At 32.4% G+C, this 144,179-nt stretch overlaps 1 protein-coding gene across 3 annotated transcripts; it reads right to left on the bottom strand.

Moving 5' to 3' along the window:
- Positions 1-28,375: 28,375 nt before the first annotated feature.
- On the bottom strand, positions 28,376-124,647 carry Tfec (transcription factor EC). Of its 3 annotated transcripts, none has more exons than XM_078040331.1 (7): positions 124,527-124,647; positions 62,144-62,395; positions 42,836-42,950; positions 40,836-40,892; positions 37,410-37,485; positions 34,331-34,478; positions 28,376-33,441 (listed from the first exon to the last, which is right to left on the bottom strand). In XM_078040331.1, the coding sequence occupies exons 1-7, from the start codon at positions 124,551-124,553 to the stop codon at positions 33,061-33,063; spliced, it is 1,056 nt and encodes a 351-aa protein (XP_077896457.1). In that variant the 5' UTR covers positions 124,554-124,647; the 3' UTR covers positions 28,376-33,060. The 3 variants fall into 3 exon arrangements, with proteins under 3 accessions (XP_077896457.1, XP_040147518.1, XP_040147519.1); XM_040291584.2 differs by lacking the exon at positions 124,527-124,647 and adding an exon at positions 92,776-92,906; XM_040291585.2 differs by lacking the exons at positions 62,144-62,395; positions 124,527-124,647 and adding an exon at positions 52,901-53,070.
- Positions 124,648-144,179: the final 19,532 nt, after the last annotated feature.

Here is a 144,179-nt window from a genome sequence, read left to right as displayed (position 1 = left end):
CAGTCATATAGGGGTCCTACAGTGCTAATTTAACTTTGTTAACCAGTGGTCTTTAATGCTAAAGTGAATAAATTGGTCTCAGACTCCTTCCTGAGGTGAACTTTGCCTGAGTGTATAACGCCTGTGCTCTCATTCCAGCCAAGGTGCTGCTAGAACAGGTCACCCGTGTGTGCTTTGGGGGGAGCCTGTCACTAACACAGACAGACCAAAACTTTGTAAAAAATACCTGTTTGATTTAGTCCATGAGTTTAAAATAAAAGAATTTCCAACCAGTCCTATATTTGCTGTCACTGATGGTTTTTATTCATTAATCGAACAGTGATTCAGTTAAAACAGTTGAAGTGGCTGCCTATGTAGATTGAGCTTCCATCACTAAACATGTTGATATGTCTGAACTGGAGTTGAAAGAAAACAGGTCTTTCATTGCTTAATAATTTACAGGTGGTGGAGGTGATTTTGGGTAAATGCTTTCGGTAGGAGAATAAAATTTCAATGATGTAAATAATGCATTATCTATTTTCTGCTTCCATTATAGTAAGGTTTCTGATTCTCAAAACTGTTGTCTGACAGGTCTGTGTTCTCCTGGCCAGGTTGTGGTACATTTTGCAGCTTGTCAAATTTCCTCGCTTCCTCAAGCCCTTTTTCATTATACAGTATTGCTCTGTGCTTAGCCACTGTATCCGTTCCTGCAGACATACTCTACCTTCAGTATAACACTAAAATTGATTTGCTGGGCTCTCCTTTGCTTCTTCACATTTCACATCTTCCCATTGAATTTCTTGTGTCAAGAACACAGCTCTGTCTTTCTACTTCCATCCTCAGAAATCTGAACGTTCTTTGGGTTTTCTGAATATTTAAATAGCTTTGTGACAGATGTCGGTGTGTTTCATTCTATAGTACTTTTGTTCAATGCAATTTTGGATTATGCTTTGAGACCATTCTAGGCTTATTTTCATTTTAGATTCATTCTGTAGTAAAATTATTGCAATATATCGGTCTTTTCACCTGAATTAATGGCAGAAGATTCTGTCAAAAAAGCAAAGGTTCTAATTAGTATTTCTTTCAAAAAACATATACTAAAAAAAAAAAAGAAAAAAAGAAAAAAAAACCCCTCCACTACAAAGTATAAATATTAATATGGATTTTCCAGAAGTTAATATTTTATTTTCTATGCAAGAAAAAGAACCTAAAGTAGCACAAAAAATTCTAAATACCTGTACACAAATGAGAAAATGTGCTTTATTCCCCTGAATAAATGAAAGAAATGGACGTAAAAATGGTTGAGGCTTGCGATTACATGATCTAAGTTAGATCTCAGGTATTCTCCAAAGAATTCAAGCCCCACCTTTTAGTGTTCCTTGATAGGGCACATTTATTTTAGCATATTGTTTTAACTGGTCAAATTTTGAGACTTTTGGAAACGTAGGTGAAAGTTCAAACTTCTCTACTAAAGTGTAGCCATTGTGTAATAAAATACCCAAGATGATTCATTCAGTCAACCTAATATCTACTCATCAAAGAGGAGAACAAGCTAAGGAGGCATTATATCTTTCTCTAGGATAACATGTTAAGTGCAGCATTCCAATCTAAAAGGCAGAATTGTTCCTTTGAGTAAAATAATTAATGATCCTAACAAAAGAAAAGCCGTTACGAGAGAGACCTCTAGTGGGAAAAAATGCAAGTGTCTTAGAAAAAGGTTTTATTGTTTATACCTCATCTAAAAAAAAAAAAAATACGGAACTTGCACAGCTATTTAAGGCTGCATCTATAAAGCAGCCAACTAAATTCCTCTTTAATGCTTAGTACATGCTATTTGTCCAGGAAAATAATGCTTTTCAGAGTGGAGCCAACAAAGTGCTTCAGGAAGGCTTAACTTCTTAGACATCAGATTTTGAAAAACAAGTTACAGATATCGAAGAAGAAAGACAAGAAGATTTTTCTTAAGAGGGAAAACCAGAAGCTGAAGGCATTTTCTAGAGCCATAGCCTTTTATTTGTTTATTGAGCCAATATTTTAATTGTGGAAGTTCTTTACATATAAAAAATACCAAAGCACTTCTCTGAGCGTGAGGAAAGGAGTAGAAAGATTTATTAGTTTAAAAAAATAGAAACACATTAAATATCAATTCGAAATTATTTTTTAAAGACAAAGGGCAAAGGTTTGTGATACATGGAGTAGAGAGGTACCCAAGTACAGGTTATGTAAAGAAAACTGTCACCTCTGGATTAGAGTACTTCATTTTAATGCTCCTTAGAAGATTATTCCTCCTTTGTTCTCACACAATTGCATTTAATTTATCCTCTGATGTATAATCTAATTGTAACTGCTTATTAAAGTTTTTCTACTTTAAACTACGTTAATGGTAAATATGAAAATTAGGGTATGTTTTCTGGCTAGAAATCTAAATCTCAGAGAAATTTGCATTTCTCTGTGTTTACCTGCTAGGCAGTAATATAACTTCTAATTTAATTTAGGACTCCCACTTTAGTCCAGAGGGACACTGTGACCCAGAGATACATATCTTAAGAAAGCATTCTAGCATGAAGAAAAAAGTGAAAGAAGTTAGGAATCCAAAAATAGAGTGTTAACTCAGCCATGAATGTGGTCACAGTTTTTATGAACAGGATTATGGCTGTGGGAACTAGTTGCTTATAATAACAATTCCTGAGATGCTGTTCTATAATAATGACAAATGTAACATCTTTCTTTTTAAGAATTATAACCACAATGATGATTTAGTCTTTATTGTTCATCCAAACTGAGGGGAAAGTTGTTTTGTAAATCTTTATTTTCAATGTCAACACTTAGCTTTCTTATCCATTGACTGCTGCCTGCTGTCTTTACTAATACCTCTTCCATTTCTCCTTAGGATGGTAAAATTTTAGAGCCCATTTGCAAGGCAGGTCATTCCCAGCCCTTAAGTGTGTCATGGTGATATATTTCAGTTAATTCTGAAGAAGTGTTTTTTCCTCTTCTACCAAAGTTGGAGCCTCCCATAAAAAGGACATCATTATTTCAAGGAAGTGTCCTTCGTGAATCTTTCCAAATTTGGGCAGGTGGTTGGCAGCCACTTAAATACGAATTGGTAGTGGGGTGGAAACTATGAGGAGAGAAAGGAGGAGACAGTGTCACACAGATTTTATTTTTCTTTGTTTCTAGCTTAGAATGGTGCTTTTTCAGAGAAAGAAAAAAAAATTAACTTCAAATTTTGGAGGTGATGTGATTTGTTGTTTATATTTAAAGGCAATTGTACAATTATGGTTGTTTTGCTATTTTAATAGTCTCTCACTGTGTGCACATGTTTATGCAGACCTCTGTGATTTAAATTTGAGCACATTCTATTTAAAAATGTTAAACTATTTGATCTTAAATTATTTATAATCCATGTTGAGGTAATAGATGTATCTGGTCTCATATTTCTCATTATGTTTCCTGTTTTCTGAAATGGATACTGAGTTGTTTGCTTTCAATCACATACATTAAATGAAAGCTTTACGAATATTCAATTCAATGGCTTTTTAAGAACATCTGTGGAATCATAATTTCCCTAAACATGAGTGACAATAAAATTGATTCTCCTCTGAACTTCTAAAAAAAATAAAAATGGCTAAAAAAATTTCCCAAGTTAGAAAAGCACAGGGAAACATATCTATCTGGTCTCTTTTCTGATGACCTTTCCTTTAAATAAAAGTGAGTCACATTCCTATGTTGCCCAGTGTTCTCCAGATAAAACCACACATTTCAGTTCATAGCTACGTCCCCTAACCATGTTGAAAATTGACTCTAACTGGCACATGCAGCTCCTGAAGGGCTTCCTTGCCCTCTTCCTAATCTTAATAGCTCTCACCCTCTTGCTCTAACAACAGTTTTCACAAGCACCTTGAATTCTAAGAAAGAGGGAAGGTGGAAACAAAAGTCTTCAGAGTTTACTAGAACGCTCATGGGAACATAAAGTCACAATCTGGTTTGCCAAGGAAGCTGAAATACAAATAGTTCCCCAATCACAATGTTTTGCCATGCTTAAAGGACACACACACATACACGCACACACACACACACACACACACATATACACACACAAACACAGACACTAGCAATAGGAAAGAACTCAGCAAAATACAATTACACTTTCATTTTAGGGATTCTTTAGGCTCTTGTCTACTTGCCTTAATTATTAATATTTATATACCTAATATTTACTGTTTTGTCTCTTCTTTAGGAGCAAATGATGGAGGGGAAAATAGCAAAAGAGAATCTGAGTTCTTCTTGAATTAAACATGTGAAATTATTTTTAATTTTGTTTTTTAGTTTGGGGCTGTATTTTTGCTTGCTCTTCTTATGGATTTCAACAAGTTAGTTCAAAAATTATAATTTCTCCACCATTTAATGTTATTGTTACCCTCATTCCCATTTTAAAAGTTATGAATTACCCAGTGGGCACAATATGTACTAACACAAAAGAGCGATCTAGTGAAAAACAAGAAACACCAGAACAGCCATCAGTGGACCTGAGTCCTCATGACTGCACCCTGGGTAGTTGTCTTTGTGCCACCATATAACTACTTAGTCACTTTAGTAGTTCCTAGTGTTTCTGTGCTTTTGTTTCTTTGTCTGCAACTTAAAAATATCAGTATTTCACCCATCCAAATATTGATGTAAAGTGCCTTGAAAAAAATACAAATATAAGTAACATTGCATCTGAAAATGAAGAGAGCAGCTGTGGGATACTACGTGGAGAATTCCTTTGCTGATAAAACTGATGCTTGTACTTGAAATCCTCCCAGTTTAGATCCAGTGTTCATTGCTTTGGGACCTTACTACAGTTACATGAATAATGGACACTGAATCATGGGTGAGACTAAGCAGAACTTTCAATTGACTTGGCCATAATGTCTTCCCTTCACTGATAAGGCATCTGTGGGCAATTAGTGTTAATTCCAACTTTCAGCAGATAAATGATTTTATGTACCAAATGCAACTGTAAGGTAAGAGTTTCTAACTCCTAATAATTCTAGGCTTTTTATCCACTCAAACAACACAAATTATTTCAGCACCTACTAAGTAAGTAGAATATTTCTACATGTTTTTTCTTTTACTTTTCTTTTTTCCTCTCTTCTTCAACTTTGTTGCTGTTGCTGCTGTTGTTGTTGTTGATATGACAAATGTATCCAACAAGAACAACTGAGAGTAGGAAAATTTTACTTTGGTTCACAGTTTCAGAGGTTCAGTCTGTAGTCAATTGGTTCTAGAGCTCTAGGCCTGAGGTGATGCATAATATCATGGTGGAAGGTTGTGGCAAAGGAGAGATGCTCAGTTCATGACATTCAGAAGCACAGAGAATTAAGAGAATTAAAGAAAGGAAGAAGAATAAGAAGGGGTAATAAAAGAAAAAAGAAAAAGAGAACATTTTTTTGTGATGTAAGTTATCATAACCTACATCTTTACCAACTTAATTTTTTTTCACTATATTTAAACACTAAGTTTACTTTTCCTTTCTCATGGAAAATCACAAAGATCCGCCACTGTGTGAACTATGGAGGGTCATTGTTCCTACATCAAGTGTAGGAAGATAGGAAATAGGTAGGAGTTATTCATCAATCTTCCTTTAAAAAGGATACCATAGTAGGAACTTATCTTCCTCATTAGACATAATATATATATATATATATATATTGTATTAAAAAGAGAAAAAAGAATAATATGTTACTCCAAAGGCTTCTGTGTTGCAACAAGAGGGGGGATCCTGAAGGGCGATGGGGCATTGATGGGGTCCTAGGTACGTTGAAGAAATGTCTTACAGAATCATTTAAGAGCATCAGACTACAAGATACGCATGTAAGTTAGAATATACAATGGATCAACCAGATTAAATATATATATACATATATATATGTGTATATATATAAAACCTCTCCTAGCTTTGACTTTATTCTTCTAAAAGAATAAAACTCTTGAGTTTATTCTTCTATGTTCATATGGCGAAATTCATAGGAATTTAAAAATAATATGTATTAGGGTGAACTTGAATTTGTATTTGCATACTTATATGTATGTTTGCATACAGAAAAGAAAAAATATGGAAATTATCAGATAGATGATTAATATAACACCACTGAGGTTGTACAGGTATGTGTTATAATACATCATAGATGTGTCCATCTCTTTTACTTCATTTTGAGTTTTCTGACAACATGATCATATTGACCTTTGTAACTTCAGCACCCTGAATTTATTCACTCATACATCCATTCAACATTTACTGAGCAATTGATGTGTGCCAGCCAATGTTAAGTGAAGACATTTCTATAAAGGCAAATATCACATGATCCTAGCCCTTACATACCTCACAGTCTAATGAAAATAAAATAATATTATATAATCTTAGCAACCATGTCCTTTGAAAAGCACATTTACTCCCATGATATCTTTTGAACCTTTATAACCACGTGAGTTTGGCATAATTATCCCCATTTTTTATTGATGACAAAAATGGTTTTTACAGAGTTTAGTTATGTTGCTCAACTAATCAATATCAGATCACACGCTTCAGCTTTCTTATATCAAATCTTGTGGATACAAAATAAAGATCACCATGAATCCCACAGTACAATATTTCATTGTGGGATTATTAGTATTGTTGGATTATTAGTTGTCTTGTATTTTTTTTCTTCTGATCAAATGAAAATATTTATAAAATATCTACCTAAACATCTGTCCTAAATCCATTCCATAAGTAAATTACATGGAATCAACACTGAAATTCCTGATCTTACCAGATGAATTGTGAACACAGAATCTTTCAAAATAAATCAAAATATTCACAGACCCTTGAAAATTTAGTACCACAAATCTGAGTCAGTCCATTTCAACAGCCAGAAAAACTGCTTTTGTACATAGGCATTTCATGCAATAGAAGGATACGTTAGTACTTGCCCTCATGGTTCCAGTTCAAAGAATTACTGTGCCAGAAGTTGTTTCCTCTGTTATAGGTCCAGGAAAATCTGATTCTTGTTAGTATCACATCCTATACACAGAGAAGGGAGAAGAATGCTGCTTTGATTCAATCCAGTCTACACATTGCACTGTGCCTGCCAGGTTGGATTTGTATTAAAAAGAGAAAAAAAGAATAATATGTTACTCCAAAGGCTTCTGTGTTGCAACAAGAGGGGGGATCCTGAAAGGGGATGGGGCGTTGATGGCATCCTGGGTACGTTGAAGAAATAAGAGCAACAGACTACAAGATATGCATGTAAATTAGAATAAACAATGGATCAACCAAATAAAAATGTCATGAGGAATTTTTAATTTGAAGAATCACTTGAGCAAAGTGATTAATTTTAAAAGTCAATATGGCAGACCTTGTTTGGTAGCCCTTGTATAAAGTTCTGTGGATCTCTTCTTGACTTTGTATCTATTTTATTCTTAGGCATAGCCACGCTCTAAGAGACATCTGTGGCCCATATTGAATCATTATCTTCCCTTTTTCTGTTTTTCTTTTAAATTTTCCCCATTTAAGTTTTGGGAAGTGAATAGTTTTTAAGATGATCTTGTGCCATGGGGATGTTTGTGTATGCCAGGTTGAACACAAGAAAGCTACAGATTACATTGCTGTTATGTTCCTTGTTTATGAGTTTATTCATTCTTTCGCTAATTTATTCATTCTACAAATTTTTGTTCAACACTCTCCCTGAGGTCATTAAAATGGTGAAGAATAGTTGTTTCCCTGTAGGATTCCACAGCTTAGTGAAGTAAGAAAGACAAATGCAATTATTTCTTCCAGTGAAATCCTATGAGTTAATAATGAATTTAAGAATCAATATGAAGATGAGGAGGATCAAGCCACCCAATGACGATATAATGGTGAAATGATTACAGGGTCTTCAAAGACAGAGGCTCTGTATGGTTATTTATCATCATGTACAGTGCCTAAAAAAATTGCTGGTACATGGAAGACAATAAATGCTGAGTGAATAAACGAATGAATGATATGAACATTGTAGGTTAAATCCAGAAAAGGTCTATTTTCTCAGCTCTGATAACTAAATAAATGTTAAGCTAATGAAAAATGAATGAAATAAATGTCTTAAGTCTGATATTAAAAATATCTATCCAAGTCCAGTTTTCTTGGCTCAGTAGCCTGTACACTGCTGTCCTCATCCCACCACCCAATCATTTCATAAGATGGACTAAGGAGACAGGTACAGCCTTGGTTTCCAAAGGATCCTTGACTACCCAGTAATAGCTACCCAGTCTCTGGATAATATTTTGATTTTACAGGGCTCTTCATGTGCACCGAGTTGTATGTTGTTGTTGTTGTTTTTGTTTTTAACCCACATACTGAAAACATCATCTCTTTTAGTGTTCTGCATATGACATCACTCAGGCATACTGTAAATATGATAGCAGATTTTAGGGTGATGGAAAAATAAGCAAGAAAAGGAAGCGAAACCTCTTTTCTTTATGCTTTGGTCAAATATATTTTATAGTTAACTAAACTTAGCACACAGGATTTTCAGAAATGTGCATAAAAGAACTTTCTACTTTGGGTAAATTGGTCCTAATGAATGCAACTATTCACAGAAAAACTTAGATTCCTTGAAAACGTATTATTTCCTGTTTCAAATGTGTATTATATCCTCTATAAAAAGTCTTTACTATAATTCTAGTTCTAGGTCACTAATATTGATAGGCTTATGGCTCACTTTCAAGCTCCCAGAATGCAAATAAAGTACTTAAATCTGAAGGTTTCTATTGATTTTAATTTTTTTCTTCCCCACACCCAAACCTAGCAGAGCAGTCACAGTTATAAGCTCAGTCTCATTTTTATTTAATGGTCACCAGGAAGGGAAGAAATGAGAATAAAATGGAAGGAATTAAATTCAGTAGAGGATGTATAGGGAAGCAAGGGATAGACATCTAAGAGAACAGAAACAGAAATCAGCTAGCTGTGAGCTTCCTCTCCAGCCAGGCAGAGGGTATCAAGGGTCTCCATGCTCCCAGTACATTCTGGTGATTTTAGGGGCAGGTCAGATACCTGATATCTGAATGTATGCCACAAGCCAGGTGGCTCACCATGTAAATATTCAAAATTATGCATAAAGAATACTGTTTAGCCAATTCTTAAGTGTTACTAAAAAGCTCAGTTTGTATTACTCTAATATTGCCAGAAATTATTTCTTAGCTTCACTTCTCCTGCATAAATAGGTATTTGAAAACATGCTTTTGGACACCCAGTCCCAAATTATCCTGTGAATGTTAAGTCATTTCTTCCATTGCTTTAGTGTGGAAAATATCTTAAGACATATTCATAGAATAAGAAGCTTGATTGATTCATTTTTAAAACTTAAGGAAAAAGAGTATATAATTCAATTAAATTAGCCCAGTATTCCTCAAAGGTTTAAAGAATGAAGTTTTTCATATAAAAAATTACATAAAATAAAAAACAAGGTACTAGCCTGGGAGATGATGAAAGCATAACTGGTTTGCTATCTTTCATCCAAGCAGAGGAATTCTGTTCCTCTATATTCATAAAATAGAAGTAAATTGCTACCTGTACTATTGTAAGGATAAGATTTGCTTTCTCTCTCTCTCTCTCTCTCTCTCTCTCTCTCTCTCTCTCTCTCTCTCTGTCTCTCTCTCTTTTGTTTCAGAATTTACTAAGGATATTTAAAATAATCTTGAGTTACTTTGGTAGCTATTTATCAATGCATTTTATGCCTTTTGTTAGCTATAATCTTAGTCATTTTAGTACATCTAGCCCTAATCTTCAAGTCTGTCAGTCCCATTTTGCATTACAAATCATTTGTAGTTTTATAACTGTCATTTCCAAGGACATCTGGAAGAGATGGATTTATGAAAGGTTACCATGCATTCTAAGAAGGCCGAGAATTAGCATGACTTTGTAAAGGTTCTTATAAATTGAGCAGCAGCCACCACTAGCAATAAGGTGTTTTTTGCTCTTGTCAAGTATCTTTATTTAAATATTAAGGGAGAGATATGACCTTTGACCTTGGAGATCACTGTGACATGGCAATGGCCCAATCTATTAGCTGTCAATGAGCGCAATAGCCTGACTCTCTCAAGGCCCCTATTTGTGGACAGTGTTATAATAACCCTTCCATTAGGCATCCCCAAGGCAAATAACCTCAGCTTTAGCAGAGTCAGTTTAAAACTCCTTAGAGTAACATTAAGATACTATCTGGTTTGTGTCAGTTTAAGATCAACTACTGTCTGCATAGGTTCAAATCTGTAAATTTGAAGTAGCCATGGTTATTTAAGAGTTATTTAATATATGCCTGCAGGTAAATATTAGACACATAGAATGTAGAAATAAACCCCTTCTATGTTTTTGATTTTCTTAACCAATCTCTATAAAGATTAACTGAATCCAAATAGGCCTGAAAATTTTTTTAAGCATAATCTTTTTTTTAAAATCTATATACATATCTTTTCTTGATAGAAATTGCACACAGTTGCTGCAGTGATGTGGTATGAGCAGGGATTGGAGACCTCAAATCCCCTCCTGGTACATACAAACTATCACAAAAGGAAGAGATAATATTCATTAACAAGCAGAAACACTTCTCTATGTGTGTGCTCTGGGTAAATCATGATTATAAGACCCCAAATATCTGGTTTCCTCTACCTTTTCACCTTGATTTTGCCTGCCTCTTACACTATATTGCTCAAGTCAAGTCATCTGGTTATACTCAGATGAAATGCTTGCATTTGAATCTCAAATTGTTGCTCTGATCTCTGAGTACTTAGGGTCATGAGTAGGCTCAGACTTGGGAGGAGTGAAGGAATCTGAGATCAAAAGACATTGTTTCTGTGAAATATCAAGATCAAACTACCCTAAAATGTTTTAAGAAATTACAGTTCCATCCTTAGTTTAAAATACACCACTAGAAATGATTAATATTTTTAATATCTGGTCAAAACATGAATTTAGTATGTCCTATAAATCCAACTTTTGCATTGGATGTCTGTGACTTCTCTTATTAAAACATAATCCAAATTAAATTTTTTTTTAAATATCATTGGTGACTGTGGATAGTTTCTAGAGTACAACTTCTATTTTTTCTTCATTAAATATCAGTAGAAAAATTAGTTTAATTTGAAAGTGTTTTTGAAACTAACAGAGTCAACCAATATTTACACATGCCCACAATGTATCTGTAATATTAGGATAGACACACATCTTTAATAGTTTTCCATTTACACAGTAAAATATTAACTGATTTCAAGACAAAAGGCCAATTTTTAAGAAAATTAGGTATATGTTTAGTACCTGACATTTATTGATGCCAAAGACATTAAAATATAAGTAATTATTCATTGAATTAAGTTTTGTCCTACATCAGGTTAACTAGAGTAAAATGATATTATGTGCTAAAACCCCCAGTGCTCATAAACAACACTTAGGTTTTGATTTACAGTGAAACCACAATTCTCTATTTCTTGTTCCCTCTGTCTCTGACATTGCACACAAGACCATAGGGCAATACATGCCCTACAACATAATATAGGATGTAATTTAAAGAGTTCTATTGATGTCATAAATCACAAGTAGTTCTGCTGAAGCAGTTTATGCATGGCAGTAAAACACTAAGACTGGATTATATCATTAGAATTATGTACTGCATGTAGGTATTGTTATTTGTAATTAGGGATAAACTATTACTAAACATATCTATGGAAATGTCATTTTCTTGGTATTTATAAGCCTCTTTTCTGCAAGAAGCTATATTCTGCAGGAAATAATAAAAGATATACTCTGGGAAACAAATAGGAAATTCAGGATTGTAAAATATCTGTCATTCTAGAGAAAAGATTTGTGCTTTCTGAGAGTAGGTCATAATAGTTAGAACATATTCTGAGAGGTCACACATAACCTAAGTGTTAGAAGCACAAAAGAGCATCTGCATATGGACTACCAGCAATCTTGAGAAGGTTTGTTAGTATTCATTTAAAGAGAAATTAAACCACAATGACTATAACAGTATCCAGCTTTAAAAATAAGTTGAAGAGTTTGAAAGTTTGGCCAACCTGTTAACACTCTCTACAAAAAAAACAATTACAACTCTAATGAACTTATATTTCCACTGAACTGATTAGATTTTGGACAAACATAGATATTCTGCTCTTATGTTTTTGTGGTACTGGGGATTGAACCCAGGCCCTCATGCATGTTACAGAAGCACTGTACCACTGAACTACATCCCCAGCTCCACACATGGCTATTCTGAAACTTTGAAATAGTCTGCACTTAAAAAAAAAAGTCTTTCCTGGAAGTATAAAATGAAAATAGCAATTTTTCAATGATTTGAGCACATCTTTGATGATGAACAGGAATTCCAGTGTTCTGTCCCTTTTGCCGGCATCCTTCTGTTATTGTGAGTAAACTGTCCTAGCAGATCTGCTTATGTAACTAAACCAGATGGCCTGGCCTAAAGCCAAGACAGTTCTTTCATCTGCTATTTAATTTTTTTCTCAAAGAAAAGAAAAGAACATATAGTAGAATATTGCAAGCAATTCCAGAATATGTTAGGTGGACCTTTAGATTTTTCAGATTAATTTCCTAAAATGAGGTTGATCCAGATTAAAGTCATAAATATGTTAAGACTTGAGTACCTATCTTTCTCTTCCAGACAGAGGCCAGCAAAGGCCATCAACCTCCAAGACTACATCTAGTTTCTTAAGAATAAAACAGGGAATTCCAGAATCATTTACTGGAATGATCACCTGTCAGAGACATGTCCTATCATTTCAAGCTTTTTGCTGCCACATTTTCCTTTCCACAGAAAGAGATTTATTCCAATATCATTCCTTTAGAACAAGGATAGTAATTAACCAACTAATAAACTATCTGCATTCATTTGTAAAGGCAATTATTATAATACTATATAGATTATTTTAAAGTAACTTACTGGGAATGACTTGAGAGTTGATTAATCCAAAGATTATAAGAGACAGAAATAATGAGCTATGACAGTTTAGACATGATAAAGATGACTTCCTGCCAGAGGTTCTATGGAAAGTTCCTGGGAGGAAGAATCATGAAGGTTAATCAGCATAAAGAGATAAGAAGGGCAGCCATACTAGAGGAGTTTAATCAAGGCTTAAGAGTAGAAAAGTGAGAAATTCTGGGTGCATAAAAGAGAGGACTTTGAGACACTATCATTGTGTGAACCTTGGAAAATACAGAAGCATGTTGAGAAGACAGCAATTTACATTACAGTTTAGCAGCTCCCCCAATCAATATTAGTGTTTTTATATTTTAAGTTATTTTATGCATATAGTATTAATTAAATAATTGATAATATACTGAGTATATGATTTTATATATATACATATATATACACATGCATATATAAATATACATATGCATGTATAGGTTTCTGGAACATACATTCATAATTAAATATTCTGCATTTTTAAAATATCTATTTTTAAAAACTACATACATTTTCATAAGTATGATTAACTATTATTAATCATTATCCCTATTCTATTCTCTCCTGTGCTTCTTATAATCAACCCTGTAGGAAATTTATATCATTCTTACTATTTTGCTCTTGTTCATAAGTTAGGATTTTTGCTTATATATAAATCTTTGTCTGCATTTGGAATTGTTTTCCTAAGGCACATTCCTAGAAATGAAATTAGTGTCAAATAGGTTAAAGACTTAAAACTTTCAGACAGATATTGTGTTGCTAGAGAAGGTGCAAGTTACACTCTCCAAATCGTGATCAAGAGTTCCACCTTAATATCTATTTGAATCTTTCATTTATCTTTAACTTTGCAGTTGCAACAAGGATGGTACCTCATGAACCTTCTTAACCACGTTTCTTCTTTGCATTTCCGTACACTGATCTTCTGTATGTGCTTAAAGGGTCATTCATTACCTATGAGAATGTTAGAATTATTAACACAGAAAAGGAAAGGAAAGGAAAGTATTTTATTTATTGTCTAAACAAAATAGTGTTTTTTACAGAAGCAAAAATATTTGGAAAGTTAAGGTTTGTTGAGAAAGACAGGATCCTTTTCAAAATACTCAAAATATGAAGGGTCAAGTCAAAAAGGAAAGACCACAAAGTGAACAGAAAATGTTCCATTTTCTTTATATTCATTCTGCTTTGAGTCCACGGTGCTTAAGTGAGTTGATAGCTCCCATACCATTTAGAAAGATCTTGACCTATATTTCTTTCCATATTGCTTTGTTTCCATAATCTCCTTTTCTCTCCATCTATTAATCCAATAACACTTTCAGGTATTTTAATAGTTTTCCTTGTCCCGCATGTATTTTTTTCTGGAATTTTCCAACTGTTCTTTCTCTCTAATTTCAATTTCAATATTCTACTATTTTCATGTCTTTAAATTTGCTATCTTATATTCTGCTATATTCAGTAATCTCTTTGACCTATTGAACATGTTTTTAAAATCAGATATTGTATTTTTCATTTAATACTTATTTAAGGATTCTTACTCTTCATTGAAAATGCATCTCTGAGAAATATTTTTTATATATTTCCTCTATTTTCATTGGGGTAGGAATCCCAACTATTTTAATTATTATTTTCCGCTAGGTCCAACATCTAGATTTTCCATGGATTTGTTCCTATTGAGTTTTTAAAGGATCTCTTCATTGTCAGTAACATTTTCCTCCTTTTTCAGAGGTTTAGTGATATTGGACTATATCCCAAGTATTGTGTAAAATATATTAGAGGAACTTTATATTATTTTCCTCTGAGTAGTGTAAAATTTACTTTTGGCAAAATGTTAAATAATTGGAGAGTCATTTGGAACTGTCAAGCCTTGGCTTCAGGCTTTGTTAAAGTGGGTATGATTCAGCTTTGCTATTACTCCTAGAAAAGATCCATTGCTACTCTTAGGTGTGATCCTTACTCTTAGGGCACAGACTTTCTTGACAAAAAGCCTAAGATATTTACTAAGGATTCTTCACTTTATCTGGGCCTGATCTTTAATTTTGCTATGGTGTGCTCTGCTTTCAGAAATTTATGCCCAACTTTTCAGCCTCCCTGCAAATGTTTCATGCTACAATTCTCAGAGTTTTCCCCTGTGCATGAACCCTATAAGCACTGGCTAAGAACTGAGAGAGATGTTATGCAAGTTTCTTTTAAGTGTCCTCCTCTATATTTACCCTCTCTGGTACCCCATCCTCCAAATCCTACCTTTTAGGCAGTCCCAAATGCCAGTTTTTGATTCCCCAACAGAAACATCCATAAATTTCCATTTGAGCTCTATTTCCATATTTCCATATGAGGATCACTATTTGGACTTTCTTCTTTTCAAAAATTATACCCCTACCTTAAATGCTATTCAATGTTGCAAAAGTTTGCTTTATTTATCTAAATTTTGTTGCTATTATAACGGGATGCTAAATTTGATACTAGCTGCCTTATCATGTCCAGGATCAGGTATTATGAAATAAAATTTGAACAAACACAATGAGTTTATGCAACTTTAAAAGTTTTAAAGATTTTTTGTTTGTATGTTTGGTGGAGGCCTGTGAAAAAGAAAAGGCATTTTTACAAAGTAAAAAAAAAATGTACATATTATCTGAAACTAAAATAGTATAAATTATGTTTTACCCATACTACATGTTTTTGAATTATTTGAGATGCTGGTTGTTTTACACATTTGTATTTCTTTATTTTTAAATGAAATATGCTAATGTTCTATCTTGCGTATGATTTTAAAAAACAAATAACAAGCTTCTGGCTAAGATGAAATACAGGAAATGGATTTATGCTTCCACTTAAAATACTAATAATATTTTTTAAAGATACAAACTGAATATGAGAAAAAGATTAGAAGGACCTAGCCATCAGGAAGCAAAATAGGAATTCATAAGACAATTAAAGTAGCATCATGACTGCCCCAGCTCACTGTCCTATGATGACTTCAAGGCCATGGTATGAAAAAGGCAAACCATGGAATTCAGGAGACTCTCAGGGTTAAGGAGACAAAATTAAGAATCTGGAGAAACAAAGGCAGATGGGGTTTGCAGAGTATTAGAGAGGGAAGACACAGACTACCAGAGATATCACAGGGTTCCCCTTGCATATTCAGCACAGTCCTGATTAGTGTATGTGCTTGGAGGGAACTGTGCAAGGCTAGGGAAAGAACCATTAAAAGAGTAACTTATTCTCACTAGTCAAATGGAGAAACACACACACACACACACACACACACACACACATACACACACACACATACACACACACGAGTCTCATAGGATTTGTTTAGCATGCTAAGGAAGGTCATACCTTTTAGTGGTGGGAAATAACTAACCTACAATGAGTACTTTTCCAGATTCCTCCAAAAATTACAAAGCAATATCCAAAAGGATTAAATTATTTCCAAGTAACTTAACTGCATTCCAGAATGAAACATCCATGTGAATGAGCTGATTCTAAAATTCTTTCTCAGTTGAACCTTGATACTACAGACTTGTAAAGACTCAGAGTTAAGATAGCCTAAATCACCTCTGAATTCCTGACCACAGAGACTACAGGATTATAAATGCTGTTGTTTTCAGCTATTAAATTTTAGTGTAATATTTGTGTAATAATGGTAACTAATCCAGAAAAGAACTTCCTTAACTTGATAAAGGGCACTTATGAAACACCTCTAGCAATCATTTAATGGTGAAAAAACGAATGGAAAGCTTTCTCTCCAAAGATCAGAGAAGACAAAGATGTCTGCTCTCACTACGTTTATTCATTCTGTATTGTGGATTCTAGCCAATGAGACAGCTAGGCAAGAAAAAGGAATAAAATATTCCAAACTGAAAAGGAATCTGTAAAATTTTCTTTACTCATAGACAACATGATTGCTATGTAAAAAAGCTGAAGGACTCTGAAATAAACTACTAGGAATAATGGGTAAAATTAGCAAATTTGAACAATATAAGACAAACTGATAAAAATTAATTATATTTCTATACTATGGAAGCAAAAATATCAAAGTTGAAATAAAATATACCATCAAAATGGCATAAAATATGAAATACTAAAGAGAAAATAGACAAAATATATGTAAGATTCACACTACAAAACTAACAGAATAAAAGAGGTCCTAAATAAATGGAGAGACCTACTATTTTCATTTTGTGGAAGGCTCAATACTGTTAAAATCACATTTCTCCCGAAATTAATTTATTGATTCAAATAATTTCAATTAAGATCACAGTTGTCTATTTGCAACATTTGACAGGCTGATTCTAAAATTCATATAAATATGTAAAAACTTTGAAAAAGAAGACAAATATTTTAGAACTTATACTATGATAAAGATATCCCAATCAAGACAGTGTTGTCTTAATGTAAATTAGTCAAAGAGAGCAGAAAACATAACACAGTTCAAAAGCAGACCCACACCTGTATGGACAATTGGTTTTATATAAATGTCTATAGGTATTTCCATGGAGAAAGAACAGTCTTATAAATAAATGATACAGTAAAACCAAATTCCATATACACACACTGCACTGAAGACACAGAATTCCTCTCTCCACACAAATATGAGAAGATTGGACTTCCTTGGTCTGCTTAAAATATACTGAGCTTATCACAATTCGCATTCAATAATATTCAATAATTGACTCAAGAAATAAAAGGTATACAAATATTCCCATAAAATAAAGCATTTTTTCAAAGTTAAAATGTAATTGTCTTACAAACATACAATAAACTTATATTTAAACCAATTGCATAATTATCAGACAAAATTACTTTGTATAGGTATAGACAGGATCAATTTCTTTCTCTAACACAAAAAATGATTTACATGCAATCAATTTTCTACATGTTCACATATACCTCTTCAGAGTTGTAAAACAATTTAGTCAATAGAAAGTCAAAATCAAAGTCACAGGCACACTATATGGTGGGAATATGAGAATTTTTATCTGAACTTTGTTTTATGTATTTTGACCCATCACATTTGCAAATTATTTTAGAAATTTGAACTATTACAAAGAATTATATAATTTATCTTATTATAATATTGTTTAAAAAATTTTACATATTTAGACTAAAGAATACTTCTTTGAAAAACAAGTATTAATTAATTTTTAAAAAATAAAAGAAATACTTTAAAATACAAAACTCTGCTTACAGTGACACTTTCATGAATTCAGGACAGAAGATACTGTATTGAAATCTCCTGACCCCCATGACTCTGGGTTACTTAGGCCTCCTATGGGATCTTGTGTTTAATCATAAGGGTGCTAATCCACCACTAAGTTCCTTAAGGATGGGAGCTAAGGAAATCTTATTTCTGTCTACCCAGTGATAGAATGTAAAATACCAGACACCTAAGTAGGATAATCAATAGATAGTTGATAAATAGATAAATGACTGAATTTAAGAAGCCGTATTTTCACAGTGATCTCGATATTTTGAAGGCATAATTACTTGCATTACTATGAGTATCAAGTGAAAAGATTTTTAGATATATAAATGAGGTTATTTTCACTAGTAGGAGAATTAATCCAGTTATTTTCAAAGTATGCAAAACTAATTGTGATTAACTTATGTTGTTTGAAGAGGAAAAATTTCTGACCTCTAAATTTCCTCACGCACAGATGTCAAGTTAAAGAAACTTAACACATAGGACATGTGTTCTAAAGACATGGAAATTAGGATTCTCAATATGTGAATGATCCCTTGCTGCCTAAAACATTTCAGATGGAGAATATTGAGCTAGTGCTCTCATCTTAAACATCAACATGTGGGAGCCATGTTCTGTAGCTCTGCAGCTCTGCAGATGACCATGTCTCACACATAAAACCAAGTCTGTCAAAAGATTAGGAGTGATTCCTTAGTTCTAGGGTATCCATTAACACAGTTTCATTAACCAGTAGAAATTTCCACCTAAATTGCCTGAAAAGGTAGAAGAAACTTTTTTTCTCTAACCACAGAACTTTAGAAGATGTATAATGTGACAGAATTTAGGCATGATTCAGTTAGCACTCCAGTCCTGCTTCTCTAGAATTCTCTAAGCTCCTTATCTATGTCAGCTTTATCCTCAGACTGACTTTCTAACTTGGAAAGATGGCTGCACGCATTTGCTGGTCCAAAATACAGCATTGTTCACAAACATGGAGAGAGGGCAAGCAAATCACTTTGCAACAGCCATCAAACAAAGTTTCTGAGTTTCCTGAGTATTGAACCACCCTGGTACAAATTGTGTTGCAAAAGAAAACACATAAACCAATTATTTTGCAAAGGAAAATTCATGAACAAATTGTTGTTTGCCTGGGTTATCTGAACCAATCTATATGGCAAGAACCCATTCCTGAAACTCAGGATGAAATCAGGCCCATCAAAGCAATATAGCTGCAGCCTATGGGGAAGGGCTGAAATGGTTGATAGCCTATACCACATCTACACTGTTGAATAGGGCCTGGAATACTTCTGCCAACAATCAAATATTTTAGAGTGTGCTTTTTTTATGTTTACAAGTGTAATGTCTTCTAATATTCTTGAGTCATATTTGTCTGGACAGTATTTGGAAGACAAATGCATTCAACATATAGAAATAATTGACTCAAGAAATATTCTAGCCACCACAGTGCTAATCACACTACTTTGGTTAGTATAAACAACTTATTTATATTAGTGAGAGGTTATGATAAATAATTTGTTATAGCCTGCTAATAACTTCATGTGTTAGCTTTATGATACTGTAAGAAAATACCCAAGTTAATCAACTTTTTTTAAAAAAGAAACACATGAAAGATTTATTTTGGCTCACGGTTTGGGAAGTTTCACTGACTGGTGAACCCTGTTGCTTTTGGATATGAGACAAAGCAGTTTATCAAGGTGGGAAGCATGTGTGAAACAAAGCTATACCAACAACTGAGAAGCAAAAGAGAAAAAGGATGTCTATCACCAAGCCCCACTCTCAGTGATCTAAAAGATCCCACTGAGTCCCACCTCTTAAGGTTCTGCCAGCTGTCAATAGTGCCAAGCTAGGAACTAAGATTTTAACACATGAATTTTTGGGGAGACATTCTAGATGTACAAATTGCACCTGGTAATGGTGTAATTGGAGAAAAACAACTTAATATCATATGACACATGTGCCCATAATTCTAGCCTACTAGTTAATCCAAACGGATCTGTCCTACTATGTGAGAGTTTGGAAAAACAACAGATTGCAGGAACAAATTCAGGTGAAACCTGCATAACTTTGAAGAGTCCACTTGTCTCTGTACCCATGCCTCTTCTATATTCTTCCTATTTCTTTATAATTCAGCATATTGACTTTCTTGTTATTCCTCATAAAAGCTAGGCTGTATGTACATTGAGTCTTTTTGAACATTTGCTTTCTTCTCCCTATTCTGATCCTTTGCATGGATTGTACTGGAGCTTTGTGATCTGTTTCATTGTCATCTGATATGTGATTCAACAGTTATCACTATTCTTTATTTTATCCTCTTTTATTTTCTTTGGGAAATTCATAGCACTCTAGAACACTACTTAGTTTATTTTTTTCTAATCTTTACTATTTATCAATTTTTATTTGTTGATTGCTTATCTTCCCTATTAAAATGTAAACTAAATGAAAGCTGGGTCTTGGTCTTATTTATACCTTTACCTTGTGTCTATAACTATGCCTGTCACCAAATTTTGTGATTAATGAAAAAAAACTAATTTAGAGTTAGGAACTGTGGTCTGGGTTATACGGTCTGAGGCTGGCCATTCATCCATTTTGTTCTGAGATTTTGGATACTGAGGGTGTATAAATGAGCTATTATATAGGAAAACATTGAGAATTATAAGGTTGTATGCAATTCAAATTCTTTCTGTAATAAAGAAGTTATTTGATGAATGGCTAGATGCAAAGTAAATAGAAAGATATGCTGGGAAATGTAATAAAAACCATGTGACCAAAATATAAATAAATGTTTTTTGGGGGAGAACAGAAATTGTGAGAAACACATTATCTTTGATAACTATAATAACTTATTTACTGGGTGTTAAACTGTACGGGAAAAATTATGCTAAAATCTTTATGCACCTACTTCACTTAAGCCCAACCAAAATCAATATGTGATTATTAAATTTGTTCCCATTTTACACAAGAAGAGAATGATACCCAAGAACAGACATCATGAATTTTCAAGGTCACAAACTCTTAATTAACTTATTTATTTATTTATTTATCTTTCTAGTTATACATGTAAGGTCACAAGCTCTTAAATTGCAGAGTACAAACATGAACCAACTTTTTTTGACTAAAAGGACTGTAGGGCTGTCAAATATTCCATAGAGCCTCAGAATCATTATGAAAGTCTCCTACAAATTTACCACAAGAGACTCCTTGCATTTCCTTACCTCATCAATGAATGTGACTGGTCAGGAAAAGTACCTAAAGTTAATGGGTTACTCAAAAAAAAAATGCTGAAAACAATAAGATCTCGAGAGGACAATACCATTTGAAAAGCAAATAATCATCAAACACCTCAATCTTCCTCCCTTCTTCATTTGAATAATAAATCCAACCAGTTAGGCTATTAATTAGATTTTTTTCAATTGTGTCTCCTCTTCTTCTCTATCCTTTCTTTCTTCCTCCAATTTTGCCTTTTCTCCTTTTTCCTTTGCTCTTTCTCTCTCCTCTTAATTCCCTCTTATTCTTGACTACTCTATCCTTTTTCTGATTTTGTCTTTTCAAGGATCCTGCTTATTGCCAAGGTTTTGAATACCAAATCTACCATGACAAGTCTCTGTTACAGACCAAACGTTTGTGTCCCTCACTCTCAAATGTGTGTCGAAGTGGTAACTCTAACGCTGGTCATATTGGGAGATGGGGCCTTTCGAGAACATAGCCCTCCCAGAAGGAATTAGCACCCGTCACAAGAGAGCGCAGAAGACAGGTTTGCCCCTTCCTGACATGTAGAAACACACCAAGAAGAGGATGTGTCTGAACAAGAAGCAAGTCCTTACTAGACACCAAATGTTTCAATGCCTTGATCTTATGCACTCTTGTCTCCAGAACTATAAAAAAGAAATTTCTATTGTTGATAAACTGCCCTGTCCATAATACTTTTGTTATAGCAGCTTGAATGGACTAAAACACCATCTCCTTGAGATTCTCTTTAGTGGTAATTTACAAAACTAACAGCTACCCCAGTGTACCTTCAAATAAACTGTACGTATTACCCATATCATTCCAAATCGGATGTTTTTAAAGCCTCAAGTCTTTTTAGGCATTGTGAATTTCCTTATCTTTACAATTAAAACCTTGAACTAATTCTTTACTGTATACTCCTCCATTCACTGATAAATTCTAAATCCTATTCATCCAGTGAATGTTTATTGAGAAAAAATCATTGTACTGCAAGCACAATCAGCTGCTTTTGTAGACAGACAGGGACCCCACAACCTACATGAAGGTATATTAGACTTAAAACTTGTGTTCTGAGATTCTAGTCCCAGGTCTACTTCTGTCAGGCAACAAGCCATACCACTACTCCCATCTCAAATGAGTATTGACATGCTTGACACTTCCAACCACAAGGACCACAATCGCTTTTAAGGTTCCTTGAGATTAGATTGTACCCACCTTAATAAACTGGGATAATCTCACATTTTAAAATCCTGAACTTAAAACACACCTGTAAAGACCTTCTTTCCATATAAGATAATATATCCAAGAGGTTCCAGGAAAAGGATGCGGATGTCCTTGGAGGCCATTATTTTGCTTATCGTAGGGCTCTATTTTACAGCTAATGTTCATATTAGGATGGTGATCTAGTTACTTCTAAGAACTGCCCCCACAAAATAAGTGTCAATACCACATCCCTTTTGTTTCCTCTGCCTTTCTTATGTTTAAATGAAAAAGTTAGAATGGTCACAGGTTAAAGAGACTTGAAAGTCAATATTACCACATGTATATAAGGAGAATGGAAAAGGAACCAATGGAAAAGCAATAAGTTATTATGTAAGCATACTGTGAATCCTAATTTTTTCTTTAAATAAATAGCTCATTTATATTATTTAAAGATATACAAAAGATTATGAACAATAAATAAATAAATAGTAAAGGTATCTAGTGTAAATGTTCCCATGTTTGCTCCAATAACAGAGTTGTTAAGTTTTTATATATCTTTCTGCATTTTATTGCTGCATATATGACAAATATGAAAACATAGTCCTATCTTTCTCCATCACTGAGAAGAAAATGCCCTACATGCAGTTCTGTACCATGCGGTACTAGGTAAAAACTATTCATATGGAACTTTCCATATCAGAACACAGGACACAGGGGCATAGTGCTTCTTTTTGTAGTTACTTCTAAATCTCACATTAATGTACATTTGGTGAAATTCCAACATTTCTAGAATAGTGTATTCTACGCTTGTTTGCAATGCTTTTTGGTGTTTGGTTTCAATGCACTTAGGCATATTTATGCCCTTTGGAATGTCTATTTATGTCTACACATCTGAGTTATAATTAGTGACTTTAGGATGTGTGTTAATATCAGAGTCGTCATCTTCCCTCCTTGCTCCTCTTTACTCAATACTTTTTTTTTTCTCACTTGTTTATATTTCCTTATAAAGTTTAATACCAACTTGTCTGGTATATAAAATAGAGTCATATTTTTATTGCTCTCCATAAAGATTATAAGTTAACTTAGGGAGCATTGATATCTTTATTGCATTGAGTCATCCCTTTTAGGGATATTGTATCCCATCTTCCTTAGGCAGTAACTTTTAACATCAGATTTCTTAAATGATATTTTTAGACATTTCATGAGTAGATAGATGCAAGGTGTTATTGGTAGCTTTGTATATTCTTAGTGTGGGAGATGAACTAAAAGCTTCTGGCTGTGAGTATATTGTTTACTCTCTATACTTAATACTAGGAGGAAGAAAGTAGAGGTGAGTAGTGGTAAAGCTATTTGAGAGCACAGTACTCCCTGGTTTGCCACATCAATATCTTTCCTCCTATTTCCTTCTACACACACACACACACACACACACACGAGAGAGAGAGAGAGAGAGAGAGAGAGAGAGAGAGAGAGAGAGAGAGAGAGAGAGAAGCATGTGCTTTTTAATCTGTACCTAGGAGAAGTGACACAAGAATCTAAGGATCTTCTGGCTAACTCTCTGTTTCCCAAATAAACCTGAATCACATGTGATAAAGATGAGTTTTTAAATTCATTACTCCAAATAGACACAAATCTAATAATAAAAAAATTATGTCCTAGGGAGTCAAAAGCACTGATGAAAAAACCCCTGATGAGTGGTGGTAATTTTCCTGGTTGTCTGTACTTAAGATGTCTCCTGGCCTCCCCTCTGCACCAGGCTAGCTCCCATTCTTCCTTTAGTTCTCTGCCTGAGACTCATTCAGATATCCTGATATGCCTTCCAGAACATTCTTAGTTCCACCATCATAACATTAACCATTATTTATTGAGAATTTCAATGACCTGCATCTTCTATATTATCCCCTTGGGGGATGCTTATTAAAGGAAATTTGAAGGAATAAGCAAATAGAAGGTCTATCTAGAACCATTATTTTTTTAAAAAAAAAACTAACATTATTTTCATTTCTAAGTCATATTTTAGATAAGTTCAAAGAAGAGAAAAATACTTATTTTACAGCATTTGAAAGAAACGCAAAGAAAGATTAAAAGGCAAATTTTCAATGAATGGCTATAGCCTTGAGTACCATTTCCTTATCTGAAGAAACTAACCCATATGGACCTTATATATATAGTTTTCCTGATATAACCAATGTTAGATTAAAAATATAGGAATGTTACTTCAGCTATTCATATATATATATATAATACTATTAAAGTCAAATATTGTATCCAATGCCCATCCAGGTACTGAAAAGGTAATCTGTACATTAAACAGAAATACAAAGTTAGAATTTAAGTAGCAGCTAGCTAGTACATCCTTAAGAGACTATGGGAGTAACCACTGACAATGGCAATGAGGAAAAGCTTTAAGATGGTAAAATCTTTTTTTTTTTTATTGATTGTTCAAAACATTACAGAGCTCATGATATATCATCTTTCATACATTTGACTCAATTGGGTTTTGAACTCCCATTTTTACCCCAAATACAGATTGCAGAATCACATCTGTTACATACTCACATTTTTACATAATGGCATATTAGTGACTGTTGTATTCTGCTACCTTTCCTATCCCCTACCATCCCCCCTCCCCTCCCTTCCCCTCCCATCTTCCCTCTCTACCTCCTCTGCTGTTGTTCAATTCTCTCCCTTTTTCCCCTCCCCCTTGCCCCTCATAACCTCATAATTTTGTGTATCATTGAAGGTCTCCTACCATTTCCATATGCTTTCCCTTCTCTCTCCCTTTCTCTCCCCCCATTCGTCTTTGTTTACTGTTAGTCTTTTCCTCAGGCTCTTCCTTCCTGTTCTGTTCTTAGTGGCTCTTGAATATCCTTGTTAGACTACAAAAGCCAGAATACAATGCAAGTTTTTACCAAAGTCCTTTAGAAATCACATCCAATTGCAAGCCCAGATGATACACATGGAGCCGCAGGATTTCTTGTTTGCCCTCCTGAGTTTTGGTCTTGGTTTGACCCCATCCTTCCCTGATACTCTCCTATTCCTCCTATTCCTCCCATTCCTCTATTTGGAATGGGAATGTTGTATATCCTGTGCGATTACACTTCAAGTTCCTCAAATTCCCTCCCCTCACCTTCTTCCATCCTCTTTGTGGAGAGCATCTTAGCTCTTCCATGCCCTCCCTGTCATGATCTGCCTCACCATAGACCCCAAAACAAGAGAGTCAAGTGACTAAAGACTGAAACCAACCATGAGCCCAAATAAATCTTTCTTCCTTTTAAGTTGTTTATGCCAGGTATTTTGTCACAGTGATGAAAAGCTGACTAACAAAATTGTAAAAACTGATTGATTGACTTGGAGATCTTTTATAGAAAAAGTAATCCATCCACATCTCAAATTGACTTTTTATATTTACCAGTGAATTAATATAAATTTAATGCTAGAATGAATAATGTTCAATCTCCTATTTTCTGTCCTTAGGAATACCAGAACAGTTTGTAAATGATTACATACTGCTTCTATCACCATTAGAGTGATTGCAAATCTTAAAGGACTTGGAAATCTACGTATTCCACATAGTTTCTAGAAATAAGTATTTTTGAAAAGAGAACCATAAACTCAAACACTGTGTTCCTCTATACTTACACACATTATTTTTCATTTGTATATGTAAATAAATTATAGTATTGTTTGCAGCAATTGAGTTTTTCCTGAACATAGCTCTTATTCTATTATAATGCTTGAATGATTCACATGCAATGTTTCCAATCTACTTTTCCTGGCTTATGAAACTTTTTAACGAAATGTTAGCATTTGCAGGCACCAGATGTTTTGACATAAGGAGAAGCAATATGTAAATTTTAATCCATGCTAGGAACAATAGCCTGAAGGCACCTTTTTCTTATTATGTGAATCATATATTTAACCACAATGTGGTCGATCCTTTCTAAATCATCACCATTGAAAACATTGTACTCTTGTCTTATGGTTGCCAATTAATGAAACTTATATCTACCTAAAATGATGGGTACCCATTATGTAACCAATAAGTTTTATTGAACCCTTCAGGTGATAACAACAACAATAACAATAACAACCTCCTTGAAACAGGTTTTACTCTTCCTTTTGGTGGTCAATAAAATTATTGCTTGTCTTACATTTTAATACTATAGAGCTGCAGATATCACATATTTTAGCAAATAAATACTAAAGTGCATTACAGCTTTCTTCATATTTTTGACTTAAGGTAAGTTTTATGTGTGTGTGTGTGTGTGTGTGTGTGTGTGTGTGTGCGCGCGCGCGCGCACATTCCCAATAGAAGAGTTTGAAGATAGCTTAAAATGTTTCTTACCTGAATAATCTAATAAAGAATAACATAAAATAGCATTTTATATGTGTAACCTTTAGCAATATAGAGAGATTCGAAAATTTTTCAATAAGCTCTATCAGGTAAACACATCATACATATACATATGCATACAACACCTGTCAAATATAAAATTAATTCAGTCATCCATTTTTTACTCTTTAAAGTGTTAAAAAATAATAATTAGTCTTCTTCTATATTAGTTTGGGTATTCTTTCCATACATAAATTATTATATTGATCAGTATTTGGGGCATTGATAGTCTTTTGCAATATCTATTTATGTAGCGTTAATTTTCAAAAAACCAATGAGCCTATGTTTAGACATAGAATATCCTTCTTTATAGTTAACTCAGGAAGCAGTTCTGTGTCATTATATTTGAAACAGAAATATTTAAAAGAAATCCATAAGCATGGTATAAAATACTAGAAAGTGTTAACACAGCTAAAATTCTTATTAATTTCATTACCGAGGGATAGTTCTAGTTAACACTAATTAGCAGTTTTAAAAGTTTTGCATATTAGAATACAGTATCCTATATGTCTTAGATTTTCTGTGAAACATCTTGTATATTGAAAGGTATTTCAGAATTCCTTAGTGATTTGCCTGCTACTGTTATTCCTGTTAGCAATTTTGCAACATCCTGATAAATATTGTCCATAAATCAAAGCCATAACATCATGAAGAAACAGATGGCAGGAGACCACATTGAGTGTAACAATTTCTTTCAATAATAGGGAAATATTGCATCATAGTTTTCAGCCTGGACTCTGTAGTAAGCAGTTATCACTTGTGAAGTCTCATGGCTGTTAACAATCCTTTTTAATGATTAACCCACATTCTATTTTCCAGTGCAGTCTATATATGGAGGCAGAACAAAAAGTATATTAAAACCTTTAATAATTATAGTCTTTCATTTAATATGTGCAAAGAAAATATTGGTGCATTTTAAAAGTACTTGTACAAAGATTCATGTATGTATTAAAATACACCAATGTTCTTCATTTTCTTAGAAAATAAGACATATTACTTTGTTATTAAAAATGAAAAATAGCAATAATTACAAAGTCTACAGTCTTATTACATTAACATTGTTTTCCTGATCTAACCAATGTTAGATTAAAATTATAGAAATGTTACTTCAGCTATTCATATATATAAAATGCTATTAAAGTCAAATATTTTTAACTACATTGTTATTATTAAGATTAAATAGCTGAATTAATTTTAGCCTACCATGCCATAAGCAACTGCTATGCTGCTAGACAAGATTCTTGAACTTACTTTGCTTTTAAACTTTAGTAAATTATATTTTAAAGGAAAATGCAATGTGTAACTTATTGATTTTATAATTCTTTCAGAAGAATAACAGTCTACCCTTTGTTTTGTACATTTTATTTGTTATGTAAAACAACACACTTTAAATAATACAAACAAAATTTATTTCTCTGGAAAAAACAGAATTTTGAAATAAAAAGGTAGTGCAGGAATAGGAGAGGTAGTTATGCAGACACAAAAGTCTTTAATTTTATTCTTTAATCCTGTTGTATAATGTAAGAAAAAAAGACATTTTATAGAGGATTTTATCAGCAGAAGACAACAGAAATCATTTGATCATATAGCAATACACACACAAATCCCTTACAAGAAGATAAAAAGTTCCCTTTTATGTATAAAGCTGTAGGTAGCAGTATTTTATCCTCAAATTGGTGTGATAGTGGAAGAGGTTTTTTAAAATTAAAATGTTTTCTGAGACTCTCTTATACACTCAAGTTATCTATGAAGCTCACAGGGAAATGCGTGGCACAGACAACTTTAAGGAAGTCTGATTTTCTTTCCCAATTTTTGAATAGTTTCCTTGATATGGAATTAAAAATCTTATAAGAACTAAAATACTATGTGTAGAATTGATATAAGACAAAAGCTTAATTTGTTTTTCCCCCTTTAACTTGTTTTATGAATAATAATGGCAGGAGGGTCATATGACACATTAGATCATCAGCACACCTAATGATTTTAGTATTTATTAAATAAATATACTGAAATCCCTTTACACACAGTGTATAGAAACTCAAATTGGCTTCTTCTACTTATTGACATTCAGATTACTGGAGGGACAAAGGTCGTGATCCATGTAGCATATACAGGCAAGCCATTATCAATATGGAACCAAAATTCAACACTTCAGGTGTTTTCAAGAAACTCAGGTGATTAATCTAATGCTGATTACACAGTGAAAGGATTAATTGATTCCAGTTTTATCCACATAATAGATATCAAAAGATCAGTAAATACCATCATTATAGAAAATGTTAAAGAATTTATTCCAATTCCTGTCTTCTATTTTGATATATGTAATAGATTATTATTAATTACACTCACCAAGATATGAATGTTAGGTGTTGATTAAAAATCTATTGGAAAATTTAGTTGAGACATTTATGTATTTAAATCCCACAATGCCAGAAAAACAAAAGTATTTTACCGATACCTTGAAGCACAAGAAAATTCCAATATGACTCAGTCAACCCAAATAGAAGAAAAATATATCTTCTTTTAATTTTTGAAATTTAACTTCTTTGATAATGAGATAAATGAGAACATTAAACCAAAACAATTATTTGTGTCTATTTCTTTAAAATAAGAGCTATTAGGTGTTTATATACAGTTATGTGAGTAGGGAAAATAGATTTTTAAAAGGAGGGGAGCTACTTCTCAATGTTATTAGCTCATCTCACTATTTATTATTCTCAAAAAATTTTAACCTATATTAAGAAAGCTATAGTCACTGATATGAATGAAAACTGAGGAAATATTGTTGGTATATATGTCCTAAAATTCATATAGAAAAGTTGAAGAGAAAAAACTAAATGGAAAAATTATAAACAGATATATCTACTCATAGGAAATCCCCAAGATATTTGGGGATTAGAAAAAGCTGCATAATGAGAATACACTAAAGGGTATCCAACATTTTATCATAAATAGAAAAAAGATTTGGCTGGACATTATTTTGAAAATATAGCTAAAGATAAAATTATTTAATATTATTTTACTAAGATAAGAAAATCTTAATTACAATTATGCATTAATTCTTTGAATGAACAAGGCCTAGTTAATTATTAAGAGTCCTGTGATAAAGTGATATTTTTATGAACAAGTTGCTTGATAAACAATTTGCCTCTTTTGCTGTTATGAGAAGTCTCATTACTGCAAAAGTATTCTAGATATTTATCAGTTTTCATAAGAGTCTCTCTTGATTCTTAGATACTCAAATTATTTGCTTTTTAATTCTCATTATTTTTACTTTGAAATGTATATTCATCATTTCCAAATGTTATGGTTGGATGTGTACAGCATCTAATAATGATAGAGAACAGCTCCACAAATATGTAACATACATATAATATGTAATATAATTTGTTGAGTAGGGAGGGGATATTTGAAATTGGACTATTTTAAAAAGGAACAAATTAATTAGCAAATAATCTAGTATTTGGTACAAATTTACCGTGCTATGCAGCTTCAATACCATTACAACTGAATAATAATATTAAGATAAGTAATGTTCCCTGCTCCCTCATTATGTATGACAATAACTACACACCTGTCTCTTGATAAATAGTTAAGTAGGTCTCAATGAATTTACAGAAATGGTGCAGATATTTTTTTTATCTGGGATTTAAGAAGACATTCAGGAGGTTCCTAAAACCTTCTGAAGCATGCAATTTATTGTCCTATATTGACAATATAAAGATCTCGATTTTCTCTGGGGAGATCGTATACATCTTCTACTAGATTCTGAAGGGATTCATATCACGAAAAATTTAAAACTACTGTATAATTAATTTTTAGCCTATTTCCATTGACAGGCACAGTAACACTCTTCACCTTGACTTTAAAAATCCATTATCCATTTTACAATTCCCTGATATCTATCTCATAATTAGAACAGAGCAGCAAATACTAGTCCCATCTTCGGATCTCTTGTCAACAGGCTCTACTATTCTGTGCCAAGTCCTTATGTCAGCCCAGATATGAGACATAGGGTCAAGGACAAGCAGAACTTCAAATGAATGGAAAATGATGTCATAACAGCATCATCAGGTCAAGCCATCTTAGAATATGAAGAAAGGAGAACTGTGAGTAGAAGAACAGAAACCAACTTCCCTACAATGGTGTGCTTTCCATTGATTCCAAAGCTATAATTTGTCTATAATTTGCAAAGTTGAATGAATTATCAACTCAGATAATAAAGTAGACTTTGCTATATAGCTCTACATATTCAATAGCCTCTTCAAAATTTATGGAGAAACTATCTAATTGTTCTCTTTCACAAAGAAAAGTTTCAATAAACTAAGCTACCTGCTTTTAATGACTGTTCTGAGAAATTAATACTTATTTTTCCACATCAATTAAAATTATTTTAATTCTTCAAAATAGGAGCTATTGTTGTAAACTAAGCATGAGGTAATCATTCTACCACAGGATTTCATATTTCCCCACGTATATCAGTGTTAAAAATCTTAAATTTTGTGATGACATATTTCCATGTGAAAAAATAAGACACTTTCAAAAATTTATCTCAAAGTTTAATATTCTTGATAGATTATGTCTTAGTAAGATTAGCAATATATATTTTAATTTTTGGTTGCTCACTCCTACTAAAAACTTCCATTGCTACATTATCATTTTATTCTCATTTTCAAGGACCCCCACAACCTGTTGCCAATTTCTTTTTCCAGAACTCTCCAACTGCATGTTAATAGAATGCCCAGATCCATTAATGAATGTGTCATGAAGGTACCTCTACAATATAATCCTTATTTTTATTATTTGGTTGATATTATTTCCATATACCACCTCTCTTTCATCCAACTTATGCCTTTAAAGAGAAGTCGAATTCCATGGCTTCCCTAGACATTGTCATTCATTTTCATTGCATTGAATGTCTCTATGTTACAGCTTATGCTTAGACTTTTATTCTATATGTTTTCTATCCTTTTTTGTTGCCTTTCATTTAGTTTTATTAATCTTCCCACCCAGTAGTAACATCATCTTCTTCATTTGTTTAATATTTTCCCAGGACCTACTGCAATTTCAAAAATCCCTTTATAAAATTGTTCCAGTGAAATTTTCAATATTTGTTCAATTTAGAGCAAAACTGTATCAACCATTAATCTATATCCAACATTGGACATGATGATAAATGTTAGATACCTCACACAATTTCCTAATAGGGGGAAATTTTATATTTTATATACTGAAATTGATTATTTAAACTCTCTTAAAGAAGAAAACAATTTGAAGTATGATTTGTAATCCTAATTAAATAATCAGAAAAATGAATGAAAATAAAAGAATATGTACTACTTGGTATTGCGTGCATTTGTATGGGTGTCTGCGTGAACTGATAAAATTCTAGACCATGTTCTGGAGGAAATTATTCAACTGGTTCATTTTATGAACTGACCATGGAGACATAAATATGCAAGAATGCTTTTAGAATTCATGTAATTGAACTGACCAGGAAACAAGGGTCTCATTTTGGTAACCCATGTTTTTGTAAATTTTCTATAGTTTATTATGGAAAATTCTCATATTTATTATAGTCACTTTTGGGTTATAAGTGACAGATAGTCTATTTTATACTTATTTTCCCTATAAGGTTTGAACTTTAGACAACATAGAAAAAAATAATGACGACAGGACTTGTTGATCTTCATTCTTAGAAACTGATGCTTTGATATGTGACGAGCAAGGAAGTGAACAGCTGAGAGAAGTGTTGTACATTTCAGTCAGTTTGTATATTTCACAGGCTGTTAGTCCCAATACTACGCATCAGAAGGGAGCTATTTCTTACGATGTGCCTCTTTCCAGAAAAACAAAATTTAAGTAGCCTCTTTAAAGAAAGAAGAAAATATTTAGTCCTAAATAATTCTTCAACAGCCTGTCTTTACTTCCTGTGAATTCTTCTGTTGCTTCTAATCAGCTTTTCATGGGCAACATATTCCTGTCAGGAAAATTAAGCCAAAGCAATACACAGAACACAACTGCCTAGCTCCACCACAGACTTGCTTCCCAGGTGATGGATTGAGCTTGTTTATTTCTTAAAACTCATCACCATCCTCTGAGCTAAAGCTACTTCTCCTACTGCTTGCTTTGGAAACTGCAGGTGAAGCAGCAGATAGCAGAGGATCTGTTCCAAATGGGGATATTGTGTTGTCCAGTAGTATGTCATCCAATCTTTGTTCCTCTTTCAAAGCGGCACTAAATGATAAATCTGTGAAGTGTGACAAAGGATCAGAGAAGGCCAGAGCTTGATCGCAGAGCTCAGGGCTTGGCCCCTGAGACAGAGTCAGTTGTTGGGAATAGTCTACTGAATTCTGCTCAGGATGGGTCTGCTGTTTGGTGACGTGGGCACCTAAATCAACAGTGCCAAGTGAAGTCACAGTTGGCAGACCATGAGCTCGAGCTTGTATTTCTAGTTCCTGCAATTTCAAACAAAACTCATTTAAGATGCCTTTGAAAGTGGAAATAATGCTAGCAAATAAACCAGAAACAAAACAAAAAATATTTACAAGCTTTTAAAGCAAAGGTTAATACAGTTACATGTGTTTTCCCGAAATAAATGAATGTGTGGCATTTCTGATACCTGAAAATTAACCCTGGAAAATTACTCAGATTTTTAAAAAATTCTGCTCTCATTGTTCTCTAAAGGAATTCATGTCACATTATAGTCCCATAGTGGTTCATACTACAATATAGCCATTTGGAAATAGTAGCAAATCTTCTATTTATTCTTTCTGATTAATTTCTCACCATAATTCAGGACCATTGCATGGACACAGAGTAAATGCTCTACCTGGCTACAAGCATGCTCACATTAAAGAGAGAGAATTATGAAAGCCCTTGTTAGGGTATTTGGGGGTCACATAAACAGTTGACATAATCTGATAATATAAGCTGGTACGATATGCCCTAAGGCAATGAAATCCACTGCCATGTTACTAAAAGAATGCAAGGGGGAGGGGAGAATTTAGTGTCTAATATTATCTAGAGAAACAAATGTTCTACTTGATTTTTTTTTTTGGTGAAATAACATTGTGTAGTTATGAAATGAGCTCTATTTTCTGAGTTTTGTTATTAGTCATTGTCATTCATTGTATGCATATTTTAGGTCATCTTGATCCTGGATTTCTAATCAAAACCTAATTGAAAGAAACCAGTTCATGAACTTCTAAAAGGCAATAAAATGATCTTTCAGAAGGAAAAATAACTGTTAATAAGAAAAAAGAATAAATGACACCAATGAATAAAACTGATGACAAGTGAGTCATGTGTTAGCTGCACAGCGCATGGCATCATTTTTATAAAAACCTGAATTCGGAGTAGAAGTCGCCTGTTAGCCTGCTCTAATTTCTTCTGTCTGTGTTCTAACTCCCGGGCTCTTTGTTGTTCTTTTTGTAGCCACTTGATGTACTCCACTGATGCTTTTAGGATGGTTCCTTTGTTCCAGCGCATATCACTGTAGAACGGAGAGATAACCTTTTCACAATTGTGCATGTCAGCAGAATTCATAAGAACTTACAAAATCTTTTACATTAATATGAAATAATGATTTACATGACTATTATTCACTCTTAGATATTATTGCTTCTGAATAGAAATTTTAATAGAATAGTTAAGAAGCCCTTATATAGTAAAATTAATCCCAGAATGAAAATAAGTGTCAAAAGAAAGTAATAAAGTGACTTTTTGTGGGAGAGCTAAATGCAATATCATGATTCTACCATTACAGTTTTTATATTTTTAGTGAAAATTGCTTTTATTATTAACTCTGAGATTAAAATCTATGTGCAGTATTTCTGCATTAATGAACTAGGAAATGTACATTACTGACGACTTAAGCCTAAATTTTTAAAGATCATTTCAAACGTACCAATCTTTTTTTAAAAAAAAAAATTGTTGTAAATGGACACAATACCTTTATTTTGTTTATTTATTTTTATGTGGTGCTGCAGATCGAACCCAGTGCCTCATAGATGTGAGGCAAGTGCTTTACTGCTGAGCCACAACCCCAGCCCCTCATATGTACCAATCTTTTAACCTACTTCCTAATAAGGCTGCTTTTGTTTTTAAGAAAAATAAATAAAGTCTCCCCTGAATGTGATCCTCAGGGATTGTGAAACACATCTGAGTTTAGCAACATCACAATGCAATAAGGCAAACTTTCTAAAACTGTTTGGCCAACTTTTCTTCCCAAACAATATCAAGCTTTTTTTTTTTAAAAAAAAAAAGCTGGATACAGATAGCTATTTTAAAATAAATTTAAGATGAGTAATGTAGTTAAGCAATACTGCTATTGCATAGAAAATATTTTATTAAAACTTATTTTTAATATAGGAGAAATTTTAAATATAAAATTATAGGACATCATACTCATTTTATTATCTGAAAGCATATGTCCATAAATGCAATTCTGTATGAGAATAGATACTAATTATAATTACAAATAAGAATTTATTGCAAATAAGAATGAATTAATTGATAAACACCAATCAAAACGGCTAAAAATCCTTGACAAATTTTCAAATTAGAGGCATGAGATGTTTTGAATAGAGCATAAAGTAAGCATGTAAAGAAGTTTTATATTTTCTTACATAATGTTTTTGTTTAAATGCCCCTATTTTTGGTTTATGTGATCTATGTGAATTATATTGACCTTAATATGTATTTATTAAGAGTCAAAAGTGGGAAAATATAGTTTATGACAGATCTGATCAGAAGGTGTCTCATTGGGAGTCTAGATTAAGGGACAATGTCATTAGCAGTAATGAACTAATGGAAGTTCCATTTTTCTGTCATCAGGTGAGAATCATCTTCTATGAAATACAACAAACTGTTGTCTCTCAAGCTTGGAAATGATGCATCAATTTTCTAGGGGGACATTCTACTATAGCTATTGGGACCTTCTACTCACAGGGATTTATCTTGTGATGGGATGGATGTGAAGACAGGTTACTTTCAGCATTGTACTGAGAAAGTATCTAACTGAGAAAAGTAGCAGTCTCATGAACCAAAACCCCAAGCAATGGCAGGAGTCTATGGATTCTTAGTTTTGTATCATTTCTTCTCATGGGAAGACAAAATTAAAGAAGGAGGAATAAGAGGAATAAGATGAAAAATATAATGCTAACCAACTTTGAAATTTAAAGTATCGTTTAGTTAGACCTGAAATTTAACCTTCAAAATAGTGATGGGAACAACTAATGAGCCCTTCTTCAATTTGTACCTGATGTCATTTACTAAGTTTTCAAACATTTACTCTATCTAAAGCCATTTGAATGTATGATACATCTTTCTTTAAAATTTTAAAGTTGTTTTTGCATGTAAAAGGGATTTTTGTCTGTCTCTCCAAGATTTCAATCATCAGAAAATAAAAAATTTACTATAGTACTCTATAAACATCAGAAAATAAAAAATTTACTATAGTACTCTATAAACAATAAACCTCCATAAAGACAGGACTAAAGAGAAAATGTTGATATTGATCTTTTAGTTTCTGTAAAATAGTTGTTTTTAAGAAAATACATTTTTTGGAGGGTGTCAAACTTGAAAGATATTAGGGTCAAATAAGGAAACACCAATGTATACATTGTGGTAGGGGTTGCCACCAGGCAAAAAATATGGAAATGTACAATTTACTGTTATCTTAGGCATGCACCTCACACATTATTAAATTATCCATGTTAATTAGAATATTTGGATTTAGGGAAGGAGTGTATTCAACTCTCACAAATACCATTTTATCAAAAATCATCAAATCTGGAAAAATGCCAGCTTTTGCGGAGGTCATTTTCAAATCATTATAAACTCTGGAAAGCATGTTTTTATATTTTTGTATAAACATTCAAAATTCTAACTCAACACTTCAGTTAATTATTTCTTGAGACTTGCAACCACAAACAATGTATTTGATTCTGTGTATTTGCCAAAAAAAACCTGGTCGCCATCAATCAACAGGTTTTTACAACTCCATTTTTTACTTTGGGGTCTCCACAAATTGGAGACCTCTGAAGAATCTGACGATTACATTATTAGGTACACATAAATCTTAAGTTGTAAAAGATGCTATAACCATAAACTGAGTATCCCAGTCAGCATCATAAATAGCTCTTCATACCACTAAAACTGCCAGTATTGTTATACTAGAGACCTAATATGAACTGAGGAAAAATAATTAACTTATTTCCTATGATCAGAAGGGCAACTCTGGGAACAGATTAGATGCTTAATAGTGACCACTCTGGTCTAGATATATTACAATGGGGGCACAGCAATAGCCTTAGCTTTGCTTATTTTCCTAATCATTGCTTCTTTCCTCCCTTATCCCCTCCCACCCATTTTGGGGGGCATTGAAACCATATCATTATTATAGAAATGATTTTAAACTCACGGATCATTAGACTTTGGAATAAGTGTGCCAAGCTCCTTGATTCGGTAATTAATATTATACCTTCTTCTTCTTTCAACTATTAAAGAAGAAATATTATTGATTATTCTCATTAAAACACAGTTCATTTTTGGTCAGCTGTAAACTTTCTTAATAATCTTTTAAAAACAGTGGCAAAAACATTCAATTAAGAGATCGCACTTCTCAATAATAAGAATTCAAATGAATCTTATTCTAAGTTACATTATTAGAATTGAATATATGATTTACAATATTTTAAAAACATTTTGTCTTAAAACAGTATTTTCCATTGTTATAATATTTACTCACACACACATGTCTTTGTTATTTTACATGCACATATTTTGTCAGTTCATCAAGGTTGTGATCTTTTGAAGTCGTGGACCACACTTGATTCTTCCTGTCTATTCTCAATGTGTAACACATGATTGGTGTGTGCTCAGCTAACCAAGACTATCTTGAGGAAAGGGTCATATCTTCCTTATTTTTGTATCACTAGAGAACTTTACCTATGTAGGAAGAGCTAAATAAATGTATATTGATTAGACTATCAATTAATATTCCATTCAAAGTTTTTAATAACATATAGAAAATTTTTTTTCAAATTTTGACATGCATCAGATATACCTGGAGGAATTTTAAAATAGATTTTTACACCATATTCAGAGATTCTGCTTTTACTAGATCTGGAATAGAGTCCAAGATATCCATTTCTGATGAGTCCTCAGGTGATAATGATTAGTCAGTAGAAGGTTCATAATTTGAGAACTACTGATATAGGCTCTTTTTCTGGGGTAGGTGGGGGGTGGGAGGGTAGGTACCAGAGATTGAACTTGGGGTTCAATAATTACTTATGGCAATTTTGTTTCTATGCTGATTCAAAAATTCCAGGCATATAATGAGCCTCCTATATTGATTATGAGCAGTCACTCTATATTCTTATTATCAAAAACCATTGCAATTACTTACATATAATACTTTTGCAATAGCTAACATATTTAAAGCATTCAGGTATACAAAGATAGAAAAAGGCCAAGAAGAAGAGAAATATGTTTCAAAAATGTTGAAAACTACTTAAAGAAAAGTAAAATATATACCTGAAAAGGAAAATCACAACTGGAAATAATGAAAGTCATCAAAGAACATACATTGTTTGGTGAACCTATTCCATGAAGCAAATTACTATGAATGGATTTAATCTTCGGGTCGAGAACCTTGAATTTCTTTCTAAAATTAGAATATAACTAATCCTTAAAAGAGTTTATTTTCCCCTTGTACCAATCCTGTTTCTTCTGTGCACGTGATTCAAAACCCAGCAATGATAGCACATAAAAACCCTGAAGACAAAATAAAGAAAGGTAAAACTGATAGGAATACATGTTTATTTTACAGTGAGAATTTGTTAGTAATTCTATTTTCACATCCTTATATTTTAAATTAGAGTTTTAAATATGCTACTTCTCTAGTATTATTAGATTGCATGTATCAATTTTTAAATGGCTAATTATATATTTGGCTTCTCGATGCTGTTCATTTGTAAAAGAGTCATGTTTTAAGAAAATACTAAATTATTATATGCTTTGTGGTTTTTACTCTTCATGTTTTTGACATAGTCGCTCAATCCTCTCTCCAGATGCAGACAAAAGAGACAACTCCTCCAATACATACTTACAAGACACACTCATTCCTGCTCTGGTTATACCTCTCCCCACTAAGCAAGGCAGCCACAAGCCCAAGGGAATCCTTTTAAACTAGTTCTTCTAATTTGCACCAGAAATTTCCTCTCCATTTCCCTGACCCACATCCAAGCCTGGGTCTGACCTCTTGGCACATGGCACCTGTGTACTGACCCTCAGATACAAGACATGGCCAAAATATTTAGGGGTGTGTAAAGAGCTTGAATGTACAAGGTGGGTGTATACACATATGTTTGAGGCCATTTGCAGCACACAATGGAAAAGAGGGTGGGAAAAGAATTGAAATGAGCTTCAAGCTGAAGGCTGGCACGCCCTGCCCTGATATTCCCACACCAGACTCTAACAACCTGAAAATTCCAAAATCACTCCTGATCTTCTAGGAAACACATTTAATTTAGCACTTTCTAGCTTGATTTATTCTTTTTATGTATCTAGAACTCTGGTAAATTGGACCTCTGTGCTTTTGCCACGACCCCATTGGTTTTATAGTTTTTAAAAGTTGATCTAGATCCATTATACTCAACATACATGGTATTAATTTTTTAACATTGATTTTTTCCCTTGAAAGCAAGATGAATTAGCAAGAGAGTTCAGATCAGAGAACACTTTGATAAGGCACATACCAGATAACTACCATACTCTATATTAAATGACCCGCCACATAAGCTGCAGACATACAGGAGATAAAGGGAAAGGCAAGGAGAATAATCATTCACAGGTTTACTAACGAAAAAAAAAAAAACATAGTTCCTCAATGTACTCATTTATTCCACAGCCATTAGCTCTCCCTACTCATACTCACCTTGTCCCTCTCCTACTGAGGGCTTTGGGAGTTAGATCAGTTCCCTGAGGACTGCTGTAACCGTAACCGTATGTTAGCTCCTTCCTTTCAGACTCACCCAACTGTCATCACCTTGGGATGCAAGTGCATTATGCACAGATGTAGGTCTCATAGATAGGTGGAAAATCAATTTCAACTAATTGCATGTAAAGAAATTACATTGTAAGTCTTTACAGTTTTATTTACTTTTGTGCAGTTTTACTTTTTTCTCAGTTTTTGATTTGGCTTCACACTCGATTGATCAAGTTCACTTGAGATAGTTAAGCACTTAAGACACGACCAAGCACTCTAAAGCCCAGCCTTACTGCTAATCTCCTTCTTTTGCCTGTATTTCTCCATCTCATGTGACTCGTTATCAGAGTCAAATTGACCCTGAGGAAGGCATGAAAGCTCTTTTTTTCCCAGAGGTGGAATTCAGCATTACCACATAAGCAATGCCTTTCAGATAACATATCATTAGGAAGGAAGGAGCAAATTGACACAGAAAAATGAGAACCTGAACTTGTGCTTCTGATATTTAAATGGTTTACACTTTCTAAAGTCATTTTCTCTCTTTTTAAATCTTTGAATCAATGAGTCACAGCACAGTGCCAATGTAACCAAATGCATTCATTTGAGGCACAGGCAGCCTCCTTAAGAATGAATGATCAAGGAGAGAATTCAGAATGTTTCACTTTTTGAAAATCTGCACCTTTTTTCTTTGAGAGTTCACATGGTTCCCCTTTCCCAAAATAGCTCATCTGTGACTGTGTAATTTTGCTCATCTGACTTTGGGTACTTATGGAGTGATAATGAATAACCATACACTTTAATCTCCATGCACTTCCTTTTGAACTAATTTTCTTTGGAAAGAAAGAAAAACATACTCACTCAGGTTGTGATTGTCCTTTTTTTGTCTTTCCTTTGCCAAAGCTCTAGTGTCAGTTTCTGATCAAAAGAAAAATAATTAAAACAGTGCTTGGTTATACCTCAAAACTTTTCTAGGCAACATAATTCAGAAATATTAAATGAAAAAACAATACTGCTTCCTCCAAAATGGTTGTATAGCCTGGATTTGTTTTCTGGCTCTCCATTTAATAGCCATCTGATTGATTACCAGACTTCTCTTTGTCTCAGGTACCTCAACTGTAAAATGAATACAATCGTAATACCTACCTGAAAATCACTGTGATGATTATGAAAACGATGCAGCACAGAGACTATATTAAACTATTCAATCACTGCTGTTCCTACCTATTATTTTCCAAATTTTGAAACTCAAAAAGAAATTATTCCAATCTTAATTCTTCATAAATAAATGTGATTTTGTACACCCCAAGTGTTGGAACTGACTACATTTCTCTGGTATCTATATTGAACTCCACACTTTCTTCCAGTAAATGACCCTACCCTCCATGTGCTATGTGATTGTGATCATGGCCATCAGCCTTCAAGATGGCCCTTGATGATTCTCACTTCCTAGTATTCACACTCTTGATGATTCTCTCCAGTATGGAATGGGGTTGACCTGTGAAACCAATAGAATGTTGTGGAAATGTTTACTGTGGCTTCCAAGACATGTTTTAGCTTTTATTTTTGTACCCCTTGGATTACCAGTTTTCATGTCATGAGGACACACAAGCAACCCATGGAGAGAAAGATTCACACAGTTATCAACCAAGACTGATTGTCAACAAACAGCATTAAAATGTAAGAGCCATGAATGAGCTGCCTTGGCAGTGCCTCTTCCAACCCAAGTCAAGGGTCAGTTGTGGAGCTCTGACTGACATCTGGATTATAGCTTCATAATCGACTCTGATTCAGCACCAATTTTCTAAGCTTCTTCTGGTGTCCCAATCCTCATAGAATGTATAAGGTCACAAATGTTTACATCAAGCTGCTAAACTGGGGATTTAACTTGTTATTATATAACAGCAGAAAATTAGAAAGTGTCTTAGAATTATTATAATATTAAAGTAGGTAATAAAGTAATACATTCTCTTTAAATCATTTAAAACTATGGTCATTAATTATAATCTAAATAATTTAAATGCTTAAACATGCCTGAGTTATTAAGCTCTAAGACCATCCATTTTGTATTTACTTAAAATGTTAGTATTAACTATGTAAAATTACTGTAGACCAGTTTTGAGCTCTAAATGTATAAAAAAAAATTGTTATAAAAATTTCAAATACATTTTATATTTATTACTGTAAGAAATCTGACATTGGATTTGTAAGTCAAGAAATCCTTACATTAAACTACTTTTGCTTCTTACCAGATATATAACTTTGGGAAAATAACCCCTCGATCCTTATGCTTTGTCTACGTATCATGAAGAATTTGATTCTGTCCTTTATCTCTTCTGAGTTGTAACAGTTTTTAAATGAACTAGAGAAAATTTAGGGTTTTTTTTCCTAATTGAGATAGTTAAATGCAAATCTTTCATGAAATCCATAAAACAAGTTAAAACAGAAAAAAATAACAAATTAAGCTTTTGTCTTATATCCAATTCTACTCACAAAAAAGAATTTCCCTAATTTTATATGTCATTTTGCAACCATGTTAATAAATTCCATCTATTCAATAGCAAAATGAGTCCATGTTAAATGAAGGATGTGGGGTGTGTGTGTGTGTGTGTGTGTGTGTGTGTGTACAAATAATAAACACATATATACAATTACTAATTAATCAATTCAGTTAAACTGTGAATTAAATTAACTTACAATGTAGGTACTGTAAAACTGATTAATTTAGTCTTATTTGCTTCCTGTTTAGCTAAATATCTTGATATTCTTTAGAAATTCTATTTAATATGATCAAGCATGTCTCTCATATTTGTTACAGCTAATAAAAATTAAACAGAATAAAAATATAAAAGTAACATTACCTGTAATTTCTCTTTTCATTGGTAAACCACTTGGACAGGAAGCACTTGTAAGCCCCATATTAACTGGTGAAATCCCGGGCTCGCCACTATAGACATCCAAAATATTTCCAGATAACTTTAGAGGAATAAGAAAAAGATCAATCAATCAAACACCTCTGTGCACATGGATACATTTAGTTAGTTGTAGACTTTAAAAAATCTTTATTTTAAATTTGTTGGTTTGATAATTATAATAATAATGGGAATATATAGTGTTTTAATTTTAAATAAAAGGGTGAGTATGCATTAACTATGTTTAAATACATTATGAAATGCTTGTGGATAACAAAGACATGCTGAAAAAATCTATTTATACTTAAACAAAAAAAGTAATCAGTTCATGCATGAAGGAAAATTCTGATTAATATTTACAAAGCTATGGAAGTTTAAGCCAGCATAAGATGTGGTTATAAATGAATACAATTAAAATTATCATTTTGGACAAAAATCAATACACATCTTAGCAAAATTGGAAAGTTCCTTCTGCACCACAAATTAGGTATAATGGTTGAATATCTGCGAGGCTTCTGAATGCCATCAATGCTACCAGAAACTCACAGTCAAGAGGCATTTTACACTGCTAATTAAGTGAGAAACTCTCCTTCCTGGAAAACATACATTTTCTCATTGTACACTTAATGTTCTAGATTATTATAAATATGCCAGTTGGTAACCAAAAGTACTCTAAAACTATTTCTGCCTCTAGTGAATATAGAGTACATCCAATTATAGCAACACTGCCATTCATGAAGTGCTTCTTAAGAACATATTTTTAGAAAAGCTAAGGCCTTTTATACACAATTCAAAACTGTACCAATTCATTATTTAAAACATGCTTATGGACTTGATCTTCCAAGAAAATTAAATTTAAACAATATTCATATTCCAAGTGGATACTATTACTCCACAACAAGCTACATTTACAATGTAAGATCTTAAATTTTAAAATATCTCCATTCTAAAGGTTTTCATTCCACTTCTAGGCAATTAACCAAAAGCTAAGAATCAACATTTTTTTCCTTTCCTAAAGGACTAAGAACAATACATACAATCAAACATGTCTTTAACAAGATTATTGTGGAAAATCTAACTCCACCTTCCCACTTTTTGTAAAACTACAATTCAACCCAAGAGAACTATTTGATAACTTATAAAATCAGACTGGAAATAAATACAAACAAAATATATATTAAGACCAAAATTTGTTTCTAAGGTAATACACCACTATAGTATATGTAACAAATGTTGTATATTTCTAAGGAAAAAGAACTTTGAAAACATCGTTGAAATTACTTAAATGCAAAAAAAATTATGTACATGTCAATGAAGACCATTCTATACTGCATATAATACTCCTTTATTTCCTTCTTCTGTTTTGTTTTGTTGGTGATACTGGGTATTGAACTCAGGGCTTCACAAATGACAGACAAAAATTTCTACCACTGAACTATGTCCCCAGTCTTTTAAAATAATGTTTTATTTTGAGTTAAGGTCTTGCTAATGTGCCCTGCTTGACCTTGAATTCATAATTCTCTTGCCTCAACTTCCCAGGTAGTTGTGATCATAGGATATGCTACCTTATAACTGATTCTATTAGACTTCATCACCTTTGTTTTATACACACTTGGTGTTTCAGAATGTGTTTTTATTTATGGAAATTGGAAAGGAACTCTTAAAGTCAAGTATCTATTCCTTCTCAATTTCCTCATGTGCAAAATGAGGACAAAGTTGACCAAATTGGAAAAATGTATCAGATAAATACAATTAGAAGTATCTGATAAAATACATTTAGATGGGAGAAAAAAATCAAAGCTTTCCCTATGTTGTATGTCATTTAGTCACAGTTTTAAAAGTACAACATTCCAAGATTATTTTTGAAAATTGTGTTGGCTATGAGATAAGGAATCACCAACCTGAGTTGTACATTTCTACTGTGCTTTGGAGAATCATAATGGACACATTGAACAAAAGGATAGAGAGTGAGGGGGAAGGAACTAGGGAAAGAGTGCTTTTCTCTGAAGAGCTTGAATTGAAATGGATGTCAATACTGAAGTGGCAAATTGCAGAGATGTTAGAGAAGAGAAAGAGCTATCCTATGTACACACTGTAACAATAAAGTCAGAAGTTCCTAACTATAGCACTTCATGGGTTCATATTACCTGGTTAGACAGTAGCCAATGAATTTTGTTCTTTAGAAATGGGGCTGGAATTCTGATAATGAATCTAATCCTGCTTAACTATAGCTATGCTACATCTTCTCTTGACCTTGGTTATTGTCTAATTTATGCCCTAAAGCATGATGATTAATAACCTATTTAATTTTATGCTGTAGGTACTATTCTATTTCATGTAAATGGCTAATCACTTTTTGAATATCATTACACTATTGGATTTCAATTTCCAAGCATGTAATACACTTTGGTAATCTAAAGTGCCTTTTCTCTATTAAAAGATGTAAGAGTACAATGTTAGTGGAAATTTAACAATTATATGTACATCTAGAAGAGCTTATGAAGCAAATTTATATCTACAGTTATCAAGGGTGTAAGTTACTTAGGCAATAGGTCTAAATTTTAACTTCATTTTAAAGATCATTAGGCAATGGGATAGATATTTCATGAAGAAATACTTACTTTGATTAAAAAAAACAGATTACTTTTTCAGTAAAGCAAACCTTTGGCATGGCAATAGATGAACATTTTTATTAACAACAAATACCGTTTAAAGACATTAAATAAGAAATTTGCTATAGAATCTATTCAACAAGGTGGAACACATTTTTCTATAAGACAATATTTCTCTCTGATAGAAAAAATGTGAACTTCTGATCTGAGAAGTTACTCTGAGGTGATGAGTGATTAACAGTGATTTCCTGGTATCTAGATTGCATTCACATCTCCATTATTGAAACCATAAGAATTGAAATATACTGGGTCTGACCTTTCTGCATACATACTTTCATTAACAATAACAAGTAGTTCCTAAAGAAAATAAATTCATAGGCAAAACTGCAAAACACCTAGCAAAGTGTTTTGTTATAAACTAAAATAATATGCAGTATAAATATCATGAAAAGAAAAAAAAGTAAAGCAAATGAAATCAAACTTCTTAAATTAGCCTAAAACAAATAAGAGAAGGAATTTGTAATAGTTTACAATAGAAAATAATAATGAGAAAATGTAGTAATGACCAATGAGACCAATAAGAACCAAGAGCAGAAATAGGAAATATGAAAAAATATATTACTTAGGGAATAAACCATGCAAAATAATAACAAGAAAAGCATGTCTTAATGTATTCATAGGGAAAGGAATAAAATAACTAATAAAGTATAAGATCAGATTAAAGTAACATGAGAGGAGAGTGAAGGAAAAGACCAACAAACAGGACATATAAAAGTAAAGTTGAACAATATGGAGGATGAATTTATTAAAATCAAAACACGGATGATAATAATCTTTGAAAGGGAAAAGATAAAGTGAAAAAGTGAAATGTAAGAAATAATGGAGATAAATTTCAAAGAATTATTTCTAAGTAAAAAAACTTCAATTTTTTATTATTTTATTTTGTTGTTATTTTATTTTTATTTAAAAATTAAAGTGTCTATATGATGCTAACAAACCAAGATAGTAGGAAAACTGTATATCCAGACATAGCATATTGAAATTGAAGAGTAAAGAGAAAAATCTAAAAGTCTAAAGAAAGGGAAAAAAAGTTATTTGTGAGGAATCTGGAATCAGACTAACAAAATTTTTCAATAACAAAATTAAATGGAAAGATAAAATAAATCAATATTTTTAGAAATTGAAAGAAAAAAAACACAATTGTTTATCAGCTCAAATGTTATTCACATATAAAGCCATGATAAAAATATTCTTAAGCATACAGTGTGAAATAAATAAAATGTTTAAGAAGATTTATTCCCACAAAGACTAAAACTGAAAAGAGTTTGGATGAAATATATCTAAATGAGAAGAGAGATTAAAGGGTAGACTTTAAAAAAATAAAATAAAATTGATCAAATATCATGATACATTTAACATGATTTTAAAAAAAGTAGCAATGAGGGACAAAAACAAAGATAAAGTGAAATATAACCTTATAACTTGGTATGATATTATGGATAATTTCCGTATCAGTGGATTAAACTAACATGGAAACAAAAGACATGAAAGTGATAAGAAAGTATCAAAGATAAATATATTAAATATGAAACACAAATAACAAAGTGGGAGAAGCAGGTGGAATATAATCAATAAATAATAATCAATGTAAATAGGTCAAACAGCTGGCTGAAGGGTTAACATAGTGAATAAGAAGATAGGAACTAAATGTAAATAGCTTACAAGATACAAATATGCCTAGTGAAAGGATATACAAAGCTTGGGAATGAAATAATTAAATCCAATATACCCACAGATAAAAACTATAGGAAAATTTATATTAAATAAAATTATATTAATATTAGAGAAAAATGGAAAAAGTGGAATAGTTTAGCAATAGTTTGAAAAGTCTAGCAGACAAAAATAATTAGTAATGCTATAGAAAACTTGACAAATAAAAGTAAATGCACGGCCTGATGCATTTATATGGATATCTATGTATATCCATATAAATCATGATATATATATATAAATGAATATATATATATATATATCCATATAAATGCATCATCTGATATACACATATATATACACACACATATATATTTTTGATATATAGCTATATATCAAAATATATATATATATTCTTGAGTATACAACTATCCATATGTAAAACTATATACGTGTAGTTGTATATACAAGAATACAAAATACATAGCTTTATAAAGTACATATGAAATGTTTGAAAAGCGATATGTACTCAGTCAAAAGAAATGCTCAACATAATTAATAAAACACTGGATTAAAAAATATTGGCAAATTTTTAAAAGTTGTCAGACAACTCAAGAATAAAGATAAAATCACACTGAAATTGAAAAACCACATAAAGAAATGTCTGGAATATGACAAAACAATTTTTAAGGAAAGTGTGTATTCAAATAATAATATAAAAATAGATTAATTTTAAGATTTAGATAAACTAAACACACTTCTGGAAAGATTGATTAAAAAAACAGAAAACTAAATAAACAATATTTCAAATCAAAAGGAATCATAGCTAACAGTCTTCCTTGTATGTTCTGGAGTAAGAAAATGACGCCCATTTTCATCATTTCTATTCAACATCATATTAGATGTTCTAGCCAGAACAATTAGGCAGAAAAAGAAACAAAAGTCATGCAAATTGAAAAGGAATGAACAAAATGATTTCTGTTCACAGATTGCTTGATACATTTTGAAAATCAAAAGATTCTACCAAGGGGGAACTCTTGAATTCAGTCAAGGTACAGGACATAAAATGAAGCCACCAAACTTAGTTGCATTTCTACACATTAATGAGGCACATTCTGATAAAGAAATAAAGAAAACAATTCCATTTAAAATAACATAAAGAAGAATTATATACTAAGGAATATGCTTAGACAAGAAATTAAATACTTGTACACCACAAACTAAAAAATACAACAGAAAGAAATTAAATATCAATAATGAAAAGACATTCCATGTTCATGAATGGAAAAAGAATGTTGTTGATGGTAATACTACCCAAACAATCTACACATTCATGCAATCCATATCAAAACTCAACTGCATTTTTTAAGAAATAAATAAGTTCAGTGGAATGAAGAATGGGGATTGAAGGGAGGATAAGAAAAGGAAAAACAGTAGAGTGAATCTGACATAATTTTTCTATGTACATACATGATATACCACAGTGAACCTTATCATTGAATACATCCACTTGAACTTGATATATACTCTATGCTTTTGTTATGTCAAAATGAATTCTAATTTTGTGTATAACTAAAAACAACCAATAAAAAGTAAAAATAAATTAAGAGAAAAAGAAAAGAAAATGTATACAAAAATTCATATACATCTCAAGAGACCCTACAATGATCAGGAAAAAAAAAGTTGGAGGATTCACACTTCAGAATTTTAAAATTTATTGCATTGTTACAATAACCCAAACAGTGTGATTCTGCCATGAAAACAAATATGTGAACATATGGAGCATAATGACAATAGCAGAAATAAACTCTCTGATATATCTTCAAATATTTTTTTTTCTTTTTGTGGTACTGGGAATAGAACCCAGGGCCTCTACATGTGAGTCAAGCACTCTACCAACTGAGCTATGTCCTCAATCCAAATAATTTTTCACAAGAGTGCCAAGACTAGATCCAACGGGAAAAGAACAGTTCTAACAGTGGGCGTTTCTTAACACTGGATATCTACAAGAAAAAGAATGAAGTTGGGTCCTTATCTTTCCCTACACACAAAAATTAATCTTACCATACAAGACAAAATTACAAAGCTCTTACAACATAAAGATTCCTGTCTCTGGATTTGGCCATGATCTTTTGGATATGATACCAAAATCACATATGACAAAAGAAATTACAGATATTAGAATTCATCAAAATTTAAAATTTTGTACAAGTAAGGACAATATCAAGAGTGTGAAAAGATAGCCACACAAGAAAAATTATTTGTAAATCATACCTGATGAAAAAATTAATATCCATTCTCTCTTTTTCTGTGTGTACATATATGTATATGTATATACACATACGTATTATTTATGCTTATCTTTTTTTTCTCTTATTGCCCATGATTTGGATATCATATGATAGCATGTGTATATAGGATTCATATACACTTTATACACACATAAGTAAAGGACTTGAATAAAATTTCACCGAAGTAGATATACAAATAACCAGTAAACACATGAAGATGTCAAACATCACAGGTCATTAGGGACATGAAAATAAAAACCACATGTAATATCACTTCTCATTTATAAAAATGACTGTTTTCAAAATAGCAAGTGTTGGAAAGGATGTGGAGAAATGAGAACACTGGTCCACTGCTGTTAGGAATATAAAAACTCACAACCATTGTGAGAGGCAAGATGGTGGTTCCTTCAAAAGCTATAGAATTAACATATGATTCAGTAATTCCACTTCTACCCAAAATAGCTTAAAGCAAGGACTTAAACAGATATTGTACACCAAAATAGCTTAAAGCAAGGACTTAAACAGACACTGTACACCAAAGTTCATATATACAACAGACAAAAAATATAAACTCAAATGTCCATCAACAGACGAATGGATAAACAAAATGCGGTATACACACAAAACAGAATATTCATCAACCTTAAAAAGTAAGTGAAATTCTGATCCATTCTACTACATGGATGAACCTTGTAAACATGATACTAGATGACACAGACCAGACACATAAGATATGATTCCATTTACATGAGATACCTAGAATAAGTACATTCATGGAGACTGAAAGCAGAATAAAGATCGACAGGAACTGAGAGTTGGAGAAAAGGAGAGCTATCATCAAATGGGTAGAGTTTCTGTTTGGGATAATGAAAATATTCACAAAAATTTATTCTGGTGATGGTTCCACAACATTTCGAATTTATTTAATGTCATAGAATTATATACTTAAAAGTGGTTAAAATAGTAAATGATAAATTTACCACAGTAAAAAGTGCTGAGATCCTACCAATGATAATTTGTCTGTGATTGTGTTTAGACAAAATGCATAAATTTTTAGGAAAATATTATTTGATAAAGCTTACCAAAAAAAGTAATTAATAGCTTCAATGGTCTTATGATTACTGAAGATTTAAAAACAAATTGAACATATTTCATGAGAAAAATATCTGGATTAGATAGATTTATGGGGGGAATGTCATATTTTCAAGAAATATTATCATGCCACTTTTGTACAAAAACTTTCCAATAATAGAGTCAAGATGGAATGTGACCCAATTCATTGAGACCAGAATCACACAATGACATTATGAGGAATGGAAATTATAGGCCCATTTCACTCATCACTGTAAATCTCAAGTAAAATATTACTAGCAATTTGAATCCAAGATAATACAAGCAAGGTAATATTCCATAATGAAGTTGGATTTCCCTTAAGTGAACTTTATGATATTAAAAGAGAAAAAGAAATTTATGATCATTTCCATAAATTCAGAAAAAGCATTTGATAAAAGTTAGTCCCATTATGATAAGATTCTTACTTTATTAGGAAGACAAGGGAGATTTCTTAATTTGGTAACAAACATATCCAAACATTACAGCAAATTTGACTCTTAATTGAGAAAATATTCTAATTCATCTATTTTACATCATTCCTTTTGACAGTCAACTTTGTGTATTAAATTCTAGCCAAAATAATAAGGTAAGAGAATAAATGTGATGTGTTCATAGAAATAAGTCTACTTCTTCATAAAGAATATAATAGAGAAAGCATGCAAGTTACAATATGCTATATGTAACTTCATGTAATTTCACATTTACAAAATGAAAAGCAACTAAATAAGTTTGCTATATTTCCTAGTGAAAAACACTAGAGTAGAGGTGGAAACAAAGGAAGAACAGAGAGATAAAAATTGATTTATTTATATTGTTCTATTTCGTGCATGTGAAATATATAATTTTCACTATTATGTATAATTATAAAACACCAAAAATAAAAAAGAGCAGAGAAGCCAATGCTATCTATCAAGGTTGATAATAAATGTAGAAATGACAACTTAAAAGTAGTGTCAGGGTTTAGAAAGAAGGAAAAAGTCTTCAACTAGAGTCTTCTTTACAGTCCCAAATAAATTTTAACTAAATTGAACCTATTTTAATATAAAATAATTCTACTCATAAAATATACATTTCATATATTTTTTAAAAAGACAAATATTTTGACAAAATATTTCTTTACTACCAAAATGCAACCACAGAAATAGTTTTCTAAAGAGAAATTTCCCTACCTCAGAATTTTCTAGAGGTAAGTATGTGTGTATATACATATATGTATGTACTATCCCAGATAATTTCACTATAAATACAAAAAATGAGAACGCATTTTATATAGTTACACATTATATTCTCAGGTAAATTCTCAGTATATATAGCAAGAGAAAAAGAAACCAGATTTTTATATATGAGTTTGTGTATTTGTAATGTATCATGTGTAATATTTCACAAGTTTTAAGGAAAACTGATGGAAGATTTCAAGTTTTCTAGATCCTTTGTTTTGCTTTTCTGTGAAGACATTTATTGTGAACTGAAAATCACAAAAATGAGCAGGAGACTAATACATAGAGCAACTGTAGATATTAAAAAGGATAAAATTCAGGTAAAAAGAGAAACACTGTAAGGCAGTTTGTATACTGTGATGGTCACACACATGAAAAAGTCATATGAAGAAAGATTAATTTCCTTCCTTTTGGGTGCTTGTTCATCTAGTTGTAGAAAACTCGCTTTTCCTAGTTTTAGACTACTTATCACTTCTTTCCCTCTAACTTTATTTTATTAGTTTAAATATCACTGTGAGGTGTCAATGACAAACATTGATGAGAAAAATCCCACAATTTTATTATTGCTCTTATTGTTTCTTTTTTCTTATGAGTAAAGAAAAATAATTAGTTGGACTACATTGGGAGACCCCTTGTCTTTAGCAAACTGGTTTATAACATAAATTGAAAAGTGAAAAAAAAAACAGAAAAATGGTAACTTATAAGTATTTTTGCATCATATATTGTACATGCACATTGTCTATATTAAATTAATAAAATTGTTAATTTAATATAAACATTACAAGAGACAAGTACTAGACCCTCATCTTTTTCATATAAAAATCATAATAAAATTTTAGTAATTTTTAACCAAAAAGAATATAGCAATATTTTTAAAATGTAGCTCAGAGCACTGAAAGCAATATTATAAATAAACAAGCCTATTAATGAAATAAATAGTACTTTACATATTCCAAAGCTCAACTTCTACATACCTTATTTTATTGAGTACAAATTTATAAAATTTAAATTCAGTAGTTAAGCTGGATTCATCTCCAAACACTGTAAGAATTCCAAAATGCACTTGCTCACCAGTTTTAACTTTGAAGGGTCTATAACCTTCACAAAAGCAATGGTTTTCTCTTTCTCCTTCATCATTTTCTTTTCCTTAAACTTGCAAACAACAACTAGGAGAAGGTGCAGAAATTTCAGCACTACGGTGAACTTTGCTTCTTCCTTGGACTTTAAGACTAATCTGGTCTAGATTGTGACTGACAGAAACTTGCTCATTGATGTTATGCAGTCCTTTCAAGTTCCAGCTAAGCATGGGGTGGGGGGAAGTTGTTAATATTTACTCAGTCCTCATCTCTGGAATGGTCTTGAACTATAACAGTTTACTTAGATTGCCAAATGCCACCAGCATTTACAAATACTTGATTGAAAAATACCTATATACGCTAAAAGAACTAAATTACTCCATATAACTGCATCTCTGAAAAAAAGGAGACAATGAGTGGAAATTACATAGAGACAGATCTAAACTCAGATGCTAAACAATCGTTTAGATGCAGTATGTCAGAGGATCAGGTCTATCTCAGGTCCTTTCAAATTTATAATTCTACATTCTTATATGTGCTAGAACAGCAGAATGGATAAGTTCATTGCATTTGATTTTTATATAAGACTAGATTCAAGCCTCTGTTTTGCTCTTAACTAAACGTATGAACTTCAGTAAGTTTCTAAATTTCTCTAAACCTTTCTCCTCTTTTATAAAATTATGTCTCCACCTCATAGATTTGTTGTAAAGATTAAATGCAGTTTTCATCAAAAAAGTTTTGCCAAATCCTTGTCACATAGTAACAAAGGTGTAGTAGCAATTATCATTGTTGTGCTTATCTTTGTTGCCGCTGTCTTTTATCCATAAACAGTATTCCTTATAGAAATTGTGATAAAAGTTATTTTCAATATATGTCATTTTTACTAATTTAGTTAATATGTATTTGCTGAGCAACTATGATGTGCTAGGTACTATGCTAGGTGGTATGAATAAAATAATGAACAGGCCATTGTTTTAGGAGAGGAAATGGTGAGAAGTATATTCAGTGTTTACTAGAGAACTGATTATAGTGGCAGACCCAGTACTTGAGACAATTTAAAGAAAATTTTTTTTAAAATATTGCCAGAGGGAAGTAATAGCAATTGAAAACAGTAATAGAGCCAAATGGTTTGGCATCTCAAGGGGCTTAAACAATTAGTAAGCTAGGAACACTAGAAGTCCTCTGAAAAAATTAGATGTATTAAAAATTATACAGAAAAAAATTGGCAATACAATCTAGGATATGAGCATGTGAGGGATGGTTGAAATGGAGAAGAGAAAAACCATTGATGATAAGGAGAAGAGACTGAGAGGTTGCATCCAAGCAAGCAAAGATTTGGCTGGATGCTTCTTGCATTTTGGCTCTGTTCAGTCCACTTTACATAAAAGTTACAATGGAACTAATTGCTTGGACAGATGGCTATCTCTCTTGACCAAACAGAAATTGAGAGGTAATTATTCAAACTCTAGTCGCTCAGCATTCATTGATGGGTCAGAAATACCTGTGCTAAATGGATCCATAAAATGTTCAACTACTTCCTCCAACATGATGAATTTGAAGCATCACCACAAATCCCACTCCTCCTAAACAGCTTTCCAAGTTATGTGTAGTACTAGTCTTTGGATAAATCTTAACTTAGTAACCTCCAGACTTTTCTGCTCAGGCCACTGCAAAGGATCCCCAAAGTGACTAACAGTATACTCAATAGATTGCTCAAAACCTTATATATTTTGTGATAAGTTTGAAAAATACACTCAAAATATAGTACTCAGAAAAATATTCATCACATAGTAGGTGAACAATTGATAATAATTATTACTATTGAAAATAGCTTCCATTTTGAAACTTGCTACAATATCTGTTGATTTAGCCCAATTTATGTTTACTTTAGTGACAAATCCTGCTTCCCAATCTAAGTAATTTGTGGTGTGGGGCTGACCAACCCACAGAACAAGGGTGGACAGAGAAATTAGCTTATGGATAAATATTTGATAGAAGTTGCTTCAGTAAGAATTATCCCAGGGATTTAACTGTAACTAAGGGCAAAAAGAAGCACTTTTTCTCAGAGGTTGTCACGCCTGTCTAAACACATCTTCTAGGAACCATGTTGATTATGAGAATCAGAAAACCCTGACACAAATAGCTTATCCAATAATAATTTAAAACGTACATAATGTGAAATTCATAGGCAAACAATTCTCCAGGGGACTAGAAACAATATTTCTTTGCATGTTTTTTATTTCTTTGACTTTCCTCAACTTGTCTATCCTTTGGAAGTCACAGAGCTACAGACACTCCATAAGTCACATTGTCCTATAACATCAGAGAGAGGCAAAAGACCCTCTCTCTCTTGAGACTAATTTATATACTGAAGGAAACTTCCTAGCAGTCCTTGACTATGCCAAAAATGCAGCATAAGCCCATTATTAAAATCATTTCTGGAAAAGGTGATAGGAACACCAGGATGGCTTAAATAATCAGAAACATCTGCTTTTTTTCTGAACAAATAGATGTTGGGGGGAAAAATCTGGGTTAGCATGAAAAACAGTGTATGCATGGCTGGAATAGGCTCTAAGAGAATCTGTTCAGCAGCCAAGAATGAAGCTAGCACACAAGAAAACAGGCACGTTTATGGAGGATATTTAATATATCCACCACAACATATTATTTGTTATATAATTTAGGGACTTTTGTGATAGTATGAACCAATACATTCATTTCATGCTTATTCCTCATATGAATTAGCTGCAACCAAAAGTTCACTGGCTAATACACTACTCAAAGAATTCCTCTGAATTAAATGTCTTTATCCATATGAACTATAAAAATTCTTCCATTTTCTACCTCTATTCTACCAGCTATTCTTATACATTCTTTTTTTCTTACTTCTTCCTATTATCCTAACTCGTTTCCTTCCTGCCTTTTTATGTTTATCTCTTAAAGTTTTAACTATAGTCCACATTCCAAAAATCATCTCTTCTTAAAATATGTCTTTAGGTAATCTCAGTTTTGCATGATTTCTCATTCATTTGGGCCCCAAGACAACTTCTGACTGGCATTCAAAATACACACATGTTGTCCACTAGGGTATAAATTTAAAATACCACAGAGACCAATATTTTTAACTAGTCCCATAATGCAAAAAGAGAAAACACAGTAAAGCTAGAATAAGTGATGTGTGCAACATCTAGACTAGAACTTGGGCATCACTTCAAGATCCACACCAATTCTCTCCCTAACTCCCAGGGGTAACTCATTGTGGGACATCTCTTGTGTTTCATCCAATGTTTAGTCTCACATAGCTGAGTAGTATGCTTTGCATATTGTATGTATTTAAAAATATTTTATTAATTGAACTGCTTGGTTTAATATGCAGATCTAGAATTATCAATGATCATTGATTGTCTGGGCAATAGATATTTTTTATATAAATACAGATAGGCCAGTAGTATCTATCTTTGTAAAAGTATGTTCTGTAGATCAAAAACAAATTTCTGATAGTCATTACCACCAGTTTTCCCTGAGTAAGCCATAATATACCACCTTTACAAGACAGGTAAGACAATTTGACTAAGAATGTTTCAATATATGATTTCAGTGAAGTAAGAACCACATGCAGGGGAAAATAAAACTGTATGAAATTAATATCATTTCCTCGAATACAGAAGTTAAATAATATCCTCATGTTGTGAAATTATACAGGGAAAATTAGCATTAATAATATATTTATCTATAAAATTGGTTTTCATGCAACTATGCTATTTAAAAATCTGGAGGAAGAAAAGATAGACAAATATATCACTTCATCCTAAAAAAACTATATTTTAATTTTAATTTCATCTGAACATTGGCAGGTAATATTAGTATTAATGACTTGTTACACAAGGAGTCCTGCATGCCAGAGGAAATGAAGGAAGAAATACTTTTTATATTAGTCTTTTTAGCAATTAATGAAGAAAAGGGATGCTTTCCTGAACTGTTTCTTAAGGCCCTAAATTTAAAATATCTACCACAACATAGTCCAGCCCATTGATTTACTGATGAAGAATCTTTGTCAGTCTAAAAAATTAATTAATTAAATTAATTAATTAAATCCTTTTTTTCTTATGTTTTCTAAAAGGTCATAACCTGTAAACAGACAAACTAAGAATAATTCTTCAAAAAGTGTGGAAAAACTTTAAATACCCTCAGTGATAACATTTTTTTTCTGATAAATAAATGAATGAGACAGCAACAGCAGTTGAATAGGAGATAAGATACCATGCCTTAATGGAATATTATTCTAGGAATTTGGACTGATTTCAACACAGAAGTTTGCCACATACTTTAAAGTAGGGTGAGGCCTGTTATGTCTTTCTTTTTTTTTTAAGTTTATCTTTAAGCTCCAGTTATTGACTATGAAATAAATTTATATGTTCTTCTGTTGTGCTCTTTTTCTGTCCTGTACAAAGGTGCTGAGCCTCTAAATCTCATAGCTATTAGTCATGGTAAAATAGTCAAAACTGAATCATGACCACATGAAGATGTTAGATTACATGCTGAGCTCAAATAGAAAATATAAAGATTAAATCATAGAAAATGTTGTCATGGATTAACTATATAATTACATGCATGTATGTAGAGATCAAATACCCCAAGAGACAGACAGAGGTACAGACAGAAAGAAATACTAGAATAAACTCTATAATATTCTCAGTGACATGATATAAGCTTTGGTCTGCACCAACAAATGCTCATTACTATTTTTTCTGTTATCTCTGTTTTGAAAGTGCAAAAGAAAACACCTTTTGGTAATCAAATTAAATTTCTTTTTTTAAAATCATCAAATTATTTATTTCAGCATTTCAGTCTCATTGCCTTCATTTGGTTTGGAAACATTGTGTGTGTGTGTGTGTGTGTGTGTGTGTGTGTGTGTGTGTGTGTGTTAGCAAAGGAAAGTCTGTTCTTTCCTCTTTAAAACTTGATTCCATACCCAGTATATTCTCAAAATGTTTTCCATCTAGCAAAATATAATATGCTTAAAATAATGTGCATAATGATAAAAGTGGAGCTTCAATTTGAAGTTACAGAGAATAATTCTAGTAAATTTTAAGTTGTTTTAGTATGTTTAAATTGAGGTTATATGTATGTAAAAACTCAGAATATTTTAGGACTGAAAATGAGGTCACCCTGACACTCTGGTCCATTTGCTTCCATGAATTCTCAGGTGACAATGGAGAAAGATACTCCCTTGGAAATCAGTAGTGATAAAAATAATATTTTACATGAAGTATTTCATCCCAGAGCCCACAAATTTAACATATAGAGAGATGATTTCATATAAAAAATGTTTTGATTTTCTCTGACAGATAGATGTCCAAATGTCAATGGTCAATTTTTAACTGGCTAGAAGACATGGATACAGAATATGTGGAGACATATTATCCCACCTTCTCTGAATAATAATAATAATAATAATAATAATAATAATAGCAATAAACAATAAAACTATTCATTAAACAGTAACAATATAAAATACCTACATAGTACATGAAATGTTCCAGGCACCCTTTTAAGTGCTTTGCATACATTGGGTCATTTAATTGTCACAACAACCCACAAGGTAGGTACTATTATTATCTGAATTAAACAGATGAGGAAACTGATAGATGATCAATACCTCATCCCAAGTCACATAGTTAGTGAGTGGCAGAGGCAGGATTGGACTCCTAACACTGGCTCAATAGTTGTAACTTTAGTCAACTTTCTATTCTCATCCTCAGCTCCTTTCTAAAATAATCTTCCTACTACTGCAAAGAAGACTTAAGCTAAAGAATATCTTAAAAGTTTATATTTTTTAAAAGAAAATGCTTATCCCTCTCTCTCTCATTCTGTCTCTTTCCCTGTTATTGCTCTAGATATTTTTTATCCAATTATATTCTCTTCAATAAAATGTTAAAATATGTTTTAAACTCAAAAATCCTGTGAAGGATGATTTATATGAATGTAGTATTGCTAATCTTTGTGCAGAAACAACCAGGAGTAAACTCCACTAAATTTGAAAAAATATCTTAAGATTCCATCAATGTTATCTTCTAAGCAAGATTTTGGTAAATTTAAATCAAATGTTGAGATAATTTTGCAATAAATTACTTTCAGATAATTTTGCAATAAATCAGATCACTATTCATACATTAATTTAACAAATACTTATTAAATGATGCTCACTGTGAGGTTTCATTGTGAGAACTGGAAACACAACGGTCATGACTATAAAGTTTCTGCTCTCATGGAGCTCAAACTCTATATGAATGGCAGAACCCATGAATACCAAGGGCTGGATGACTGAATTATTCATTGACTCATAATTTTGCCCAAAACCTGTACTAGAATTTTGCAGAAAGTCATCTTAGGAGCTAGGTATGTGAATATGAATAAGACAAGCCATTTTCATCAAACAATTAATGAACTGGAGAATAAGAAAAATTAAGTGAATATTTAAAAAAGGAAGATGTGCTATGAAAACAGTATAAGGAGTGCAGTTTTATATCCCATGTGATATAAACATTGCCATAAAAACTCAGAGAATAGGCACCAAATCCAGACAGAGAATCACCAAGGAAAGCATCTTAGAGAAGAAACTTGAAATCCATTTTCAGGGTGAGTGGGATTATTCAGACAACAGGTAGAAATTGAATTAAAAAGGGGGGAAAGAAAGATAGGAGAAGGAGAACCACCATGAGAACCACTAGGGATCTCATATTGCTGAAGGGCAGAGCCCCATGGGATGCTGACTGACAACTCCATGCCAGGTGTAAGGGTCCAGTGTAGAAGATTCTCTATGTGTTCTCTGTACAAATTTAAATTGTATCCTGGAAAGACATGTGCTTATAAAATCATTCTGTTGATGTTATGTCTCTGACACTTTCAATAACCAAGTTATTACTAATTTCAATCACTATATCCTGAATCCAAGGATGCTTTTTCACTGACTTGCCTTGTGGTACCTATGATTTCTGAAGTCTTCTTTGAATTAAAGAAATCTTCCTTGGTGTCATAGGAGGACAATGCTTAGAAAAAACACCAAAGAGTGGTAACAGCTCCCACTCTGAGTTTTGTGTTTGCAACTCTTAAAACATTAACATCAATAACTCTTCAAGGTTTGGAAATGTGGGTGAGAAAGGTTGAGGGCTGAGGCCCCACAACTAATAGGTTGTGGTTCTCTACTAAAATTTCTGTGCAAAGAGACTTTCTGCTATGAGGCATGGACTTCTAGCACCAATCAAAAGATATTAGGAAATTGCAACAGCACAGGGTTCCTCCTATTAAAGATAGTAGGTCTGTGGATGGTTGTGCGGGGGAGGGGGAACTATATGTACATGATAAGCTAAAGAGATCATATACTGATTAAAATGATTAAAAAACAAATAAAACTATGATTAAATTAATATTAATGATGGCTATAATGCACTTCTGTATAAACAGTTTAAAGTACAATTGTTTAAAAAATAGAAAACTTTCTTTGCAGCCATTGTTCACATTGTCCCTAAGCAAATGAATTCCTTTCTTAGGATTTTCAACCCTTCCCAGGAAACACCTAAAGGACCAATAAAGACAAAATTCCTGTGTATGTACAAACTTATCATAAAGACAAAAGTAAGATGTGTATCTAAGGAATGAAAAACATGCTAGGAGTAATTCCACTGGCTCAGGAGGCTGAGGCAGAAGCAAGCCTGAGCAACTTAGTGAGACCCTGTCTCTAATAAAATACTTTTAAAAGGGACTGGAGATGTAGCTGAGTGGTTAAGCGCCCCTGAGTTTAATCCCCAATACCAAAAAAAAAAAAAAAAAAAAAAGTTAAGAAAATCTCTGGAGACATATATATTGCTTATCCATCTAAATTTAAAAGGCATGATTTATAAGATACATGAACATTTTCTGGGTTTTGCCTACATATGACTGGTATATTCATGTACTTGGGAAATGTTGTTTTCCTTTAAAAATCCATCTTCCACACAAGAAAATAAACTTTGTAAAAGGTAGTTGTAAGATAAATTGTATTGGTGTAGTTCTAACAAATAATGTAGAAATGATGATTGTCATCCAACACATATTTTAATGATCTCTGCAGAGTGAATAGACAACCTGATTCTACATTGTATTTTTGGAAAGTTCTTTATGTGTCCACTATCAAAAAAGTTTCAAGTAAAAACATGTGGAGAGATTTACATTACATTTTGAATTTTACAGTGTCCTAATATGTGGTTGTTTCATATATCATTAAACCACCTACCACATCTTTATTTTCTCTTTTTCAGATTGATATAAAATTTGTCTAAAAAAACTTCCTTTATAATTTGGATTCAAATAATGGAATTTCTGAGAACTGCTCTTTTGTGCTTGGAGGCCATAGACTTAATAGCTGAAAAGTATCATCCTGAAATCAGCAGTAATCACCAGGAATTTAGATTGGGATATTAATCCTGGGAGATCATAGGAACATGGCTCCATCTAACAAATCAAAGGGGGACAAAGAAAAAGAAAAAAGAGCTCAGTTATTGTAGTTTATCTACATTGAGATACTAAAGTGCTTTTTCAAGTTCTAGTTGTGTCCTATTTCCATTCATCCTTAAGAGGTTATTTTTGAAGATTCATTTAAAAGCAAGTCACAATAAACATAAACTCCATAAAACCTTATGAATGTTCTATCCTCAGCCCCACTAAATTCCTATTATTTAGCAAGTGGTGGACAATTATGTTTAAAAATAGACATTAATATACTGAAAAAAAAGTAAAACTAAATCCAGATGCAATTTCATGAAATAGTAAGTACAATAGGATTTTTAATTTTATTCTAGTGAATATTTTTAAAGCACAAATTTACTGTTATTTAAATAAATTGCACCTGTTTTATATTAGTGGTTACTTAAGATAATATAACTTTTGACAATATTTCAACTGAAGTTACTCAGGAAATCTATAAAATTAACAGTTAAATATTATAAACATATGTTACTCTTAGGACCTATTTTGACTCTTGTTAGTATCTAATTGAAATATTTAAAATGAATCATTGCAATTAACTATGCACAATAACTAATATATATATAATGCATGATTACAGATTAATTAGAGCATTACTTATGTTAAGTTAATTTGCATTTGGAATGTTTACTATAAACATGTTGATTGCAATTCCTTTAAGTGTTTTTCTCAAAACACTGGTGACACAGTTTTCACAACCAGCCATTAGACATACATGCCATTCCTCACTGCCATCTTCTTTCCCAAGAGCTAGTGACTTGGTGAGTGGGTTTCCTGGGAGGCCAGCATCACTGTCCGGACTCCTAAGTCCATGTTGTGGCAGAAGCACACAGCTTGGCCCTGGAGGGTGTGACTGTTTGAGAGTTTGGTGGACGATTTGGTGGTCAAGGGTCATGAAGGGTTTTACTTGCTGTTTTGGGGATCGCTGTAGTTGAGGTCTTGCAGGACTTTCCAGGTGTGCTTGGACCTACAGAATCAAAACCAAACAAATACCATGTGGTGCATCATCTGGTAAATCAGAATCCTCCTTCCAGTAGTGGAATTCTAACAATAAATACTACAACATCTAGTTTCTCTCAGATCCATGATCTATGATTCTGTTACATACAATTTGAATGGATTATGGTTTTTAAGAACCATAAGTTTTTAAGCTATACTAAAATACCTTCAATGTTCACCAGTCTTTTAATAGAAATGACTATAACAATTAGGAACAAATATAAAAGCAACAATTATGTTTGAAGAGCTAAAAGAAGAAGGCCTAAAATGATTCAAGAAAACTCTATCTGATCCACTATTATACATGATTTATATATAATATACATTCCTGGTCTTCCTTTAATTACACATAAATATTCTATGGAATATAATAAAACATTTTAATTAAGAAAATTTAAAAATTATTTATCAGGTAAGAGAAACTATAAATTCAAGTACCAAGTATCAAACGTGATACTCGGTGGATGGTAAAAATCTAGGTGAATTTTGCTACTTTTTGCCTCTAAAGTTTGCACACTAAGCCTAGTTTTATTTTGTACAATTATTATTTTTAACCTTTCTGTATTCTAACCCATAGTAACAATGAATTGGCAGAGTCATTCTTATGAATTGACATATAAACAGATTCAGGAAAAAAAATCTAACCATTGTAATGCACTAATCATCAAATGCTATGTATTTATGAAATCCCTTCTACAGAACATACCAGTAAAATTCTGGGCATCTTCAGTCTAGTTGTCATAATTAATGTACCATCAGTAGTAAAAGGACAATTTTAAGCATCTCAAGCTTTCCCTTTAAAAGCCTATGAATGCAGCCTTGCTTAACAGTTGCCTTTATATTTACTATGTAGTGATATGGCTTCTAATATATTTTCCTCAAGTGGCCTATATATAAACCTATTTAATATTTCCCTCATGTTAAACAATAGTAAAGATTGCTGTACAGTGCTTATTTTTTTCTTTTTATTTCAGTTATACAAACTACTTCTTAAATCCCTTAACATGCATTAGCCCAGATAAATAGCCTTTACAAAGTATTTTGCATTTAAATTAGCTGGTTTGGGGTACAATATTGTCGTAGTTACTTTAGTTTAATTCTGTTATGCTGACATTTTTAGCATTATTTTAATTGTACTACCATAAAATAATTTTTCAGTCATATAAAAAAGATTAAGATTGGTAATAAAGATTACACATATTACTAATTATATTGCTATGAGCTTTAAAGTTGTAAAATAACATTTCATTAAAATGCCAATGGTAATTTTTTAAGGGTAGCTATTTAGATTATCCTACAGTTTTAAGTTAATCCATCTTAATCTGTATACATTTACAAAATATACATTATAGATAGCATTTTCAGTTTTATGAATCTGAATGATCTTTACATTATGTAACTGAATGCTCAAGAACATTGTATACTGACAAATGGGAAATATCTTTAATTTGTAAGAAAAGCATGTTTAATCAAAATTTACAGCATTCATTAGCTAATTCATTTTTCGCTCTTGAATCATTGACTCTAAAAGCATTTGTTGGAGTGCATACTCTCCTGTACTATGAGGGAGTACAAGAAAAATTGTGAGATGATATCAGGGTTTAAGGAGTTTACAATCTATTAGGCAGTGTTAATATAAATTATAGAAACAACAAAAATAAACAATATACACTATGTACTGTGTTTAGCAATTTACATGTATTATTTTATTTAATCTTTTTTTATAAAATTAGGAGATAGGGCTTATTAGTATACCCATTGAGACTTAGAAAGGTTAAATGATGTGTCCACTATTATTACTCACCTGGTGGGGTAGAACTGCAATACATAACTTGCCTTCCTAAGCCCTACAATGACTAAAATAATTGAAGTACAAAGGAAGTGTCCAGTAGTGTATGCAATGGGATGAAAATGACAAAAAAAAATAGTGCTTTTCTAAAAACATATTAGAAGAGAAAATGATAATAAATGATAAGCTAGGTGTTGGAAAAAGAGATGGTACTGCCTAGGTAGCAAAGGAATAGAAATCTCAAGATGAAATAAGACAAGGAGTTGGAAGATAATCACAAATCTTACTCATGAAAAAGAAGTCACACAGGTACTTCCCTTTTTAAAGCAAGACTACCATCTCCTTTTCAGACCATTCAGTACAGACATAGGATACAATACAAATGGGACCAAATCTAATTCTAACTACTTTATTAGCTACATATATAGAATTACAAAGGCCTAGCAGGCAAAAGTAAGGGCAGTCTGAGATCCTATTTATGCATTATTTATTTATTTATTTATTTATTTATTTATTATACTGTGGATTGAACTCAGAGGTACTCAACCTCTGAGCCACATCCCCAGCCCTTTTTGTATTTTATTTAGAGGCAGGGTCTCACCGAGTTACTTAGCCTTGCTTTTGCTGAGGCTGGCTTTGAACTCCTGAGCCACTGGGATTACAGGCATGTGTCACTGTACCTGGCTTCTATGCAACATTTGAAAACTGAGCAGAAGATTCTAAAAGCTTCATGGAACACATAAGATTCAATGAAATGTGATTACACTACTCCCCAGAAAATCTTTGACCTTTGCTATCACAGACTTATATAAGAACAATGGCACAACTCAGTGTGAAACACTAGGTAAACCATGTACATCCCATTTTAAAACACTTTTAAATTGCATGGGATCTAAAGATATAAAAAGACCTATTGCATTTCTTTTACTGACTATCCCCATATTTCATTGAATAAAGTAAATTAAATTATAGTTTGATAACAATCATTTATTCACTTAATCAAGAAACCTCTTTTGAGTGTCAAAAACATCTGGGCACGTACAGCACACTGAAAGAAGAGGGAGAAGCACTTGCTCTCACATGGCTAATGGTAAAGTCACAGTCGGGACAGGGATCAAGGAAACACACTCTCCAAGGGCAAGAATTATATTTATTTTAATGAGTGCTGTAGTGCCATGTTTTCTGTACATAATCCAGAAAATGATACACAGCAGAAATTTAAAAATTATGTTCTTGTATGAATGAAGTTCATAAGTGAAATACCGAGTAATTAGAATGCAGTGTGAAGGTACTATGGTGATCATAGAGAGCTTTGGGAATCCAAACTTTTTGGAACCCCAAAATCATATTCAGAATATCAAAGTCTTCACCTAGAAGGCTAGTGCTGCTGCAGGTTGAGGTTGTGATTTGTCTCATGGGACTGCCAAATAGATTAATATCATTGAAATAAAAGGTATATACACAATGGAATATTATTCGGCATTAAAAGAGAATAAAAGTGTGGCATTTGCCGTAAATGGATGAAGTTGAAGGAGATTATGCTAAGTGAAGTAAGCCAATTCCCAAAAACTAAAGGCTAAATGTTTTCTCTGATTAGTGGATGTTGATCTATGGGTAGGAGGATGGGAAGAATGGAGGAACTTTGGATTGGGCAAAGGGGAAGGTGAGGAGGGGTTATGAGGATAGGAAAGATGGTAGAATGGGATGCACATCATTACCCTGGGTACATGTATGATTGCACAAATGGTGCATCTCTATGCAGTGTACAACCTGAGACTTGAAACTTTTCACTCTATTTGTGTACAATGAATTAAAATGCATTCTACTGTCATATACAACTAAGTAGAACAAACAAAAAATTTCAGAAAAAGAAAACCATAAAAAAATCAAATATCCAGACAACAATTAGTCCATTAATTTGCTGCAAACTAAAACTATATGTAATGCTTCCACTTTCTTGACCCCTTACCATCACATTACTAAAAGTCTCTTAATAACTGTTTTCTTTTTTTTTCCTTTTTACCCAGAACATCCTATCTGCCTATTAAGAAAAATATTACAAGGCATACTAGAAGGCAAATAATACTGTTTGAATACACAGAGAAAGCATCCAACCCAGACTCAGATATAGCATGAAAATTGGAATTATCAATCTGGAAATTTTAAAAACTATGGTTAGTATGGTACTAATGGATAGAGTGGAACACATTCAAGAACACATGGGCAATGTACATAGAGCATTGGAAATTCCAATAAAGAATTTAAAAGAAATGCTAGAGATCAAAAATTGTAGCATAAAAAAGAATGACTTTTATAGGTTTATCAGTAGATGGAATACAATTAAATAAAAAATCATAACCTGAGGATTCTAAACTAAAACTTGAAAATCAAAATTCAGGGGTTGGGGATTTAGCTCAGTGGTAGAGTACTTGCCTGGCACATGCAAAGTCTTGAGTTTGGTCCTCAACAGGAAGGAAGGAAGGAAGGAAGGAAGGAAGGAAGGAAGGAAGGAAGGAAGGAAGGAAGGAAGGAAAGAAGGAAGACTAAAATACAAAAAGAAATAAAATCTTCAAAAAATGAGAATATTGAAGAATTGTGGGATAATACAAAAGGCATAACTCACACATAATAAAAATACCAAAGGATTAAAATAAGAGAAATGAACAGAGATAAATTTGAAACAGTAATGACTGAGAATTTCTCCAAATTAATGTCAGAAACAAAAGTACAGATCCAGAAAATTCAGCGAATCCCAAGGATAAACATAAGAGAAAATAAAAATTAAAGGAAAAAGAGGAAAGGAAGAAGCAAGTAAGTTATGATTGCATGTATTAGATTCAAAGTACCAAAAAAATCAAAGACAAAGAGAAAAGTCCAGAAAAAAGTGAGGGGCAGGGAAGGGAAATGATTCACTTATAGATAAAATTTACATCTGACTACTCTTCAGAAACCATGCTAGCAAAAAGAGAGTAGGGTAAAATATTTAACATGTTGAGACATACAAATCTAAAATTCTTTTTTTGTGTGAAATTTCCCTCCAAAAATAAAAAAAAATAAGGATTTTCTTAAGCAAACAAAAATTGAGGGAATTTATTGCTAATAGATCTGCCTAACTAGAAGTGTTAACAGAAGTTACTTAGCAAGGATACAAATGATATAGGTCAAAAACTCAGTTGTACATAAAGAAAAGACCATCAGAAAAGGAACAAGTGAAGAATAAATAAAATCTTTAGTTTTCTTATTTTAATTGATTTAACACACAACATTTTCAAAATAATTATAGCAGTAATATGTTATGTATTTTCATACATATACCTATATCATATATATGTAATGCTTATGTATATATCAATATATATGCATATGCTTATGTATTCTTATAAATAAGGGAACAAAAGCAATGATACAAGAATTAGGAGGAAAATACTAGTGTTATTTTGTTATTATAAAGTATTTGCATTACTCATGAATTGCTTTATTTGAAAGCAGACTTTTATTATTTATAAATGTATATTGTAAACTCTAGGGCAACTACTGAAAAAAATATAGTGCTATAGTCCCAGCTACTTGGCTGAGGTGGGAGGATTGAAACCAGCTTGAGCAACACATACTTAAAAAAGTAAATAAATAGAAGAAAGGAAGGATCAAAAGAAAATAAATGAAGGGACATTATTACAGAGTTTATAGGCACTAAAAGGATAATAAATTACTACAGTGAAAAACTATGCCCACTGGTTTGATAATCTACATAAAATGACCTATTCCTTGAAAGACGTAACTTGATAACATTCAAAAAAGAGGAAACAATCTATTAGGCCTATATATTAAGCAAATTTAATTAATCACCAATACATTTCCCAAACAGAAATTTGTAAACCCAGATGCACTCACAGGTGAATTTTACCAAACTTTTAAGAAAAATACAATACTTATTCTCTGTAATAATTTTTTTTGAAATTAGAAACAGAGGGAATACTTCATTCTGTGAGACCAGCATTATCTTAATGTCAAAAATAGGCAAAGATACTACAAGAGAAGAAACTCAGACCAATATATATCACAAATACAAATACAACAATCATCAGTGAAATACATAAAAATAATTATACGTCATGACCATCTTGGATTTATCCAAGGTATGCAAGCTTGGTTTAACTTTTGAAACTGAATTAATATAATCAACATGCTAAAGAAGAAAAATCACACAATCATTTCAATAAAAGAAGAAAAAGCATTTATTGAAAGTTGCATCATACTCATTGGTGAAAAGCTAGAAGCTTTCCACTAAAGTGAGGAACAAGGCAAGAAAGTTCTCTATCACCATTTCTTTTCAACACTGTAATTGAAGTAATTACTAAAGCAGTAATACAAGAAAAGTAAATAAAACACCATAGATGGGAAGGAGGAAACAGAACTCTCTTGTTCGCAGATAATATGATCATTGATGTGAAAATCCAAAAGAATTAACAAGAAAAGAGAAAACTCTTGGATCTAATTAGTAAGTATAGAATGGTTGTAGAATATGAGGTTAATATTCAAAAGTCAATTGCTTTCCTACATATTAGCAATGAACACATGAATTTTGAAATTAAAAATACAAAGCCATTTATACTAGCACCCCAAGAAGTGAAATACTAAGGTATAAATCTAACAAAATATATACAAGATGAGGAAAACTATAAAACTCTGATGAAAGAAATCAAAGAATAGCTGGATAAATATTCTTTAATAAATAGGAAGACTCATCTTTGTCAAGATGTCAGTTCTTCCCAATTTTATCAGTGGATTCAATATTAATCTGATTAAAATCTCAGCAAAGTTATTTTGTGAATATAAACACATTGATTCTGAAGTTTATACAGAAATGTAAAAGACTCTAAATAACAACATGGTATTAAAGTAGATTAAAGTTAAAAGGATGACACTACCTGACATTAAAACTTACTATGAAACTACAGTAATCATGAAAATGTGGTACTAGCAATAGAGAAAAATTGGTGAAAGGAATAGAATAGAGACTCTGTCATAGAGACTCACAAATGTAGTAAACTGTCTTTGACAAAGGAGCAAAGTCAGTACAATGGAGCAAACATGTTGTGGAACAAGTGGACATCCACATACAAAAATAAGTTAATCTAGGCACATACTGTTATGTTTGGGTTTAAGTGTCCTCTAAAGTCTTATGTGTTGAAGACATTATTATTCCCAGGGCAATAGTATTCAGAGACGGGATTCGGGAAAGCTGATTGGATCACGAGAGCTTTGATCCCATGAATGGATTTATCCATTTACAAATGCTTAGCTTAATGGGTCTTAGGAAACAGATTTCTATTATAAAAGTGAGCTCTCTCTTTGTTTTCTGGCCACCACAGGTGAACAGATGTCCTCTGTCATACACTTCTGCAATAACTTACTTCCTCACCACAGCCCCAAAAGCAATTGAGCTAAGTGACCATAGACTGAAACCTGTGAAACTGGGAGCCAAAGTAAAGCTGTCATTCTTTAAGTTGATTTCTCTTGGGTCTTTTGTCACAGCAATGGAAAATTAACTACATATCCTAATCACATCATAAAAATTAACTTAAAATGAATCACAAATCTACATGTAAAACTAAAAAGTATAAAATTCCTTTATTTAGGATAACATAGTAGAAAACATAAATGACCTTTGGTATGGTGTAAACTTTTTTAAAAACAATGAAAAGTTTATTAAACTAGACTACATTAAAATTAAAATATTCTGCTTAACAAAAGTTTCTGTCAAAAAGAATGAAAAGAGGGTTGGGCTCATAGGGTTGTGGCTCAGAGGTAGAGCGCTTGCCTAGCATGTGTGAGGCACTGGGTTCGATCCTCAGCACCACATAAAAATAAAATAAAGGTATTATATCTACCTATAACTAAAATAAATAAATAAATAAACATTTTTTAAAAGAATGAAACAACAAGACACAGACTAGAAGAAAATATGCATGTGATAAAGAACTATGATTCAAAATGTTTAAAGAATTCTCAAAACTCAACAATAAAAATGTCAACCACATAAAAATGAACCAAAGACCTTACCAGACATTGCAACAAAGAAGATGCACAAATGATAAATAAGCATGTGGAAAAAAATGTTCTACATCTTATGTCATCATGTAAATGCAAATTAAAACAACAATAATATACCATAGCACACCTATTAGAATGGCCAAATCTGGACTACTAATATCATCAAATACTGGCAAGAATATGGAGCAAGAGGAATTCTCATTCATTGCTTGTCAAAATGCAAAATTGGTACAGGTATTTTGGAAGACAGTTTTGCAATTTTTAATATAACTAACCATACTTTTACTATACAATCAACCAATTGCAACTTTGTTATCTATACGAATGAATTGAAAACATGTCCACTCAAAATCCCACACTTTGATATTTATATATCAGCTTTATTCAAAATCTTGGAAGCAATCATGATATTCTTCCTAGCATGTGGATAAATAAGCTATAAAACATTCAAACAATGGAACTGGATTATGCACCACAAGAATTGAGTTGTGAAGCCACAAAAAGATGTGGAGGAAACTGAAGTTCATGTTTCTAAATGAAAGAAGTCAATCTTTAAAAGTGCTTCCTAAGGTGTGAACTATATAACTCTCTGGGAAAGGCAAAACTATAAAGATCAGTGTTTGCCATAGGTTAAAATGTGGGAAGGATTGGATTTTCAAAGCAATTAAATTTATGTGTATGATACTATAATGGTGAATAACATAATTATATCTTTTTCAAAACAATGGAATATACAGTACCAAAAGCACACCCTTAACTATTGACTTCAGGTGAGGGCAAAGCATCAGTGCAGGTTCACCACTTCTAACCAATGTACCACTCAGGTGGGGATATCAACAGTGCGGAAGGTTGTGCAAGTACAGGGTAGGAAATATATGAGAAATCTCAGTACCTGCAACAATCTTGCTTTGAACTTCTCTAAAAAATGAAGTCTTTGGTAAAAATTTAACAGAGGGTTAGATGTATTAAAAGAACTGGGGACAATGAGGTTAATGAATAAATAAAAGTATTTAAGAAAGATTAGAATCACATAAATTCATTGCAAGAACAATGAGCAAAAAAGAGTTGATCAAGAAGGGAAAAAAGCCATCTCTGAATTACAGGAAGTACAATATTTAGAAAAATATAATCACAAATATAAAATGTATGTATCTATGAGTTTCATCTGTTTCCTTTTTCTATTTGTTTTTAGATTAGAATAAGTTCAGGAATTCTGTCCACTAAGAGAATTACTGGAAATCCATGAAAAAATAGCACAGGACATAGAAGAAGTCAGGTATCGTTCTCTGATAATAGCAGTTGAAACAACAGTGACATATTATTTTAGGAGATATCTCTCTCTCTCTCTCTCTCTCTCTCTCTCTCTTGATATATATATATATATATATCCAGAGTTTGGATTAGTCTTGGGAGGGTTCAAGTTTATAAATAACCAAAGATTTAGTTATAAATTAATTAAGATCAACTAAATATCATTAACTGATCTGCTTGCACTTGGATTTAACATTGCCTAGTAGGTGGAAGAGATGTGAAGTAACAGGTCAGCCAAGCAGTGCTGTTGGAAGATTCTCTTCCCCATGTGAAAATATGCTTATTTTCACATAGTAGTTTTCGAATTACTCTTCTAATTGAATGCATTCATTCCTCCAATTTACTTTGCAATGTTCTTTAACTTAGTCTTCTGACAGTTCTTATATGAATTTTAGATCCTACCAAATGGATATCAAACTGCATTGTACAAGGAAGTTTTAGAAACAAATGAGCACTAAGGTCAGAAAACTTTGAAAAGCTCCACAAACCCCATGAGTTTTATTCTATTACACTATCTACTGGTATTATAACTCCTTAAATATTGCTAGATATCATATAATATTATTTTAAGTATAATTCATATTTAGGTAGGTTTACATTTATCTTAGTTTCTTTAAAAATATTACCTCTTTATAGAGAAAGAATAAGATAATGGTCAAAGTTTCTTTCAGGATTCACTCAGCAAACATTTAATGACAGTTTGCTTTTTGGTAAATTCAGTCCCAAGGGAGTCATTCATCTCCAGAAGCCAGGCTGTAACTCATGTGTCATGTTCACCTGGAGACCACTTATCTAAACAGGGCAAAGAACTGTGAGGAGATGAATCAGTTTCTGCATATTGGCCTTAGAAATACAGAACTAAAAAGTGATGACAAATACCATACAAGCAATTATCTCATTAAAAATACATTTTATCAGCATTATTTTGACAAGCCAATTCAATTTGTCAAATTAGTGAACATCTAATTATTAAGGTGGGAACAAGAATAAAAATATCTTCAGCCAGAAATAGATTTATTTTAAATATATTACCTGGTAATAATAATTAAAAATTCATAGACCATCACCAAATAAATACAAATGCATGTATGCATACATATTATAAAAAAAGCAAGACACACAGTTCTGACACTACAATATGACAGCCCTTATTTAATTTTGTTCATTTTATAATAAGATTGAATTTAATAAATGAAGTAAAAAGTTTGGACTTCACAAGTGAATAATAGGTAACTATTAATTATGTTCCTGGTATCAGAGGTATATAAGGGGAAATCTATTTTGGGGGGTTTATGAATGTACTGCCTCCTAGGTACCATCTCATAAAAGCCACATGACATTTGTTAATGTTCTGCAGTAAAGATTAATAACTCATTTCTTCAAATCTTACTTTCCTCACAGCAGTCTGTGGATATGATATACCCATAAATCTCATTTTGACTAAACCTAAAATTATACAGTCGAGCTTGTCTGATTGAGATATAACTGCTGAACTAAAGTAGGACTCAGTTCATCAAAAGTTTTACTTAGTTTTCTGAATAACTGTCAGCATATTTCAGTTGAGTATTATATAATCCAAAGCTATTTAATGGATAATAATATAAAATGTGATTGTAACATATTCCTTCAGTCTCAATCATTTGAATTTGGATAATTTCACTGGTGTGTCATTGAGAAGAGATCCATACTTAAAAAACTTAAAAAGATGTGAATATTATTAAGCAGAGTTTTACTAATTTAATAGTGTTCTAGCAGCAAAATTCTTGCACTCAACAAGTGCTTGTATTTAGACTCTGAAGTCTAACTTCTCTTATTATTCCGTCTAACTCCATTTATATGTATGTTTATTTGTCTTGTTTGTTCTGGTTCCTTGATAAAGTTACCACTTCATACCATTAAAAGAAATAGAACAAATGTCAGAAATAACTGTCTGTCTTAGTATGATCCATTTTTTAAGAGTATGTATACTTGAATTTTTTTTGAGCTGTAAACATGAATCAAGAATCACATCAGAGACTTACTACTCTCTGGGGGTTTCAAAATAATACAATAATCATGCACTCACTATGTCAACTGGTCACATCCAATAACCAAAACAAGTTAATATGAAACATGCAGAAAACTTAAGCTATGAGACTTTAAAATATATTTGATATTGTGTTTTCAAATTTAGCATTTAATGATTCTGTAAATAGTTTTGAATGCCTACTACACATCAGGTTTTATAATACTGTAATGGGTTTTGGGGATATAATGATAACAAATCAGACATAACACATTCTTCCAAGAGTTCACAGTCTATTAGGAGAGATCAATATTTAAACATATAATTATAATACAATGTGACAAGTCCTATGAAAGTAAAAGGTGTCATAAAATCAAGCATAGAGACCTAGATAAAATGTGAACAAGTCATTTGAGTGAAAGACAGTTTCTGCTGCTAATTGCACTGACTCGTTCATTTAGCAAATGCAAGAATGCCTAGTACAATAGGATCCACAAAGTCAAATATGGTCCCTAACCTCATGTAGCTTATAGCAGGTCAAAGACACATATTTTAATCCAACAGTCACACAAATGACTATATGTTTTCAAGTGTTATAAGTGATGGGAAGAAGAAACACATATGACTGTGAGTATGTAGGAAAAGGATATTATCGAGGCAAAGGCAAATTACTTCTGAGGGGAAGGACTGAGGGCTGGATCTGAATCTAGTGACAAGTAGGAAGTAACTAGAGGAAGAATACAGGAAAAAGTATTCCAAAAAAAGGAGCATCATGTGCAAGACATGGGGTGGGGGTAAATGAGGTAGAAAAAATGCACTGAGAAGACATAATGGGGATAGAACAGACAGATTATGGCAGGGCCAGAGGCTGCAGAGGCCAGTAGCACCAGCTCATGCAATTCTTTAGATTCCAAAATGTATTTTATTTTCTTTATCACATATTTCAAATATCTTAGAAACTCATAAATGCATTTTAAAAAACCTAAATGTTCTAAAATAGATCTAAACCAATAAATGGGAACAATTTTATGATAAAAATTCATACCTTAATATGTTTGCTATCTCTCATATCATTTTGTTAACAAATGCACTATATTTATCATTTTTATTTCATCCGAATGAATGGATTTGGGATGACACCAATATAGCATCAAATCCCCAGTGGATGGTATAATAAAAGTTTAGAAAGATGAATTCTCAAAGGGTAAATGAGTAATTAGAGAAAGAAGAAAGTGTTCTTTAAACCCTGGTGGTCAGGTAGACACAAGTAAAAGATTAAAAAGATGTTGAGAAATGAATTAAGAAATCATACCAGGGTTCTTAGCTTATGTGACTGGATGTGTAATAATGTTCTTCATTGAGAAGATGGGGGTTGGGTATGACAGGCAATTGTAAATTCGGTTCTGAATTCATTACATTTTTGAGGACTTAAAGGTGTCAAGAAAGAATATGAAGTAAGTAGTAGTTCTATGTGTCTGAAACTCAGAAGTAAGTTCTAGGATTAATTATGTCCAGGATAGAATTTACGTCCTACATAAACTTAGATGACAATAGATGAGATGATCACAGAAGGACAAAGATGAGAGGCCTAGAACTGAACATGGTAGACTCCCAACTTCTAAATGCACATATGAAACTCTTTTTTGATAATAAACCCTTTTTCCTCAGTTCCACTGGGGTGTGTGTGTGTGTGTGTGTGTGTGCACATGCATGCATATTTGTAAAAAATGCTTATTTGAAATTTTTGTGGTTACATTGTCAGCTAAGGCTTTCTTAATTAGACAACTATATTAGTTTGTTCCATTCCCAAAATTCTGGTCTCACTTCTTTGACATAATAAGTACCTTATTTTCTTAGTACAACTGTCTTAGGACATTCATATTAACAGTTCTCAAGCTTGCAATTTCAAAATGCAAAAAAAAAATTTAAAATTAGAGGGACTATACAACTGTAATGTACCAATAAAAAAATATGGAAAAAATCAGAGGGTTTTTTTTTTCTTTTAGATTCACACAATCTTATTAATTAACAAAATCATACCTGAAATGAAATTAGGCTGCTAATATGTTCTTCCTTATCACACTTAGAGAAAATATTAATATGATTTACTGCAGATGTATTAATGTGTTTAATTATAGAATGCTGTCTTCAGCCCCTAGAGGGTGTCAAATTATAAATAATATATGGACTATATTATTACCTTTGTAGATCTGAAACATTAAGATTTCTGAAACACATTAAGCCGTAGGCTTTTGAATAATATATTTGTATCTTTTTGTTGTTCATTGAGTGAACAACATGTGAAAAACTGTGTTACATGTTTTATATATATTAACTTATTTAATTTCATTATATCATAAAATTCACAATATCAATATAACAAAAATTTCACAATAAGTTTTATGATTAAAATTTAAATAAGTGTGAACTTGGTGGGCTGAGGCAGGAGGCTTGCTTGAGCTCAGAAGTCCAAGGCCAACCTGGACAACCTAAGACCCTGTCTCTTTATATATATATAAAGATTGGAAATGTCAGTGCAATATTTAATTTCCCATTATTTCTAGAAATTATAATGTATCAGATTGTAAAATACAAATTGAGCATATGCTGTCTTGAAGAAAAAAACAAGATAAAGAAATATCCTTTTCAACCAAATAAACCAACACAATGAATAAAAAATCTATTCTTCATTTAATAGGAATGCATTGTCCAATATAACAACAGTTTATTTGGAGGCATTAAACATGTTTGTCTTTAGGATTTACAAAGCTAAACTATAATAATTTATATGATTTTTAGTAATTTAAGTTCCCCTAAAATTCAATAGTTTACCATAGTGTAGAAATATGCAGGTTTGTTTACTTAAATTATATTAAGTAATGTGTCTTCATTTTAAAAAAAATAATTTATCTTATTGCATTAGAGGTTAAATATTAATATTTATTTTAAAAGACTTAATATTTATTAAGAAAACAAAATACAATTTGCTTCAGAAATCAACAACTGTGTTTAGATGAGGCTTCATACTTGACAGTCACTTTCAAGTTAAAACAAAGCTCTACTGTAATGGTTAAATGTACTATTTTTCATCCTTGGTACAGTGACCTTTTGATATCATTTTCATTATGAAGTTGTGAATGCTCTTTCAAAGATGCAGAGAAGAAAGGAGAAACAAGAATGACTTCTTTAAAAGGTCATATTTCAAATATCTTAGAAACTCATCAATGCATTTTAAAAAACCTACATGTTCTAAAATAGATCTAAACCAATAAATGGGAACATCTACGATAAAAATCCATACCTTAATATGTTTGCTTTCTTTCATATCATTCTGTTAACAAATGCACTATATTTATCATTTTTATTTCATCCTAATGGCTGGATTTGGGATGACATCAATATAGCATCAAACTATTCAGACCTTATAAAAGAAATTCATAGGCTACTTAATGTAATTGAGTTTATGATAAAGAAATTTGCACAGTTTGGCAAGAACAAGGATCATAAAGGTTTACTCTTGAAAAAAATCCTAAACAATTAAAATGGTTTTGTACTACCTTTAGCTGGAAAACTCTTTATACCCTTTATCCACTTACTTTATGGGTTGATATATTATCATCAATTAATGAAGTCATTTCTATCATAATAAAATGTCATCATTAGAACTGCAGTATTCTAGTCTAACCATTTTCTAAAGAATATGATTGGGGCATTTTAGGTAGTTAAATATTAAAATAATCTAATTGAAAATGAGACTTTTAGATTATTCATTTTGATTGACAAACTGCAGAAAATGGCTTTGTTTCATAAGTACATTTCTATCACTCAAATTTTGTAGATATTACTAGCATTTCTGAGAAATGATAAAATGGATCTTGTCTTTTTCACTTAACTAGTAAATATTGCAGGTTTTGCTTTCCATGCTTTATAGGCACCTGTTATGAGAATATCTACATTAATCAAGTTTCTCAAGTATTATGCTTCTCTGTGGGAAAGATCTTCAGTTATACTGTTGTCATAGTTTCATCTTTCCCTCATAACTAAAGAACAATGTTCCTTTAGAATCAAAGAAACATACTTCTGCATAAATTTTTTATGGTTATAAAATGCACATAGCCATGAAATATTAATTGATTAAGAATAATAACAGGACCCATGCACTAGTCAAAGCACCAGAATGTAAAATAATAGTAATAGTCATCCTAAATTGAATCAAATATCCTAGTGATTTAAGTAAGGACACCCCCTACCCACTTTCATGAAGAAACTGAAGCTCAAGTTGGTTATATTTGCTATATCAACACAGGGGAAAAGTAAACTCAGTTTCCCATCTTTTGATTCTAAGTAGTTAATTATTTCAAACTGAAAGCTCTTTGTTATGAGTGCACAACAATAATCAAATTTAACTCTGTGCTCTACCATTAAGGTGAAAAAGTGTGTCCTATAGAAATAAACAAATATGAGACAAGCTACCTGACTCTCTGATGAAAACTAGTTGCAGTTTATTTCTCATTAATAGTAGAATTTGCTTTGATTCTCTCACTATTCTGGTTTTTGTTTCACTGAATATTTAATTGTCTATTTTGTTACCATTTCATGCTGTAAAATCTGGGTTCCCCATACAGTGCAGGACAATGTTGTAACCAAAATCTACCACCAGGAAATATTAACTCTAGAGAAGTGTTTTCTTTCTTTAAGGTACTTTGTTCCACTTTAGTCTCAAGATTTATGTAATAAAAGCACACTGAAGTCCCAGCCCTCTTCCCCAAGAGAAATTTTGTTTCCTTATACCATCTTTGCTGTTATCTTAATGTTTCACTTCCCCCAAATCTCTTAACTCCTTTTCACAAGAGGGAAAGTGTGGGCACAGAGGAAGGGAGCAGGAGGGTAAAAAATAATTTTATTTTCAGTTTGGCTTATTCTAACCAAATAATATAACTATTCCATATAGTACCTATTAACTTCTTTCTCTGAGGAATAAATGTAAGAAAGGAACAAATGCATATAAGAAGTTGTCAAGAATTAAAGTGATAGAAAAGTTCTCTGTAAGATCTTGCTTTGGAAAAATTTAAAAAATCAAATGCTGTGTAATAATGTAGTTTGGGTTATGTGTAAAGTACTTTAGTATTATTTCAGGGAGGATGACTCAGGATTCTTTTTCCATACAGATTTGAGCAGACATACCAACTTAATAAAAGAAAAGAAAAGAAAAAGATTTCTCATGAAAACTAAAAGGAGACAACAAAAATACATTAAAAATACAGTTGTCTCAGTCTTTTAAAATTCTTTCCAATTATTTGCAGTGATTCTGTTGAAAGTATACTAATCCCTCCTCTACCAAATATGTCTTCAGTTTAATTCCCAGAACCTCTAGATATGTAGCTTTTAATTATACAAGGTACTTTGTAGGTACCAGTAAATTAAGGATAATGAAATGGAGAGATGATGCTGGTGTATGTAGTGCATCTCAAGGGCTCTTAATAGGAAGGCAGGATTGAATCTGACAGGAAATGTGCCTATGGAAGCAAATGTCAGGGGGGTGTGCAGTACAGAGCCCAAGAATGTGGTCTTCCTCCAGAAACGGGAAAAGACAGAAAACAGATCCTCCCCTGGACTCTCTAGATAGGAACTAAACCTTGACAACACAGAGTAAAGCCCAGTACAACTCATTTTGCAATTCTGTCCTCTAGAACTGAACGCTAATACATTTCTGTCCCGGTTTAAAATCACTAAATGTTTGGTAAATTTGCCATAGCAACAAGAGGAAAGAAATGAATCTATAGTTTTTTTAATTCTGAGTTTTATTTTCTCCTTCTTGTAACATTATAAATGTTGCTGATGACTTCTAAGAAACAGCCTGCCTGGAAATGTTGGTAATATGAACTTCCCATTTCACAGCTGAAGTTACTTGAGGAAAATTCAAACAAAGATCAGTTCCTCAAATAAAATGTTTTAACTTCTAGATGTCACTAAGATGCCCAGTAGCAGAAGTTATAGAAGCAAAATATCCCTTTTCCCTCTGTCTCTCTCTTTCCCTGTCTCCTCCTCTCTTTTGTAAGTTTTATCTCCACAAAGTGTAGATGAAAATAGAAATTAGCAGAACATAGCTCATAACAATATGCAAGTCCTAATTGTTCTCAAAGTCCTGTTAACCCACTCACAGATATTAGTGGGATACAAACATGATCAATCAGAATCTCAAAAATATCCCTCACACAATTATATGGAGACTGAGTTATTGAAAGACCATCCTAGGTACAAAGATATATATTATACATAGGTATATACTATGTAAATACTATATGTAGTATATAATACTATATATTATATATAATTATATATAGAGAAATACATATATAATATATACTACTATATAGAACCTTATATATAATGTAGACAATATGTATTACATATATATGTAGTATTTTGGTAATGTTCTGGGAGAGGATAATAGATGATTTAAGCTAAGGCAATAGTAGATATCTAGAATTGTAAAAAGAACATAGACCAAATATTATTCATAATACAGAGCAATTAAAGAAAAAAGTACATGCTGGACTTTTGATTGGTTTATGCAGGTGGCAAAGGGGAAGCAAAAATTCCAACACAATGCTGTGTTATGGAAGGGAGATGATGAAGTTATCAAAATAAGGAATAAAGGTAAAAGAGAAACTTTTGAAGGAAAAGTGATAAATTCAGCATTGATGTAACAAAATCAGAGTGCCTAGGGAACATCCAAGAGGGAGGCTTCATGCACAGCTGGATGTGTGGAGTCAGGGACACAGACTTGGTGGTCAGTTCAGAAGTCACTGAATTAGGGTTTAAGATAAAGTCACACAGGTTGAAGAATTAGAATTAGAAGGACAGAACTTTAAATAAGGAATGCTGAGGTGCTTCAAGATCTAAGGGGAAGAAGAAACTGAAAGAATCTCAAAAAAAAAAAAAAATACAAGAAAAATGAGTACAGTGCACTATAACAAAGCCAATGTCAAATAGAGTTTCAAGAAAAAAGTGGTTAACAAAGCCAAATACCACAGAGATGAGGAACAAGAAAGAGCAGAAGGTACTGCCAGCAGACTGGGGAAAACTGGGTCACTGGTGATCCTCAGGAGTACATTTTCAGGGATGAATGAAGAATTGCAGGCAGCCTGCAGGGACTGAAGGGACTCAGAGAATTTTGAGTGAGGAAACCTCAGGGCCCAGAAGAACCAGCTCCTCTCTCCACACTCCACAGGGAGGACTCATCTGTCTTCCTGGTGTGAAATACCACCAACATGCTAATAACTCTCCAATTTGCATTTCTGTTCCAGATCTGTGTGAGGTAGAAGCTAGAATGCAATGATTTGAGATGTGAATTGGAGATGCCCTAATCCCTATTTACTACTTCCTATGTCAATAATAGATCTACTCCCAGGGGTAGAAATACCATTTACATGCTAATAAAACAAAAATCCCAAACCATAAACCCCAACAGTATGTTTCTGCTCCAGAATTTTTTCATTCTTTCCAGGAGGTACAGCTTTATACATATGCAATATATATCATATAGAAGCTACATATATAGTGTATTATATATCAATAATATAAATTATCAATAGTATATACTATATATGTAGTATATTATTTAAAGAAGGCCATATATATATATATATATATATATATGATATACTATAAGTATTGTATACTATGTCAATATCTATAATCACAAACATCTCAAAATTTAAAATTTATGTGCCCCAAATATTCATTTTTAACCCTCTCTAATATCTGTTTCTCCCCTGTCTTCCTTTCAGGAACTGGTAGTCTTCCTTTATTCCTTCATTTTCCTTACCTTCAACATACAACCTCCCATCCTTTCTAGCTCACAAATGTATCTCACATAGATCCAGCTTTATCTCTACTACCAAAGCTGTAGTTCAAGCCACCATCATTCCATATTGTAAATCCTTCCATACTGACAGTTTCCTCGGTTGCTCTCTCCAACCATTCTTTAAGCCACCTTCAGAATGAACCTTTAGAATCACAAAATGCACTACCCTTTCTCTTGTCTCAAATCTTTCAGTTAGTTGCTTTCCATTTTCATCTAGAATACAATCCAATTTCCTTATCATAGCTTAAAAGTTGAATAGGTGGTGCCCAAGCTACCTGCCCAGCTTAATTTCATACTGTTCTCCCTGAGCTCACTAGGGTCCAGCCATACTGAACTCTTTTGCTCAGTTTCTGCAATAAGCAAGGCATCATCTCACCCACAGAACCTCTGGAGGTGCTTTTCTTCCTATAGGAGCATGGGATGCTCTATCCTGGGTTCTACAGGTATCTCTCTTCTCAGGACTTGGTTACAGTATCTCCTGACCACTATTTAAACAAATATTTCCTTAATTTTTCCATTTCTGAACTTTTCATAATGTCAGCATTTTGTAATGAGCAATTCATGTTGGCTTTTAATTTATCATCTATGTTATTACCACATTCTAAGCTGCTTTAGGACAAAGAATTTGTCTCTTTTGCTAATCATTGGAAATTCAGTCCTGTGCACTGTGCTTCATAAAAGACATTAAGCATTTGTTAAATAAACAAATAAGTGAATGAGAAAGAATAATGACACTAATAACTACCATGTATGAAATGCTTACAATATGTCAAGAACTGTTCTAAGCATTTTACATGTACTAATCCTTTAATCTTCATAACAATCCTATGAGTTAAGAACTATTACTATCTCATTTCAATGGTGAGTAAATAAATAAATATTATTATATAAATAATTAGTGAATATATTAAAAAATAAAAACAAAATTTAAATTATATTACTATAATAAATTACAGTATTAATCATCATCATCACATAAATTACTAGGTACAGAAAGCTTGCTCTGAATCAGGCCCATTGCTTCTACCTCTACTTCACTTGAATTGCCAACATGAACTGCTCATATCATCATCACATAAGGCCAGCAAGGCCAGCACCTTTGTGCTCTTTCACACATCCATGAGAAGCCAGAGATAAAGAACAGTAAAGTGCACTGGAGCAAAGCAAGAACTCAGATCCACACTAGTTTCACTACTAATTCTTTGCTTCAAATCAATATTATTAAAATTTTGTTTTTCACATGAACAAATTATTATTATTATTATTATTATTATTATTATTATTATTATTATTATTATTATTATAGGGCAGGGAGTATTGGGGATTGAACTTAGGAGCACTCAACTACTGACCCACATTGCCAGCCCTATTTTGTATTTTATTTAGAGACACGGTCTCACTGAGTTGCTTCATGCCTCACTTGTGCTGAGATTGGCTTTGAACTTGTAATCTTCCTGCCTCAGCCTCCTGAGCCATTGGGATAACAGGCATGACCCATTGTGCCTAGCTAAATGAACAAATACTTTTAATGAGAATATATAGTGCTGAGATGGAGCAATGTAAGATACCTGTGGAAATGCCACAAAGGGTATGAATTTGTATAATACATTTGGATAGCCTGAGGAAATTATCCCAAATATGTACAAGATTTGAAGCATCAAGATGATCATTGAAACCATAGGAACTGTGATTCTAGAATGTCAAGAACATATAACATTTAAATATATACGCCAATGACCTCCCTATAGCGTTCTTTAAAATGTGGGATTTTATTTCTTTCTCATTTCCTCAGGTCAAAAGGCTCTATTGATAGGAACGGCTCATGGAATGACTAGAAAGTACAAAGTTGGGAAGCAAAGCTAAAGGAAGTTCCTTTTCCTCTACTAATCACAAAATTTAAAAAAAAAAAAGATACATAAAGTGACTCGAACAGAGAAAATATGACTGTTAAGCTATTTTAAGAAATGTGTCACCATTTTAAAGTCGTTCTTTAAAGTTATCCTAACTTATAACTGGTGTTACCATTGAATTTACTTTTAAAAATCACGTGAGATAGCATCTAAGTCCTGAACGTTTACAAAACATTTTCACAGGAGAAGTTAGAACTTTAGGAAAGTTAGGGAGCAGTGTGTAAATAATATTTCAAACCATAACAGGATATTTCAAATTCTCAATGTAAACACATTGAGATGCTCCACTAACACAAGCCCAATCTTATAAAACTGTTCTTACATTAGACAATAACCTTGTTATGTTCTTCTCATAATATCCAAGACTATAATGTGAGCATAAATCATTCTCTCTATAGTGTTATTTTTATTTTACCCAAATCCAGGAGCTCATTTCAAATTGAGTTTACTAAAGGAACACAATAATGGATACATAAAGAAGGTCGCTTCAAAAAAGTAGCTCAAATAATAATTTCAACCACATTCTCTTGCCTCTCATAAAAGGTTTTCTTTGTTTTTTGTTTTTTTGTTTTTTTTTTTTTTTTTTTGGTTGTTTGTTTTGGTTTTCTCTCAATTTCTTCTTAAAAGGATTACTATTAATGGCAAGGTCAACTATGTCTTACCACAAGTGACAATGAATTGATAACCCAATATCCAGGAAGTGATTTACTGTCACATATCTATCATCAACCCTTCAGAAAAGCAAGAGAATATGATGCCTTATTAGGGTGCTACCTGAGTTGGGGTAGAGGCTCCATCATATTGAAATGACTGCGTGTATAGGAAAATGGGACCGTGTTACAGCCTATAAATACACTGTCACCTCTAACAAGCAGCAAGACATCTCATTCTAGAAAGCCAAATGCTGCAATGTGTCTTTCGAAGTTCTCTTGCTGGTCCCAAAAACTTAGACACAGATTCAAATAAAGTTATTTAAAGTAGATTCTGATATACAGACACCCACGTCTTCCCAAGTTAATTTTTTTTTTTCCTCTTAGAGTGTCTCCAGTCAATCTGACCACTTCAACCTGACAGGCAAACCAGTTAAGTAGGCAGTTTGTGGGCCAAAAATCTGTCAAAATGGTTGGCTTCACTGGTGATTACTTTTTGACTGACTGGAGCAGTCAAGTTCATCAAAACAGTCAAACCACATTTCCCATATACTCAGTCTCAAAGCTTGCTGTTTCCGTAGGCGTGTCCTGTTTATATGTTTGAAGGAAGTATTATTAAGCTTCAGTGTTGAAGAGAAACAAGTTGAAAAAGTTGTGAGCAGCTAGTTTGACAATTAAGATCCCCTCTGAGTTAGTCCCCAGCTTCCCCACCCAGGAGAAAAAGCCTCATGGCCCTGCCTGAGAGCCATGAACAGAAGCTGGCCCATGGAGGTCATCCACATTCCCTGCTGCTAACATTTTCTAGTTAGGGGACTACGACATGTGTCCTGACAGGGAAATGGGCTTGTCACACTTTCTGGGATTAAATAAAAAAACTTGAAAAGAATCCAGTGGAGGGGTGGGTAATACTGATATCATGTTAACAGGGGTTATGTATTCCGAGTGTGAATAACCATTTTTGTCAGAAGAAAGATAAGCTTGAAAAAAAAAAACTCCTTAATAAATTTTAAAATGGGGTGAAGGCAATTTAATTTCTTAGCAGGAACAAATGCCAACACTGAAACGCAATCCGATGGTTTCAAAAGCATTGTGAGAGCAGCAGTTAAGATCACAAGCTTGGAATCAATCAACCTGACTTCAAACCTGAGCTCCCCATGGACAGGCTGTGTAATTTGGGGCTAGATATTTTCCTACCTATATGCAGTACCCTTAACTGTACAATGGAGGCAATAGTATTACTCAATTTCCAGGGTTGCTCTAAATCCTAGATAACTTAATGTGGATACAGCATATCAAATAGGGTAAGGAGGACTTACTGAGGGCCAGAGGAGGCTTAGCTCAAACACAGTGTTAACTATGAGACCATCTTATTTAAGTAAAGGATTTTATAAAGTATTGAATTTTTTTTCATATCAGCATCTTATGTTGTTTCAAATCATATCTAAGTTAACAGTTCGATCATTCCATATCTTCATAATCTCTGAGAAGCATAATGGCAACAGTACAAGCTCCTCATTCTGTGCAGACTTTAACCAGATGCTTCACCCTCACTTTCTCCTCTAACAACCATGAAAATATTAGAAGTATATGAGATTCACAGACGAAGGAAGTAAATGCCAATTAAATGGCACAATTTGTCTCAGATTCAACAGATTCTCAGTTAAAGTTGGTTTTTAAACCTATGCACATTCTAATTCATCATGTTTCAAAGAACTCATAATGCAAAAAAAAATCTAACTAATAATTACCCATATTTATGGATATTATAGCAAAGAATGGCTGATGTTGCAGGCTGTGTCTTCCTAAAGAAAAATGTTCATCTATTGAATTTCCAAAGGTATTAAGAGTAAATAAGAGGAGCCAGGATGATTCAAACCTGAATCCTTCCTATGCTGTTTCTATTTTCTAAATTGATTCTTTGGGTTCCCAAACAACAAATATCAGAAAGGTAAAACTAGCATGATCCAAAGAATCTGGGCATACACAGGATTCAAAAACTGGTTAATTCAGCAAACACAGAGTAGAAAGCCTTGTTATATGAAGACAACTCATGCATGAATTTAAAGCCTGAAAGCTAAGAAATTGTTTGAGACATCAAGTGATATAATATTTTGGGAGGTGATTTTTTTCAGTTCTCGATAGAGGTAGCAATCTCAGACAGTGATGTACAAAAAGCTTAAAGACTCTGAAGGAGGGTGAATGAATGGTACCGCTGGGAAGAGCCCAAGCTTCCAGCTAAAACTCAGCATCGGAGGGTGTAATCTAACATACAGGATTAACATCTCAGGAGTCCTGCCCTGGGTCAGTTCATCTCTTTGTGATGCCTTATCCTCTAGATGGAAATAAAAACAGTGAACTCTTTTAAATGTGCCCTATGGTCTGATTAAAGATTGAAAAGGGCTCTAAAAATCCACAGCACTCCCAGGGAAAAATGCTAAATATCATTATCATTATTACACCAAATGCCATAATTTGGTCTCCTCAGATTCCCTTTTTATGTAGATTCCATCAAACTCTGACTTTTGACTTTTCGCCTATCTGACCAAATCTCCAATGACAAAGCAAAGGGAAATGTTGAGGCAATTAGTGGGAAATGGAAGCAATTAATTCCCTTTTTTAGTGGAGACCTGGCCTCTGTGAACCAGTTTAACCAAAAATAATCAATGACCTTTCTCTGCCCAAACTGAAGCAAATCTACTTGATATTTGTCACTGGTTATCCATCTACTGCTTCAACATTAATGAGTCTCTTCACTTTGCTCCTTCCTTTTATGAAATAGAGCCATCACTTCTGCTCCCCTGTTACCTCTGCATCTGCTATTTCTGCAAAACGAATACAGGCAAAGGCCTCGTTATCCATGTGTAAGCCCAGGAAACATTATTAGCATAACCATGGTTTCTGATGTCCCCCATTGCTGCCCCCTCAAACTGTTTCCCCTTTTCTTCGATAGAAGCCAGATCTTGTTCAAAATGCAAGAAAAAGAACAACAAAGATAAAGTTTAAATTTAAGTGTCCCAGAAAAGTTTGCATAATTTATCTAGGTCTAAGCACCATATCATCCTAGATCCAAGTCTCTGCCACTCCACTTTCTCCCTGGTGTCTTGGGAAAAGTTACCTGTCCTTCAAAATCCTCACTTTCCTCTTCTGAATAATGGAGATAGCAACACTTTCCTCAAAGGTATTGTCAGACTCAAATGAAGTGATACACATAAAATCTTAGCACATGAAAAGAGTTTAATCACAAAGAGTTTAATCAATATAACCTGAGAAGAGGAGAGGAGGGAAGAGAAGGATTTCATGAAATGTAGCTGATTTTGATACGCACTAAAACCCTTCTAAGAAAACTGCCACGCAAGCAGGAAGTAGTTAGCATTCTGAGTCTCCCTTTCATCCTATAGTAAAGAACTTATTATTTTAGTTTGTCTCTTTTATAAATTAGCACATTCTGGAATAACCTTGCTTGCTAGTTTTGTTGATGTTGCTATTTGTTTCACTGTTAGATGAATATATTTTTTAAAAATGCTAGAAAGCTTTACATCTCACAGAATGAATCCAGTGGGAAGAATCTAAGGGAATTTGGAGACAACTTAGTACAACAGGGTTTCAAACACAAACCAATGAAAATGCAAAGGAAATGAAAATAAGTTTTGACAAAACATGGAACAGTTTTAAAAAAAAAGCCCTAGAAAGAAAAAGCAAATTAAGAGTTCCTTCCCATATTATGCAGAGTTGCTTTTTCTATATTTCCTTTTTCTCTGTAAACTCTTTCCTAACGCAGAGTATTGAAGACAGTCTAAATAGGAGATGATATTGAGGGGGAGAAAACCAGATGTATGAGACATTGGCTCATTGTTAAGTTTCTTGTTATGAAAATCTATCAGAATTGTAGGTCAAGGCCTCATAGGGAGAACAAGAGAAGTTATTTGCTGCGAGCTGGATTTCCAATCCCAGAGCACCTATGTCCAACATAGTTATGATCTCCTAGAGACAGAGTCAGAGCAACTCTTCTGGTACAGGAGCAGAATTTAAGCACCACTGGATTCCCTATTCTTTAGATTCAGGCCGAACCTCAAAACTTCACTGTCCATACCAGATATTAATGCAACTTAAAATTATCAGGAAACACGCCTATAAACACAGACAGACTTATTCAAAATCACATGGCAAGTTAGTAGCAAGCTGAAAGTGCTGAACTTCTGACTTCCTGTTTCAGAGTGTTCCATCAACACCAAGCCATGCAACCGCAGAGAAATCACTGAATCATTTGCACATATTGGCTTGGGCCACCGGTTTGGGGACTAATCCATTTTCAGTTTAAATGGTTATTTCTCCAGTGGAAAAGATGACTGTTTTTGTCACCTTTGATTCTCTCATGAAGTAGGTTCTATCATATTTTTACCAAACGCACCCTGTTCTTGCCCAAAGGCACAACTACTTTGCAAAGTATTACCCAGATTCTACATACACACACACACACACACACACACACACACACACACACACACACACACCTTTACTCCTTTAAAGTAGATTCAGGAGTGCTCTATCAATGAAAATCTAAAACTAATGACTTCAGTCTTTCATGTTCCAATTAATCTTCCAAATAGCTAGGCCAGAGAGATCCTGTTGACACATAAATCGATCGAACTATTGTTCTTGTTAAAGTCCTACCACTCTTAAAAGCACAGTGCTCCTTTGTCTGTCTCCACCTTATCTCTCTGGACTTACTTCATGTTATTTCCCACAATAGCCCAAGCTCTGCTCAAGGGCCTTTGGATATGCCTTGCTCCTCATAACTCTGCACATTCCAGTCTTCTGGCCTTTCTCCCACCAATTTCCTGCATAGAGAATTGCTAATTATTTTCAAGACATGCTTTAACCATCATCTCTTTGACTCCTTCCCATACCCCTAAACTCACAGAGAATTCACATATACTTTTATTATACACTGGTTTCTTCAATTAATTGTTGAAATCCCTGAACTGCTCATTGGCAGATACATTATCATAGACATCTGAGCATCCTCAGGACCTAGCCTAGCACCAGGTGCACTTCTTTATTTATATATTTTCAACATATTTAAATCTGCATAAATATTAATATGTTAAAATAATATATGTTCTGCCCTCTTTAGAAAATGGTGTTGTTACTTAACTCACTGGGCAGACTATCCTACTGGTTCTTCCTACTCAGCTTAAGGGTAGATAGGCTCAGGGTTTTCCAAGAATTATTTCACCAACTATTCACAAGAAGTATTCAAAAGGCTAATAAAAATGCCACCAAATCAACAGATGTTTCAAATTTTGAGAAAATTAAAAAGACATTGAATATACATACTGAAACAGTCTTTAATATTAGGTCTAAAACTCAAGGAAAGGACAAATCATCCTTCATGTGAAAAACTGCCTTGCAGATATGAAGAGCAATCATATCTACAGAAGAGAGAAAGTGATTGAAAAGAAATATTTGAGAGTATGACTAAAGAAACGAATGTCTCTTCAGATTAATTAAGGAAAAACTCAGAATTTTACCAAAATTTAAAGTTTGGTGGTGAAAATGCTGCTGACAAAACTTCTGTTGCAGAAGGTTCAGTAAATTTAGTAAGGCTGGGGTTATGGCTCAGTGGTATAGAGCTCGCTTTGCATGTGTCAGGTTCTGGGTTTGATCCTCAGGGCCACATACAAAAAATAAAATTAAAAAATTATATATATATATATATATATATATATATATATCAGTAAATTCAAATGTACTGCATCTGCACAGGCTCAGAGGAAGCAGAAAGGGTAAACATCTTTACTGCTGAGGAATTCCCTGTTGAAACTGGCAGAGATCATGACATGCTATAACCCAATTGCCAGGGTAATAAGTATTGACCTAAGTTTTTAGACAGTCAGGAAAGATGCTTAATAAAATAAGTATGAGCAAAGAGGGGGAAAAACGTATAAAACTAAAATGCTGATTAAACAGATAACCTGGCTTCCATTCTTACTTGAGTGGAAATACATCTAAAGGAAGACAAATACCTACCAGAACTTAATTTATTCATCTTCTGCATTTGGAACATAATTGTGAGGAAGAAATATAGAAAGAAAGAAGGGATGATGGAAGAAGTCTGTTCCAACGAAAGAAAGTTGAATACAGTCTGTTTTGATAAGAATATTTCAAGAAAAGAATATTTTGATAAGAATATTTCAAGCAGAAAGAATATTTCAGAAAAGATGAGAGATGATTTGGAAACACTCTTCCATGGTAACTCTTGGGAACAAACATGAGGCATATGAATCCTTATCAAAAGTCCACCTCTACTTCCTAGACTCATTTTCCTTCAATTGCTTCCCTTAGATACATTCTCTAAAAAAGATCAAAGAGATCTTTTTGAGATCAAACTTTTACTTATTCTTTCAAACCTGAAAAGATAAAAGAAAAATGCAACCTTGTGATTTTTAGTATCATCAGGCTCAATGTCTCTGGATCCTGCAAGCAATTAATAAATGAAGAACAAGAGTTTTCTCCTACTTGAACAGTCCATTTTTAAATCTGGTTACCTAAGGATATCTCATGAGTATTTTATTTTTTCATTAAATGGATTACCTCAATTTTCTTAATGTTTAACATAAACTACCTCTATTCTACTACTATTTTGGTTTTGTTGTTGTTGTTGGGAAGTGGCCAAGGCATGTCCCAATGAATCCAATTTAATAGAATCACGAAATTATTTTACCATCAACTATACTTTCATTAGTCTACCAAATTTTGATAATTTTCCAAACACTCACCACCCAACTCCATTGATTCCTTAATTGGTGATTCACAATTCTGTAAAATATAGTTTTGTATATTAATTTTTCCTTTCCTACAAACCCACTATTAACTTTTTTCTTCATAGGTTATATTTTTGCTACTGTTCTATGTCTCACAAATGATTCTCCATGATCTTAGTAAATATCACCAGCAAAACCTTAGCAGCAACTATATTTTACACTCTACATCTGTTTTGCTTAGATGCCAAATAGTCCAAGATAGCAATCTGCTGTTTCTAAACATTGGCTTTCTAGATCTTGCTCCATTTCTTAATCCAGGGTTTTTGACGACAAGAGTTTATTTCCATGAAGAATCTGGAATGTTTAACTGATTTAAGAAGCTTTATTTGTGCAATGCTGTATATAAGATTAAATGATGGCTTTTCTATATGTATGCAGTGTTTATTATGTCAATACATGTCATAATTCCATTTGAATCATATTCCATTGAGTTTACTTGTGAAACCATGGTATAAGAACATTTTGTTTCTTTCGTTTTTCCTTTCCTTATTTTGTTTGTTTCTCCTTTCCTTATTTCTCCTTTCTGACTATCCAACCCTTTTGAAATTATATTCTACTTCCACTATAATAATTACTACAATTTCTGAAAAGTTTATTTATACTAAAAATTGCATTATATTTAAACATCTAATAATCATTTTGGCTATCTAGAAGTTAAATACTTGTGCCTCAGTCACCAAAATTAAGCTGACTTTTAAGAACCATGTTTCATTTTTGACATCAACTCAAAAGTTTCAGTTCAATAAAATGTACTCATATATGCACTTTTCTACAGCTTTGGAATGAAATTGAAAATTGAAAAATTATAACAAAGCCAACAAAATAGACAACATGAAAATTAAACATAATCCATTGTTTTGTGGCTAAAAAGTCTTTTAATTTTCAAAACAGAAACCATAAAGTTTGGCCTATTTAAGGTCGTTTCCACACACAAAAAAAAAAATAATAAAAGATTTAAAAGTAAATAGCTATACTCAGATTCATTTATAAGAAAAATGAAATATAATGTCTGAATAATCTTGATAATAACCTCCATATTTTGCTTCACTTTGCTTTATTGACAATCTCTGAACAGGGAAGTCATCAAGGTTATTTTTAACTCTCTTAATGTTAAATGAAGTTTCTAGTAAATAAGTTACTAATAGCTACTCAAGATTAATTAAAGATTACCTCAGGTTTATTATTCTTCTCAAAATTTCTATTCCAAATAAAACATTCTGAGACAATAATGAAAGTAAAGAATAATAACTGATTTAAACAAATATATGTAAATATAATATATATGAATGTATATATGTGTATAGAGATATACAAATAATCTTTAAATTCTACTATAGCTTTTTAAGTTATTATAATGAAAACATATTAGTTTAAAAAGTATTTGCTTTAGTTTACCTCAAATCTCCTACACAAACTTTTAGAATCTATATACGTATAAAAGACAAGAATGATTTTTGATTCCCAAGAAAGAGACAGTATGCTAACACACTGGTGTTATTTCTTACTTCTATGAACAGAACTTATATTTTTGTACCTTGAAAAGCCAATAAAATATATATTTCTAGAGTGTAAATAGAAATTAACATTAACTCATAAAATAACATGAGGCAATAAGATGTCAAATCATATTTCAATTTAGTAAATATCTGAGAATATTAAACCATCAGAAGAAATTCCTTTGGTTACCATGAACTAAAACAGTGATTTCTACATCTTGATTAAAATAAAACATTAATGGAGTTTCTGTTATACTTTACCCAAATTATAGCAAATCACAGCTTGACTATTCTAACATCCTGATACCTACTCATCACACAAGATGAAATCATAATTATAAGCAAGCTACACACAGCAAAGTAAAATAGATATTGATTAGACTTGTCTTCATAGTTTGTTTAAAGTACAGAAAATTAACCTGTCAGTTTCGTTACCTACCAGGACTGATTGGATTCTATCAGTGTAATCACCTCTACAAACAGCTTCAAATTATAATCCCTTTTCCCATAACACAAGCACTGGGCCCAAAGAGACAACCGGAGTAAATGGTCTGATCATGAGTAATGAATAGTTTGGACTGGTTGGAATCCACTTAGTTGAGGAAAGAGAAAGGAGAAGTGGCTCATTAGGGCACTTCCTGAACCCTGGTTGGAATTTCAGTTAAGGAAGAAGAAATGACACAGCAGTTTCAAGTTAAGGCGACTTCCTTTCTTTATCTGAAATATGCTGCTAATTTGAGAAATAGCTCTCCAACAAAACTACTCCACAGTGGTGTGGCCACTGTAGAAACTCCCGTTGATAGAATTATTGCCCCATAATTAACATTTTTTCCCAGAATATACACAAGCAGTACATGGTTGTTATCAAAATGGACTAAGACCCCACATTCATTGCAACATGATTGTTTCATGAGTAACATTTCCTCAACAAACTGCACCTGCACCATATTTTAGTTTTAATAATTGCACTTTTGTCTTAAGTATTAACAGTTTTTTCTTGATATGATCAAATTTTTCATATATATGTATGTGTATATATATACATATATATATATATAAAATACATATTTATATATATATAAAAGCATTTGATTTTGCTGTCAAAGTGACTCCAGGATAATTTTTAACTTGCCCAAAAATATTTTATCTTCCCATGTAGATGGAAGATACACAATCCAGCTTTTGAGATTTTATTATTATTTATGCCCTACTTTGGCATGTATTTTCAAAAGACATGAGCACTTGTTACTCATTGCCTTTATAAATGAAACTAGTAAAAAGGTCTATTTCATGTATTAGTTATCTGTAGAAACATATAATCAAAAGGTAAGACTTTATTCTCACCTGGCAAGTTTTGCTGTTAATCTATATTCATAACAGTTAGACTATTTGCTTTTTTTAAATCTGTATCTAAATATATATATATATACAAAGCAAGATGTTCAGGTAAATTACTGAAGTTTCATGTAAAGGTTATGCACAAAATTTTATTGTCTTTGTGTTTTAAAAGTTGTGTAATTAAACAGACATTGATGTTTGTCAAGAATTGAATTACATGAAAATATCTTGGAACTTTCTATCTTGTTTTCAGCACTTTAAAAGTGTTTTTCAGGTTATTATAGAATGCATCTAAGTTTTCTAAGATGTTTGGAAGTAGTAAATGTTCAAGTTAGGGTAAATTGTTTGAATTAGCATACTATTAAAGAAATAAGATTCATATCAGAAACATCACTGGAAAAGAAATATTTGTTAATTTAATTCATATTAGAAACTGAATCAAATTAGAGTTTAATACATTTGTGTGATACAATATGTTTAACATTTGTTAGATCTATGTAAAATACATTTGTGTAATTCACAAGGTAAGTTTTAAAGCTATATTACTCTATGGGCATATGTTTGATTTTCAAAGGTTGAGCATGCTTACATATTCACACCAGAAGAACCAAAAATGTGTGAGTTAGGAGCAGTTATTTAATCTCCCTAATGAGGTCCTAATGGGATAGTTATGACTTTTAAAAGTTTTGTTATATATTGCTTTTACATTTTATATAACAAGCATGTATGTTATTCATAACAAAATATAGTTTTAAGGAGTTTTTTTCCTGTTTCTTTTCTTTTGTGGTAGTGGGGATTAAACCCATGACCTTGCACAAGTTAAGTGCTCATAATTTTTAAGCATAATTTATACATCAAAGCTTAGTTACAGGCCAGGTGCTGTGGCGCACACCTGTGAGAATTGCAAGTTCAAAACCAGCCAAACAGCTTAGTGAGATCCTGTCTCTAAATAAAATACAAAAAATAAGGCTGTGGATGTGGTTCAGTGGTCAAGTGCCCCTGAGTTCAATCTCTGGTACCCAAAGAGAAAAGAAAAACTCAATTATAGTATGCTAATTGCCACAAAATAATTTTACTACATATTGTCTTCTTGCTTCCCCTACGACAAAAATAACAGATCTTGTAGATAATTCATCTTAATTTAATTCTTCATTTTGGTTTTTACCTGGTTGATGTTTATGGAGTCCCTGCAAGAATCATTTCAGGTAATCAATCATGTCAAAAAGAAAAAACAAGCCATCTTCTTGTAACTCACCAAAAATACTTATTGTATGCGGAAGCATTTTTACTTTTCATGTTCGAATGATCATCAAGTCTCATTATCACTATTCTTGAAGTAGTCTTCACCAATAAAAAATATGTCAAAATGCTTAGGAGCAAAAGCTCCTGTTAGGCTTTGAATCTGGAATGTCTCTCAAAGGCTCATTACTTAATGGCTTGGTCCCAATGCAGCAATGTTGGTAAGCGAAGCTTTTAGGAAATGATTGGATCATGTGGGCTCTAACTTCATCAGAAGATTAATCCATTTGATAATAGGTTAGTAATTTGAATGAATTTCGGGGAGGTTGGAGAAAGCAAGTCACTCTCTTGCTGTGTGCACATTAGAAGGATTTATCTTGTCTGCAACCTCTTTCTCTCTCTGCTTGCAGGCTGTCATGAACCAACTGGCTCTCCTTTTCCATGCCCTTCTGCCATGATGTTCTGCCTCACCTCAGGCCCAAAGCAATGGAGTCAGCTGACCATGGACTAAAATGTCTGAAACTGGAAGCTGGAATAAATCTTTCCTGCTCTATTGTCAGGTGTTTTGGTCACAGTGATGAAAATCAGAATAAAACAACTCCTAAATTGCCCTTGACTACTTTGATTCAAATTCGAGCTCCGCCTCTTCTTAACTATGGCAAATATTTTAATATATCTTTGTCTCAGTCTCTTCATCTATAAAATAAGAATAATAATAGTACCTAGGGCCAGGCTTTTATGAGGATTAAAAGTTTAATCAATTTAAATTATTTAGACAGCACCAGGCAGTAAGTAAATACTATGTGACTTTTCCTCTTTTTCTTAATTATTTCTGTCACATTCCCTTTTTAATACTTTTATTTATCCTATTTTTTATATATGACAGCATAATGCATTTCAATTCATGGTAACATGTAGAGAACAGTTTTTCATGCCTCTGGTAACACATAAAATAGAGTCACACCATTTGTGTCTTCATACATGTACTAGGGTAAAGATGTCCATCTCATTCCACCATCGTTCCTATTCCCCTTCCCCGTCACTTCCCCTACTTCCCCTTTTCTCCTTTGCCAAATCTAGAGTTCATATACTCCTCCTATGCCCCTCCCCAGCACATTATGGATCAGCATCCTCATATCAGAGAAAACATTCAGCATTTGGTTTGGGGGGGCTGACTTACTTTACTTAGTATAATATTCTCCAACTCCATCCATTTACCTGTAGATGCCATGATTATATTCTCTTTTAATTCTGAGTAATGTTCCATTGTGTACATACACATTTTCTTTATTCATTCATCTAGAAGAACATCTAGTCTTTATTCATTCATCTAGAAGAACATCTAGTCTGGTTCCACAATTTAGCTATTATGAATGGTGCTGCTATAAATATTCATGTGGCTATGTTAGTACTATAGTATGCTGTTTTTAAGTCCTTTGGGTATAAAACAAGTAGTGGGATAGCTGGGTCAAATGGTGGTCCCATTTCCACTTTTCCAAGGAATCTCCATACTACTATCCATATTGGCTGCACCAATTTGCAGACCTACCAGTAATGTATGAGTGTGCCTTTTTCCCCATGTCCTTGCCAACACTTACTGTTGTTTGTATTCTTAATAGCTGCCATTCTGACTGGAATGAGATGAAATCTTAAAGTAGTTTTGATTTGCATTTCTCTAATTGCTAGAGATGTTGAACATTTTTTTCATATATTTGTTGATCGATTGTATATCATCTTCTGAGAAGTGTCTGTTCAATTCCTTGACCCATTTATTGATTGGGTTATTCAGGTTTTTGTTTGTTTGTTTGTTTGGTGTTAAGATTTTTGAGTTCTTCACATATCCTAGAGATTAGTGCTATATCTGATGAGCATGTGGTAAAAATTTGCTCCCAAAATGTAGTCTCTCTATTCACCTCACTGATTGTTTGTTGTTGTTGTTGTTGTTGTTGTTGTTGAAGAGAAGTTTTTTTTTTATTTTGAATCCATCCCATTTATTGATTCTTGATTTTATTTCTTGCACTGTAGAAATCTTATTAAGGAAATGGTCAATCTCAATACCAACTTATCTTATCAACAACATGTGTTTGATAGTTTCCTTCTCCTTTAATGCCTCTTCTTCATTGCTTTTTAGAGTGCCACTGACTCAGATTTTCCCCTAACTCCCTGGGTGTTCCTTCCCTGTCTCTTTTGCTGTTTTCTCCTTTCTTCCCTAAGGCAATACTACTGAAGTGCCCAAAGTCTCCATCTTTTCTCTCCTCTTCTCTAGTTTCCTCATTACCTGGGCTACCCCATTTATTCTCATGACTCTATGATCTATATGCTAATGATTCTCATGGTTATATGGCAAACCTGACCTCTCTCCTGTATTCCATACATACATATCCAACCACCTACTTGACATCTGTCTTTTCCTGTACAGCAGAAAACTCAAATCTGTCTTCCAACCACACTCTACTTAAAGCCCTCCCTGTCTTTCTGCCATCTTCATCTCTCTAGTTGCTCAGGCTCAAAACCCCATAGTTGTTCTTGTCTCATCTTTTTTTCTCCTATCTTTGAGCTATACACCTCTAACTCCAGGGAGATTTACCTGAATTATACAGAATCAATCTGCTTCAGCTGACTCCTATTGCTCTCATCCTGGACAAAGCTAACTTGATCTCTCGCCTGGATATCTCCAAAAACCTTTCAACTGCCCTCCCTGCTTCTTCTTTGCTACTACTCCACCCACCAGCAAGCGCAATTTGTTCTTAAAAGGCAACCAGAATGGTTATTTTAAACACCAAAGCCAATCTTGTAGTTTTCGGTTCAACATTCACTCACAGTATCCCTCTATACTCAGAGCAAAAATTAAAGCAATTCTAATTCCTTAAAACAATTTCTAAGATCCTAACCTTACATACCTCCTTTAAGACTTTTTGAAGTATCAACTTCTCACTGAAGTTTGCAGTGTAAAAATTGGTCCTTTCCTCCTCCTCTCATCAGCCCCCTCTGCCACTCATCATTGTCCCTACCCTGTTCTGTTTATTCTTTCTTCCAGAAACCCCATTACCTGCTCCCCCAGGTTTACTGTTTATTCTTTATCACCCACTGGAAAGCAGGCTTCACAAAGAACCCCCACCTGTCTGATCATTGACACATCCTACCCTCTCAGAGCAGTGCAGTAGCTGCTTAATGTATGGTGTGCTCAATAAATGAATGAATGCATGCACCAGAGTATCCTCTAGCTGATCTTGTGGACTCATCTCCTTCTAAGTCATTTTCTGTCCTGATATTACTTCCAATTCATCTTTGCAAATCACACTTTTAATCAATGTATTCCTCGATTTATACCCATTAGACACTTCCTACTCCTAAAACTTTGATTCCAAATTCCCTAGAATAACTTATGAAAGTCTTCACAACTAAATCTGAGTCTGGATTTCAAGTTTCTTCATCAAACTGATCCTTCCTTCCTTTTGTTCCAAATATCTTTATTCAGGACTCTCTGCTTTTCAAAGCATAGATCATATCTGGCCACCTGTCTTGAACTTTGCATGAAAAATAGATTTGAGTACCTGTGTGTATGTGTGTTATGTATGAACTAATGATACTTTTCCATACTTTATTGCAAATACTAATGTCAATATGTTTTATCCCACTATATATTATAAATTCAACAGAATATTCACCAAAACTATATGCTTATTAATATTTATTGAGAACAATAAATGAAAGGTCATCTCAAAATATTTTGAAAATAAATAACAGGAAAGACTTGAACAATGAGATGCTACATCCAGTGTAAAGCTACACTAATTAAAATAGCTCACTACTGGAACTGACATAAAATAAAAAACTCAAATATTTCACATTTTTAGAAATTTCTTACGTATTCAAGGTTGTATTTTATAGAATCAAAAGATTTATGTATTCTTTAATATATTTTTTAGGTCAAGTGGCTCATAATTCGATGTGCAGGAAAGAGAGAGAGGATGAGATAGTACATACTATTTAAAAATTCAATTTCAAAAATCTTATAGATTTAAATATAAAAATTTAAAAACATTACTCAGAAAAATATCTCACTGTCTAATTTTTAACCCACAAAGTGGAGAAAATATCACTGAAGAAAAAATTGGCCACCTAAATATTGAAACCTTTTTTGTGTTATGTTCAATATAGGGGAACACACTACCACTGAGCCACATCCCCAGCTCTTTTTATTTTTTATTTTGAAACAGGGTCTCATTAAGTTTACTCAACTAATACGCTAGTGAAATAGTAGAAATTGAGAGGTTTCAATGTATAACTGGAAATTTTAGGTTATCAGGAATAGAAGTTATACATTTAGAGAGATTAATATTATAATTAAGACTCATTAAGTAATGAATGATTCAAAGACTACTTTCATTACCAGTTTTAATAAGTGCAGAAGTTAGAAAGTGCAGGTTCCCTGATTTTATGTGATTAGATGAGACTGTGCCTGGATGGAACTATCTATAAGACAAACAATGTCAAATCCAACCTTAGATTCCAACATCATGGAAGAACTACATACCATATAACACATAGGAATACATCTCTCTAAAATATTTCAATTGAAACCTCTCAATTTCTACTATTTCACTAGCGTGTTAGTTGAGTATGCTATTTGTAAACTTTTAAAATATCTTTTTAAAACTGCACTTAAGCTTTCTCTAACAAAGTTGTGATGACCTAGAAGCACACCAGCCAGAACTGCAAGGGAAAGCATTTTAAATGTGCTTATCATTATACAAGTAAAATAATGGTAGTTTTTTTCACTTCTAAATGCTTTTCATTCACATTAGTGAACTTCAGAAACATCAACTCATCAATGTTTCACCAGTTTTAGCAGAAGTACATGCGCACATTATTGCTCTATGAGAAAAAGGTAAAATCAGTTAAAGTAATCAAATGACATTCCCAAGTTTTATGTCCCTCAATGACTCAGTTTTGATGAATAAGGAGTCTAGAAATGTTTAAGGCATTAATATAACCCAATACTTCTATGATACCAAGGGTTTTAAGATTTCTCTAGATCTTATATTTAATTCTGACATGTACGAGGATATTACACAAAGAACCAGTCCATCTAAAAGTTTTGAAATAGGCAAAATTTGTCTTTAACATGCAATCTCTGTGTCCTTTTCCTTTTTCCAGACAGGTTCTGTAGTTCCCTTGTCATCTCCTCATCTATGCCACTGTCAATAATTATTTTTAGGAAATGCTCTAATTCATCACATACCTTATTCACTGAGGTATAAATGGCTGGTAAAACTTAAAATAGTCTCCCTCCCAAAGGCATTTATATTTGGAAGTATTGAAATCTTAAGGTGAGGTATATTAAAGATGGGAAGGGGAAGATTATATGCAAAATTCCAGAAGTCAAAAATATTTCAGGGACTCTGGTATCTAATTTGAACCTGCTATATTCAGACTTAACAACATGTTATTTATAAAATAAATAAAAGCAGAGTTTCTTCTTTTGTATTGTTAGGATATTGCAAATGAGATGACATAGTTTATGATTGACACTGTAGCTCCCTAGAGTTTAAAAAAATGACAAGTCCTACTATAATCTGCTGAAATTGTACATTTGTTCTCTGTACAGGGTACGACAGGACAGGATATGCTGTCATAACAAATAACTCCAAAAACCACCAAGTATTTAAGAATAAAATGATATTTTATACTCAACATGTCTGATATGGTTTGGTTGGGGAGTTCTACCAAACATTGCTCTTCAAGGACCCAGGATAATGGAGGATCTATCTCCAAATAAGATTTCAATATAATTGATGTAGGAAATGATGAGAAAAACCACAAACAGGTCCTCAAAGCTCCTGCAGGAAGTGCATCGATCACTTATGTTCATCATTTATTGGCTATAACTACTTCAAAATAAATTAGCATGCAATTCTACCTTGTGCTAAATAGAACTCTTCAGCATGACTTTTCCAGAGACTCACTCTTTAGTAAAGATAAGTGCTTCCATAATGTTATGTAACAAACAAAACTGGTCTTTTGAATAAGCTATCTGCTTTATTCTTAATTATTTCACTGTAAATAAAAATAATAATAAAGAATAGATTAGAGAGAAGTTACAGGAAGAGGGGAGGGAGCAGGTAGATAAACAAAAATATTTTTGATAGTCATGAATTAGAGATAAAACTAAAATAAAAGAAAATTTTCTGTGTATATGTGAATATCATGATTTTTGAGTTAAGCTCTGTGCCAATACTCTTTCCAGAATCTCTCTGAAAGGGGCAAAGTGTCCTGTTTAAGAGAAGTACAGGAATATGAGAGAGAGAGAGATTATACAAATACAAATTTTGCTATAAGAAAATATGAAGTTTTTCCAGGGAAACTATGATAACAATAGCAATACAATTATTTAGAAAGAAGGAAAATCTGGAAATAGTAGCAAGATCAGAGAGAGAGAAGAAATATGTGGAAGTATTTTTCCATGTTTCTCATTTTTCAGTGTTTTATTGCTTTAGAGGTTAAAAATGTCCTTGCATATGAAGAAATCATCAATGCTCAATTCTCATTTTACTTTATAATTTTGGTTTATATTTCTAACTATAATAAAACTGCAATCTGACAAGTAAAATTCAAAGAAAAAGGAGAAATGAAATAAGATTTCTTTGTTCCTCGAGTAAGATAGATGCAATTTTCAGTAATGTAATGTATATATATATGGATGTGACGTGGACAAAGAATAAACTAAACCAAAGTTTGAACTGTTTTCATAGGGATAACTCATACTCCTGGTGACAGCACGTGTCAATGGCAGTGAGAAATTTTTGGCTCATTATGTGGGAATAAAGCAGAATAAAATAAAAAGCTCACAGTACATCAGTGAAGCTTGTCAATAAATCTGAAGAAAATGACTGTATTGGCAGGAATAGCATTTTTTTTCTTTTATAGATAGTATATAAGGAATGATTTGTTCATAATCCTAATTTTAAAAGTGAAAATATAGAGAAAGCAATAGAAATAAATATTATCTATTAACAAGTTTTTTATTCCATAAAATGTAATCTTTGAACTCTGACTAAAGAAGCCAAAATAAAGACCCATATCAGCATTTAAGATATCTTTTCTCTTAAAATTTTATAGGGATACATAAAATAAAAATTATAAAAACTTGGATTTTTAATATTGTTTCTTCTTTATAATTGCAATTTATGTGCTCCATTTTTATTTATTCTTTTACCAGATTCAGAATGTATTATAATGTCTGAATGGTACACTGCTGCAATGGTCAACTTGGAGTGTCTGGATCAAAGACAAACAATCTGGCAAGTGAAAATGTGCAGATGCACACTCACAAGGCCTGGCTGCTAACAGCATGGCTATTGAAAACTGCCTCACACTTTCTGAACTACTTTCCCAACCCCACTCCACCACTTGGGACTCATCTGATGTGGTTTAACCCTGATTTTCCATACTTCATATATGGCTTCTGCTTTCATATAAGAATTAACATTGTAGTATTCACTTTTATTTTGACAGAGTTCAAATAGCAAAATAGATTAGATATACTGTCATGGCTTAGGAAATTTAAAATGGAATGCATTCATATTAGGTGGAGGTTTCCACCAAGGGAATGTTAATACTTAATTTCCCAGGATAGTTATTTCATATGCCTCCAGTATATATCTCCTGTCCTGACACTGAGATATAAATGATCCATTAAACTTGCTAACTGAAATATTTCCCAAAATGTAAATAAATGTGTATATCCAGACTAGCCTTGGTAAGCACACTGATTACACTGGGTGTGAGCTGTGAGTTGCCTTACCATTTAATATACACTTAGATGTATATTGTCTACATTTTTGACAAGATAATATTTCCTTTCATTTTGCTGTTGGCAACCAAGAAAGAAAAGGGAAGAAGGCATAAAATGAAAAAATATATTCAACAAAAATGTGAGAGAAAGCAAGCCAACTATCATAGAATATAAGCACAGATCTGTTCAAATATCAACTGCAGTTTTAAGTAATTTGGGGTGTGGATGTTAATTAAGCATCAGGAAATTTCACTTACATTTGTTACAGAATTTACTGACTTAAAAAAAACACAACAAAACAAAAATCAGGTAACGAACTTCAGAAATTATAAAGCTAGAATATTAGAAAATTCAACCCCTTGAAAGGTTTCCATTTTAAACAAGAGAAAATAAAAGCTGACTAGCAGTGACCATGTTGGTGTACCTGAAAATGTATGGCAAGTAATGGTGTACTCGGAAATGATTCTTTTCTATTGTGTGCAGACTTTCCTAATCATGTAGAAAACTGTACTTCATTGTCTGTATTCAACTCAAAGCAGGCAAGCTTTGAAAACCCAAAAGATCTCACAGGTTCTATATCTCTTGTTATACTCTATTTTGAATGACAGTTCTTAAACAAAGGGCACTTGTGCATGCATACACACACATACACACACACACACACACAATTTGCACAACTTGGCTGTTGATGACTGTAACCCCTCCCAGAGGGTGCTGCAAGTTCAGCCAGTTTCCAAAACGAAAAGAGCCAGACGTATCTCTCTTTCACATGGTATGCAGACCTACAACTGTTCACCTTCTACTGCAACCTAACCCAAAGCTGAAAATCTGGCATTAGAGAAACATAACAGGTGTGACAAGGGAGGAACAATGGATGCCAACTAACCTTAAAGAAAAACACAGGTGAAAATATCAGACATAGTTTGATTTTAGATGTCTATATATTATCAATTCACAGAGTATAGGTAGCAAAGTGAAAATGACATTTTAGCACAATGGGATAAAGGCAATCCCACAGGTACCACTGAGAATTGGTAGAATGGCATTCTTTTCTAGAACAGAGCCATGGAAGAATATCCTTGGCTTTAAAAAATATATAATACAACACAAGCGTTAGAAGGATTGCAGTGTTATATGAAGATGAAACAATTAAATGAAAAACAGTATAGATGACTTTAACTAGATATTGATACAAAGAAAACTCAGATAGGCAGCACCCTATATCACAAGCAAGTTTAGAGTTGTTCACCTGGTATTATTTAATCCTGTATTATATGTTTTTAGTTGAAAGCAGAACTTCATAGTCACAATGGAAAAATCTGAGTTCATGATTAATTTGTTAATAGTTTACCCCAACAGGAATATTAACCTTAACTTGGGATTATAAATTATCTACAATGGCTTTTTATCAAACATAATGTTACAAAAGTATTTATAAGTTAAAATTAAACATTTAAAAAGCATTCATCCAACACAATGAAAGATTCATTCGAAAGTCAGACAGGAACAGTGGAGAAAATGAATGAGAATAAGTCAATATCTAAGTCAATATGACTCCTCTCTCTCTAAATTCCATTAACAAATCTTATTAATTCAATGGGGACATTGCTGAATAAATCTCAAAATTATAAAGTTGAATGGCATATTTGGACTTCTTTTAAAACTAATGGTTCATATTTTCTATAAATCCAAAGTAAACTTTCCTTACATTGAGAGGGAGATGACTATAATGTGTAGGAGAATTGTTCACAAAATATATGTACTTTTGTTGCTAAAACTTGAATCTCTTTACTCTTTAATTCAAACTGCCTTGACTTCTCATGTTTATGCAAAACAGATTTTTTTTGGAGAAAAAAAAAGAGAGGTACTGTAACATCAGAGGAAATCATCAAAGAACTAGTGGCAACATCTTAAGGCTTTTATCAAAGTAGTGAGGGAATGCATTAAAGCAACAATATCTGAAGCTTACATGTGATGGGACTGCTCAATTTAATAGTGTATCTTATGAACATATGTGGATATAATGATTTTTCTGTAAGAATACTCCACTCAAAAGGACTTTTTTTTCTGAGTAAGAGAACATTATTCTCTCAAGACAATTCAGGAAAAAAAAACACCAATATTTCATAAATAATAGATGTCTCACACTCTACAAACAGAGGACCAAAGTTTTTCAAAAACCATATTCACTCTAAGTGAAGGTTATAACAAATGGGAATAGACATATGAATGAAAAAAAAAGTCCTTAAAAATATTAAGCATCAAATTACTGCCAGAAAAAAAAAATGTGTGCTAAAACACAAAGTTTTAAACTTGGGCAGAGTACATAAAGACTTAAATAAAAATAAGGGGCTCTCATTTTGGAAATTTCACTAAGAAAGCTATGATTAAATTTGAAATATCTATTTACACTTATTAAAAGATGTTAAGCATAAATCATTTCTTATTCTCAAAAAACACACTAAAAACAATATAGGTTCCTCTGCAAACAATAAGCAGATAAAGAAAAAAAATATAAGTGAAAATACATGGTTAAGTATTAAACAGAGCATGACTATTAGAGATGCTCCTACTGAGAAACACCATAGAAGATTACCAATGTGTTCACAAATATGAGGAGTCTAAGGCCAACTCTTATTGTGTATTCTCTCTGAGTTCATGAAGTGAAGCAGATACTACCCAATTCTTTGATAAAGGAGACAGAATGTGTGAATGAGTAGTAACACACAGGGCCAGCCTCTAACTCTCCTGAGTGCTCCCACAGGCCTCTCTGGGAACTTGAACTACACAACCACTAGGATTCGACTTCTGGATACCTTCTTCGACACATAATACATTTGTTTTCTCAAAAAATAAAAATATACTCTATGACCTTCAAAGTCATGTCATCTAAATTTATGGCAGATTGAGAATCTGAATTTTCCAATATGAAAGATGTAAAGTTCTACTCTGAAATTGTGAATGTGGCTCTCTGAACATTAAACATAAAAGTGTCTTTCTCTAAAGAAGGCAGTAGTGGAATTAATTAAATGCTCTGAAGTCTGATTGATACTTTAGGGTATTTCTAACAAATATATTTGATGAGAGGGGAATTTGTTCTTAATTGATAATAATAATGATAATATGTCTCTTTATATTCAAAATAAAAAATAAAACATGAATTACATGCTCTGAAGGAAAAATTTAGCATATCCTTTCACTTCACAGTGTTATAGACACAAGAATGGACGTAACTAACTTACATTTATTTGTTCCAAATACTTAACAAAATGGAAGTTAATTTTCTTCCAGCTACATATCAGCAAAATGTTCTTCAATTTCTTTAGATCTTGTTTTCTCCTCAGTATAAATTGGGAGGCATATTTAAGACTTTTCCAGGTAGGTAACAAAGTAAATCACAGGTATCTGGTCAACAGCACGATGCTGAAAGTTATCTTTCTTGAGCATTTGACTATCTACACTTGACTTCAGGTACCTGACAGCTGCCCAGTCTTGGGCTCAGACACACAATCTGCAGTTCCACTTGAAACCTGCCTATGTAAGATGCAAAATATTCAACTCGGACAGCATCATGAAGAGGTTTTTTTTTTTTTTTTTTCCTCCTAGATTTATTTCCAGTCTTGATCACTGACTACCTCAGTGAAAGGGAGATTAAATTAGATTTGTTCATCTTTGTAAGGAATTGTGTGAGGAAGCATAGCAAACTCTCATGTTTTTCTAGTGCCTTCTAGTGTTGTTGCAGACACTCCTAAAAACTGACATCTCACAGTGCCACAAAATTGTCCAAACATTAAGCCAACATGAATATCATAAAAAAAATGGGTGGGCTTATAGCAATATCATAATCAAAAGGAAAAAATGCCATTGTGTCCCATCCAAAATTTAGTGTACAGAACATGACTAGTATTTAACACCTTTTTTTGGATGGATGAAAGTAGCAATAGTTAGTTATTGTATGCCCAACACTTCAAGTGCTGATAAAGATTTTTGTTTTGTTTTGTTTTGAAAGATGTATATACAAAAAAAATGGGGCAAAAAGCATGCTGCGATTTATATTTTAGAAGTTATGAAAAACTATTCTTTAATGCATTGATCATTAAACTGGTAAGCTATGATACAATCCTTTGAAGTTGATCCTTGGAAACTTCTTGGAGAAGATCACTTTGTTATAATAGAAACAAAAATAGTAACACGTATAAAGCACTTACTCTATGTCCCTCACTGCATGACACAGTACTCAAATATGAAATAAATGATCCATATTATGAGGAGGTACTACTTTAATTGCCATGTTCCAGATGACAAAAGAGAGGCATAGGGTTCAAGTTAAGTGCCAAAGTAATGCTGGAGGTTAAATTCACATTCCAAGAGTAGGGCTCAAGTTGAGCACCACTTCTCAAGATGAGATTCTCTAGGTGCCTCTCAAATAAACCTCACATGATAAGTTCAACAAGAACTGTTCTTCAACAGACTAGAACAAATAGCATATTTTGTATTAATGTCAAGGATGACATGTAAACCTATTGTATTTTATATTGGGGTGCATGTTTGTATATATCTGTGTTACCATAGTCTGAATCTATTTCATAGAGAAAGAAGAAAGAGGTGTAATAAGAGTAAAAACAGCTGCAAATAATGATTAATGTTTACATCTGTCTCTGTGGTCAGCCTTTTTTGTGTGTTATTAATTTAATTCTCCGCAAAATGTTTGATAAATACTATAATTTGTTATCATCTATATTTTCCAGATTAAAAATCTAATGATTAGGTAAGTTAACTTTTTTGTTTATGTATCTTCAGGGATTCATGAAAAAGATATAAGTTCAAAAGGAAAGTAGTGGTTAAAGGCTGTCTCCTGAGGAACTATAAAGATGAGGCTGGCGGGGGGAGGGAGGCAGGATCCAAGGCTAGGAGTCATGGCTTCTAGTTGTGGAGGCTTTCTTCTACTTCTATTGTCTCAATGAAGTAGAATTTAAGAGTGGGGAGAGATGCTTCAGGTTGATGAGAAAGGAAAAGATGTGAACAAAGATAAAGTGAAGGTTGGACAAGTATTTTCTATGTTCAAATACAAAGTACAGTTGGATTCAAAAGATTTGATGGACAAATGACTTTAAAGTGTGAGCAAGGGCATTTGGGCACTGATGATAATGATGATGATGATAACAAAAGCTGATTTTATACAGCATTTTATGTACCAGGAAGAACCTATTCTAAGCACATTAATGATTAAATTACCACAATAACCCAATGTGGTACATCTAAATATTATTATTGTCATTTTTACAGTGAACTAAGGCTGAAATACTGTGTAAATATTGAAGATTACAGCTAATAAACGGTGAAGGTAGAAAAAGCCTCCTTGAGTCTGAGTAGTCTAGCTCCACATAACAATAATTCTATACAGCCATAAAGGACTGTGGTACCCTTTAAAAAGGGAGAAAATTAAGAGCATGGAGAATGAAGGTAATGACATGGTAGATGAAGCAAGGAATGGTGTGGATCCAGTGGAAGAAAAAAGAACGAATGTGGGAATTAGGATCTTCAAAGAGGTAAACTAAAAATAAAAAAAAAAATAGGATGTGTTAGAGAGCAGACTGCTTGAAATTAAAGATTATGGAAGAGGCCCATAAATTCAGAATGTTCAAGTCTAGAATATAATCATATAAAAAGTGTAGCTAATATAATAGAATCCAAGATCACTAGCAGAAAAGACATCAAGAAAGTAAGAGAACAAAATATTGGGAATACTGTCTTTAGGGGTCTTAAAATTACCAAGACAGAACTAGTTTGGAGGGGGGGGAGGAATAACTTGAATCCAGTGACTAAAATAGTCAATGAACAAAGGGGATTAACAATCAGCTGGTGATTAATGAATGATAAGATAACTAGGTTTAATGAATAAAACTACAGGATGCCTGGGAATATTTGAATTTCAAATTTTAAAACATAATTATTTTTTAGTCTGATTCACATATTGCATGGAACATACACATGCCAAAAATTATTTATTGTTCATCTGAATTTCAAATATAGCTGAGCATCTTGTATTTTATCTGGAAATCTTACTAATGAAACCAGCATCTCAATTCAGACTTGTCCCACTCATACATAGAGTTCCTAAACTGGATTTGATGGATCTTACTATAAGCATTAATTTAAGCAAATAACATGATGAATAAATCTTACCAAGTCAAAATTCTGCTCTTAGTTTGCTAAATTAGAGTTAATGTATTCCATTATCTGACAATAATATATTCACATAAAAATAAAAATGCATATGGCATTTTATGAAAGCAAAGGTACCTTAACAGCATAAACCAAAATCTGAAATTTTTATCCCTAGTAATATGTGTAATAAGATATCAATGGTAGGCTCCCTGATCATCTCTCTGTTGTTAATTCAGTTTAGTGAATAAGTCCAATTATGATGACAGGAAAATAGCCTATGCATTATCACAAATCATCTTTCATCTTTGATATAAATGGGAAAAGATTCCTCTCAGTAATTCTATAGTTATATTTAAAATAAATTTAGCATTGTGTTTGAAGTTATGCTTTTAAAAGCAATAGGCTCCACAATTTGGAATCAATACCATAAAAACGTATGTCATTTAAATATGGCATTATTTTGCTTTTTCCAATGCTATTTCATACTGTTTTATCTTTAATTTAATTCTTATTAAATTTTGTAGACAAAATTCTGAGATAGAACCATATATGTACACAAAAGAATAGAAATATATGTAATTCCAAATTAATTAAACACAAATATTCTCTACTCTTACATGATGATTTTATAATATATTAGAATTTTTTGTTTTTTCATATTATGAGCTTTTCCTGTGAAACTTATGAGTGATATAGGAAATATAGATGGAAATATACCTATACTGACAAAAATCTTTTACTAAATATTTTATAAAATTAAACTTAAAAATTTTCAAAGAGACAATATTTCATAAAATGTTGTTTTTCAAAGTAATTTTACATATGTTGTTAAAATGATTGTCACAATTCTGAGAACAAAATAATTAGGTATAATAATATTAATTAAATAATTTATAATTATGGAAATAAGAAAATTAAAGAGAAAATAAATGGTCACAAGTTAACCAATGGAATATTAGGTTCAAAAACCAGAAATTCCCACTATATCTCCATGACCCTTTCAGTACAATAACTATATAACTATATACAATAACTCCTATTTGGTGGATGCTGTACCATACTCTTTCAGCTTTTATTGAACTTATAATTAGTGCTTAAAGATCATTTTATAAATGTTGCTAGCATGTTGCTGAAATCTCACTAAAATGTAAAGAATAAAAACTTTGATTGCTACTCTACCCAACCAAGACAAATTACCAGGGACTAGATTATATAGTTATCCTAACTGAAACAACCAAAAAACAGACAAAATGCTTAAAACATCAGCTTTGAAGGGACTGGATATCAGTCACCATAAATCCCCAAGAGACGGGAAGCAAGCTAAACAGGAGACCTCAATAATTGTCCTAGTTTACCGTCTTGGGAGAGCTTCCAGGCTGTGTTACAAAGAAATTAATCCAGGCAGACTCCCCCTGAGTTGTGGAAGCAGGTCGGACAGTAATAAGGCCAGCATTATCAAGACAGTACACCCAGAGGGAATGAGATACAGACAAAGAACTCCAGAGAGCTCTAGTTGTCCCAAAGTGTTCCACTAAATACTGATCAGCACACTTACGTGAGGAAAACACCCAAGACCAGAAAGAAAATCACCTGAAAAGACTAAAGGTAACAATGTCCAGTTCTCTCACAGGACCAAGAGTAGTGCCATTTCTCATAAGCCATGCTAGAAATTTCGCTAATCTTGTCTTAATTTGGGGGAAAAATGTTGGTCTTTATAGAACATCCCACCCAATAACAACAAATACACATCAGTAATGAGCACATGTAGATTTGGCCAAGGAAATGATTTCATTTCCTTTGGGTATGAAATAAAAGCAAAATAAGCCAGGCACAGAACAACAAATGCAGGAATGATTTTACTTATATATGGAATCCAAAAACGTTGAACTCAATAAACCAGAGAGTAGAATGGCTGCTATCAGGGTGGGTTTGGGAAGAAGAAAGGATGTAAAGAGATGTTGAACAAAGGATACGAAGTTTTAGTCAGATAAAAGCAATAAGTTCAAGAAACCTAACACATAGAATAGTGACTATAGTTAATAACAATGTATTGTTTCCTTTAAAAATGCTAGAAGAGTAGATTATAAATGTTATCATCACAAAAAATGAGTACATAAAGTAATACATGCACAATTAGTTTGGGTGAGTCATTTCCTTATGTATATGTATTTTTCAAAACATCATGTTTAATTTTCCAATTAAAATGTCATTTTAAAATATATTCCTTTAGATGTTTGCAATTTATTCTATGTGAATTATACATGGGTAAAATTGTTATAAAGAAGACAACCCACAAGAAGAAGGAGAAAGGAAAGAGAAAAACAACTAAATTTATGAAAAAATAAGAAATAACAGAATTCATAGCAACTTACAAAAGATCTGAGAAAATTGGATGCATGGAAACCATCATGGAAACTCAAGGAGTTCTTGGTGTTAAACCAAAATCTCTGAAATTTTGGCCCAGGGTAACTCTACAAATAAGGTGAAAAAGGAAATACTCCCATAAAGAGATTAGCTTAAAAGACACATAAGAAATTGTGAGATACTATTATCATCTGATTTACTATAATTGAATACTGAAGTTTCTCCAAAGAGAGTAAAACAGATTCTATGCCTTAAACACAGGAAACATTGAAGGGTAGAATGTTCCCCTGAAAACAAGAGGGTGAAATGAACATATACCCATCAGTCCTCTTCTCCAAAACACAAAACAAGAAATGGAAGCAACATTCCACAAAACAGAAAGTGAATTGGAAATTAAGGTTATAATTTTATTATAAAATTCTGGATAATTAAGAATATAAGGGGCTGGGGATGTGGCTCAAGCGGTAGCGCGCTCGCCTGGCATGCGTGCGGCCCGGGTTCGATCCTCAGGACCACATACCAACAAAGATGTTGTGTCTGCCGAGAACTAGAAAATAAATATTAAAAATTCTCTCTCTCTCTCTCTCTCTCTCTTTCTCTCTCTCTCTCTCTCTCTCACACACACACACACACTCTCTTTAAAAAAAAAAGAATATAAGAGTAGAAATCAAATAAAAGTGCTAGAATATAAAATTGAGACAATCTTAAGGAGGAAGAAAGAATGAAAAAATAAGGAAATTTGAAAAATTAGGAAAAATTTTTAAAAATGAGAGAATCAGCTCAGAAGTCACTATTCAAAAAGTAAATAAATAAAGAATCTTCAAAAGGGAAAGGGAAAAAGAATGAGACAAAATAATTCAGGATATTTCTGAGAATTTAAGGACATAAGTTTAAAGATTAAATGACCCAGGAGGATAATGCCTAAAAACATATTTAACCCAACCATGAAAAATAGGACTAAAAGTGAAGCTAGTCATGTAAGCAGGAAGGAGAGAGATAATGGAATGAGATCAAGAGAACAAAGGAAGCCTAGAACACCCTCACTTCTTGGTATACCAGGAAATCAGCTATGGCCCCCTTCTCCCTCCTGGGAGAAGTCTATGTTACCCCTTTTTAAATAACCCTGCTTTAATGTTTAACCCTTCTCTAATGTTATACTTCAAAATGAGGAAGCAAGACTTATCTCCAATAACCAGCGATATAAAAAACAGATCCCACAAGCTTCAGAGATGGTGGGGATGGTGTTGGGCATTGCAAAAGTCAAATATTAGAATGGCCTCTGTCTTTTCAATAACCATCACCAAAAGTGAAATGAAATTTTAAAAAGTAATAATTCTAAAATAAAATAATTTCCAAGCTAAAAGATATCAGCATGCATGCAAAAATTCACCGTTTTCCTGCATAAGACAAACTAAGCCAAAACAAAGATGTGAGATAGGACAGAAAATTACAAATGTGAGAAAAAGGGGAGATCCCATGTGACATTTCTATACTAGGGTTGAAGTACAGCCAATCTGTATGATAGAGAAATATCAATCAAGGTTTATCATTACATTAAATGTTGAGTAAGAGGTCAAAATAATGTAAACACAAAAATGTTGATCTAACCAAGTAACAACATAACTATGTTGGGAAATGGGAAAATGGATTTCGGGGATGAGTAGAAGAAAGAGTTGATTTCTTATCTTTTGGCCTGGGAAATCAATGAATAATACTCAAAAGTGACAAAACAAAAGGTATAGTTTTCAATCACATTATCTAGACACTTGACTAGAGACAGACAAATTAGCTAAAATTGTATGATTGGAATGGGTTCTGAGGCAGTCACAATAGGGGAATTCCAGGAGTACAGATGGGGAGCTATTGTTTTTTCTAAAAGTCTTAATGAAATATTTGAGTATGCATTGCTTTAATAAAAATAGAAATGAACAAAAATGGTAGCCCAGTCTGGTTTTCCTTCCCTCCCAGCACAGACATTTAAATATAACACATACATGCACTATAGCATGAATTAGTAATTATTTCAATGAATAATATTTCACCATTGGAAGTTGCCACTGTCTTCATTATCTGTAGTGGCTAATTTAAAAAGTTTTTACATACATGTGCAATATGCATGGATTTAATGTGGAGGATACACAAGAATAATAAACCCCTAATATCCCCATAGGAGGATCATATTACCCTCTGCAACAGAACTGAAATATGATGGATCACACTAAGGTTACATGACATTATCTTAAAGTGAGGAAAATAGCTCCCCACTTTCCTAAAAAAAAATGAAAAACAACCTTATTGAGATTATTCGCTTATGCTATGAAAGAATGCATCAAACAGAAGTGTCTACCCCAGCAAAGGAAACAAAGTGAAATTATATGTTGCTTCAAGACTTGCCCAAGGAAGAATATTCTCTGCTTAGAACATCATGGCCCCAGTAGTTCCTCTGTTCCTGTTGAGAACATGAATTTACCTATCTGACATTTGCTACTGCTTTAGACATTTGAGTCACTTAGCCAAGTCCCTTGTATTCTGATTCCAGGCCCACCACAAGGCTGACCTATAAAGATCAAATGTACTCACTAGAGGACACAAATGTGTAGTTCCCTTGGTAGTTGTGTTTCTCATTGGAAATTAATATAATTTACACATTTCTTTTGATTTAGGTTAATGTAAGCTCATCCCTAAGAGATTAATCAACTTTTAATATGCTAGAGAATAAGATTTTTTTGTTTTGTAATTATGGGTTAGTGGAGATACAAGAAGGGATCATGTTTTTAAAACTATCAGGGAATATGTGTATGAGATAAATCTGAGAAGCAATATATTTTCTAATTTTTAAATGTCAAAGTACATTTGGGAATAAATTTTTTTTTCTCTGAGTTGTAATGAGCCTGGGAAAAATGTAAAATGCTTAAGAGCTTTGAACTTCACTAGGGAAGTATAAACTAGTTCAGGTAAAACAATTTAACCTAATTGCAATTGTTTTGTATGATTTTTTTAAATGAACTTATATATTTAAAAAAAAAATCTTTGGACCTGAATACAGAACATGGATTATATCTACTAGGTAGATGGCTACTTCACTGAGCTGAATAGTACCCTGATGGTCTTGAGGGGATACTAAAATTTAGAAAAGGTTTAGATTGTTTCTTAGGCACAATTTACAATATTGAGAATATATGTTTGGTTTTTTTTTGTTTTTTTGTTTTTTGTTTTCTGTTTAGAGAGAGAGAGAGATAAGGAGAGAGAATTTTTTTAATATGTTTTTTATTTTTAGTTCTCAGCAGATACAACATCTTTGCTTTTGTATGTGGTGCTGAGGATCGAACCCGGACTGCATGCACGCCAGGCAAGCATGCTACCACTTGAGCCACATCCCCAGCCCCTAGAATATATGGTATTTTAAAGTCAAAGTACACTTTATGAAAAGGTCATAACTTGTTTTGACCAAGGGATGATTCCAAGTGATATATTTAGAGTTCATACATTCATTCACCTAAGAAATATTTCTATTTAAAAAAATTACATATATAAACTTTAAGATAACATTTTTATAAAAGTAAAAACATGTTTTAATAAACATTTAATTTCTGACTTGTCTATTAACATTTCTTGGATTTTAGTTGCTGCATGTGACATCTTATAAGGGGAGAATTGAGGGGTCCTTGGGGTAACCCCTCTAGGCCAGAAGCATAGGCCATGGAAGACAGGTCAGATCCAGGGAACCACTATTTACCTTTCATAGCTGATCTTACTCAGGATTCTATGGTTTCCCAGAGGCTTTGATTTACTCATTTTAGATGATTAAACAATACCTAATTTTGATGGTTATTTCCAGGCTTAAAGCATAAATGAACTCTAATTTGAAAAACTGCAATGCATCCAATATCAATAAAAACACAGTGAGATGTTGTCCATTATTCATTCTGAATTATGAAATAAAAAGTGAAATAAGAAATAAATACAGGGCTGGGGGTTTAGCTCAATGGTAAAACGTTTGCCTAGCACATATGATGCACTGGGTTCAATCTCAGCACCAAATAAAAACAAATAAATAAAGATACTAGATCCATCTACAACTTCAATTTTTTTAAAAAAAATGAATACAACAATAGCAGTACAGAAAAGATTGTAGTTGTTCAACCAATTATTTTGGTCAAAGTATATTTGGGAATAAAAATTCATATGAGTATATGCATTTCAACTTGAACGGTTTCTACTTTCTTTTGCTTCAACGAGGTATACAAGGAAATTTTCTGTCAAATTAATAGATGGTGCATTGTCATGTCTTCATTGCTATCAATATTGACAACTGCTTCTATCCTTTTAAGCATACATATATGTGTTAATTGAGCAAATGTTTCTTGTAATCTACTATGTGCTAATTGTAATTATTCCTCCAAAACTCACTCCCTCTTACGTTCATGTACTTTAGTAAAAATGGACCAGATCTTAGACTCAAGTCTTTCTCACACTTATTCTATAGTTTTCTTTGACCTAATAATGTGTTTGGCTGTTAACATACAGTTTGAAAAACCTGTAATGATATGAGAGCCCATATGTGGGTGTAGTGTGCACATGGAATTAAATGAGAAAGGGAAAAGGCAGAAAATGTACATCTCTGTCTAAAACATAATTAAACTGAGTCCCTGATGATAAAATATTCTAATATTACAAATAATATATACAATACACTATAATAATAATTTTAAAAATAATTTGGAAATTTTAGGAGTAAGTAAAAAAGAGGGAGAAAAGTGTACTTGTATTACAAACAGATGACTTATGAAATAAAATCTTAATGATTGTTTTAACAATACCAGAAAAATGCTTTATCTTCATGTTCAATAAGGAATAAAAAAACTTTAAAAAGAAAAGGCATATCCCTAAGACAGAAAGAAGCTGCAGAAAATCTATTTGATGTATTTAGTTAATTAATCTAAAAGAAAACTAACAAAGAATTGTTTCCTCTCACTGTTTTATTTATATTTTCCAAGAATATTTCTAAGACTAGAATATACTGAACCAGATCACATTAAATACTATAAGCGAATGTGAACCCTGAACACAGTGAAATAATGGAAATGAGAATGCAATTTTAAGGAAAGAGAAAAAAATAGATAATTACAATTCTTCAATTTTTTTTAAATTTGCATTTTGTAATCTTTACATTTTTCCATACTTCAATTTTGGGAGAGCATGCTGAACTGTCAGATAGGAAGAGTGATTATTTTGCAAATTTAATAAAGTAGAAACCAACATTACTCTAAGATCAACAAGGCTGAAATTGATTCTTTAGGGGAAAATACTAATAAATCAACATATCTTCAGCAGAGAAGACATAAAAATATAATGAATTAAAAGACAGAGATAACCATAGATAAAGAAGAGACTAAATAGATAAAGACAATATAGTCAAACCCCATATAAGCATATGATTTGGAAACAAAATTTTTAATTCTGAAAAAAAATTGACTCAACAAGAAATAAAGAGCTTGAGTAATCCTATGCAGCTGTTTGATAAATATTCACTCTACATGTTGATAAAACCATCAAAGAGGAAGAATTCAAAGGCCACATCCTCTGAAATGTTCCTGGAACCATATATCTAGGGTGATTGAACAATATTAATCAGTGTAATAGTATACTGTCATGATTTTAGCCATTATTTTAGATTAACATTATGTTTTCACATAGACTTCAGGAAGCACTGCTTCCTTTCCCCAAACAGCTACACCAGGTGGCTAATCCTATACCCAGGAATGTATTAATCAGTAGTTTAAAAACCTTCCTACTTCTTTACTTCCCATTGATCCTCCCTTAGTTGATGGATTCATAGTTTTCGTGGCTAGAAAATTACAAAATAATCCTACATGCTCTTTTGTTAAGCACAACTACCTAATCTCTCCACTAATTAATTTTAAAATACTTAGACATTTACCTCAAATTACTGGTCTAGGGTAACAATCTATCAAGATATATGGCCATTTTTATCCCCTAGTTAGAATGCACTATGATTCTCTCAGGTATACTCCTTTTAAAACAATGTAAAAGTATGAGTAGATGAACAGGTACATGTATACAAAGGTATAAAATCATTCCTATCCAAGTGTTGTGGTGCACACCTGTAATCCCAATAGACTCAGGAGGCTAAATAAGGCAGGAAGATCACGAAAACTAAAATAACTTACATGAAAATATAACGGTTATGAAGAAATATTGAACACATAAATTTTTAAATTGCCTAATACAAAATTACACTCTCAGATACTTTAGTATTTTGATGCTAAACAATCTAGATAAACCTGAAGAAGAAAATAAATATAAACACATTGGAAATAAAAAGAAACACAATTCAATATACAAATCTACTTTATATTCTGTGGCACAGAAATGTCATTTTGAAATGTATGTAACAATCATCATTGGGTCTTATTAGCTCTAAATTAAGATTTCATTGTCAATATTTAGTTTTAAAGTTGTTTGAAGACCAATTACAAAATACTTTTAGATATCTATATCATGTAGTTAAGTGAAATTTAACAATGCTGCTATCTGTTCATCAGGGAAGAATGAAAATAATATTTCTTCAAAATGTATTTAAAAAAATAATCCCATAAGAAAAATGAGACAGAATGAAAAAAATAAGGGCAAAAACTCAAAAGCAATACATATGTACACACACACACACACACACACACACTCAAATAGTGCAGAATGACACTCAAAATATTCCACTAAGTTATAAACCATGAACATAGTCTGTGTTCTTTATGCAGAATGATTAAAGGGATGAAGAGCAAAGTTTCAAAGATAAAATATATGCATCACAGATTTTAAGCTATTATTTGATTATTCTGTAAGGAAGAGAATTTTTAGAATAAAATGTCTTGATTATCAAGAAGTTAACATTTTTACTACATTTAGATGACATGCTAAAACAGACAACTAAATGAAAATAAAAATATTGCTGACACAAAATAATTCTTTGAATATTACTTTTAAAGTTTAACAATTCTCTGAATTTAAGCTTACCCCAACAGCTATGACATAATGATATTCTATATATCAAATGAAATTAATACAAGATGAGATGACTCTTTCATCACAGCAGGCAGACTAGAGTTTAAAAAAAACTGAATATGGATCAAGGTATTAGGTGTTTAAAGGGCAAACTCAGGTATATAGCAATACAGAAATATTTATCTTGAACTGACATTTTAATATATTGTATAATCAAAAGTATTTTAAAGACTTGATTTATTATTTTAAGCATCTCTACTAAATTTGAAAAATATCCTTATTTCTTTTTCCTAAAAAAACATACTTGACTAGATCTAAAGAGATTTCTTTCGTGATTTATAATCATCACTATTTTTATATAAAGGATACAGTGAAGGAAATTCTGTAGTTGCCACATAATGATCTAGTCTTATTTTAAATAATTCTCTTATGAATGCTAATAATATCCTGTTCTGACCCAAACTTCTGCTTTCATTAGAATGCCTCACTATCTATAACAATGTGCTTAGATTTTCTCAAGTTTAAATACCTGAGCAAAACCTCATTTTCAGTTATTTGAGTATGTCATAAATTTAAGTAAAATATACTATATTATCTAAACTAGAAAATTTTTCTTTTCTCTTAACAGAAATACATACAAAGAAGTAAATTTTCTCATGGTTCATTTTTTTCCCCAAAATTAGTGTCATTCTATCTTCATTGAAAATACATGAAAATTGTAGCTTCAACTGCATACTTGTTTATGTTTATGAAAAAGCTTAATTTTTATTTTATGAATAAAAGTAATATATTTAAATCATATACAAAATTATACATTTAGTAGGGGATACTGAAGTATAGGATACACAGATCATACTTTTATAGTTGGACTCATCTTTTAATATATTAAATATATATACACATTAAGTATATACATTAAAAATATATGTGCATATATATGTGTATATATACACACACATAAATAAACACATTTTTTTGACAGGGTCTTACTAGGTTGCTAAGACTGGTCTCAAATTGTGATTCTCCTTCCATGGCCTCCTGAGTTGCTGGAATTAGAGTCATGTGTCCTCATGCCTGGCCTGGCCAATAAATATTCTTAAAAATAAAGATTTATTAGAGGAGTGTTTAAGTTCAGTATTTAAGTAATTATTAATTGAAATTGACAAGCTGATCCTAATATTCATATAGAAATTCAATGGGCCCAGAATAACCAACAAGTCTTCAAAAAGAAAATTAAAGAATTAAATTGGAAGACAGGATTTCCTATTTAAAACTTACAACACAGCTATTGTAATTAAGACTATGTGGAACTGGCCAAGGAGAAACATAGATGAATGGAAATAGAATTGATGTAGCCATGGAATTCTAAATTTGAAAATTTTTAAATTTTATCTTATCAAAACCACAACCATCTCAATAAATGCAGAGAGAACATCTTGCAATATCTAACATACTTTCATGATTAAAACAAAGAAAACCTCAACAAACCAGGAGTAGAAATGATCAACCTGATTAAAAGGAACTATGAAGAATACAACTAAGATTGAAGTCAATGGTGAAATACTGGATACATGCTCCCTAAGACCAGAAATAAGACAAGTGTGTTCACTTTTACCTCTTCTATTTGACATTATACTAGACAGTTCAGTCAGGATAATTAAGCAAAAATAAATAAATGAATGGTACCCAAATTAGATAAGAAAAAATAAAACTTTCTTTATTTTTCATATGGCATCATCTTGTACACAGAACATCTTGAAGAATCCACTGGAAAGCTAATACAGCAAAAAGAAAAGCTCAGCAAGTTTGCAGAATATGAGATTAAAAAGCTATATATCTATAAATATATAGTAATATATAAGGCTATATATAAGCTATAATAAATATAAACTAAATAATGTATATATGTAGATATGCATATACCAAAAATGAACAAAACAGAAATTCAGAAAACACTTCAATCTCGAACACATCAGAAAAATCAAGAAAAACAAAATACTTAGGATCAAATAGTATAAACCTTGTATCCTAAAACACCAAATACAGTTGAAAGAAAGTGAAGATCTAAATAACTGAAGAGACATGGCTATAGATAGAAATGTATAATTCTGTTGAGTTTTCAATCCCTTGCAAGTTGATCTAAAGATTCAATGAAATCTCTACCGGAATTCCAGCAAGCTTTGTGTAGAAATTGACAAGCTGATCCTAATATTCATATGGAAATTAAATTGGCCCAGAATAGCCAACAAGTCTTCAAAAAGAAAAATAAAGAATTAAGTTGGAAGACAGGATTTCCAATTTCAAAACTTACAACACAGCTATTGTAATGAAGACTATGTGGAACTGGCCAAGGAGAAACATAGATGAATGGAAATAGAAATGAGTCCAGAAATAAACCCTTACATTTAGAGTCAATTGATTTTTAACAAGGGACTCCCACAATATAACAGGAAAGAATAACCTCTTCAACAAATGATTCTTGGTCTACTGGATATTCACATGCAAAAGAATAAAGCCTGACCCCTTCCTTCTTCATACCAAACACACACAAAAAAATAATAATAATTTAAAATAAATTACATACCTAAACATAAAAGCTAAAATTATAAAATTTTTAGAAATAAACATATGTATATATTTATCCATGAGGCAATTAGATAAGAAAGAAATATAAACACACACACTAAAGAAATCAAAAGTATTTGTTCTTTAAAGGAAATTATCAAGAAAATGAAAATGAAAGAATATATTTGTGAGTCATATACATGACAAGAGAGTTTTTCCAAACTATATAAAGAATCCTTTAAATCTGAGTAATAAAAGATATTTAAATACCCAATTTAAAAGTGAGCAAAGGATCTGAATAGATTTTTCTCCAAAGAAGATAGACAAATAGCCAATCAACATATGAAAAGATTCTAAATATCATTATTCATTAGGAAAATGTGAATCAGAACCACAATGAGATTCCTCTTCCAATACACTAGGATGGTTATATGTAAAAAGAAGATAACACATTTTGATGATGATATGGATAAATGGGAACTTTCACATATTTCAAGTAAAAATTTTAAAATGTACAGCTACTTCAGAGAATAATTTGGAAGTTTCTTAAAATGTTAAACTTAGGGTTACTGTATGATCTAGTAATTGTACACTGAAAATATATGTAATTAAAATGAACCATTTCCACACAAAATGTATGTTATAAAAGCATTATTCATAACAGTTAAAAGCAGAAGCAACTCAAATTCCTGTCAACTGATTAATAGGTAAATAAAATGTATTATGTCCATCAACAACATATTATTTGCCAAAAAAAAAAAGAAGAATGAAGTTCTGATACATACTGCATCGTGGATGAACACTGAAAACAGAATTTTAAAAAGGTAATTACAAAAGTCCACATATTATTTGATTCTATTCATATGAAATGGGCCATAATAGGAGGAAAAGAAAAGAAAGGCCAGAAAGAAAGTATAGGGGTAGTTGGCCAGATTTAGAGAAAAAGGAGTACTGGAAAGTAACTGCAGATGGGTTTGATAGGGTTTTCTTTCAGACAGAGATAAAAATGCTCTAAAGTTAGATTGTGGTAATGTTTACACAACTCTGTGAATATACTAGATATCATTGAACTATATAATTTACTTAGGTGACTTTAATAAATGTATGAATTGTATCTCAGTGGAAGCTTTTTTTAAAAGTCTATTTCATCATCTTTCCACAAAGAAATCATGTACCCATGATGTCCCAACACCAAAAATATACTTCGTAGGGATTTCACTGGAATCCTGTGGAATCTATCTATCTCAGTAATGTTTTTTAAATCAGCTCACTCTTCCCTGTGGCCACCACCCCTGCCTCCACTGAGTGGGTCATGGTTTCTTGTCACAATAATTACAACTTCCCAAAGTTCTTGCTGCAACCACCAGACTCTCCAGACCAACCACCCACTGCCTTGTCTTTCTAAAGCATATGCTTCAATAGCTATCTCAAAATGCCTTCTACAACTTGCAGAATTAAGTCCAAAATCTTTAGCAGAGATAAAAGATACCGACTCTATACAATATGTTTGTCTAATATCCCAGCAGCTTTTCAACCAGTAGTCTATACTCAAGGTAATATTTCCAACAACTGAATTTGCAGCCTTTTGAACACTGTACATACTCCATGCTTTGTGACTTCAAATACTGCATTTCCTCCACCTTTTAACTTTCCTACTTTATTAATGTGCCTTTCCTACCTTATTAATGGTTATCTCTTAATATTTCTATTTAAATGCCACCTCGTCTATAAAATAATCTTGGTGTCTCCTCTTGTGCATTTAGAGGCTCTTTTATTCTGCTTGGGAAGAACATTATTTATATCTTTATTATGGTATTGAATACTATTGTATTGTTATTTTTTGTTTACATATTTGTCTCCCCAACTAGACTAAAATGAGCTTAGTGCTGACATCCTAATTCATCATTGATTTTTCCAGCCCATCTATCACAATGCTGGCTATGTCAAGAAATGCTTAACTAGTATTTATACAGGCATGGAAAGTATACAGAAGTAATAAATGTATGTGTACATACATCTACACAGGGTGAGTGGGGAGCTTTCAGAGGGGCAAATTCTCTCAATTTCTCACTCCCAAATTCACCACTTCCAGATTTAGCATAGTTTATTAGAGCTAGGAGGACCTTCTACTGTAGGCTCTAGTTAAGTACTTCCAGGCATTCTCAGTTCTAGTTATCATTTTCAGTGCATATCAATAGATATTTTACTTAAACTCATATTTGATATTTTATTTCAATTTGTCTTTTAAGTTCTAGAAAAAAATTTAATTGGTTTGATAAATTAGGATAATGAAAGAATGGTATTAAGAACTCCTAAACTCCAATTATAAGTCTAAAAAGATTTTAACTCACTAGAGGAAATATTTGGCCATTTTGTCCTAAGTCATTTGTCAACCAAAATGAAAAGGTGATTTCTATTTCTCCTTCAATAAATAAACATATTTTTTTTCATTTAAAAATCTCATGCAAACTATGCTCAAAGACAAAGAAAATAATGCCATGTTAAACACTATCCAGCAAGAAATGTAAAAGCTAAGTTTGGAGGTTTATGAATTTATTAGAGATAATCTATGATTTTTCAATAATATTCTTATTGAACTAATAATGAATGTAACCAAATTTTTGTTACCAAATATTAAATGTTTAACAGGTACATCCTACGTAATTAGTAGAGATTTCATTAGTACACACATGAACACACACACACACACACACACACACACACACACAAATGAATATAGTGTCCACAAGGCTCTAGTTAAGTACTTTCAGGCACTCTCAGTTCTAGTTTTCATTTTCAGTGCATATCAATATATATTTTATTTAATAAGAGTCACAAAACTAAATATCTAACCCTGTCAAACTCATAATTGATATTTTACTTCAATTTGTTCTTAAAGTCCTAGAAATAATTTGATTGAGATGTCCATAGATGGATTACTAACCAATCTACAGTATGCTTTTGATAAAGAAAATGTAATAAATAACTAAAAATATAGAATCTTTTCAATAACATTCTAGTTCAAAATATATGCCTATTTTTAGTTAGAAATAATGATATTAGGTACTATGAAAATATTTTAAATTTTAAAAGATAAACCTCAGATGCTTTAAATACTTTTAAACTGATATTTGGAATTGCCTAATAGTATATAAATTTCTAAAACTGAAAATAGACATGATAGTATAATAATGGAAATTAATTCAATCCTAACTTCTAAAGACTTGGGAGCAATTAATGAAGAAAAAATATTTTTCATGTATCCAAGTGTAAAAATAAAGTTTACCGTGGTTTATGTAATGGCCACACAAAATTAGATGAAATAACATATCTTGAAAAAAATATTTGTGTATTTTGTGCACAATAATAAAAGTTGCTACTAAAGCATATCTATACATAAAACAAATTTAGCTTCCTAAACTAGAATTCAGAACACTTTTCTGAGAAATTTCTCAGGAAATTTTCCACTTTTTCTTTCATATAATTACAAAGTAAATAATCAAAGGCAATCAAAACTTCTGCAAATTATGTAATTTAACACTAAAAGAAATAATATATAATCACATGTTTGGAATGACAAAACCCTTGATGTCTACATGTCATATGTCAATGATTCAACTTCATTTAAAATAATACAAAGAGTATAAACACTCTCACAATGGTTTCAAACATCACTGAAATGGAAATATACATACCTGCCCACACCAACCATATTCCAGCATTGTAGAGTTGGAGAATATAAGGCTTTCAAGATTCTGAATATGAGTGTAAAAGCTGTTGATTCATTCAGAAGGAATCTGTTATTTTCCTTCTTCAAAGAGTGGTTACCAACTGCAACTTCTTACTTAACCATCAACTCTGCCACAATCCAAGCTTTGTTGTAATGTTGTGCTCTTACAGCTAAAACCTGTTGATAATGAACCTGAACCCATTATTTTGAGTCAATGAATTGAAAGAAATAGGGCAAAGAATGAAAGCCACAGGGCCAATTACGAGCATTCTTTGATGTATTACTTGCTAGCACCCACCATATCACTTTGTGTCTTTGTCTTGATCCCCTCTGTTACTCATTAATTATTCTGGAAGGGTTAAAGTTCAGAGAGCTAATTGCACAAACCGTCTTTCTTGGTAGGGATTCTCCCTACTCTGACACTTTCCCCAACTGTGCCCAGCCACCTTGTATTATACCAATTAGCCCAATTCTTGGCATTTTTGCTGGGGCTTCCAGCATCTTTTCAAGCTTTGCCTAAAATATTTACACTGTGTTGCCTAGAGAATAAACCAAGGCAACTTTAAGATTATATTAGAACTTATTTCATGATATGATTTTTTCTAAACTACTAATGGTATAATTTTTATGCATTAATTATGTAACAAACATCACCTTATTAATAACAAATAAAAGAGCTTAAATAATTCCTGAATATTTAGCAATATTAAGTTGTTCATTCTAGTCTCCCAAGACAGACCATTATAATAAAAATTTACTTTCTCCACATTTGTCAGTTTGAGATCTAAACTGAGAAAATTCAACTTTCATATGGCATATTGGTCAGGTTTTCATAATGCATGAACAACCCCATTATCATCAAAGATATTTAAAGGAATCAACATATACATCTACATAGCTTCTCAAAAAATTCCAATTATTTGATCATTATTAAAATTCTGGAATAAAAGTCCATAAATAAATAATCATGCTTTATAATACTCCCTAAGATGAATCATACCAGTATATCTCTTTATATTTTTCAAAATCTTCAAAACTTCATTGCTTTCCATGTATTTCAGTTTCAATTTAGTTCCTAGTAATTGTTTAAAGGCACTTGTTTCAGCTATGCAATAATCAATTACCAGACTGTTTTTAATTATTGTACTAATTGGTAATTATTGAGCAACTACTACACATCAGAAATTTAAAGTCTCCTGTAATGAGTGAGTCAGTCAAACTTAGGCTTAATGACATTTTTGGAATATTAACAAATATACACACATTAATATAAATACTGAAAACAGGATAATTTGACAAAGAGAAAATAAGACCATCGACTTGAAGAATAAAAAAGAACCAGCCATGCAAAAAGTAGGACAAAGGGAACAGCATATGCAAAGACTTCTTATTAGAAGTGTGCTGGGCTTGAGGAATTGAATTAAGGCCAATTTCAATAAAGTAAAAAAGAAAAGAACAGCTTGGGAAGAGAGTAGGAAGATAGATAGAAACAAGATCATGCAGAAGGTTAGAAACTATGAAACTATTATATGTCATTTAAGGAGCTATGCATATGATGTGAGTGATTATTGTATTGCTGAGAATATATCAGAAAATTTAAAGAGAAGTGAAGCAAGGGATCAGTTTTTAAACAGAAGTCCCATAAATCTTACAGTATTTTCTAGGTTATAGAGAGTTTCTTTTCATGTACCCATAAAACTTTATTTGAAAGTCTAATTTATAGAACTAGTTTGACCAAAGGGACTTCATTTGTTAATTTCCCTTAAACAGATGATTGAATTTCATAATCCACTAAGCAACTGTGTCAAAAGAACAGGCCAACACTTAAATGGTTAAAGATATGTTTAAAAGCCCAAAGTATAAAATTGTTGAATATGAATTTTTGAGTTTGTTTATAGATTTCATTAAATGTCACACGGATAAAATAAGTCCAAAATGAAGACGAAATTATTAGCTCCACCGAGAACCAACCCAATCATTCATTCAAAATTACACAGATCTCACCTTTAACTGGAACTATGTGTAAAATGTATTTGGTTAGTTCATTCACAGTGTTATCAGTGACAGAACTTTTCAAATTGACCTTTTGATAAAGCTATGTCTCTATGATAAAATAACCATCTGTGATTCCAAGTTATTAAATATATCCTTTTATCTACTCTTTCATAAGATGCTCTAACATTAACATCAGGGTGCAAAAAATAGTCCCATGAATTAATCGACTCTTACGTAACCACTGCAAAATACATTTTTCAGAGTTTATGAACTCCTCATTTTTAGAATGTCAATTATTCTCTTTTAAATTTAACTTCTTTCACACATGATTTATTAAGATATTATGCTACTTTTCCTAATAAAAGATAAATGATAGTGTTTTAAAGTATTTTTACTCTAATAATTTTCCTTTTTTAACCCAAATTTTCATATTTGAAATGAGGGGTACTCTGGACTGACATTCAGTCCCCAGAATTCTTTTCAGTCCCCTTCCTTTCCCATGCCCAGTTTGTCAAGCTAAATATTCATCTCTCCCTACTTCTGGTTAGTTACATAATGAGCCCACCCCTAAAATAATGTTGCCATATTTGGGGCCAGGGAATTTGAGAAAGGTCAACTTTAAATGATCATTCAAGGGTTCTTGCCCTCATGTTTTTAGATCTTGAATGTTTCTTTACAAGCACCCTCCCCACTATTTTCCAAGTTGTAATGCTATAAGACACCATATTCCTCCAAATGAACTGTTAAGAAATGCAAATACTTGAGGGAGCGTTGGATATTACCTTCAGGGATTCTAGAAGAGTGGTAAGTAAGTGCCTGACCAAAACGGCAGTGGAATATTCCACCAAGTCCTGACCGCAACCTCTATTTGTAAAGTACTTGTAAACTTCTTGCACTGAAACAGAATGGAAGTTATGTAATTATGTGATTTCTTCTCTATTGCTTTCACTACCTGACAAGATTATCCATTCAACATATGCCTTCCTAGGTCTATAGGCAAGATGATTCAAAATTCATAAAATGTTGTAAAAGAAAGAAAGAAAGAAATATCCTTCTACCAGCAGCACTCATAATTGAGCTCTGTTCCATTGGTGACAATCATTAACATTCTAGATTAATCTTTAATTATTTGGACCATTTCTAGAAATTTATAGCAAAACCATTTAGTACATGAGCTGCAATCAGTTAAAGATCAGTGGAGGAAAGATATCTCTCTCGACCAACATTTAAAACTTCACATTAAGCCTATATGCTAACAAATCATGCCCTCGGGCCTAGGATTATATCCCAATGAAACTATGCTTAAAATACATTTATTCAGGATAAACTATGTTAAAAAAAGAAAAGATGTTATACATTTTACTAGGAGCATTTCATGTATCAAACAAAAATTTTCACTTTTAAGAAACTGTTTCAGATAAAAATTGAGAAATAAAATGATTAGATTTGTGCTTAGGTTCTCCAAAATATGTGTGTTATCAAAATAGAATACCTAGTTTTTCTGTCATATGTGGAAACTGTAAATACATAAAAAGGCGGGAGGATGTCATGAATGTAAAAAGGGGAGGGGAAGAGGGTCATGGAGAGGACCTAATGGGGAATGAATTTGATAAAACTATGTTATAGGCATGTATCACTATGCCACAATGAGCCACACCATTCTGTATAGTTAATACATAACAATAAAAAATAAAAATGCTCTACTGAGAAACATTTAGAATTGCCAGTGATACGTCTCTTGTACTCCCATATCTAAACTGAAAATGTTTTCAATAAAAGACAATGGTTTTATATTATTTTAGTATTTCTCCAAAGCATATAGGCTCTTGATCCATGAGCTACAAGATTGCTCAAAATTTAATTTTAAATTTTATCAACCCTTTTCTACAAATTCTGTATTCAGCAAATTAAAGTACTACATTCTATTGTTCATCTTTTCTTCACATTATCCTTGCCAATCCAGTAAGGGTTTCAGGAGTAGGTGAAGTGGAAGAAAACTTGAAGAATAATTTAAATTCTTTCCAATGGGAGAAAGAGAAAAATAGGCTTCTAGTATTCACAAAAAAAAAGAAAGAAAGAAAAAGAAAAATATTCAGCCTGTAATTAAATGCCTCCAGTAACCGGGATCTCACATCATTCTGTGATTGGATCAATCTAATAGCTGAAGGCTTTTTTTAATGTAAAACTACAAAGAACCACATTCTAACTCCCATGTGTTCATTTTTTGTTAGTCATTCTTCCTTCTGGAATAATGTGGAATGATATTATTCTTTCTATATAATAATTCTTTTAAAAATGCTTCCTATCATAATTTCCTTTGGGTCTTATCTCTGAGATAAATTTTTAATTTATTCATTCACTACTCTCCACGTTCTTTGTTATTCAGCTCTTCATGACCTCTCGCCTCAGAATCCTTGCACCCACTGTTCCCTATGCCTGGAGTGCTTTCCCTTGCCTCTGCTATTCTACTCTGTTTTCCACTCATCAGATCTCAACCTACAGATACCTTCATTGGAAATCGTTCTATAACCTCCTCAAAGAATGGATTAGAAAATTACCATGTCTCCACCCTCCATATTGCTAGAGAACTCTGTATCTTAATCACAAATGCATTTGAAAAACTGTATGAACACATGGTACAATTTAGTTAAATATTTGTGGAATCATTAGAAAACTAAAGAAGGAGACTAGATGGTGATTATCTGTGTTCCTCATAATGTTTACATATAAAATGAGAAAGAATAGTATTTACCTCTCAATAAATATTGTAAATGTTAATTGAGTTTGTGTGTGTATATATTTCTTGAAAAATAACTAGTAAATAGAAAAGTTTCATCAAATTTTGGTGATTTATTTATGATCAAATAAACATGATTTCTATTTCATAAAAGTTAATATCAAACTACATGTATTCAATTTTGGACTTTCAGTATAGATTTTTTTGAATAGAAATCAAGTTTGTCATTTATATTTGTCATTTTTCATCTTAATGGCTGCAGACAACTGACAGATGTATGTGTCTAATATCACTAAGGCATGCATAATATACATGTATGCATACACACATATGTGCACACAGTCTCACAGAAATGTGGGTAAGGAGGGAGGAAGAAAATTAGACAAATAGAGAGGGAAATTTACTTTTATTAGATTATACAAGGACTTTCAACACAGTCAACCTTGGGTCTGAGTTTTAGTTCTTAAACTTAATGACTAGGCAAACATAAATAAGTTGCTTGCTTTCTTCTATTATCCACCTCTCTCTCTCTCTCTCTCTCTATATATATATATATATATATATATATATATATATATATATATATATATACTATTCAACTATAAATTTACTATAATATTTCACCATTACTTTGGTGTGTACTTATTTAAATTAATAGCAACTGAAAGCAATTTCTGTTCACTGAACCTGTTCTTACTCTGCAGTATTTATCAAAAAGAAGTATGGAACATACTAGATGAATTGTTAAAATCATATCTTGACTTGAAAGTATAGTCCATAAATAGTAGCAAACAACTTACCTTGAAAAAGTAGAAAGTTATCAGATAAAGCATCGAATCCAAGGATTAAGAGTGCATATTTAAACCAAAAGGGTAGTCAATGAAAGTTTGTAGAGGAAGAATAATATAACCTCAGGAATATAATGTGCCATAGTATGAGAGATAATGGGAGTAGATTGATTCTTGAGCAAGACACCATTGAGAATGTTTTATAGTAACCTGAGTAAGATTTTGGCCAATATTGTATTGCTGAATGACCACTGAGTACAAAGCATAGCAATTAGCATTGATGAACTAGAAACACATAAGCAAGTGAACTGAGAAATGCAAATACACAAGAAAAATTCTGATATAAGGCAGCTTATGGCCACTCTTAAAATAGAAATTTAAAGGATGATTTAGGAGAATAGATGTTAATTTCCACTGAAGTTTCATAAACTAAGGAAAATATCTCTTTGAAGATATTGAACATATTGCAATATTGAAGCTATTGAAAATATTGAAGCTGGACCTTGAAGTCAGATAGATGTCAACCAGTAACTGTAGGAAAGAAGGATGAACACAAGTAGAAATATATGGTGACATCGATTTTAAAACAACAAAGTTATGTTCCTCTCTCTCTAATTTTAGCCAGTGTCCTTGGAACTTCTCTTTTGTCCAAAAGCCCAGGGTGCCAAGATTTGGATCACATAAATTCAATATTCTGGAGATAGATTCCTAACTCCAATGGATCAGCATGTCTTCTCCCATATGCTACAAACCATCACACAGACTGACAACTGATATCTTGGGTGCCAATTTCCAGAATGAATACTTATCACTGGAGTGAAAGTAGAAAATGATAGAAATTTTACTGTTATTTATTTTCTAAAGATAAAAATGTCAAACTATTTTTGTCTAAAAAAATACTAGCACAATCTTATGAAGATTTGCAGATGCTCAATAATGTTTCACCAATAGAATTTCATGATGATAAAAGATTGGAGATAGCATTCTAGAGATCTGAACTATATATAAAAGACATAAAAGACAATACACAAGAGATAATTTTTCTTCCAATTCCGTATACACTAAGGGGAAAAAAAGATTTTTTCTTTTGATAGCGAGCATCAAGAGTAGTTACCTTTCAGAAATATCATAGATTTGACTATTCAGAGATTTCAGTACATAATAGAAGATCCTTAATAAAAGTAAATATTGGATAAATAGTGAAATAATTGCCTACATTTATTTAAAAGTTTAATATCATACTTACCTCCAATTTCCTTTTCCCCCAGTTAGGTTATCACTAAAATAGAAAAGTCTTACCACAAGAAATTCATAAATATTTGTAATGTCTCTGACATTAGAAAATTGACATACATTATTAAGCAAACCCATCCTTGGGAGAATAATAGTAGACTCAGGATCCTGTATGAATAAAGATATTTGGCTTCTGATAGATGTCAAATTGAGTTAGTTGTACTCAACAATAGAGATACACCTTCAACATGAATATTTATTTTAAAAATAAATAAAAAACAGCAAAAACTCAAATCTCTTAACCCAATCTAAAAAATCACCCAAGACTGAAAATACATTGTTGCTAACTATTCTCTGTAAATATGAGTTCTTTTAGATGTACAGAGAAAATGTCCAATTGCAAATGTTATATCAAAAACAATGTGATAAATACACTAACAAAAGGGGTGGTGTCACAGGACACGTATATTTTTCATCACCTTTAACCATTAAGTTAAACTGATCAAACTGAAATTCTAAGACAAAATAGTTTCCAGGCTAGAAGCTTGATGCCAAATTTATTCCTGAGCAAATTTTTACAATGAAACTGTTTAGTTTAGGAAAGTGATGTTATATGGAAATGACTATCAGACCTTTGTCTCCAGTAGGGCTACTAGATCTGCTATTAAGACATAGTTTAAACATAGGAACATGGGATCCTTTTTATTAACCTACTAATCACCTTTTCAGAGATCAGATCTCCCTATATCTCCAATGCATTGCCCTGTAAACTCAACTCTCTTCTTAGTGTCCCAAGGTGTTACATTGTTCTTATATTTTGATTCTTTTAATATTAGTTAACAACTTGAACTTCATCTAACTGACAAAGCCAGCAGACTATCTGCTCAATTAGCTTTAATAGGATTAAAACACTGCTTTGGAATGGCAGACTTAAATAGACAAAGTCTTGGCAAATACTTTCATGCATCCCATTAATTCTAAAATAAATATGTCACTAAGGATAAATAAGTATAATCAGATATTTAGCATTTTACTTTTCAACTAAAGTTTTTTTTCCCATTATGGAGAATTTTTATCATCCAGAGTTTAAAAAGAAAGAATGATATATGACTATAAATTAAAATTTAATTCAAAATGCCCTCTAGTAGTAGTATTCAAATTGTCTTAAAATCAGGGCCTTGGCTAAAGAATATGCTTACCACATTAATAAATTTAATAATTTGTATGAGTTGGACAATCCATCAAGTGAAGAGGGCACATTTCTGTAAAGGTCATTACCTGTCCTTTTAATCACATAGTTATTAAAATGTAGAAAAGTTGGATCATCCTAATAGACACCAAGTAATTGGCGACTCATCAGATCAGATCACTAATCCTATGTCCAAAAAACATACTGCAGAAGACAATATGGTCATTGCTGGAAAACTGGCCATTTTCCATAGACTCTACAACAAAATGCAATTTAAATTAACTCAGGGCCCAAATAATAAATGCATATACTACCATTTAAACCAGTCCCAAGGAAGAAGAGATAAATGATTCTTAACAAAGGTGAAAGAATTTGCATCCCTTCCTTGGTTCATTTATTCAACCAATTAACATTTACTAAGTACCTATTGAGTTAACTCATCAACAGACTGAGTCCTTTCAAATTTCAAAGAAAGCAGTGGACTTGGACCTTTTCCTCAAGAGAAGAATTCCTAACAAGCAGCAAGAAGTGACATTCATAAAACCACAGTAAGGCAACACCTGAACTGTGCAGGGTGGCACATAGTGTGTGTATCTGTGTGTGTGTGTGTGTGTGTGTGTGTGTACATGCATATATATGCAGAAAAAAAATGGAAAATAAAACTTTCCTGCTATGATTCATGGAAAAAGTCTTCATTCTTATTTTTTAAAACAAAAGCATACATTTCAAGGATACACATATAAGAAAGAGTGATCATAAGGCAATAAAATGGGCAAGAACACATATTAGGAAGAAAAATTAAAAATGCAGAATTATAGGCTTTAAATTCTGAAGATTAAATTTACATGATCTGCAACTTTATAAATGACCTTCCCCTGATAACCAGTTTTCAAGTGGGTTTGCTTTTGTTTTCCTTTCTTTGTTTAATTTTATCACTTTTTCACTGTACTCAGAACAAATCCATGTTTTCTTTGCAACTTTACATTCCACGTTTTTTTAATCTGTATGCCTAAAATAATTTTTTCTTTATAAAGAAAAATTTCCATCTTCTTTCCAAGTACAACATCATTGATTTCCAAAACTCTGATAGGGGAAAACATATTTATGTACATATTAAGAAAACTTAGTCAGCCAGACTAAGTAATGTATGCCTGTAATCTCAGCACCTCCACTGTCTCAGGCAAGAAGATCACAAATTCATGACCAGCCTCAGCAATTTGTAAGACCCTCAGCGACTTAGGAAGACCCAGCCTCATAGAAAGAAAATAAAAATAATTTTAAAAAGAACAAGGATATAGCTTAGTGGTAGAGAACTCCTAGGTTCAATCCCCAGTACCAAAATAAATAAATCAATAAATAAAAAGAAAACTATAGACAGACATTCCTTGGAAGAAATAAAAGACCTAGAAATTTGTATAGACCTAACCCAACCCATGATAAAAAAATCAACTAACAGAAATTTGGTCACATTCACTTATATTGCCTTCCTAAAGTGGTTTTAAAAACTTTTGCACATAGGGCTTTATTTTTGTTTTGCTTTATTGTCCATTTTCTCCCCAGGCTATACAAATGTAACAGAATTTATTGAAAAAGTGAGTTGAATTTACAAAAACAAAAACCATAAGAAAATTTTGAAAATATACATGACAATCATAGAAACCACTGAGAGTTTGGATACCAAGAAAATAACATACAAGGTAGTTTTAAGTACATTAAAGAGGTAGAAAAGGACATAAATAATCTTAATTCCCAAATGTGATATCATAAACACTACAGAGAATTTGCCCCCAGCATCTGGAAACCTGAACAGTTTTATAAATGTTAGAATTGGTTTGAAGTCAGATGCATAAGACCAACTGCTGTTAATGTGATTACTTTTTCTCATTATGCCTAGGTCTAGACTAGACTTCAAGTTTTGGCTTCCCATAAGCAGTAGCATGTAATGACAAATGTATTTAAATATTTTAAATAAGAGTACATTTTCATTGGGATGTAGTGGCCTTACAGATTAGCCAACTTGTGGATGAATTTCCTCCACTATTATTTTTTATCCAGTGGTCCATTTAGCATTCATTATTATAATAGCACCAGCATTGTGGAATGAGCTTACCACACCTAACCTTTATGCTATAAATTGAAGTTAAATTGCTGACTCCTATCAGATGCTAATTAAACTTAAGATCACTGATTTTATGTAGCTCATTGTGCTTTAAATATATATGCCTGGGATACCCAGCAGATGAATTACTACTTATAGATATTAATAATGAGGATGTTGGTTATTTTTTCAACTTTAATTAACAGGTGTAATACCCACTTGAAAAGGCATCATTAAAATGGTATCCAAGATTTACAGAATTTATAATACAGAGTTGGTTACTTAATATCCCTTTCAGAGTTTGACCTTTTCAAAATGCAGTCTAATATTTGGCCATAAAACCACTGAATTTTCAAAACTTTGTTGCCTTAACTCACCTTAAAACCTATTTTTTCCTGTGAAGTTTTCTGTTTTATTGCAAATGAAAAACATTTCCACTAATACAACTGTACCAATGCAAAAACATAACAAAGTGTATGTGCTTGAGGGTAAATATATGCATGGCTGAAAGATAATGTTATAGCACACACCACCCACATATGCCCAACCAAAAGCTTTACATGCATACTTAATCACATCTAGCACACAGGATATGTACCAATTTTATATTGTCCTATCTCTAAGATTTAATGATAATGTGCCCCCCCCAAATTTCCTTAGTTTCCCTTTTTTTTTCTTCCACTATCAAAGAAGACTTTTATACCCTGAATATTATTTTTAAGCTGGCTCTGTCCCTAAATATTTTTTTGAAACTAGGAAACTTCCAAAGGTCAATTATAACCACCTCAGTCCAAAGGCCTCTAGAAATTCCACAGTTCCTTTTACTTTTTTCTCTGCATTTGGATTAACTCCTTTTGCCTGAATATTTCTTGTTTTAACTTCCATTATGCTACATTTTCTTTCTCATCTACCTATATTCACAAATGTGAGTAGATGTCAAGGTTCAACTCTTCAACCATCTTCCTTGTCTTTCTCTATTGCTTCTGCAACTAACTGCAAATCCATGCATTGATATGTTTCCTTTTTTAAAAATCTAATCCAAATACTAATTTACTTACTTCCTGTCCCCACCCTGAGCTCAAATTCAGCATCTTGCACTTCCCTTTGTTACTTGCAACTCCTTGAGTAAAGTGTTTATTCTCTTATGGACTCATTCAGCCCCGCTACCTGATACACACACCTATAAGTAATCACGTTTTACATTGTTTCTTTATTAAGTTTCTTAATTTTGCTTCATTTTTATATTGTGATTGCTATCATGCTAAACCTAAATATGGCAATTGCCTTGAATAGAAGATTTAAGTAAGATCCAATGTTTCCTAGTTCAAAATCCAAAATGTTAAAGACACAACTAAAAGTCAGTCATCATACATTGAGTCAGGAAAGTCACAAATTGAGAAGAGACAGTCAATAAATACCAAATGGAGATGACTTAATAAAAATGTCAAGCAGCATCATAAAAATGTTTTAGTTTGCAATGTGAAATTATCTTAAAACTAATGAAAAAAAGAAAATAGATGTAAACATGAAGCAAATAGAAATTATGGAACTGAAAAATACAATAGCTAAATTTAAAAAACTATACTGGATGAACTCAATAGTAAATTAGAAATGGCAGAGATAAGACTTAAGCACAGATCAATGGACTTCTTTCATTTTGAACAACCAAAAAATTTAGATTGAAAAAATCAACAGAATTTCACAAGCCTGTCTACTAACAGAACAACTAACATTTGTGCGAGTAGAGTTTCAGAAGGAAGGAATATGGATGGAGCTGAAATAAAAATCAAATAAATAATGACTGAAATTTCCTCAAATTTGGTGAAAGGTATAAAGCAATAGGTTCAAGAATCTTGGGAAACCCAAAGTAAGAAAAGTCCCAGAAATTCATTCCAAGAAAACATCATAATCAATTTTTTAAAACACAGATGAATAAAAACTGTTGGGGAAGAACACTTGAAAAACACTAGAGAAATGATTCATTGTCTTAAAAAAAAAACACTGATTCAAATGCCAGTTATTTTTTTCTTTTTCTCTTTTTTATTGATTCTTTTTAGTTATACATGACAGTAGAATTCATTTTGATATAATTGTATAACCATGGAATATATGTTAGTCTACTCATTTTTATGGATATACATGCTAGTAAGATTCACTGGTGTTTTTGTATGTATACATAGGAAAATTATTTCAGAATCATTCCACTATCTTTCCTTTTTCTTTCCCCACCATCTCCCCTTCACTCCCCTTGGCCTAATCTACAGAATATCTACTCTTCTCACCATTCCCCTTATTGTGAATTAGTTTCTACATAGCAGCGGAAACATTTGACCTTTGGCTTTTGGGGGATGGCTTATTTCACTTACCATGATAAACCATGGAGACTCACAAAGAAACAAAACAAAACAAAAACCCTCCAATTCCCATAGTTGGTAAAAATATATTTCCAATATGGAAGAGAAATAAGAAGCATTTTCAGATAAAGGAAAACGAGTTTGTTCATTAAACAACAGTTAAAAAAGAAGTTCTCCACAAAGAAAGAAAATGATAAGAAGAGGGAGAAGGAGAAGGCAGTGACTTAGAAACCCAAAAAAAGAAGAGAGAAAAATTGAATTGCTAAAATGGAGATAAATAAGATAGACTATTCTCCTTTTGAGGTTTTCTTTTAATGTAGGCATTTTTTTAAAGTAGCTTTAGGTTTACAGAAAAATTACACAAATAGTAGAAGTTCTCAAACAAGTGCTCATATATGTCCCCACTCACCATCTTCTACAGTTTCCTTATTATTAATATCTTAACACCAGTAGAGTTCACTTGTTATAGTTGATGAATAAATATTGAAACATTATTATTAACTAACTGAAGTTTACATTTTACATTGAGTTTCACTCTTTGTACTTCATCGATTTTCAGATTCTTGAAAATGCATCATTCATGCATCCTGCTGACATTGTCATAAAGAAGTTTTGTAGCTCTAAAGTTTCTCTTGGATCCACCAATTCTTCCCTCCCTCTGTACCTCCCTTGGAGTCTCTATGACAAGAGAATCATTTTACTAGGTCTCTATTGTTTTGACTTTACAGAATGTCATATAACTCATAAAGTATGTGACCTTTCCAGATTGGCATCTTTCATTTAGCAATATGCATTTTAGGGGTTTTTTTCCATATTTTTATATGGTTTGATTTCTTTATATTGCTGAATAATATTCCATTATATGGATATAGTACCGTTTGTTTACCAATTTACCTATTATCTTGGTTGCTTTATAACTGAAGGTGATATAAACACTTTGTACAGGTGGAAATATGTTTTCATTTGCCTAAATTCCAAGGAATGTAATTGCTCAATCACATGGTAAGACAAAATTTGGCTCTTTACCACCAGACTGTACTTCTAACTGGTACCATTTTAAATTCTCATTAGCAATAAATGAGAGTTCCTACTGCTCTACATTCTCACCAGCATTTTTTACTTTCCATGCTTTGGATTTGAGCCATTTTCACAGCTGTGCATTGATATCTCATTGTTCTTTTAATTTACAATTTCCTCATGACACATGGCATATGCTGTTTTTTGTTTGTATATCTTCTTGGGGAAGGAATCTGCTCAGATCATTCACTCATTTTTTTATTTTCTAAATTTGATTGTTTGTTTTCCAATCATTTAGTTTTAAGAGTTCTTTTTCATATTTTTTTAAATAGTGTTTGATAGGTCATGCAAAAACCTCTGATGCTTTCTGACATGTGTTCAAAGTATAAAAAATGAATAAAATTATACTTTGAAAATAGACAGGGTATAGAAATCTAGATGGAAGTCAAATTTCTGATACTTTTATCAAAGAGATAAAATGTAAATACCAGTAGATCTTCAAGTAGATGGCCTATGACAGTATATATGTGTATATTCTATATCTAGAGCAACCACCTAGAACTATACAATGATGTACACTTAGAAATAATGTAAATAAGTCAAAATGAAACTATAAAAACTGATTAATAATTCATATAAAGAAAAGGTAAACAAGAATGACAAAGAAACAGAAAAATGAAGAAAAAGGGCAGACAACAAGTAATATATCAAAACTGCTTTAATCATAAGTATTTTAAATATTTTGACTAAAATCAGAAGTCAAATAGATAGAATAGAAAGGAAAAAATTTTAAAATTCTACAATTTAAATATAGTATTTCAACATCTTAATACTATTAAAATAATTAAATTTTTATTTTAAAAAAACTTAATAAAAAAGAAATCTCTTGGCTCAGGGGGGATCAATAGAGAAATCCACCAAACATTAAAAATTAGCAGGACTCTACACAATCTCTTCCAAAATACAGAAGAGAAATAATATTTCCTGACTCTTTTCGTGGTTCAGTATCATCCTCATGCCAAAACTAGATGACAATAAATACAAAAGAAAGATAAAAGGAAGTGAAGAAACAACAAACCACAATTTTTCATAGCTTTAGGTGCAGAAGTCCCAAGTAATAATACATTAGTCAACTAAATGTAGCAAGGTATCAAGAATTCTAGACACAACACCAAAAGTATAATTTATAAAAGAAATAATTGGTAAATTGAACTTTATCAAATTTTAAAATATTTGTTCTGTGAATGGTCCTGTTAAAAGGACAAAAATATGCCCTCAAAGAAAATATTTAAAAACCATGTATCCTCCAAAAAATTTGTGACCAAATTATATATAGAGAGACAATAAAGTATGGACTTAATTTTGATGATTTTTTTGTTTGGTTTGGTTTGGTGCCAGGGATTGAACTCAGGGGTACCTGACCACTGAGTCACATTTCCGGCTCTATTTTGTATTCTATTTAAAGATCAGATCTCACTGAGTTTCTTATCACCGCACTATTGCTGAAGCTGGCTTTGAACTTTTGATCCTCCTGCCTCAGCCTCCTAAACTGCTGGGATTACAGGAGTGTACCACCAAGCCCAGCAATTTCATTGATCTTTATGTTTTTCACACAATTCTCTTCTCTTATAAAGAATTTATCATTATATTCTAATACTGGCCAGACTGTGCTAAGTAAACAGAAAAGACTCTGTCAACACATAATCCTAGATAGCAACACATGGTAGGTTACAGTTACAGTACCTACAGAGTTGATAAATTGTACCTCCTTGCAACCTTATAGTCTTCTCCCACATTGACTCTAAGGTTAGCCATATTTTGACCAATGAGACATGATGTAAGCACAGATTTAAAATGATGTCCATATTAGTGCTGATCCCTTCCCTTCCTGCTTTTAGATCTCTGCTACCAATGAAGTCAAGCTATTCTTTCACAGACCCACAGCCCAGCCAACAGCCAACACCAAAAATGAGACTTTCAAGTGAGACTGATTTAAACTATCAATCTCCAGGATAGTCACCCAACAAGATACAGAATGGACAGCAAAAGAACCACGGAAATAAACCCATCCCATATTACAAACCCAGAGAATCATAAAGAGGTAAAAGGGTTATTTGAAGTAACCGATTTTCATTGTAGTTGGTAGTGTGACAACATGTTACTAATACAGCTCATTAGTAGTATGATTTTAAATTTTACTTTAATATAAACCTAAATAAATGAACTAATCCAATTGTGTAATTGAGTATTTTCACTTAGACCCTTAATTAAAAGCTTTCCATAATTAAACCATTCTAACACTTTTTAATCTGAAGTTCTTATGGTATCCGAAGAATCACTGAGGAGATTAACAGTGTCAATGTAGATAGTATGGAAACTGAATTAAGTGTGAATTTATATAGGAACAATCCTGGTATATTGCATGTTTAATTTAATAATATTGATTATAGATTCTGCCTGTTTTCTTAACATCCAGTGGCTAGAAATCCATAAATTCAAAGTTTATTTAGAGCCAATTAGTATGTTTTACTAAATATACTTTAGTGAAAAGCTTTAAGCCATAGACCATTATAGACTGAACTATTTTTCTTACCGTTTACTTGAAATAACTTATAAAAACTTTTTTTTAAAAAAAGCTAATTGCAAAACCTGGTGATCAGTTCTATTTAAAAAATAAAATATTCATCTGTCATTATAATCTTGCCAAATAATAAGTTATTTAGAGTAATGTGTGGAATTATTATTTGAGCCATGATTTAGGTCAAGCAATGCAGTAAACACACTAATATGAAAAACATTTCATTTTTCACCATCTTAACTACAATAAAATTTAAAGTATGTCAATCTTAATGCTTTAGGGCATAATTTGGCTACCAGCTGGGGTCAGGATAGAATTTTCCCCATAGTGTGGTACTGCCAATTACTATAGGTGTGGAGCAAACAAGGGAAAGAGTCAGGGGGTTACACGGCCCTCTAAAGCATCTGGTATCGGATGCTTTCAGAGTGAGAATTCAGGGTAAGATGAAACATGCAATTGTCCCTGTATGTCAATTCTGATATTCCTATGAGCTGCCAGTATGACACTGCTGCCACAAGGGAGGGATTTCCTATGGAACAGATGTCACTTACAGTATTATGTGGGCTATCTATCTCAACAAATAATTGCTTGGCACTTCTGCCCTATGGCAAGGGTCTGAAAATATGTTAGGGTGAGAACACACCATACAAGCAGATGGGCACAGAAAAAAAAGGAGCCAGAGCATACTGAGCCTGAAATGCATGTGCAAAAGCCAGATGGGAACACTGAAGCAGATGTCTTTCCTTGAGTAAAGCCCCCAAACAGGATTTTTCCAGTTATTAGTTATTTAGAAGTTCTATTTCAAAATTTTGTTAAATGAGTATGAGTTGCACGGGGCTCCGATTTACTAAAAAAACAGAAGCCTTGCTCTTTTGGTATATCCTGCGATTTCCATTTGAAAATGATGCATTTTACTTGAGGCCTGAAACCGATATAAGACTCCCAACACCAATGCCCTCCACTTCCACACACCACCACCCCCCCCCCAAGAAAAAGAAAAAGGGGAAAAAAAACTAGGCTGGGATAAGAGGATGGACACAAAGACTGACAATGAATGACAAAGGACAATTGAGATAGGACTTGCCTGAGAGAGACAGCAAGAGAGAAAAAATGTCCTTTTAAAATATCAATAAGAGAATCAAAGAAGGCAAGATCCTTTTTCTGATAAAAGGGGAAAAGTTAATAACAGTGAAGAAAGAGAAGGCAATTGCAATGTGCTCCCACTGTAATGGAAGAAAAGAAGATAAAGGTAGAATTGGAAAGTAACAATTTTAAATGTTTAACATATACACGGCTTGCACACTTGATACAATTATGGATTAAAGTTTTAAGAAACATTTAAACTATTTGCCCCATAGCAGAATGGTCAGCTATTTAAGTAAAAAGTTGGAGAAAGAGGCAGGGTGTTTCTGCTCATAAGAATCAGAATATGAATTTTCACTTTTAACATTGATTACAGAAAGAGCTTGGGAGTAGTGGAGAGAGGCAATAATGAATATACTGTAAATTATTAAAAGGCATAAAGCCATATCTCATAATTGGAAAATATTTTAGGATATTATTGATATATGTCTGTGTCCATAATGGGACACAAGTAATAACTGCTTTGGAAGTTTTCTAGACACAAATAATTTTGCCATTCAGTAATGTCTGAAAACTGTGATTCAACTGAACATTTGTTCATATTCTGGAGCAGATCCAAATTGATTCTTAAGGAAAACTCTGAGTTTGGCTTGCTAATCTCCCTCTGTATGGTCTTTTAATATTAAACACTAGAGGTGTTCTTTAATTTTTATCATATTAATCATACCGCATGTTTCTCTGTTTTCAATAGTTTAGTAACCCATCTTTACTTATTAATGTAGAAAAACAATTGGAGAATAAAATCTCACATTTTTTCTATGACTTCCAGCTATCATCCTGCTGAGAAAGTATAATGTGGAGGAAATTGCCTAAGGATAGACCATGCAATCTATTCACTCTTCCCAATATTCAAACCAAGAGTAATAGGAGAAGTAAAGATTCACCACCCTGCTCCAGTCAGCTTATGGAGTCTGACCTCATCTTAATGGGAATGAGAAGCCATTGGAAAACTTCTGTTGATGTGTGCACTTTGGGGAGAAGGATATCACAGTCACATTTACATGGTGATTGATTTCTGGGGACATGTGATGGAACAGATTGGATAGGATCAAGACTAGAAGCAAAAAAACATTGATGTAGAGCACCAGGGTAATACAGACAAGTAATGATGATTACCTTGACTGGGGTAGTGGCAACAAGCAACAGAGAAATGTGGACTCTGTGATAACAAGAACGAAAGAGAAAAAGGATGGAAAGGTCATCCCAATTTTAAAGCTTGAGCAAACACATTGGTAAGTATTTCAGTTAAGATATACAATACACTGAAGAAAGAGCAGGGTCTTTGTTTTATTTGGGGAAGTCATTAGGAGACACTAGATTATTAATCTAGTCCAGGCCATATTGAGTTTGCATTTAGGCAGAAGCAGTTGGATACTTGGATGAGTAGCTCTGAAAAAGGCTTTAAACAAGAGGCAAACATTTGTAGGTTGTTAGCATTTACATTGAAGTGATAGTGGTAGTTAATTACTTGGGATAATGTGAAAAGTCAGAAAAGCAAACAATCTCAAGGATGAATATAAAGAAAAATTATTTACTAACCAAAAATTTAATAAGCACGTGTTATGTTGTATTCCCCAGAGCTGCATTAATAAGAAAATTTCCTGCTTCCATGCAGTTTCCATTTTCAGTGGATAAGCCAAACAGTTAGCCAGTGAACAGAAAACAAAACAAACCCTAGCACAATTAGTTAGATATTTTCAGATATGTTGAAGAACTGTGTAGAAAATAAACTGGATTGTGGTTCCAGATCATGAGAACAAGGAACATGGTAGAGCACATCCAGGAAAGAGTAAGAGGTAGAACAGGTGAAGGGATGCAAGAAAAGGCACCTGTGTCCTGAGAAGGCAGATCATGCAATAAGAATATGTCTCCTATTGTCTAACAGGAGAGTGACTGCTACAACTTACAGCCAACCAAAACACAGGAAATGAAAAGTTTGTCTCCCTTCTAATAAGACCTCCATAAAGTGAAAAGTGTTTCTTCCAAAGCTACTACTTACACCATAACAGAATAGTCAGAATGGACAGATCTTGAAGAATTTATGGAAAAACAGTTACTGGGTCCTAAACTCTAGAAAGTTGAAAGGACAATGGGAAGATTTGCTAACTCTTTAATCTAGTGAGCAGAAATAATTAACAAATAACCAAGATGCAAAATCTCTTTAAACATTGCACTGAATTTCTTAATACAGTGATATATTAATGTTAAAGATAAAATTTGGAGTCAAAATGTATATTCTTCCTGCTTTTCTCAATTACCTGTTTGAAATTTCACTCTTAGTGTCAGTTAACACTATCAACATCATGATTCAACTTTTGGAAGCTACTAGAAATAATTAGCATCTAGATATTTCTTACATTTTTGTCAATAAAAGAACTGTTGGGATTTTCAAAACATATCATTCAAAATATAATAAATATATACATATTGTGAAGTAGAAAAAATAGACATAAAGTGTGTATGAAAAAAATAATTGCATTTACATT

Source organism: Ictidomys tridecemlineatus, chromosome 2 (genome assembly GCF_052094955.1).
Source record: "Ictidomys tridecemlineatus isolate mIctTri1 chromosome 2, mIctTri1.hap1, whole genome shotgun sequence".
Classification (NCBI taxonomy): domain Eukaryota; kingdom Metazoa; phylum Chordata; class Mammalia; order Rodentia; family Sciuridae; genus Ictidomys; species Ictidomys tridecemlineatus.
The sequence above is the reverse complement of the archived record's forward strand: the minus strand, read 5'-3'. Positions and strand labels throughout refer to the sequence as shown.

What these genes read in the sequence shown, in the direction of transcription:
- Tfec (XM_078040331.1), bottom strand. Translation starts at nt 124,553, where the DNA reads ATGCTGGAATATGGTTGGTGTGGGCAG. An exon ending in AATATGGTTGGTGTGGGCAG is followed by an intron (nt 62,396 to 124,526) that starts GTATGTATATTT and finishes TTGATTCTGTAG; the next exon opens with GTCCAAGCACACCTGGAAAG. An exon ending in ATTCCAAAGTCTAATGATCC is followed by an intron (nt 34,479 to 37,409) that starts GTGAGTTTAAAA and finishes TCCGTTCTACAG; the next exon opens with TGATATGCGCTGGAACAAAG.